General features: G+C 40.7%; 2 long non-coding RNA genes and 3 pseudogenes across 3 annotated transcripts; 4 read left to right on the forward strand and 1 right to left on the reverse strand.

Moving 5' to 3' along the window:
* The first annotated feature begins 42,013 nt into the window (after positions 1–42,013).
* Positions 42,014–52,383, forward strand: LOC148002154 (uncharacterized). The gene is made up of 2 exons (XR_015634577.1): positions 42,014–43,373; positions 49,324–52,383. It is a non-coding gene; the product is annotated as an uncharacterized LOC148002154 (long non-coding RNA).
* A 7,271-nt stretch (positions 52,384–59,654) lies between these two features.
* Positions 59,655–94,164, reverse strand: Tgap1-ps1 (GTPase activating protein testicular GAP1, pseudogene 1; annotated as a pseudogene). The gene is given in 13 exon segments (NR_131943.3): positions 59,655–59,812; positions 61,198–61,337; positions 76,497–76,755; positions 78,199–78,388; positions 78,772–78,881; positions 79,882–79,995; positions 80,409–80,587; positions 82,713–82,895; positions 86,427–86,490; positions 88,091–88,168; positions 92,435–92,516; positions 93,077–93,118; positions 94,069–94,164. The product of NR_131943.3 is annotated as a GTPase activating protein testicular GAP1, pseudogene 1 (transcript).
* Positions 94,224–94,415, forward strand: Txnl4a-ps1 (thioredoxin-like 4A, pseudogene 1; annotated as a pseudogene).
* Naa11-ps1 (N(alpha)-acetyltransferase 11, NatA catalytic subunit, pseudogene 1) lies at positions 94,326–95,379 on the forward strand (annotated as a pseudogene).
* Positions 96,204–99,738, forward strand: LOC148002155 (uncharacterized). Its single transcript, XR_015634568.1, has 2 exons — positions 96,204–96,288; positions 99,263–99,738. It is a non-coding gene; the product is annotated as an uncharacterized LOC148002155 (long non-coding RNA).
* Positions 99,739–144,179: the final 44,441 nt, after the last annotated feature.

Here is a 144,179-nt window from a genome sequence, read left to right on the forward strand (position 1 = left end):
AAATGAATTATAATTTTGTACTTTTGTAATTAACTGAAGCTCCACTTAATAAAATACTATAAAGTTTCATAAATTCAGTAATCCTGCCATAACCGGCACATCAGGCATGTAGAAGGACATTCTGGAGTATGGTGTTGATAATGATTATATCAAGAGAAAAAACAGTTAAGTGATGATATAGTCAGCTTATATTAATCTGATTTTGTATGAGAAGTTCAATGGAATATGTCTTCCATGATATGCTGCTTCTGGCTAAATGTAAGAACCTATGTTTAATTCTATATTTTCTTTTCTATCAAGCTTCGGATTACCTATTAGAGATCAATCCCTTTCAAAACAACATTATTTAAAGTCCAGATTTAACCTAATTTTTCAGTAAGTAGGAAAATCTCTGCCTTGCAAAAGATAAATCATATTTTTCCATATAGAAATTATCTCCATGTTTTAAAAGTCTAATTGTGTCTATTCTATACATTCAGTGAAGCTTGGTTATCATTTGCTTAACAGCTAATATCCATGTGTAGGTGCTATAGGACATACTTGTCTTTCTGGGTCGAGGCTACCTCACTTGGGATGTTAATTTTCCAGTTCCATCATTTGCCTGCAAATTACATGATGCCATTTTCTTTAACAACTGTGTAATATTGGAATATGTAAACTATCAAATTTTATTCATCCATTCTTCTTTAGAGAGGCATCTAGTTCATTTTCACTTTCTGGTAATTGGGAATAGAGGAGCATTAAATATGGTAGAGAAAGTCTCTCTCTAATATGATGAAATATGCTTTGGGTTTATGTTGAAGAATGGTATAGCTAGATCTTGAGATAAATTGATTTCCAACTTTCTGAGGAACCTCCATACTGATTTTCATAGAGAATGAAAAAGTTTGCATATTTTTATTAAAAACCAATTTTTTTATTTTTATGTACTTTGTACATTTGTCCTCTATAGAATGAATTGTTGGTTAAATATCTTTTCCCATTCTGTAGGTTCTTGATTTGCCTAATGACAGTGTCTTTTGTCATGTATATCTTCTTGGTTTAAGGAGGTCCCATTTTTATTAAATTTTGGTGTTAGCACTTTCACTAATAGAGTCTTGTTCAGAAAGCTTTCTCTTCTGTCAGTGAGTTCAAGGTTATTCATTACATACTCTCCCATCATATTGAGTATATCTGACTTATTGTAGTTTTGTTGCATTTGTAGTTGAGTTTTGTACAGGGTGATAAGTATAAACCTATTTTAATTCTCCTGCATGCAGACATTTGGTGAAATCTACCATAGGTATGTAAATTTGTGTCTGGCTTATCAGGCCAATTCTTTTTATCACTGTGTCTGTTTTGTGACAATACCAAACTTTTAGTATATCACAGTGTTTTAGATATCCAGTTTTCTCTCTCTCTCTCTCTCTCTCTCTCTCTCTCTCTCTCTCTCTCTCTGTCTCTCTCTGTCTCTCTCTCTCTCTCTCTCTGTGTGTGTGTGTGTGTGTGTGTGTGTGTGTGTGTGTGTGTGTGTGTGTTTACTTTCATTTGAAGTTGAGATTAGTCCATTCAAGATCTGTCAACTGTACTGGAATTTTGATGTTGATCACACTGAATCTAATGAATACTTTTGGTAGAATGACCATTTCTTTTTTTTTTCTTGGACACTCTCTTTATCTACATTTCAAATATAATCCCCTTTCCTGGTTTCTCCTCCCCCCAAAAAAACCCTATTCCATCCCCACACCCCTGCCTCCATGAGGGTGCTCCCGCAACCTACCTACCCACTCCCTCCAACCTCCCCAAACTGGCATTCTACTATAATGAAGCATCAAGCCTTCATTGGAGCAAGGACCTCTCCTCCTATTACTGCCCAACAAGGCTGTCCTCTGTTACATATGCGACTGGAGACATGGGTCACCCCATGTGTATTCTTTGGTTGGTGGTTTAGTCCCTGGGAGTTTTGGGGTGTCTAGTTGGTTGATCCTATTCTTCCTATGAGGTTGCAAATCCCCTCACATACCTCAGTCCTTTCTCTAACTCCTCCAATGGGGACCCCATTCTCAGTCCAGTGTTTGGCTGCAAGGACTTGCCTCTGAATTTCTCAGGATCTGACAGAGCCTATCTGGAGACAGCTTCTGTCAACATGCAACTCTTGGCATTGCCAATAGTGATTAGGTTTTGATGACTGCATGTAGGATGGATCACCATGTGTGGCAGGCTCTGGATGGCCTTCCCTACAGTCTCTGCTCCACACTTTGTGTCTGTATTTTCTTCTGTGATTATTTTTCCCCCTTCTAAGAAGAACTGAAACATCCACACTTTTGTCTTTCTTCTTGAGCTTCATGTGGTCTGTAAATTGTATCTTGGGTATGCCAAGTTTTAAGATTAATATCCACTTCTCAGTGAGTACATATCGTGTGTGTTCTTTTGTGATTGGGTTACCTCATTCAGGATGATATTTTTTACTTCCATTCATTTTCCTAAAACTTTCATGAAGTCATTGTTTTTAATAGCTGAGTAATTATCCATTGTCCAAATATACCACAGTTTCTGTATCCATTTCTCTGTTGAATGACATGTAGGATTTTTCCCAGCTTCTGGATATTATAAATAAGGCTGATATGAACATAGTGGAGCATGTTTCCTTGTTATATATTGGAGCATCTTTTGGGTATATGCCAAGGAGTTGTATAGCTGGGTCCTCAGATAGAACTGTATCTAATTTTCTAAGAAAATGACAGACTAATTTCAAGATCATTTCTTAAGACTGTTCTAAGATCAAGAGTCGACAAATGGGACCTCGTAAATTGCAAAGCTTCTGTAAGGCAATGGACACTGTCCTTAAGACAAAATGTCCACCAACAGATTGGGAGAAGATATTTACCAATCCTACATCTGATAGAAGACTAATGTCCAATACATACAAATAACTCAAGAAGTTAGACTCCAGAAAATCAAATAACTCTATTAAAAATGGGATACAGAGCTAAACAAAGAATTCTCAGCTTAGGAATTTTGAATAGCAAAGAATTACCTAAAGAAGTGGTCAACATCCTGAGTTATCTGGGAAATGCAAATCAAAACAATCCTGAGATTCCACCTAACACCAGTTAGACTGACTAACATAAAAATTTCAGTTAAAGGCAGATGCTGGCGAGGATGTAGAGATAGTAGAATACTCTTTCGTTGTTTGTGGGATTGTAAAATGGTACACCCACTCTGGAAATCAGTCTGGAGGTTCCCTAGAAAAGCTCTGGTGGACAGGGGTATGTAAGCCTTCTTTTAGAGACAGAGTAGGAGGAATTGGATGAGGAACCATTGGAGAGTGGACCGGGAGGAGGATAATGACTGGACTGTATATAAAACAAGCCTAAATCAATAAAAGCAATAATAATAAAAATAATAATGAGGAGGAGGAGGAAGAATTGGTGGAGGAAGAAGAGGAGAAGAAGGAGAAAAATAGAAAATCTTCATGGAAAGGGAGTGGTAACCCCACCCAATTCATCTTCCAACTTTTGAAAAAGAATTTTTAAAAACTTTAAAATAGTTGTATTACTACTAGCATTTTATACCAGCCCTTGAGGTGAGGAGGTAGCAGAGTAATTTTAAAGCCAGCCTGGTCTGTAGAGCCAACTCACGTACAGCCAAGATTAAACATTGAAGGAAACCATCAAAAGCAAAAGGCTGGTCAAACTGTACTTGAACAATAATCCATGTCCCAATACTGGAAACCAACACATCTTGACAACATTGGGTATGTGCTTATAACTTTAGAGATAAATATGCAAGAGTAGGGTTATGGAATCTCCTTCTGTGACTTAAACAAGTAAATAACCCCTAGGTTACAGCAGAGGTAACCCTGAACGAAGATCCATAGAGGTCATTGTATTAAGCACCGAGGATGAAGCCTAGATTGCCTTGGAGACTCTAAGATGTTGATAATGTCAAAGTAGTCTTGTATACTTGCCAAAACATGCTGCTAATGGGGAATAAACACAGCTCAAAAGAAAGATGAGTTTTGTAGTCAATAAATTTGAAAAGAGGTGGAGATCCAAAGAATGCTTTGAAATTAAACATGGAGATTCAGAATTTAGAGTTTGTCTAGCTGGGTTTTAGTCTTACTTTCATCTAGTATTTCCATATTATGTCCCCTTTTCTCCCTTTTAGAATAGTAATGTATATTTTGTGTCACTGTGTGTTGAAAGTAAGTGATCCGCATTTTCATGTTGATTTTATAGAGGATTACAGTAAGGAGATTGCATGAGTCTCAGAAGAGACTTGGAACTTTCGAACAGTGCAGACACTATGATAGACCCTTGAAGTTGGACTATGGGGGCCACAGAATAAAATGTGTGAGTGTGAATGAAAAGTGTCCTTGTAGGCTACTTTGGAGTGTCAATATGAGAAAGTCTGGTTTTGCTAGAGCAAGTGTGGCTCTCTCTTTTGCAAGAAGTGTTTTATTCTGGCAGAGAGGGGTGAGGAGCTTTGAAGTTTAAGAAGCACAAGTCATGCCAAATGTCACTTTTATGTTTTGCTGCCTTGGGATCTGGATATAGAATTCTAAGCTATCTCTCCAGCCAGCTCACTACCAAGTTTTTAGCCTCGATGATAATGGATTAAACTTCTGAACTGTAAGCCAGCCCTAAATAAATGTTTCCCATTAAAAGAGTTGTTATGGGGCCCTCTTCACAACAATAGAACCCTAACTAAGACAAATAATATAAAATAATAAAACTTCAAATCTTTGAAGAAAGAAACTGAAGAAAATATTAGAAGATGGAAAGATGCCCTAGCCTTATACTACCAGTAAGATTAATATAGCAAAAATAGCCATCCTACTTAAAAGAATCTACAGATTTAATGAAATCTCCATAAAAATTGCCACATAATCCTTTACAGACCTTAAGAGAACAATATGTAATTTCATTATGTCCAGGATAGCTAAAATGATTCAGTACAATAAAAGAAAATCCAACCCTATTACAATCCCTGATTTCAAGATCTATAGCAGAGCTGTAATAATAAGAGTCAGACGCAGATATGTGTACCCAACCAATGAACAGAAGCTTCTGACCCCTCTGGTTGAATTAGGGAAAAGCTAGAAGTTGAGGAAGAAGGTGACCCTGTAGGAAGACCAGCAGTCCCAATTAAGCTGGATCCCCGAGATCTCTAGCACAGTGGATGACCAAGTAGGCAGCATACACCAGCTGATATGAGACCCCCAACACATATACAGCACAGAAATCCCAGGTCTGGGTTAAATCAGAGAAGATGCACCTAACTCTCAAGAGACTGGAGGACCCAGGAACTTTAGAGATCTGGTGGGATGGGTGGGGTGGGGACATCTTCCTGGAGGCAGGGAGGGCAGGGAGGAGGTATGGGATGTGGTGCAGTCAGAGGGTGGACCAGAAGAGGAATAAAATCTGGAGTGTACAAATAAATATAAATTTTAAAAAGACACAGGTATGGGCATTAAAGCATACAGTTTGATCAGTGAAATGCAGTATAAGACCCAGACATAAATCTACATACTTATGATCACATTATTTTTGATGAAGAAGCTAGAAATACACAGTGGAAAAATAAAGCATCTTCAACAATATTTATGTTCTACCTGGATTTTTACATGTAGAAGAAGAAATAGAACTGTATCTATCATCCCGTGCAAAACTCAAGTCCCAGTTGATGAAAGAGCTCAACGTAAAACCCGACATACTGAACTTTATAGAAGAAAAAGTGGGAAATAGTCTTGAATGCATTAGCACAGGAGAGAATTTCCTCAAACAGAATACTAATAAGACCAGCAATATGATCAATAATTGAAAAAAATGTTACCTCATGAAACTAAAAATCTTCCGTAAGGCAAAGAACACTGTCAGTAGGAGGAAATGGAAGTTTACAGAATTGGAAAAGATTTTCACCAACTCCCCATCTGAAAGAGGGCTAATATCCATTATACATAAAGAACTTAAGAAACTAGATGTCAGCAAAATATTCCAATTACAAAATGGTGTGCACATCTAAAGAGACTTTACAACAAAGCAATCCTGAGTTGCTGAGAAACACATAAAGAAACGTTCAACCTCCTTAGCCAACAAAGAAATGAAATGAAAACTACCATGAAATACTATTTTATAACTATCAGAATGACTAAGAGTAATAGTGAATGTGACAGTTCATGCTATTGAGAATGTGGTGCCAGGGGAAACTTCTTGTTGGTTGGAGTGCAAACTTCTACAGCTCCAATGGAAATGAATATAGCAGTTTCTCAGAAAGATAGGAATCAATCTTCTAAAAGACCCAAGCATACTATTCTTGGGCATATACCCATAGGATGCTCCATTCTACCACAAGGACACCTGTTAAATTATGTTCATCGTGGCTTTACTCATAATATCCATAAACTTGAAACCATGTGGATATTCCTCAACCAAAAATTAATAAAGTGTGGTAGATTTGTATAGTGGACTCAACTGATATAAGCAATGGCATTATGAAATTTGCGGAAAAATGTATGTAGCCAGAAAAAAATCTTGAGGCAGGTAATCTAGACCTAGAAGAACAATATAGTATGTATTATACCATACATGCATATTAACTGCTAAGTAAATAATAAGTTACAATTCATAGACCTAGAAAGGTTAGATAAAGAAATAGGCTATAGGAATCAAGGATCTCCTTGGGCAGGGGAAAAAGGACAGTTTTTTTTGTGAATTAAGGGAGTGTAGGGATGGGAATAGGTAGGGTCGGGTTCATGGGGAGTGATGAAGTGAGAGTTAGGATTAAGATAATTGGAATTGGATGCATATACAGTTGTGGTGTGGAAATCTCATTCAGAGGAAACTTCATTGAAGGTGATTCTATTCGTAGAGTACAAACTCTGACTTGGCCATCTCTTATAGCCAAAGAAGGCTTAAAGTGGCTAAACTTGGCCGCAGGGATCTGCAAACAACCCATGATCATGATAGAACAAAGAGGTGCCCTCCACAAACTGACAGCATGACCTCATTGCCAAGGACAGCATCTACAAAGTTCATAAAGGTCAAGTCGTGCATGTTTTCCTTCATTCTAAATTCCTACATTCTAGCCTGTTTCATACAGGTATTCTGCAGGGTACCAAAACTGACACAGAGCACCAACGCAGCAAAAAATCCTTTGAACCCCAATTTGTCCTCCCTGAAAGATGTGCCAGGGCAATGGGGTGCCAAACTTGGGAGGATAGCCAATTAATATGATAGTATATTTAAGTGATCCCAAAAGTTTCACCAGAGAACTACTAAACCTGATAAACACCTTCAGCAAAGTGGCTGGGTATAAAATTAATTCAAATAAATCAGTAGCCTTCCTCTACACAAAAGAGAAACAACCCGAGGAAGAAATTAGGGAAACAACACCCTTCATAATAGTACCAAATAATATAAAATACCTCCGTGTCACTTTAACCAAGCAAGTATAAGATCTATATGATAAGAACGTCAAGCCTCTGAAGAAAGAAATTGAAGAAGACCTCAGAAGATGGAAAGATCTCCCGTGCTCATGGATTGGCAGGATTAATATAATAAAAATGGCCATTTTACCAAAAGCAATCTACAGATTCAATGCAATTCCCATCAAAATACTAATCCAATTCTTCAGAGAGTTAGACAAAAAATTTGAAAATTCATCTGGAATAACAAAAAACCCAGGAGAGCTAAAAATATCCTCAACAATAAAGGGACTTCTGGGGGGAATCACTATCGCTGAACTCAAGCAGTATTACAGAGCAATGGTGATAAAAACTGCATGGTATTGGTACAGAGACAGACAGATAGACCAGTGGAATAGAATTGAAGACCCAAACTGGAAAATATCATCCTGAGTGAGCTAACCCAATCACAGAAAGACATACATAGTATGCACTCATTGATAAGTGGCTATTAGCCCAAATGCTTGAATTACCCTAGATCCCTAGAACAAACGAAACTCAAGACGGATGATCAAAATGTGAATGCTTCACTCCTTCTTTAAATGAGGAAAAAGAATACCCTTGGCAGGGAAGGGAGAGGCAAAGATTAAAACAGAGACTGAAGGAACACCCATTCAGAGCCTGCCCCACATGTGGCCCATACATATACAGCCACCCAATTAGACAAGATGGATGAAGCAAAGAAGTGCAGACCGACAGGAGCCGGATGTAGATCGCTCCTGAGAGACACAGCCAGAATACAGCAAATATAGAGGCGAATGCCAGCAGCAAACCACTGAACTGAGACTAGGTCCCCTATTGAAGGAATCAGAGAAAGAACTGGAAGAGCTTGAAGGGGCTCGAGACCCCAAAAGTACAACAATGCCAAGCAACCAGAGCTTCCAGGGACTAAGCCACTACCTAAAGACTATACATGGACTGACCCTGGACTCTGACCCCATAGGTAGCAATGAATATCCTAGTAAGAGCACCAGTGGAAGGGGAAGCCCTGGGTCCTGCTAAGACTGAACCCACAGTGAACTAGTCTATGGGGGGAGGGCGGCAATGGGGGGAGGGTTGGGAGGGGAACACCCATAAGGAAGGGGAGGGGGGAGGGGGATGTTTGCCCGGAAACCGGGAAAGGGAATAACACTCGAAATGTATATAAGAAATACTCAAGTTAATAAAAAAAAAAAAAAAAAAAAAAAAAAAAAGAATTGAAGACCCAGAAATGAGCCCACACAGCCATGGTCACTTGATTTTTGACAAAGGAGCCAAAACCATCCAATGGAAAAAAGATAGCACTTTCAGCAAATAGTGCTGGTTCAACCGGAGGTCACCATGAAGAAGAATGCAGATCGATCCATGCTTATCACCCTGTACAAAGCTTAAGTCCAAGTGGACCAAGGACCTCCACATCAAACCAGATACACTCAAACTAACAGAAGAAAAAGAGGGGAAGCATCTCAAACACGTGGGCACTGGAGAAAATTTCCTGAACAAAACACCAATGGCTTATGCTCTAAGATCAAGAATCAAAAAATGGGATCTCAGAAAACTGCAAAATTTCTGTAAGGCAAACAACACTGTTGTTAGGACAAAGCGATAAGCAACAGATTGGGAAAAGATGTTTACCAACACTACAACTGATAGAGGGCTTATATCCAAAATATACAAAGAACTCAAGAAGTTAGACTGCAGGGAGACAAATAACCCTATTAAAAAATGGGGTTCAGAGCTATACAAAGAATTCACAGCTGAGGAATGCCGAATGGCTGAGAAACACCTAAAGAAATGTTCAACATCTTTAGTCATGAGGGAAATGCAAATCAAAACAACCCTGAGATTTCACCTCACATCGTGAGAATGGCTAAGATCAAAAACTCAGGTGACAACAAATGCTGGCGAGGATGTGGAGCAAGAGGAACACTCCTCCATTGTTGGTGGGTTTGCAGACTGGTACAACCATTCTGGAAATCAGTCTGGAGATTCCTCAGATAATTGGACATTGAACTAACTGAGGACCCAGCTATACCTCTCTTGGGCATATACCCAAAAGATGCCCCTACATATAACAAAGACACGTGCTCCACTATGTTCATAGCAGCCTTGTTTATAATAGCCAGAAGCTGGAAAGAACCCAGATGCCCTTCAACAGAGGAGTGGATACAGAAAATGTGGTACATATATACAATGGAATACTACTCAGCTATCAAAAACAATGACTTTATGAAATTCATAGGCAAATGGATGGAACTGGAAAATATCATCCTGAGTGAGGTAACCCAATCACATAAAAACATACATGTTATGCACTCACTGATAAGTGGATATTAGCCCAAATGCTCGAATTACCCTAGATGCACAGAACACATGAAACTCAAGAAGGATGACTAAAATGCAAATGTTTCACTCCTTCTTTAAAAGGGGAACAAGAATACACTTGGGAGGGAGTAGGGAGGCAAAGTTTAGAACAGAGGCAGAAGGAACACCTATTCAGAGCCTGCCCCACATGTGACCCATACATATACAGCCAGCAAACTAGATAAGATGGATGAAGCAAAGAAGTTCCAGCTGACAGGAACCGGATGTAGATCTCTCCTGAGAAACATAGCCAGAATAAGGCAAATCCATAGGCGAATACCAGCAGCAAACCACTGAACTGAGAATAGGACCCCCGTTGAAGGAATCAGAGAAAGGACTGGAAGAACTTGAAGGGCTTGAGACCCCATATGAATAACAATGCCAACCAACCAGAGCTTACAGGGACTTAGCCACTACCCAAAGGCTATACATGGACTGACCCTGGGCTCCAACCTCATAGGTAGCAATGAATAGCCTAGTAAGTGCACCAGTGGAAGGGGAAGCCCTTGGTCCTGCCAAGACTGAACCCCCAATGAATGTGATTTTTGGGGGGAGGGTGGTTATGGGGGAAGGATGGGGAGGGGAAGCCCATATAGAAGGGGAGGGTGAGGGGTTAGGGGGATGTTGGCCGGGAACTGGGAAAGGAAATAACAATTGAAATGTAAATAAGAAATACCCAATTTAATAAAGATGGAGAAACAAAGAAATATATCTAATAAAAAATAATAAAAAATGTAATTTTCAAAAGGGGGTTAAGCAACTTGTCATCAATCATGAGGATCCAAGTTCTATCCAATGTGATAGGAGGATGACCTCCCCACTCATTGTCCTCTGACCTCCATATATTCGCACTGACACATATAGATATTTTCACACAGAATACACTAATGTATTAATTAATTAATTAATTAATTATAGGTGTTTCAAATCATCTGTTCTTGGCCTCAGCTTACTTCTGTCTTTGGATTACACAGCTCACTTCCCCACATCTGCCTTTCTTTCTCTCATGCCTGTCATGCTTGCATGTGTGTTTATCCTCCCTTAGTGTCCATGTTTAAATCTGTATTCACCTTTTTATAAACTATAGCTCTAGTTACTAGACAGATGGTTCCCAGGTCAAAAGAACTTGCGGTGCGATCATGAGGTCTATAGTCCAAGTCCCAGCATCCTGCAAACACCAGTCACTACAGCTGCCAGGAATCAGACAACATCCTCTTGGGCAGAAATAACAAAATACTGCCAGTAATTTGGAGTAAAACACACTTACAAATATATGGCAAAAATGAAAAATTTTGTCCTTTTAAAATGTAGCTCACTAAAGAGTTAGCACCTGGGTCATGAATCAAAGGAAAGTAAAAATCTTGGTTCCTTTTATACCATGTGACCCAACCAAGTATTGTTATCTCTGTAAACCTGTTCCTTTCTCAGTACGCTGAATTTAAATAGACCTTTGGAATATTAAATGGGAAACCACTTAGCAAAGAGTCTTATAGCGTAGGCCATACACAGGAATTTACCAATTATTATTAAATTTTGGAACAAATGTTAAAAAAACAAGTAGTGTTTCATGTTCATTTTTAAGTATCAGGCACAAGACTTACAATCCTATGACTTAAGGTTGAGACTGATATATAGAAGGAATTACAAAATGCCATTTGCCAAGGACAAATGCTAAGTAAAAATACCCTCCAACTTGAGAACCAGAATACAACATGTAGGAAAATCCTTGTACAAAATGGTAGAAAACATAACACTAAATGGTGAAAGCATTGGGTGGGTCTGTGTGCATGACTGTGGGGCAATCCTGACGTCAAATGCACACTGGGGCTTGGCCTCCGCTGCTGGTGATGTTATACACACCCCCCCACACACACTTCTTGACTATGTGAGGTCCCAGCCCTGCCTGAGTGATGGCTACAGGTGTCACCATTCCCCTCCACACACCCAGAGACTCTTCCCATGGGAACCGTCCATCAAGTGTATCACAGCCCCCACCGTCAGTCATTGAAGGTGGATCAGTGCCAGCCATGGCTCCCCTGTCAATCACTCGCTGCCCAGGCCGGCCGCAGACATCATAGTTACTATGTGCCTAGTGAACTCATTACTTCCACCTCTAGCCTTGCCCTCATCACAGCCCTGTTTCTCCCCTCATTAGTTTGTCATGAATACTCATGAGGCTCATTTGCATGGTCCCATCCATGTGAGCTTTTGTCAAGTGTGGCTCTGCCTCACCACTGTCAGTCATTAAAGGACCCCTGTCAGATGTCAAAAAACAAACAAACAAACAAACAAACAAACACAGTGATTGCTTGTCGAGAAGAGGTTGTTTTCCTATGTAGTTTATTAGTTGTCAATTGGGGATAAGGGAATGGAGGTATATATTTAAATACATTATCTTTGAAAATTAGTATTTTTCTACCTGAGACAACATAGCAATTAATTCAAAGTGAATCCCAACTTTTAAAAGATGAACAGCTACTCATAAAAAGAAGTGAACATAGTGAAACACAATGTTGTACATAGTGACACAAACAAGAAAACAGAGTAATTCAGGAAAAATGGCCAGTAACTAGACTAATTAGTAAGCTGAGTGCACTCAGGTAAACTGAATTTCTGGATGGAGAGCTTCAGGTAAGTTTCCGAGTGTCCGAACTGCAGCACTGGAAGGGCACAAAGGGTATTGTAGCAGGATTTCCCAGGGCAAAGCTCAGTAGGTGTGAGAAAGCAGACTCATAGAATGGTAATTCTAGGTTACAACTCGCCCAAGAAAAACAGCGAAGTCCTAGACCTGCATCAACTGTACAGTTTGGTAAACAATTAAGGAACTTCCTACAGGATGGTCGGCTTTCCAAACCAGACACACAGAAGAATGTTCTTCCAGACAGCTACAACGTCTGCTCTCAGTCTCCCCAGACTGACTGCTATTTTAACAGCACACACAGGTGTGAATGGAGCATCTGTAGCATCACAGGGGACAGGTGACCTGCATAGGAAACAGGACAGATAGTAAGAAGGAAAAGGGAGTTTGTTAAACATTGTCTCCAGAAACTGACTCCAGGATGCTTAAGAGCAAGATGGAGGGAGAAGCGGGTACATGGGGGATGAGCAGAGCGAGGAAGCTGGAGAACCTTCGAGTGGGCCATGGGTGCCCCTGCCATGATCTGCAAAAGGTGGAAGAGTGGACGCACCAATCAGCTCAGCTTAGCACCATTCCCCACCCTTCAGCCTACCTGTGACCTGGCAAACTGGATGAAAATGACAAACTATTACAATAGTCCTTGTTGTCAAAGTACTCAAACATGAAGCCAAACAACTCCTCTCCTGAAGTTCAACACTTTCGTTCCCCCACCTTACACATTTGAAAAGAGTTTGCAAACACAAGAAACAATCAGTACTCTTTTTAAAACTGACTTTGCAAACCTGTGCTTTCCCCCCAGAAAGACAGATATTCAAATAAAAATCGCCCTCTCTCTCCCTCTTTCTCGCTCTCCTTTATGAATTCAACTTCAGCATTCCATTCCTACCCCTAGAAAGTTGCATGTTTCTCTGGACACACATGTGAAAAGATGAAAAGATAGATACAGCTTTATTTCAGGAGCTAGAGACAGAGCTCCTAGCTAGCTGCATCCCCAGCAGGCCCGGTGCTGAAATGCCACAGTGGGGGAAAAAAGGAACTGAAGTTTGGGGGAATGTTTTATTTTTTTTTAAATCCATTTGCACAGCAGTTATTTTCACTAAGACAAATGACAAAACATTATTTGTGAGACGGAAAAATACACACTTTACAACGCAGTTCCCAAAATCATTGTAACCCAATAGTTAGTCATAGAATGCATTCTGTTCAGCACTCACTATACCACATCTTTTGTGCCAATGGACAAATACATTGGTTTCCTGTCCTCATCCATTTAAACGTTTAAGTGGAGTATATAAATATTGAAGCAGATTTCAGTCTCTCTCTCTCTCTCTCTCTCTCTCTCTCTCTCTCTCTCTCTCTCTCTCTCTCTCTCTCTCGCCCACCTCTGGCTTTGGATTTTGCTTGGAATCATTTCTATATTCAATTTTTTAATTCTTTCATAACCCTATTCCATGTTTCTTTAAAAAAAACTAAATTCATATGGCTTGAATGAAACGCCTTGCTCCTGTAGAAGTCACATACAAGAACATGAGATTTCTTATTACGCACAATACAACCAATGCAACCTTAAACAACTGTATAGAGGAAGTTAACAGTTATGGCGTTACCCTAATAGGAAGAGTATGTGAAGCAACCTACAACACTGTTCTTGTGGAGAAAGAAGGCGTTCTGGAGAAGTTCCGTCCTAAAAATATGGCTCCCCTTTAAGGATTCCAACAGTCATAGAAACAATGGTTGTAATCAATAAATCTGGGGTGCCTGGTGCCATTGCCAAGGAAGTGGAACTTCAGATGGGAGCTGATTTGTCATATGTATTTACCCAATGTGTCGGCTTACTGAGTAAGTCTACTGAAGCTTCACGAGAGTATTGAAAAAGAGTTTTACCAGGCCATAAGCTCAACAGAATTCCAACCTCTATATTTAGGCTATGATCAACATGTTTGGATACTTAGCAAAAGATTTTTGCTGGACAGTATTTAAAATGTGCTCATTATTTGTACCAATTGAGTAATCTCATCAAATGTACTCCTGTGCCAGAATATTATTAGACTGTAAGGAATTTAGAAGGATTAGGTGCCAAAATACCCAGCACAATACTTGTATATTTTTTAGTATCATACAGAACGAATTCTCCAAGAACTAAGAACTCTGTAGACCTTCCGTGGTGTATTCCTTCAGACATCTCAAACACCATGGGCTTCTCTTCTCTCTGCCTGCTCACTCTATGTTTACATCTCCCACATTAAAACAGAATCCATCAGGTTTGCGTTGCCATCATTCTATTTTTTAAACTAAGTATTGCGGTGAATATTTAATGTCTCTGTCTTATTTTGTGCTGTTTGGAAAACCCCCGTTTGAAAATCAACTTTTTACAGAGGCACAAATCTTCAATATTGCTGATGCCAAGAAGGGCAAGCTGAGAGGAGCCTGATATAGCTGTCTCCTGAAAGGCTCTTCCACAGCATGACAAATAACAGAGGCTGCCAACTTGAACAGAGAATGGGGTCCCCATTGGAGGATTTAGAGAAAGGACTCAAGGAGCTCAAGGGGTTTGCAACCCCATAAGAACAACAATACCAACCAACCAGATCTCCCAGGGCCTACACCACCATCTAAAAAGTATCCATGGACAGACCCATGGCTTCAGCTGCATTTGTAGGAGAGGATAGCCTTTTTGAGCACCAATGGGAGGAGAAGCCCTTGGTCCTGCCAAGGATGGGCCCCTGCAGTGCAGGGGAATATCAGGGCAGGGAGGGAGAAAGTGGTGAGTGGATGGTTGGGGGACACCCTCAAAGAAGCAGGGGGAGGGGAGATGGGATAGGGGGGGTGTATGGATGGGAAACCTGGAAAGGGGATAGCATTTGAAATGTAAAGTAAAAAAAAAAAGAAATTTAAGAAAAAAAAAGAGCTACCTGTAGGCTAGGTCACTTGGACATTGGCAACCCCGCTGACAAGCTGAAAAGGGGAAGGGCACAAAAACTGGGTAGGACAGGTCCTTGCAGGCCTCTGCATGTGCACCAGGCTCTCCGTCCTATCATTCCTGTATGAGGTAGGAAAGTTCCCTGGTTGTTCTCTTTTAGTTTCCCGTTACTTTTGGGCTGAGGCCAAAGTCCCTGGACCCTGTTATCAGCACCCAAGGAAAGATGCCACAGGGTGATCTTTCAGGAATTGAGATAGCTGTTCTCAAGCACCTGTCCACTTGGTTTCGCAATCATTATCATGTGAGTCAGGGGACGAGCTAAGGCTCTAGGGTGGTGGTAAGCTGCAAGGGCCACTCTAAACCTGGAATAGAGAACTCTCTGAAGTTAGCTCCAATCCCCATCCTTGGTTTTCCTGGACTCAGAGAGCATTCAGAGCAAAAGCCCAAGAAGAAGGAAGACCAAAATGTGGATATGTCATTTCTTCTTAGAAGGGAGAACAAAATACTTATGGGAAGAAATACAGGGACAAAGCATGGAGCATAGACTGAAGAAACAGTCATCCAGAGACTGGTCCACCTCGGGATCTATCCCATAAACAGCAACCAAACCAGTCACTATTGCTGATGCCAAGAAGTGCTTGCTGACAGGAGCCAGATAAAGGGTGTCTCCTGAGAGGCTCTGCCAGAGCCCTACTATACAGATTAGGATGGTTGGACTGAACAAGGGGACCCCAATGGAGAGGATAGAGAAAAGACTGGAAGAGCAGAAAAGGTTTGCAACACCATAGGTAGAACAACAATATAAACCAATCGAACCCCACTAGACCTCCCAGGCACTAAACCCCCAACCAATGAGTACACAAGGAGGGACCCATGACTCTAGTCACATATGTGGCAGAGGATGGCACTGTCCAGCATCAATAGGAGGAAAAGCCTTTGGACCTGTGAAGAACTTAGATTATCAGCAATGACCTCCGCCCTTACAAAATATTGGGAATAAAAGTTGTTAGTGAAGCTAGGCTGAGATGTTTTCTACTATTGGCTATGATGTAGAAAATCTTAGGAAATAATTTGAAGTTCAGAAAGGCACACTCGTATGGGTTAAGCTAGGATCTTTATGATCAGGAAATAAGTACAATGGCACTACTAGCTGACATGACTCTCACTCAGGCTGGACTGGTGATAATTGATTTCTTACACCCATTTTCCCCTCAGCATCCTGATAAGACTTACTACAAATTTCTGATAAGTCAATATGCATTCTGACGACTTAAGGAAGATATGACTGATTTTTATATAAAAGTTTAGTGTGATTCTTTTAAAATTCTTACAAGATTACTTTTAAGAAAAATAAGAAAATAATTACTCATTTCTTTGTAATTGCTAATTGCTGCCTGCCAGTAAGAGAAACTGGCTGAGAAAACTATCTTGCTTGCTTACGTTTTGTTAATCTATGATAAGTTGCTTTGTTATGAATGTTCATGGGTTTTTGGTACTAATTTTTGTTCTTTACCTGTACTTGTAATGTTATTTCTTATAAGGTATTGAAAAACACTTCACTAACCATTCACTACAATAAAACTAAAACACAAACACATTGTAATTTAATACTGCATGAAAGATTTTGCTGGGATATATATTGGATGAAATGAAGAATACATTGTGGGGATTGGAGCATCCACCAACTATGTGTCTCTGTTGAGGCTTATGTGTGGTGGGCTGCAGCATTATTTCTTCTAACATAAACTATGGGGTATGTGTGAATATGTGTAAGGGTTGTGTGTGTGATGGTTAGAGCATTGTTCTTTTATCTATCAATTGTGTGTGTTTGTATGCATGCATGTATGCATGTATGTATGTATGCATGTATGTATGTATGTATATATGTATATGTGCAGAGTTTGCATGAATGAGGGTTGGAGCTTCCACCCTCATTCACCACATATGTGTATGTGTAATGTTTGTGTCTACGGTAGTCTGGAACATTGTTCCTTTCACCCATCAACAGTGTGTATGTATGTAGGTATATGTGTAAAGCTTGTTGCCTTTCTGGGTATGTGTTGCTTTCTCAGGCCACCTATTGTGTGTACTTATGCATCCATGTATGAAATATTTGAAGCGTGCTTGCTGGAGGTCTGCATTAACTTATCTATGTGTGAATGTACATATATCTGTCTATAGGTCTCTATGCATATACGTCTGTGTGTCTATATGCATATATTTGTGCATATGAAATTATTGGACTTTGTCTTTTGTTTCATCCACTCAGTGCATGTGTTCGTGCCTCTGTGTGTTCGTGTGTGTATTTGTGTTTGTGTGTGTGTGTGTGTGTGTGTGTGTGTGTGGAGAGAGAGAGAGAGAGAGAGAGAGAGAGAGAGAGAGAGAATTTTCTCTCTTTCCTTCTCTTTCTTGCTGGCCCCAAGGAGTTAGAAAAAGTTCATAGTTTTTCCAGTACCCTCAGGGAGTTCCAGCCCCAGTAATTTAAGCGTTGTTCCCTCATAAAAAGGTCTGCTGAGTAACTTCTCTGATTTCTGGTTTCCTTTGGCAGCAGCATCTTTAGGTATCTGGATCCAACCGTCAGGAGCTCTAAGCACTGACCCTCAATGGCTGCCTGCCTCAGTTTGCACACCAGATGGATGCCAAAGCTGGTCTTTGTCAGGAAAGTACAGATTTCCTAATGGTGCTTTCAACATTAGTTCCTATTAGAGTAGGTAACTGAAGAGGTATCAGAGATAACTCTTATGTTTCTTTAACATGATAGATGTCCCTCATATTTTTCTAAATTTAGAAATATCTTGACCATTGTGCCATGTAAAGTATTGATTATCGTTCATGTGCATATTTTAACTTTTGCGATTTCTTTTTCTTTTCTTTCTTTCTTTCTTTTTTTTTTTTTTTTTTCAGATCTGAGGACCGAACCCAGGGCCTTGCGCTTGCTAGGCAAGCACTCTACCACTGAGCTAAATCCCCAACCCCACTTTTGAGATTTATTTATTGACTTTTAAAGCTTCTAATTTCAACACTAACTTCCAAATGGCAACAGAAGAAAAGTAAAACAACATTAGGGGCAGAAGAATAATTTGGATCATGTGCATTGGAATAGAGGTACTGAACAGAACCACTCGAGTGGGATGGTAAGAGTGTCATTATCTCTTAGTGACTCATGTGGTAGAAACAGCACCATGACATGTGTGAGTGAAGCTTTTCAAGAGCTGTTGACTGGATGGGGTGGTGGTACATGCCTTTAATCCCAGCACTCAGGAGGCAAAGACAGACATATCTCTGTAAGTTTGAAGCCACCCTGGTCTACACACCAAGTTGCAGAAGAGCCAGGGATGTTTCTCAGGAACTAAAACGCAGGAGTATAACTGCAACTTTTTAAAACCTATTTTTAATGATGGTTCTTAAGTATTTTAACTTTCCTTTCAGCCATCTTTACCAGAGGTAGCGGGAAAGAAAGGATATGGGGGAGTGGACTTGTTTAGAAATGGTTCTTTAGAGCAACTCCCATCCGTTTTTTTCAGATGGAAAATCGGCAGTTCAGTTCACAGGTCAGCAGCAGCAGCTTGATCTACTCACAAACCCTTCACAGATACATCAGCGATCCAGTTCGGTAGACTCTGGACAGTAAACATGAATCAGCAGCTTTGGCACTACCTGGCAGAGCCAGGCAGGCCTCAGCAGGCATGAGTCAGCAAGATCATACTGATTTCATGACTCCCTGAAAAGTCTGCACAGCATGCATAACAAAATCTTTCTTAGCAAGGAGAGACTACTCTGTTCTTGCAATTATTCAGGGCACTAGCCTGGCATGCTGGCACACACCTCTAACTCCACCATTCGGGAAACAGAGGCAGGCAGATCTCTGAGTTTAAGACCATCCTGATCAATAAAGTAAATTAGAGAATATCCAGAGGTACCTATATACCCTGGGGCTGAAGGGTAACAGGGCCCTTTAGAAGTTTTAGTAGAATTTCTTGATTACCATACACAAGATTGAAGGAAACGGGTGGTCCTTTCTGACCCCAGATATCTTAATCAAACAATTGGCTTTTGAAAATACTAATAGAGAAACACTGTCTCAAAAACCAAACAAACAAACAGACAGACAAAGCCAAATGAAAAACAACAACAACAAAACAAAAGAAAGAAAACACTAATCCATACTCTTAAGTGACCTTGCCACCAAGTTATTTCTGAACTGTAAATAAAAATGCCTACACTCAAAAGCTGTGCAGAATTGAGATCGGTGTTCCCTGGTGTTCCCAGCTTCGGGGTGGGAGGAGACCATGACAGGGGTAGATAGAAGAAGGTAAACAGAGGAGAGGAGAAGCCACCATGATTTAAGAATCTTTAGATAATGGCCATGTGAATTGGCTAATTGGGGTTAAAAGCAGTCCAGACAAAACCATGGCAAATTATGTAATGGAATTATTGGCTGAGAAATATGCATAATAGTGTACAGGATAGCTATCTGCCAAGTTCATGTGCTAATTAAGGATTATCGTAAATATAAAGCTTTTATGCATCTTTTATCCAGAAACTAAATGGACAAAGGATGGGTAGAAATTCATGGTTGAGATCAAATACTTTCTATCACACAAAACCAGACTCCAGCACCTAGAATTACAATCTTCCCAATCCCAGATACCTACAGTCTAGTATAAAAACACAACCAGTCACAGCCAGGGCATTCAAATGTCTATTAGAGACCATCAACACTATCACAGAAGGCCCTGAATATGTCAGCATGACTGAAGAACGAGAATAAAAAAGACTGTAAAACAGCATTTGCACATATGATAGAGGTCTTTAAAGAGAAAAATAAAGAAATCTGTGAAAACCCTAACTGTGGAAGGAAACGAATAAAGAAAACCTAAACAGGGAGATGTGGATGAGTAAAAGGTAGGAACTCAAATAGTCTCTCAGAGGCAGATTTTAATAACAGACTACAACAGATGGAATAGAGAATCTCAGGCATTGAAGAGATGATAGGAGGAATGGATGCATAGATAGAGGAATATGTTAAATCCAAAAGGAGGAAAAGAGTGGAGGGGGAATAAGAAGAAAGGAAATGGAAAGAAAGAAAGAAAGAAAGAAAGAAAGAAAGAAAGAAAGAAAGAAAGAAAGAAAGGAAGAGAGAAAGAAAGAAAGAAAGGAAGGAAGGAAGGAAGGAAGGAAGAAAGGAAGGAAGGAAGGAAGGAAGGAAGGAAGGAAGGAAGAAAGGAAGGAAGGAGGGAAGGGTTGGGGATTTAGCTTAGTGGTAGAGCCTTTGCCTAGCAAATGCAAGGCCCTGGGTTTAGACCCCGCTCCGAAAAAAAGAAAAAAAAAGAAAGAAAGAAAGAAGGAAGGAAGGAAGGAAGGAAGGAAGGAAGGAAGGAAGGAAGGAAAAATAAAGAAAGAAAGTCAATCCTGTAAGAAAACATTCAAGAAATAGATAGGGCTTTTCTACAAAATAACAAATATAATAATAAAATGGTAAAGACAATAAAGTATATAAGAAGGAGGAAAAGAAACTCGGGTCAAAAGCAAAAAACCCTAAAAACAAATCAAAGAAAAAAACATTCTCAACAAAAATACAGAAGAAAATGTCCTTAACTTAAATAAGAGACTTATCAAAGTAAAAGGAGCAAACAGTATGAAATGGCCTGGAGTTGAAAAAGAATACCCCCCGGGCATATATTACCTAAGCCAGTAAGCATGGAGAACAAATAAAGTATAATAAAAGCTGCAAGGGGAAAAGGACTAGTAACATATAAATGCAGTCCTCCTATAAGAATTACACACTACTTCTCCCTAGAGACTCTAAGAGTCATAAGAGCCTAGATAGATGTGCTGCAGACTAAGAGACCAGACTAATAAAATTGTATTTTAGTTGACCCTACGGCTAGGGCACGGGCTTGGGCTCGGACTCGGGCTCGGGCTCAGGCTCAGGCTTGGGCAAGGTCTGGGGCCAGGAATAGGACTAGGGTTTGTGCTCTGGCGCAGGATAGGGCTTAGTCTCTGACTCTGACCAGGTCCGGAGCTCGGGCTCGTGCTCAGACAAGGGTTAGTTCTAGGGCCAGGTCTAGGGCTAGGTCTTGGGCTAGGGCTCAAGCTGGGGCTTGGGTTCTTGCTTGGGTCACAGCTAGGGCTCGGGCTAAGGCTAAGGCATGGGCTGGGTCTCAGGCTAGGACTCAGGCTCAGGCTAGGGATAGGATGGAGTTGGGGGCTCACCCAGGGATGTGGACTCTGACCGGGGAGGGCAGGGGCATCAGGGAGCATGAGAGTATGTGTCACACCTGATACAGTGCTGCAGTCTTTGTACTGGACAAGGTAAGGAAGCAATGAATCTGTAAAGAGCCTGGCCCTGGTTTTTCATGCTATGAAACCAACCGAATCAGAGGGAGGGTTATTTTATGATTTATGTACTTGAAAGGGGACATAGAGACTCTATGTGCAGGGGCAGAGAAGCCTAGTCGAAAGACTCCCCTCAAAGATAAAAAGGAGTCAAAGGTTCTGTCCTCTAAATGTGAACAAAAACTTGTGTTAGGCACAGCAGAATTCAAACCACTAAGGTTAATGATTGAGTTCAACTTTGTGGCTATAGGGTATTACCAGGAGTAAATCCATCACAGCATGGTGTTTTTTGAACAGGCACCATGGCCATCAGAATACAAAGGGAAAAGCACAGAATCATGGGAAATCAAAGTGGTAATACCATGACACATGGCAGAAAGATGCAGGCAAGATGGAGCTGGAGTCAGGTAGCAGGGAAAAAGGAGATAAGTACACGGTGGCTTAGGAAGCAGAGCTAGTGAGATCTACCGTCTGACTCATGGGATCCACCATGCGACTCATGGGATCCACCATGTGATTGGGGTCTGTGTCCTTTCAGTTCCATTGCAGTTGACCACTTTCTGTCTCTTGAGTGTCTGTGTTCCCATAAAATGCTTGTGAATGGAGAAGCACTGTGAAAGAGTGTCTCTTCCTCCTAAATTTCCAGTTTTCCTGGACAATAGGTTATGACTCCTGGCTGAGATTCCTGCGGATTTTCAGGAGCTTAAGTGACAGTTGATTGACTTTGTCACTTCTCTGTTGCTCTGACTAAATATGTGTACAAAGCAACAGTTAAGGGAGAGAAGTTTACTTTGTTTTACAGTTGCAAGGTGCACCATAGTGGAAAGTCAAGACAGCAGGAGCTTGAGAGCTTTTGTACTGACTGCAAGCAGAGAGCAGAGGGAGATGCTGGTATTCAAATCACTTCATCGACCATATCCAGTCCACTATCCCAGTCAACCATAGAGGGTGGGTCTCCCCATTTCAATTAGTCTAATCAAAAGAGTTCTGCACAGGCATGTCCAGAGCCTAACCTAAATCTAGCAATGCCTTATATAGTAGAGCTAATAATCAATGACCTTCCACTTGGGTCCCTAGAGGTGTGTCTCCAGGGAGATTCCAGGTGCGTCAAGGTGATGATCAACAAACATTACCCACCATGCAAACTGTGAAGACAAGTAATTCATTTAGACTGAAGTCTACTTGCCATGTATTCCTAGAAGTTCTGGAAAGTAGAAATTCCATAAATATCAAAACCTGAACAACCTCCTCACTTACCAGTCAGGCATGCTAGACCAACACTTCTGAAACTGTGACCTGGACAAGCACCAGTAGCTTCATTACCTGGAAATTATCAGAAATGCAAATTTTAACTCTACTCAACCTATTCTCTGGATGAAGCCAATCACTTCCTTTCATTGGACTGCCTGGAATGGATGGCTTTCTCTTCCCCGAATGGCCTCCATGTGCAGCAAAGCTAAGTTCACAGCAAATTGCAGTTGGGTGTTTGGAGCTTCCTTTTCCTGCCCTTCACTATTACCTGACTTAGTAAAAAGAATCAGCAGGCTCCATCTGTTACAAGGGGACCATTCCAGTCTTTGAGAAAAGCAAGATATAGAAATCAGTATAGTCTTGAAAATCATCACAATGAAGGTAGCTAGATCTTACCATGCCCTGGCAAAGAATCTACAAAATCAGAAAGCTTGATTTTTGTTGTTATTTCTATTAACAGAATGCTAGAACTAAGAAGGACTAAACAGGTGACCCAGGCGACATATACAACAACATATTTAATTGGGGACTTGCAATTTCAGAGTTTTAGAGCAAGAACATGAGGCATGAACAGCTGAGAGCTCTGATGTTGATGAGGAAGTAGAATAAAACAAATGCTAACTGGGAATGGTGGGGGCCTTTGCAACCTCAAAATCCACTCCCAGTAACATAGCTCCATCTCGGGTCCAGACCTTGAAACACTGGTGGTCTTGGAGTTTCCTGGAGATGGAAAGAATGTAATGGTCAAGAACTCTGAGATTTGTACAACCTGAGATGTTCTTCAGGAAATCTCTTTGATGGCCAATGCTTTAAAAGAATCTGACACCTCCAGCCCAAAAATGGATCAAGATTGAAAGTTGCCTGGTTTGTCACCTCTAGAGTTAAGTTTGGTTAAGGCACCTTCTGTTTAGGATGCCAATGAGATGCAGGTGGTGAGGATCTATGACTGGGGTCCATATGGTCTCTTCAGGTGCATGAATGTATGGTTGGGATCCTGATAATTTTCTCTATGTATTTATCTCTCTGTATATTTCTGTCACTTCTATTGATTGGAGTCAAAGATCTAAAAGAGAAGGGAAGTGAGCCCTCCTGGGACAACAGCTACTGCTGCCCCTGGGATGATACACAACTTCCCATAGGCTCATAAGTCATGCTGGCCCATCCATGCTGCACCCCTCTTCTGGCAGCAACTGTGGCTGCAAGTCGGTGCTACTGATGCTATGGTGATGCTAGCAGTAGGGGCTCCTGAGCAGTATTGTGGGTGGTGGACACAGGCCCAGAAGGAGTTTTGTGGAGTAGGATGGCTATGATGGATGTCTCAGGCACTGTGACCCTGGAGGAGGCTAGTGGCCTGCCTATCCAAAAGACTTGATCTTGTTTGGCCTGCTTTTTTGTGATCAGTTGCTGCTACAACCATACTAATAAATACATTGACTTTGTGCCAGGAACTGCTATTATCTTACATCTCCATCATTGTAATGGACCTCCTGAGAGGAACTGCAGTAAGTAGATGCATAACATTGAAATAACCCATTATGAGGCACGTCTTCTGGGCCAGACCCATATCTGACTTAATAAAACAATAGCCGTCAGCCCACCCAGCCCATTACCAGATGATAACCCAAAGGAGCCACTCCAAGACAGCAGCCAAGTTCAGGTCATCAGACTCCACCGAACAGAGGAGGGACATAGCCGTGGATGTGGAGAGGCCCCATAACAACCCACATAAGGGGAAATGGACTCCAGGAACTGCCCAGGCTCTGGCTCCTCCAGTTCTGATCAACAGGAGCTCAAAGCTCAGATCCTGCCGGCAGGGTCTGACAATACAGAAACACCCACAGCCGTGGTAGAAGGTGGATGTGAGCAGTTTCATCTCCCGTCTTAAGCAGGAACCCAGGTCTGATTGCTGCTACCTCTGCAGTTGTGGCTGCTGCATCCTGCTCTGCTCTGGGGCTGGCTGGAAGCTTCTGGCTTCCACTCTGGGCTCCACTGCAGCTGCACTCTGCACTTCCTACAGACATGAAGAGGTTTTATATGGAGCAGCTTTGTTCAACATGAAATCAGGTATACTAGGTTGCAGTGGTCACCTACCCAGGATGGTATAGGCCCAGTCCCTCAGCCAATGGACTTCAGCACAAAGGGCTGACCTTCTGGCTTTATCCCATTCATTTTGCTGGGAGAAGGGCAAAGACATGCATACTGCAAACAGTTGACATGCATTTGCCAATGCCAGTGTCCATAGGCCCTCTTTAGAGAGAGGGGACTCCTCACCTTGACAGAAAGAGCACAGGAAGAAACCAAGTGACAAAAAGAAACAGGAGGCAAATGGATGGCAGTTCTTGTTGAACAAGAGACCCATACTCGCTGCTGTTATCAGAAGACAAAAAATTCTGTATATGGGTTGCCTCTACCTCTGAGATTTGACAATGCCCTCACCTTCATGATCAAACTTTCCCCTAAATCTGGCAAAAGCCCTAAATGTTCATCTAAAATTACATTGTGCATAGAGGCTGCAAAAATCAGGAAGGGTAAAATAAATGTGTCGATTAAGGCTATGAAAATTGGACTAACCTCCTATTTTTTGCCCTAAGGGTCAGATGCCACCCATATTGAGATGTTCACTAGGTAAAAGTTACTAGCCATTCCCCTGTCACATTCTTAAAGACCCTGCAACAGATCCAGAGGACTATTCACAAGGCTGAGCCCTTGCCCATGTCTGAGCTTGACCAAAAGTTCCAGACTGGAAACCTTATGTGGACAGAGAGGATCCTGACACAGAGCTTGGAACCAATGGTGAAAACCCATACATTGTGGTCCTCAGCACCCAGTGTCACCACACCCTGCTAAACGGGGCTACAGAATATAGGTCACCACCAGAGTCTCTAACCCACTAAAGATAAAACAGACACAGTTCTTATAATGATAGTTTTCTCATTTTCTTTAGATTTATATGTTTCATTAATCGTTTAATTAAGCCATACATGTTTGAACGCATAAAACATTTTAAAATAATATTTGTATGATTATAACAACTTTCCAAGCTTAAAACTTTAAAATCGTATGTTCTTAAGTTACCAAATATTTTCTATTACTTCATCTCTCTTGTCTTGATCACGCAGCAAACTTGTTTTGGCACAAATTACCACATGAATGCTAGAGCCCAGTTTCATATGCTATTCACAGAATGATATCATGGTAATGATGCCAGCCACAGTGGGCTTCCAACCTCAATAAATTATACTTTTCTTATGTTGTCTTTTTCTGTAGGAAACCCTGATAATCCAATGGATCAGAAGCAGGGAGCTCATAGCCAATCTAAGTGCTACCTCCAATTCTATCAGCTAGAAATGGGACCAATCTAAGGTCACTCCGGGGCATCTCCAGGGAAAGGGTACATGTTTAATGTCACCAAGCTGCCCGCTAGTAGCTCCTGGGTGCAGATTCCTTTAGTCATGCACAGTAGATTAACTCCAAGAATGACCCCAAATGTTTTTCAGGCCCCAGAGACTACATACCCTGCTCTCACTAACAATTTACCCAAGTGTTGAGGAACCAAATCTGGACCATTAGTAGCTGGTTCCCTCAAGAATTGCAGGACTGAGGGGGATCCACAGCACTTATGGCTGCAGACTCACCCTGCGGACTCACCCAGCAGTCAGTGTGGCTCTGCTTCTTGCATCTTGAAATGGAGGATTTGGATCTGAGAAGGCAGATCCTCTAATGCAGTGTACACAGGCAAGTGCCTTCACGATCACAGGTTGTGTGCACACCTAGTTTTATTGACATAAAAATGTTTTCCAACTTACACCACATCCCAGGATTTTGGGTGCCCCCTCTCAGTCTGCGTCCTCAGTAACACTTCTATTGTTAGACTTTTCTGTTAATCTATTCTGGACTTGTTATCTCACTGAAAAAAATTCTTTTTAGACAAACTATGAGGTGGCTTTGAACTGACTATGTAGTCCTGGCTGACCCAAACTCACAGAGATCCTCCTGCTTCATCTTCCCAGTGCCGGTATTACAAACGTGTGCCACCATGACTAGAATGTCTCTCCTTGAAATCTGGATATGTTTTACATGTTAATGTTGGTGTTGTACATACAGCATACTTAAAGCCTGCAATTTGGAGATTTTCTTGTTTATGAAGCTTCCTCTGGACCCTTTCCCTATTTTTAACATGCCTGCCTGTTCACACAGATTTGTAGATGTCCTACCACATGAGTTCCTTCCCCATTACTAAATCACATGCCCAAGAATCAACTTAATGAATGGGTGTATGTTGGCCAACAATTGGAGGCCACAGTCCACCATGGCAGGTTGAGCAGCTGTCTATATATTATCCTTTCTGAGAACGCAGAGAGCAATGAATACTTATGCTCCACCCCCTTTCTCTTTATATACAGTCAAGGCCTATTGATTAATCAGTTCTGTTCACTGTTAAGATTTATTGTCCAACTAGCCTGACCCCAGTAATCTCTCAGGGTATCCAGAAGGCTTTGTAATCAAGGTGTGGTACATTTCTTCAGGCTCTTGTTTTTTTGTTTTTCTTTGTGGGTTTTTTTTTTTTTTGAGACAGGGTCTCACTCTGGGCTGAAGTTGGTCTTCACCATGACTTATTCTCTATCTCCAGGTTGTTAGAATTACAGGGCCTAACCACCACATTTGCCTGGAAATCTCCACAGACCTAAATCTATTTGTTTCTTGGTGATCAAAAAGAGAATCTAACAATGGTCAAGCTAGGCCCAATGTCTTTGCTCCTTTCCTGCTACTTGCTGATTGGAATGTACAAGTCTCAGCTACCTCTCTAGTACCATGGCTTCCTGTGTTCCCACCCCCCATGACAATAATAGACTAGACCCCTGAAAATGTTAAACCAGTCCCAATTAAAAATTTCCCTCTGTAAGAGTTGTCATGGTCATGGTGTCTCTTCATAACAATAGAACATTGACTACGACACTGGTAATATGTCTGATCTTAAACAACTGTAAACTCAACCAGGCATGATGTTAGCAGAACATCCAGGTGAGATGATGTTGTGGCTACAAGGTCACAGAGAACCCCAACCAACAGATACCTGTAAGGTCTCATGGGTAGGTCTCTGTTTTCTTTAGTGTCCTCTTTCCGTCTATCTTACTGATTTTTATTCTCCCCATGAACAGAGTGTAAAAATACATTGCCTTTACTTCTAAGTCATCCTTAGCCTTCTCTTTAAGGCCCGAGTTTATGGGACAAGGTTTCTTACTAGAATCTTCACCTTTGGTATATTTCTAATCTCTGGACTCTTGGGCCCTGAAGAACAAAATAAGAACCAGGTTCTTAGAGACTCTCAAAGAGAAGAAATGAAGTCCATGAACTCAGTGAAAATTTTTATCAACCCAAAGTCAAACTGATTCAAATCAACGCTGGCCCACTAAATTATCAGAGCATCTTCAAGAGAGAAAGCTCCCAGTACTGGGGACAAAAGTTGAAACTTGATCTTTTAATCTCATTTCAGATGAAAGCGATGTGGACTGGGAGTCAGAGGCAGGAGGATCTCTAGGTTGTGTTAAGCCTGGGCTGTGCATTGAGAGCCTTTCTCAAAAGAACAGCCATAAGGAAGTGACATGGAAACAAGCTCATCTCAGGGGATGTCACTTTATATGATTTGGTGATTTAATCCTATGAAAAGAAACTCAGATATGGGGTGACAGTCTAATGGTAGAACCTTGTCTAGCACAGACAAATAGAAAGACAGGAAGGAGGGAGGAAGAAGGGCCAAAGATGAGCGATGCTACAGGCATTCAAATGTTAAGAATGCTATCCCTAAGAACTGGAGGAAAGCTAGCTGTCCCACACTGTAGCAGTGCTTACAGTTTACTGCAGTTCAGAAACTGGAGATGATTGTCCCTGTGTTGCTGTACAGAAAGGACTGGAACAGTAGCAAAGACAGTGGCTGTGCCCATTTCATGGGTGCTTTAGAGCAAGACACCTTCCGGAGAGGTTTTTAAATAGAAAAGTCCAAGTGGTAACTCTGAGCTTAAAATTTTATAGCTTAGGTAAAATCAGATTTTTCTTCTTGTTTCCAAATGAAGTTTTGAAGGTTTTCAAGTTGTTCCTCTAGAGGGTGCCCAAGTGCTTGAATATTCAGGCATCTCCCCAGTGGTCAAGGTTTAATATGGGCACAGTTAGTTATTTTTACACAGTTCTTTTTGCTTGTGTGTGCGAGCTGTCCCTTGTCGACAACAGCTTTCTGTTTTCCTCAATGAGGAGTGTTGCTCATTTGTGAGCCTTCATCAACTCAAAGTGAAATGGTTAAAAATATTTATCCTGTTAGAATAGGCTGCATCTTTTTAACAACTCATTAAAAAACGACAACAACGGTAACAAAACTCTGGCTTGAGATGACGTATACTAATTCACATTGTTTACCTAGCTGTAGTGCTATATGAACACCACTTAAAGGGCAAAATAAACTTGGTTGATATTTTTTTAAAAAAAAGGTTTCAGAGCTGCAGAGGAACGGCCTTGAAAGATGCTACTGACAGGGAAACTCCAGGCTCAGCCTCAGCCCATGAAGAAGATGACAGAACACAGAAATCTTCCTGTTCCTGCTAGAGCTGTGGCAGCCCACAGCTGCCCTCCTGATGCTTGGGGAACTGAGACAGGAGAGCCTGGAGTTTAAGGCTACAAAGGGAGGCACTGTGCTTTCTCATTACCAAGCCTACTATAGCACAGATCAGCACAACTCAGAAATGGGTCTCTCCCTCTCTTGCAGTTGCAAAGGGAAATGGGATGTAGCTTTGGACAGTTCTCAAGCTCCATCTGACTCTCCCCTCTCCAGCTCTGAGCCCAGTCTCGCCAGTTTGTTGGATGTGAATTCTATGATCCCAAATTAATGTGCAAAACCTTTTTTCCTATAATTCAGCTTTTCATCAAAGCCTCTAAGAACCAGAAGCTAAACAAAAAGCAATGGCTTCTTAAGAACTTTTTACTTCTTTTGTTTTCAAGGGCCCAGGTCACCATCAAGGAGACTAAAGCTGGGGTAGGAAGAGCATGAGAAAGTCTCAGAGGTATTGGGCCTGTACTGGGAAGATCTTTTCAGATACCCCTGGAGTGCTCTGAACTCACAGGCAGGGGATTTAGAGGTGGGACTCACTATCCTAGTAGCTAGATGTGGAAATGGCACTTCCAAGTCCTATTTGGGGATGGCTTGCCCAGGGAGCTTGGCTCAGTGGAGTGTAGAATGAATGCCAACATTAACAATAATTCTGGTGCAAGTGCAAATGTCTGCATCAATTTCTCAAAAAATCCTTTTATGGTCCATCTGTTTGTACACAGCCTGGTTCCAAACCTTGTTTTGCCTCAGGACCCACATTCTTAGAGACTTGCTAGCTTGCTGTAGACTTGGCCTGCTTCTGCCTTCTGTTCTGCAACACTGACTGGATGCTAAGATTCATTCTTAGGCACTGTGACATTTGAGCCTTTGCAAAATATATTATGTTTATTCACGCCCCCTCTCTTTGTATGTGTGTGTGTGTGTGTGTGTGTGTGTGTGTGTGTGTGCACTTGTGCACATGAATTCCACTGTGCACTGTGTGGCATCAGTGGATAACTTTTGGGAGGAGTTCTGTCCTTTGGACCTGATTCCAGAGATCACACTCAAGTCACCAGGCTTGGTGGCAAGTTCCTTTACCTGATGAGCTTGTTGGTCCAGTCTGAGCTTTCACTGAACCCTTAGCCCCTCTTTCCCCATCAGCCACAAGAAAGCAATCTCTGCAGGGTTACTTTTGGTCCTACGTGACTTTCTTAGGTCCCAACAGCTAAACATTTTAATTAGAATTCAACATAGTAACTAAATTGCTAAATTTAATAGGAATTACAGAATGTGGGCTTTTCTGATTCTGTATTGCTTTCCATATTCTTTTTTTTTTTTTAAAGATTTATTTCTTTATTATATATAAGTACACTGTAGCTGTCTTCAGATACACCAGAAGAGGGCATCGGATCTCTTTACAGATGGTTGTGAGCCACCATGTGGTTGCTGGGAATTGAACTCATGACCTCTGGAAGAGCAGTCGGGTGCTCTTAACCGCTGAGCCATCTCTCCAGCCCCTGCTTTCCATATTCTTAATTAACAGTCTTCTATTCAGTAAAACAGTCATCATTTGGACCTATTTGGTTTCCTTAAGATACATTTTTAGGAAGATTTTAGGAAGTTTGGATGTTTAATTTGCTCCCCAAATACCAATTTTCAAACTAGGAAGTGAGTGTTCTATGAACTTCAAATGAGAACTCACTCAATAAATTTTTTTTAAAAACGCTTTTGAGTCATTCGAAAGCTGTTTCCACCTCCTTCTTTGCGGGTCTCAGAATTCCTGGGAGGCCTATTGTTTTCCTAATGAGAAAGCAGACTGTGGTGGAGCAGTGGATGCACTGACACTGTCTCTCCTCTGGCTGTGCCTTCCATGCAGATGCCTGAAGCCTTGGAGGAGCTGAATGGTAGAGTTTCCTGTATCTTCCAGAGGAGAAGAAAATACAGTCCAGAATCCTTGTGACAAGCACTCGCTTGCGATTGAGCAAGTGTCATGTTGCCTGTCATCTGAAAGGCAGCAGAGAAGCATCATCATTGTGTCCCCACTCTAAAAACAAAATGCAAGTCTCTGGGCATGCTGGTGGCATCTCACACTCCCCCTGACCTGCTGACTCATCCTGCTGCATAGGACATCATCTGCACTTGGAACTCCTCAGTCTCCACCAATGGTTCTTCAAGTCTCAGGTCATGTACATTTTCAGATCATTGAGCTCCTCTGCAGGATACTGGTGCTACTAAGGCTGGATATGGTAAGACATGTGCACATCCAGTGTATCCTCAAAGGCTTCAGTCCTTCGTGAGTTTTAGGTTACCTTCATGGTTCTCATCTTTCCTGCTATCCTCTATGACCGGAGATCTACTCAGACTGCCGTTCTAGCAGGTCCTCAATGAGGTTCAGGCTCAAAAGGAGAACCAAGGATAGTGACTGATGGTGCTGCAGGATAGCAAACATCCAATAGCCAGCAACATAGAAACTTCACAGGACTCTGTGGCTGTGTGGATGACAGTGCACATCCTTTAAATCTAATCTCCAGGTTTCAGTGACTTCTGTTTGCTACAGTGAATGGTGTGAGCCTTGTCTAGTTTACTACCAGGCACAGATGGAGTTCTTAGAAAACTCTCTTAGAAAACATTTAGACATGTGTAGAAATCAGGAAGTAAAGACTGAGTGTTTTGAAAGACACAAGTCCTGCCAATGGAACTATGCAAGCCCAGTGTTAACGTCCTCCATGACGTTCTTCTTTCCTTCATGTTTATCTTTCCCTTCCTTTGAAGAATGACTTACAGCAAATAACTTGCCTTCCAAAGCCTCTGACTCACAGATCCATAAAGAAAACTATGAATTTTAGATTTCAAGTACTAAGTATTAGTCAGAGGTCTTCAAAGAAATAAAAGAAATAGAACCAATTGTATATGTCTCTCTCTGTATATGTGTTCTGTATACACAGTCATATGATGCACAATGTTTTTGTCAATACTGTATTTCACACTCAAGCTACAAGACTGCCTAGGAACAGTTCTCTCAGTCTGTATTCCAGCCCTTGACTTACATGTGGCTCTCTATGTGTGTCTACTTGTAAGGCCAGTGTTATGTTTGAAAGAAATCTCAAAACTGAAGAGCTCACAGTTGAGATCTGAGAATCAAAAATGTCACTGACAGATCAATTCCCCAAATCAAGCTAGAAATCAACCTTCACCTATATTCCTCTTTCTATTCAGCCAGCAACTGACCAGATGTCACACACACACACACACACACACACACACACACACACATACACACACACATACATACACACACACACATACATACACACATACACACACACACACACACACACACACACACACACACACACATACACACATACACACATACACACACACACACACACACACACACACACACACACACACACAGGAGCAGTTATGTCCTTTAGTCCACCAGTGTGGATGCTAAGCTCTTTAGAACACTCTTCCAGATATGGTAAGACATACTATTTAGTCAGCTCCTGGGCATCCCATGCCTGACCAAGTTGATGTGCAATTACTAATCACATGATGTTCTCCAAATACAATGGCCTCAAGAACAGGAACTGAAAATTAGCAAAGCTTTATGTCTCAATTCTAAAGCTGAGGGTATCAATATGTTTTCTGTTAAGAAATCCTAGACTATGTATAAACCAAACTTGTACTGAGATGCTGATGCTACAATGAGAAGTGGGAAGAAGTCACTTTTGAACTACAAAATGAGGATTCCAACTTACTAAGCCAGCCGGGTGGTCTAACTGCAGAAGTAGAGACAGAAAGGCAACCATCCAGTCACATGTCTGAAACACAGAACACAGAACACTGCTACCTCTCTCTGTCCAATACTGGAAACAAACAAACAAATAAACAGACAAAACTGGTGACTTGAATATGTGGCGACTGAAAGCACGCAGCCCAGAAGTGTAATTGATAAGATATGAAGTTCTAAGAATGTAAGACTCAGCTCTGGTCTCTTTCTTGTAACAAGTCCACCTTTAAGTAGGGATTACTCACCTCCATAAGCCACCTGTCAGGCAGACAAACCTCCCTGCACCTGAGATCAGGGTATGCCCTGCTTAAATGTTTGCCCTAAGCAAAAGTCAGGGGCTTCATACTGGCTGCCTCACATTACTAGGATGCATATCCCAGGGTTTGAGGGGTTGTCATTGAGGAAGTGATGTAGACAGAGCTTGTTCATCAGAAACTAGACTGTGCACACACCTCTCTGAGAATCCTCTCACGATGCACTACTGAGTTGGGGTGGAGACTAGCAAGATAAAGGCAGAGGGGTCTGGGGTGTGGATCTCGAATGTTCTCTAGTATCTATTAAAGTCAGCAGAGTCTGGACACCATGTACTCATGTAGTGACAAGCTAGAGACAATTACATAGAAATAGTGCCACAGAGGCTTTTGTTATAAGGGGAACATGAAAACAGAAAGGATATAAAAGCATTTGGAAAGTAAACACAGTGGAAACAGCATCAGAGCCTGCGTGTCCTTCTCATTCCCCCAACCACATGGGATGAGATGATATAAGATGGAGATGCCACTTTGGGAGGCAGCGTTGAGGATGCGACTGGCCTGCAGTTTACAGCTTGAAAGAAAACTGGAGGAGTTTCATACCCACTCTGTCAATGCTCTGCAGAGTTTAGCAGTGGGGTGGATAGTACTCCCGTGGGAAATGAGCCTGCAGGCTTCATAAGTAAATTCTGCTTGCTTTATTTTGCTAGAAAACCCTCCACACTCCAGTCCCCAAGCAGAGAAACATAAACAGATAATCCAAACTTTTTAATAAAATCGGTTCTTCCTCTCTCTCTCTCTCTCTCTCTCTCTCTCTCTCTCTCTCTCTCTCTCTCTCTCTCTCTCTCTCTCTCTCTCTCTCTCTTTCTCCTTTTGTTGGAGGCTGGATTTTTTCAGTGATGCACAAAGTTTTCCTGAGTAGCCTATAGATCAGCCTGGTTTCAAAGTCAAGTGATCTGCCTACCTACCTCTGTCTCCAGAGTGCTGGGATTAAAGGTGTGTTACCATTTCTTGTTCTCTGACACTTTTCATTGTTGTCAAAAGATGAAATAGAATTCATTTTTATTTATTTTTTGAGTGAAATTTTGCTGCCTACCAAAATTTGTTTGACTTTCTAAGTAGTTTATCGGTAAGTCTAGAATGAAATAAAAATGAATTGCTGAGAATGGGAAAGCTACAGATGCCTTTCCTAGGTTTTGCTTTGATGTTCTACTGGAAATACGATTGTGATGATGAGAGAACTTACTGGGGCTTCCTTTATCCCGACAGGAAAACCCTAGAAGATCTCATGGAATTCTGTTTCTTGTAGTGTTCAGGAAGGAGAGGTGTCTTATTATCTTTAGTGTGATGTTTTCTACCATTTTGTACAAGGAGCTTTCCTACATGTTGTATTCTGGTTCTCAAACTGGAGTGTATTTTTACTTAGCATTTGTCCTTGGCAAATGATGTTTTGTAATTCCTATTATATATCAGTCTCAACCTTATGTCATAGTAAGTCTTATGCCTGACACTTAAAAATGAACATGAAACACTACTTGTTTTTTAACATTTGTTCCAAAACTTAATAATAATTGATGAATTCCATAGTGTGGACTATGCTCCAGGACTCTTTGCTAAGTGGTTTCCCATTTAATATCCCAAAGCACTATTTAAATTTGGCGTACGGACAAAGGAACAGGTTTGTAGAGATAACAGTACTTGGTTGGCTCACATGGTATAAAAGGAACTACGATTTTTACTTTCCTTTGATTCATGACCCAGGTCCTAACACTTTTGTGAGCTACATTTTAAAAGGAGAAATTTTGCATTTTTGTCATATATTTGCAAGTGTGTGTTCCTCCAAATTACTGACAGTATTTCATTATTTCTGCCCCAGAGGATGTTGTCTGATTCCTGGCAGATGTAGTGGCTGGTGTTTGCAGGATGATGGGATTTGGACTCCAAGCCTCATGATCACACAGCAAGTTCTTTTAACCAGGAAACCATGTGTCTATCCACCAGATCTGTAGTTTATAAACAAGTGAATATAGAGTTAAACATGGACACTAAGAGAGGAGAAACACACATGCAAGCATGACAGGCATGCGAGAAGGAGAGGCAGATGTGGGGAAGTGAGCTGTGTAAACCAAAGACAGAAGTGAGCGGGGGCCAAGAACAGATGATTTGAAAAACCTTTAATTTATTAATCCATTAATTGATACATCATCGTATTCTGTGTGCATATGCCTATATGTGTTAGTGTGCATATATGGAGGTCAGAGGACAATGAGTGAGGAGGTCATCCTCCTACCACATGGGTGTTAGTAATAGAACTTGGATCCCCATGGTTGATGACAAGTTCCTTATCCCCCTTTTTAAAATTACATTTATTTTTTTCGTGTGTGTGTAGAGGGGCAGGAGTTGTGAGTGTAGATGTTGTAGAAATTATTTAATCCCAACCCAGGTTTTCTCCCCTGCCTCTGACCACTTAGTTCCCAGATAAAAGACACCCACAAGCTTCATATTTACATTAAGCCTTAATCAGCACAGGAGCTGGGCAGCCATGGATCCTCTGGCTGTTATGTCTGTTTCCCTGCTAATAATCCCACTATATAATTTGCTGTGTTTCATCTGGGCTGCTCTTAACTCCAATTAGCCAACCCACCTGACCCATGGCAGCTTCCTCCTCCCTTCACCTTCTTTATTACTCATGGTTCTTCTTGGATGCCTGAAGTCCTGGGATGCTAAACCCTGCCTGTGCCCAGCTGTTGACTGTTGGAATCCTTATTCACTTATCAGAAATAATTTGGGGACACAAGTTTACATAGTATCACTTGGGTCTACATGTGGACTCTCTTGTCTCTGGGACAATCAGGCTGTGGAGGCCTGCAGTTAGCATTACAATACAGAGCAACAGACCAAACCTCAAAGCATGGAGGTCAGGGCCATCTGGTAGGAGTCAGGTTTCTGTGTAGGTCCCAGGTAGTGAACTGATTATGTCAGGCTTGGCCACACAAGAACCTTTACCCATTGAGCTATCTTCCTGGCTCATGAAAAACCTTTTACAGGCTAGTTTGGTCCTGTGGCTCTGCATATGTGAGCTTGCATGTGTGCAGACCAGAGGACAACCTTGGGGTTTACTCTTCAGGTGCCATCCATCAGTTTTATAAAATGGGAGTTTTCATTTGACTAGGAATATTAATCTGTCTTAATACCCAGCCCGGCTAGCTGGGTAGGGTGGATATGGAGTCTCTGTCCCTCCAGCAAAAGTGTGTGCCATCAAACCAGGTTTCTTTATTGTTGTTGTTATTTTAATTGGCTTCTTGTGTTTGGACTGAAGTTTATCATCTGAGTTTCTGGCTCCATTGCTTTCCATGTAAGCTGAGAGGACAAAAGAAAATGTCTGTGATTGATGTGTGTATGTATATGATTGTCCTTGAGTCTAGTATAAAAGTGAACCAGAATGTTGCTTTCTGGCTCAGTCTTGCTTTGTTACACTCAAGGTTTAAGAGGAACTTCTTGAAGGTTTAGTTATCCAACAAAGGCTGGATAATTCTCTAAAGTCCCTGACTCTTACATCTGAGATTACTAAGAATTTACTTCCTTTCATTTTTCCCATTTTAGGCACAGTCTGAATTATGTAGCTGAAATGTGGAATAAATTATTAATACTAAAATTATTAAGTGTTTTAAGTTAATTAGGGCACAGGCCAAACTATTGGAAAAGACTGGATCTGGTGCAAATATTAAGAGTTTTCCCTTGCCTGTGATAGCCCAAAGGTAGGCAGCCAATCCACAGAGGGCAGCATTTCTCTGGCTATTCAGGACCACAGGTCCCTCTGTCTGTTTAGCCATTCTCTAGGGATTAGGGTTGACACTATTTTTCTTTAATTTAGAGAAATGCCGTGAGGCGACTGCTCCTAGCTTGCCAGCTGCAGGGCACCCTAGGATGGTTCGGTCACTCTCAGCACACTGAGATACAGAGGAGGCAACTTCCTCAAGCAGAGGATCCTGGTGCTCTGTCTCCCAAATAAGCTGCGAACCTGAGGACGTGGACTTCATGGTCATTTTCTCATGAGAAAGTAACTTTGTTTATAGCTTAATTAGACAGCAGCACCTCTAACACGTCTAAGAGTTGGACTGCTGACAGATTTCTCAGTCTGCAAGGAGGTTTGGGTCACTTTGATCCAAGATGTGCTATTGCTAGAGAAATAGCAGCTGGTGAGAACTAGAAACGGTGGGAAACTTTTATCCTGCTTTGCCTTTAAAAGAAGTTGAAACTGAATAAACTGTGCATTGGCTGACTGGGCTGTGTAACCTGTGTCCAGGATAATTCGACCCTCACTTGGCACCTCAATGTACCAGACTGTAGCAGTGACTTAATTAAACAACTTTGGCTCCTTAGTACAGTCATGGCACCTGCCCAAGAGTTCTCTGGTTTCGAGAATGAAAGTCACATTTCTAATCCTCCTGACAGCTACCATACATCTCCCTTCCACCCAGTGTCCCAGGTTTAACACCTTTTAAATCTATGTTTTATCTTTGCTGCCCTGTTACCTTCTGGGAAACACCCCACTCCCCCAATAGGGTCCTATTCCCTTCTACCTACATCATAGGCTGCTTTCTCTCCTATAGCTCTTAAATCTGATCCTTCTAACTCTGGATCATGGTGACTCTCTTCATCCTCTCCTCTCTCCCAATCCCTTGACCTGTCTTTCTGTCTTTCTGTCTTTCTGCTCAGCCATTGGCTATGGCACCTCTTTATTATCAGTTGAAACCCTCAGGACACTCAGGTCTAGAAGTGAGACTTTTTGGGGGACAAAATAAGACAATTCCCAACTCCAGATTTGATACTTTACACATACATTCTTGATATTGAATAAAGCAACTATCTTTTTTTTTCTTTTGTTTTTTTCGGAGCTGGGGACCGAACCCAGGGCCTTGCGCTTGCTAGGCAAGCGCTCTACCACTGAACCAAATCCCCAACCCGCAACTATCTTTAAGAATATAGGAATTTGCGGGTTTGGGGATTTAGCTCAGCAGTAGAGCACTTGCCTAGCGAGCACAAGGCCCTGGGTTCGGTCCCCAGCTCCGGAAAAAAAAAAAAAAAAAGAATATAGGAATTTGACCCTCAGTACTAGGGAGGGTAAACATAAAGAAGAAAATGGCAGACATTTTGCCTATGGACTCTGTTCATATGTTTCTGGCTAGAACTTAGTCACATGCAAACTCTTGGTTTGAGAGACACCTAGGAAATATAATTCATAGTTGCCAACTCTGTACTCCATTAAAGATGTAGGAAATGTGAAGGGAAGATAGAAAATAATAGTACAGACTCTCTCAAAATTCTCTGAGGCCTGTAGGTTTGTACTCCAGGGACCCTGGAGGTCTGCTCTAACCAGAGACACAGGAGGCCCACCCTAAACAGAGACAGTACTACCTGACTCCCAGGAGACCAGCTGTAACCCAGCTCACAGAGCTCTCCAGTGAGGCTGGATCCAGTCAGAGACATGAATGACAGATAAACATAGGGGAGAGGCAAACTCCAGGTCATAAACAACAGAACCCAATGCAAAATCTGCTGCTCGCTCAGAGGACCTAGAGTGTGCTTAACCAACATCTGTAACAGTGTATCTAGTGTCGTCTGCTGGCCACTGAGGGAACTGCATGCAGAGGGACCACAGACAAAAGTCAGCCAAATAAATTCATCAAAATAAATAAAAATGAATACATTTTTCTTTCAAAAAGGCATACAAATGTATGGTCAAGGCAAACAACACCCAAGAAAACACAAGAAATGAAATATTCCATAACAACCCAGAGTGCAAAGAAACAGCATAAAAACAATCTCTTAAACCTATAATAATTCTATATGTATTTCTTGAAATAGCAGTTGGAGTAAGCAACCAGGCTGTAATGCTCTTATAAGTTCCATAGCCTCATCAACCCTTCGTAACAATCTCCACCTATTTGATTTTTCCTTAATTACAAATATGTCTGAGTTAGAATCCTGCATCTCTCTGTGATCGAACTGTAAACTGTAGTCAATGTAACACCGGCAATCATTAACCACAATCTTTAAGTTTCCCTTGTAACACAAGAGCACAGCCATAACTTTGGAAAGCAAAGCTCACCCTCCAGCAAACAATCTATTCTCTAAAATCTAGTCTCTCCAAAACTCCAAGTCCATTCCTCCTGCTATAAAGTATGACTGCCAAGTCTTGCATATGAACGAATGATGGTGCAGGCTCTAATACCTCACCAAAGAGACATTGCCCTAAATTCTTTTATAAGTCTGGTTTCCGTGATAAGAGTTATATTAAAATATTATCCCAATCTAGACCTGTTTCCCTGCAATGGCTCATGCCACGTGTTGTCTAGAATGACTCCAGTTTTAAGCCAACTTTCTGTTACCAATGTTACAAATTTTTAACCATACCCAATAACTTAAAAGCCAGTCACCCTATAGCCAAGACATGTAGAGCGCATTATACATTTAAAACCAAACAAAAAAATGAAGTGACAACACATATCTTTAGTATTTAGATCAAACACCATTTTTACTTTTTCTAGCTGTCATTTTAAAAGAAGCACCTTGTAACATGTTGAATCCAATAATCACAGTCAAAGATTTCTCTAAGAGAAACAGCTAACAGCTCCATTACCATAGAAGCTTTGAAGCTGCTGGCACCTTTAAGATCAGCTAGTGTAAACATTTAGCCAGCCCCCTGGGGAGCTTCCCCAGTGGACAGACCTAGGCTCCTAGCTACATTCCTCCATTGATACCAGATCCAGTCAGAGACATGCATGACTGTTGACACCAGAGATAACCAGTTATCTATGACGCAGGTCTCCAAAGGTCAATTTAAACTGCTTTTTATTTATTTGTTCCTTTCTTGAAAGGACTTAAAACTAAATCAAGGGAGGAATCAACAAGCATTTAAAGTTTTAACCATTTTTTCTTTTAAACATGAAACACAAAACGTTCAAGCAACTAGAAGCAAAACCCAGCCATAAACTGACATACATGGACAGCTTGGAGCACCAAGGAGAGACAATAGACATAGAGGGAAGGAGCTAGATGGTGTCCCACCAAAAGGTCCCAGATATCATACCTAAAGGATCCAGAGCCAGAAATAAGCACTACTCCAAAAGGAGAAAGCAAGGAGGCAAGAGGTTTCCCACCTCCTTCTGTCCCCAGGAGAGCTCCACAAAAGCTTAAGCTCATTTTCCTTCTTTCACCAAAGCATCTGTGGAGAGTCCAGAAGGACTGTTTTTCTCAAACTCATTTTCTCTCTTGTCTAGGGTGTAAACTGTCTCTAATCAGGGTCCAAAGACTAAAAGCATCTATGAGCACAAGGGTGGGAGCCAGGGTTCTCATCCAAGAGATGAGCAAGAGGGGGTTCAATGTCACCGCAAATCTTCTCCACATCTATCCCAAACATGAGCTGGAGCACAGACAAACGCAAACATGTGAGACTACATCTGACATTTTCACACTTAACAAGTTCTTAAATGTCAGAGAGACGCAAAACCGGGGAATGTGGACAGAGGACGTCAGCCCCTTTCACAAGGGTCACAGGACAGAGGTTATTGTGACAGAACGTTTCGTCTGATTATGGTGATACGCTATCACCACATGGCAAAAGTGTAGGACTAACACACACAGACACACACACATATGCACACACACAGACACACACATGCACACACAGACACAGATGCAAACACACATGCACACACATGCATACACAGACACACAAACATGCACACACAGACACACACACATGTACAGACACAGACATGCACACACAGACACACACAGATGCACACAGACATTCACACACACATGCACACACAGACACACACATGCACAGACACATAGACACACAGACACACACACATGCACACACACATATACACACAGATGTGCACACATGCACACACACAGACACAGACATGCACACACAGACACACACACGCACAGACACATAGACACACACACACACATGCACACACACATATACACACAGATGTGCACACATGCACACAGGAGCGCATGCGCACACACACTCACACACACACACACACACACACACACACACACACACACACGCACGAGTGCTACTCAGCTTTAATTCTCTTACCCATCTGCACTGTATGACAAATAGGAACCTGAATTAAACCGACCTATGTGGCTCTAGCATCGCAATGGCTCAGATGTCGCAACCTTCATCCCCCTTTGGCTTCTGAGCTCCACTCATTTTCTCTCCTTATTGGCTGAACCCAGCCACTTTAATGGTTTGTTTGTGCTCATCCCAGGAAGTGGCACCATTAGAGGGTGTGGGCCTGCTGGAGTGGGTGTGGCCCTGTTGGAGTGGGTGTGGCCTTGCTGGAGTGGGTGTGGCCCTGGCTGGAGAGGGTGTGGCCCTGCTGAAGTGGGTGTGGCCCTGTGGGTGTGGGTTGTAAGTCTCTCAGTGCTCTGCTAGCAGCCTTCAGATGAGGATGGAGAACTCTCACCTCCTCCTGCACCATCCTGCCTGGACGCTGCCATGATGATGACAGACTGAACTTCTCACCCTGTAAGCCAGCCCCAGTCACATGTTGTCCCTGTGAGAGCTGTCTCGGTCACGCTGACTATCGCAGCAGTAAAACCCTAAGTAAGTCAGAAGTTGTTACCAAGGCCTGGGTATTACTGATAGGCCTGACCATACTTTTGTTTGGAAGAACGTGAATTTTGGGACTTTGGATTTGGAAAGCCATGAAATGGTTTGAGAGGGGCCCAATGAGCCATCCTGGCAGGAAGACTTTGTGGCTGTGAGTGATTTTAACTGCATAGACCTGGCCCAGGAGGCTTCAGGGAGAATAATTTCAGTGTGTGGCCTGGAGATTGTTTTTGTGGTGTTTTGGTGAAGAATGTGGCTGCTTTTTGCCCTTGTCTGAAGAGTCTGCCTGAGGCTAAGGTGAAGACTCAGATTCATTGCAGCGACAAAGGAAGTCACAGAAAAGCCCAGCAGAGACTGTGTTCTCTGGTTAAGTCTCAGGAGGAGAAATTTGGGCAAGTGCAGTGAGATTAGTAAAGAGACAATATATAATATATTGTTCGGGTATTAAAGGGCCACCCACAAGTGAAACGGAGCCATGTCTGGACCCAGCACAGAGACCCTAGCAGATGCTGAGCGGATGCCAATGCCCACATGTACTCAAGACAGTTAAAAACTATGCCTGTGTGAAATCTTCTACACGCCCATATACAGATGTTCACAGCAGCACAGTTCTCTCATGACAGCCTTCGGTCTGGCAGTCCATCCACTGACAAATAGCAAAGTAAAATGTTTGGTAATGTATGGAAAAGGGCTCGGTGATATAAATTATTATAAAACGATGAGGAGAAACTGGGTCGAGGGCATGAACATGAGATGATGATGTATACCGACTTTCTAAAAACACATATATTCAAAGACATGAAACTGCGACCAGGACAAATGCCCTGTTCTGATTGAATTTGCAAAGATTACAAAACTGTGATGCTTTCCTGATTGAGGTTACAGGGACCTTGTCGCTATAGCAACCACCTTTACTTGGATGGACCCCATAGAATAAGAGGAATTACTTCAGTGAGGAAGTTGTGCTCAGTGGTTTGAATAAATCTTGTCCTCACGGAAACTTGCGGTAAAAACCATGATGCTTCCGTTCGGTGCCACAAGAGCAGGCTGTGTTGCCTCATGGGTCTGTGCCCATTTGCCCTTTTGCTTTTCTGCCACGTTAGGGTGCAACGTGAGACCTTCACCAGATATAGCCGCCCATCTTGGTCACCTGGCTCCCAGAACTTGGAGGTAAATAAATGTCTTTCCTTTATTAATATTACTATTAATTATTATTTATTATTCTTATAGGGAAAGACAATGGGTTAAGAAATTATGAATAAGCTCTGCTGTTAACAGAGGTGTCAGACTTTCAGCAGCTCAGAAACAAAGACGACACACACACACACACACACACACACACACACACACACACACGTCAGCCTCGAGTCCTGTGGAGCCACTTCCTGGGAGAGGCAGGGACATGAGGTGGGAGTCTGCCCCTCTCTGATGGCCACCTAGCTTGTGGCTCCCAGCGAGTGCCTGACACATCTGGTTGTCAAGGACACAGAGAATCATGGGATGGTGGTGTGATTATGTCGACAACTTCTGGGGACGTTGTGAGTGTCCCAGGCTTCCAGCAAGAAACAGCAAGGGCTTTTAAATATTTTTAAAATGTGCTTTTATTGTCTCAAAAAATAGCAAGAGAGGTAGGTGTTTTTAAAGTCAATAAATAAAGCTGCGCCAGGTGGCGCCACCCTTGAACCTAGAGAGCTAAGTCAGAAAGCTCATGACATCCAGGCAAGCTGGGGCTGTAAAACAAAACCCTGCTGAGAAAAAAAGTAATAAGAACAGAAAAAAGTAATAAAAACGGGGAAAATATTGCTGTAAAAAACTTATAATTACTAAAAAAAGTAATAAAAAGAGAAAAATATTGCTGCAAAAAAACTTATAATTGCTAAATAAGATCAAACAGAAAAATTACTCCAAAATGTACTATCTGGGCTAACGACCAGGGAATATAGTATTCCTGCAGTTGCAAAATCTCTCACAGCCATGTTCATCCATTTCCTACCACAAAACTGAGACTACTCTGTAGGTAACGCGCTGTTATCTACATCAAAATACCCAATGTTATACATGAAGAGCAGCTCAACAACTTCCCTATGTTCATGCTGCACTCCCTGATCTGTTGGAGCGACTGTGGGTGTCCGGTGTGTCTCCTCACCATAGAACAGTATTTCCCCACGTTAAAGCCAGAAATACTGTGGAAACGACTCCAAAGAAACCTCTTTGGACCTTCTCTCATCCACACTATGAAAAGAACAAGACCATTTGCAAAAAATGGCAACAGTGTGAGTCCTGAAAGTTCAAAGGAGGAGGAAGAATGGAGGGTTTGCAGGCCACTCACTTCAAGAAATGCTGGAGGACTCAGGTACACACTCACAGTGTGTCAACAATGTTGTCCTGTGGAAAAATTACACAATGGATAATATATTACTTGACAAATCCACGCCAGAACGACTGAAGCTACGTCATAAAGACTCGAGTGAGGAAGTTTGCTAATTGAGTTTATAATGTATGGAAATTATGTGATGCTTCCCCTTTGCTCCCCATCATGAGCTTGTTTTATGGTGGAAGGGACGGTGTCTGTGAATGTCACCCGTGTTCCCATATCGCCCTTTGATCTTTTCCGACACCTACAGTGATGGGTGACAGAGGGAGTAACCGTAGCCAACAATTAATTATTCTTTACAAGATGAGCTCCAACGTGAGCCCAATTAAAGAATTTCCCAACACCTCTTCCTTGCTAAAACCAGTACATTTAATGAAGAGAAGCCCCCAGCCTGTCACTCAGGCTTTCGTTCCCGTGCACGCTTACAGAGGTAACCACTGCCCTTCTCTCCCTGTCTGGAAATACCAATTGTCACCCTTTAAATGCTCCGTGTCCTCCTGACCCCTGGAAGTTTAACTTAGAGGCTTTTACAGCTTTTTCCTTGAGATGACACCATCTGGAAAGGTGTTTCTGGGGACAAACATGACTGCGGGGCATTTTAAGCAACAGAACACTGTTCCCATATGCAAGGCACAGCGCTTGCAAGAACGAAGCAAATGCTCAACTTCAGCCTGGACTCGGAAAGAGGGGTCTTGATGGACTCAAAGCTTGAATTCTTCGGACCCTGCTGCAATTTCTCCATCATAACATGAATAATAAACAAAGGGTTTCAAACACCACAACATTCCAACATCTTGTCAAAAGTGACTATGTGAAAGGTCACAACTGTGGCATGTGACACCTATGGGTTCCAACAGGAATGTACTTCATCACACAAGACTCAGACATCTCACCCCATCCAAGCTTAAGGTCCCATCTGACAGATGTGTGAAGAAAGGTTTCAGTCATGAACAGCTGTGGAAACTGCAAACATGAGGCTTGGGAGGGACATGACTGTTCAAGGGGCAGCATGCAGAAGAGATTTTATGATAATCTCTCCCTGGTTGTGTTAAGGGCTATTGAAATCTACACATGTGATAAAATTTCACACACACACACACACACACACACACACACAAAGACACACATACACACACAGACACACAGACATACACACACACACACATAGGCACATACACACACATAGGCACATACAGAGACATAGACACACACACAGACACACAGACATACACACACACACGCATACACACACACACACACACACACACACACACACACATACACACAAAATGAGATCTAACATAATTTCCAAAATGTCAATAGGTGACTTTATTGCACAGATAACCACTTCTGATTTAGAACAACCAACTCTATGGTTCTACAGTGGAGGCTCCTTGGGCGAAGCTGGATGAAGATTCCGTAGGAGTTTTCCTGAACTGTTTTAAAACTCTGACTGGTGCTACATTATTTTTTTAATATTAAGGGTTTTTGTTTTTTTTTCAGTTGGTTGTTTTTGTTTTGTGTGTCAGACTGGATTGAAACTTCTAGACAGTCTGATCCTGTGTTTTAATTTTCCTACACATTTAAACACAGTTAAACCTCAGGGATGGCTACCTTGAAATTCTGTTGCAAAGTAGCAAAGCTCCCATGATCTTTAAGGTAAGAATGGATTCTATCAGCTGATAAACAGTACTTGGGGCTCGGACCCAGCAAGGAACGATGTGGGACTTTTTTTTAAATTTCTCATTAGATGATTTTTTTATAAATTGCTTTTTGTATTAATTTTTCTTTTTTTGACTTTTATTAGATATATTTCTTTACTTACATTTCAGATGTTATTCCCCTTCCCGCCTTCCTGTCCATCAGCCCCCATGTATATATATATATATATATATATATATATATATATATATATATATATATATGTATATTCATATATATATGAATGAGTTTGTGTGAGTGTGTATGAGTGTGTGAGAGAGTGTGTGTGTGATGTAGGGTGAATTTGCGTATGACCTTTCTGGAATTTATGAGGAAAACAGTAGTCATTCTGCACATTCTGAGTTTTAAGCATCTAAGATAAAATCAGAAGCTCTGTGACTTTTACGAGAGCAGGGAACCTGGTTGCCAGGAGCAGAGAGCACAGTGGTCAGGACGGCTGCCTGAAAGGCCAGGTGGGCTAATGAAAGATCCCACGCAGAGAGACCCTTACTCAAGTCTTGGGAAATCGCGGACCCCAGACACAGAGAGACCATTTTGGATGTAATAAGCAAAGGCGAGGTTTATTACGGAGACCTATTACAGAGATATCCGGGCCGACACATATCCCTAGCAGGTGTCGGCCCCGAGAGGCTGGGAGAAAGAGCATTTAAAGGCAGAGGCTGTGAGCCCAGGGGATGGGGGATGTCAAAGGGGAAGGCACCACAAGTTACAGGATTGTTTTATGGCTCTAGGAGATAAGGGACACCAAAAGGTTTTATGGTCCCCTGGTTCCTGGAACAGAGCTACTAAATCAGGAGAAGGGTAGGGTCTTTAGGTCCTCATTATTTTTAAAGTTTGTCAAAATTGATGGAGCATCTGTATTTGAAACACCTCTGGTTAGGCTTGGGCTGCCCGGTTTCCTGGAGTGCTCTCTGCAGGACACAATGGCTGAAAAGCACAAGTAGGGACTTATCAGGGTCTGGAGGACATCTGGTTAAAGTATGACTCTGAGTAAGCTGGGGGGATGTCTTTGGATGGTTTATGGGTCAGTCCTCGATAGCCTGAGCTGGTTCCTGCATTCCTTTTCTTTATCTTTATGGCCTGCTATTCCTGGCGGCAGGGCTTAGCCCTGAGTTTGTGGCTTTTGGGGCTAACTCTTTTAATTTTATATTTGTAGAGCTTAAGCTTCTATGATTCTCCTTTAAGGGGGGTCTCTCACTAACAGTAGGGAGTACTAGATTTCTGCCACGTGTACAAAATGAGAGCCCCTAGGAAAGCTTTATAGCTTCTGTACACATGCAGCCAGCAATGTGGAGCGACTTGTGTACACATCTGAGCCACAATATCCAGGACAGTGGCCTCTGACAAGTCTGCCTTTCCAAACTGCATGAGGATTCTTATCATTCAAGTCTAACACAAGAAGAAACATGGGAGGTTCCAACTCGAACACAAGCAACCCAGACATGGTCTGGACATTTTTATGGACATTTTACTCAGATCTTGAGTTGATTCAAATGTGAGTGCATAGCACCCTCCATTAAGTCATCTCACCCCAATGTAGCCAGAGTTCACAGTCTTCCGCATCAAAAATCCACTTACTATAGAATGCTTCTAGCACAACTGCCGAAAAGATGACCACAGTTCCTGTCAGCTACGATCTATTTTTTTTCTTTTGTTTTTTGAAACAGAAATGGATTCCAAGAAGTTGGTGGGAATCTATTAAAATGAATTACTAAAGCTTCAGTGAGAGGATGGTTAAGTGCCTGACTCAGTAATTCACAAGCAAGAAAGAGCATTGTTATTTTTATTCAAAATCAACAATGCACCAGGGGGCTACTTTCAGGGTCATTTGCCTTATGTGTTCTTTTGTGTCAAACCTCTTAGGGCACCCTAAATACCATGACCCCATGTAGCTATGTTCACTGTCTAGATGGCCACTCTCCTGTTGTCAAAACCCCAGGTGTGCTTGAGACACAGGTAAACGATGATTGGTTCTCACTAAACTTGACAATCCCTTATCAAAAGCTGGACTAAGCTTGGCCACCAGAGCCTGGAAGGGATCGATATTTTCAGTAGATCTGTAGGGAGGGTTTTTTTCACTTAGGTGCATTAAAGAGACCTCCCACCCCGCCTTTCCCCTCCACTGCCCAATCACAGACTCTAGCCTTTATTGTCCAGTTAAAATGGGGAGAAGACTTACCTGAGATCACCTGACTACTTGATGGACTGCTTGCCAGGGGCAGCCCTCAGGAGGAAGCAGAATTAACATCAGAATGTGAACAGCACCAGGCCAACCCACAACAAGACTGAACCAGAGAGTTGGAAAGGAGAGTGCAGTGCAGCAGGCAGCAGATGGGTCCCTGGTCAAGGCTTAGGCTGTGCAGATCGTTCCATGTTTATTCCTAAAAATACACTTCCAGAAAGCTGTGTGAGGGCTGGCAACACGGCTCAGAGGGGATGAAAAAGCACTTACCACATAAACCTAAAGACCTGAGGGCAAGTTCCAGAGCTCATGCAAAGGTAAACAGAGCCAGTTCCACGGAGTTACCCTGATCTTCACACATGTGCCCACACATTCACCATATACTGTATGCACAACAAAATTAATAATTTTTGTCAAAAACTTTAAAAATAAATGTGATATGAATACCATATTTTAGTACATTGGATCTTACACAAATTGCACTCAGATAACTAACATTAGTGTGGAAATCTTTTTGCATGTTATTTAGAGTAATGCACAATATGTGAGTGGTATAATCCCTGTTGTTCATATTGAAAAGAAAATTATACGAATTTAAGGTTTAAAAATATAAAATTAAAAGAATAAGCCCCAAAAGCCACAAACTCAGGAGTAGCAGGCCATAAAGATAAAGAAAAGGAATGCAAGAGAACTACTTTGCTTATCACCCGGTGTGAGTAACTGTTCTTTGTTCTGCCCCTGTGATGTTTATTTAAGCCCCTACTTGTGCTTTCCAGCCATTGTATGCTATGTACCCCAGGAAACCAGCGGCCCAAGCCTAACCAGAGGTGTTTCAAATACAGATGCTCCTGTGCCATGGGGACAATCTGGTCACCTTGCTGCCCAATCCGGACCTGGAGCCACCACAGCACGAGTGTCAAACACTGACAGAAGCACATGGGTGGAGGAAAGACCTCTGCGACTGGCTGATTGACCCCTGCTGAAAGCTGAGGACCTTGTCCACAGACGGGAACAGTTCTCTTCATGAATGAAGGTCAGAGACAAGTGGGTGCTGCCATGGTGGACAACACAATGTCAACTAGAATGGCTGAACCCCAACCCCCCAGCACATCAGCGCCAAAGATGCCTTTGCCATCTCTTAGATGCCCTGATGAAGCCAACAACTGTGAGTACTATTCATTGCTCAGGATATCAGGAGGAAAGAGATTCAGTGACATGGGACAGTAACAAAACAGATAAAGTGGCTCGAGAAATGGCTATACAGGAGCCTATCCTGGTTACAGGCCTACAAGAGACAGCCACTGGGAACTGAGATTGGACTAAGGGATGGCCTCACTTAGAATGTACAACAGAAGAAAAGGCCCAAGTTGTTTAAAAGATAAAAGGACAATGACACACTTGGGGAGAAAGCTATACCCCCCAGAGAACAAACAAAAGACTCACTTTGCCAAATTAAAAAATGGACTCATTTAAGAGATAAAAAATTTGTCCAAATAGTTAAGTGTATATAATAGACTTTAAGATTTTAGCCAGAGAGACAGTAAAAAAATATAAGATATGTCAATAAGTAAATGCTTAACAAACAAACAGGACAAAGAGACCTAGAGAGTTTAGTAAAAAGTCGAAGTGAACTTCACTGAGATAAAACCAGAAAAATATAATCACAAGTATCTCCTAGTGCTTGTAGATACTTTTTCAAGAATAGATAGAAGCTTTCCTCACCAAACAAGAGACGGCCTCTACAATCATCAAGAAGATACTGGAAGAAATCTTCCCCAGGTCTGGAATGCCCAAGGTAATCTGGTCAGACAATGGCCCTACTTTCGTTGCCAAGGTAAGCCAGGGTGTGGCCAAATATTTAGAGGTCGATTGGAAATTACATTATATTTACAGACCTCAAAGTTCAAGACAGGTAGAGTAAATAAATAGAACTCTAAAAGAGACCCTGAACAAATTGACCATGGAGACTGGCACAGACTGGGTGACACTCCTTCCCTCTTGCTCTCTTCAGAGCAAGAAATATCCCTTCCAAATTCAGCCTTACCCCCTTTGAGATCTTATATGGGGCCTCAGCTCCCCTGACTGTATTAGATGATGTTACTGAACCAACATGTCATAGTGCCATAGTAATAATGATTTGTGTGCCAGGCTAAAAGACCTACAGGTGATACAGAAAAAAATCTGCTCACAGCTGACAGCAGCCTATGCCCCGGAGACCCCTGAGACATCCCATCAGTTCCAGGTCGGAGATTGCAGCTACACTGAGCCCAGACACTCGAGCCTCGCTGGAAAGGACCGTACCTGGTGCTGCTGACCACCCTGACAGCCGTCAATTCTCAGCCCTCACCAGCCGTGTACTAGCTGTTAGGGCTGAGAGCTGGGACCTAGAGAGAAATTCAGTCATGTTTGTCCTGGTTCCATCGAGATATGTGTGGGGATAGGCTTGATTTCTATTACAAATGATGTAACATTACATATGTTAGTACTCCTAACACTTCTTGGGACTGTGCCTCAGGGATCACAACCTGTATAAGTTTAAAAGTTCTGAAAGACAGTCATGACCTTGATATATAGGTTCAGATAGTGTCCAGATAGAATCCTGATGCTAAAAACTTAATAAAAAAAAGAGTTGAGAATTACTTAGGGCTAGGGCTATCTAGGTGCTGCAAGGGCAGCACAAGGACATCTGCTGTTGCCCTACAATACAAAGCTTATAGAGAATTCAGAACTGCCATTGACTCAGATATAAAAAGAATGAAAGACTTTTTAGCTGACCTCCAAGAATACCTAACCTCCCTCTCAGAGGTAGTCCTTCAAAATAGAAAAAGATTAGACCTGATATTCCTTAAAGAAGGAGTCTGTGTGCTATACTGAAAGAAAAATGTTGCTTCTATACAGACCATTCAGGAGTAATTAAAGACTCCATAAATAAACTTAGAAAAAGGTTAGACAAAGACAGACAAAAAAAAAACACATAAGAGATGGTTCGAGAGCTAGTTTAGTAGATCTCCCTGGATGACTACCCTACTCTCTGCTACAGCTGGGCCATTATTAATAATTTTCTTGGTTTTAGTTTTTGGCTCCTGCGTGACAAACAGGTTAATTGCTTTTGTTAAAATTGAGTGGGTGCTGTGCGGTTGATGGTTGTGAGACAACAGTACCAGTCAGTTAGGACAACTGGTGAGACCAAATAAGACTTGATATCAAAATTCTAAGATTAGAATTATTTAGTAGGAGAAGACGGGAATGAAAAGAAAATTATATGAATTCTAGGTTTAGAAATATAAAAATTAAAAGGGTTAGCCCCAAAAGCCACAAACTCAGGGCTAAGCCCTGCCGCCAGGAATAACAGGCCATAAAGATAAAGAAAAGGAATGCAAGATCCAGCTCAGGCTATCGAGGACTGAGCCATAAACCATCCAAAGACATCCCCCCAGCTTACTCAGAGTCATACTTTAACCAGATGTCCTCCAGACCCTGATAAGCCCCTACTTGTGCTTTTCAGCCATTGTGTCCTGCAGAGAGCACTCCAAGAAACCGGGCAGCCCAAGCCTAACCAGAGGTGTTTCAAATACAGATGCTTCATCAATTTTGACAAACTTTTAAAAATAATGAGGACCTGAAGACCCTACCCTTCTCCTGATTTAGTAGCTCTGTTCCAGGAACCAGGGGGCCATAAAACCTTCTGGCGTCCCCCTATCTCCTGGAGCCATAAAACAATCTTGTAACTTGTGGTGCATTCCCCTTTGACATCCCCCATCCCCTGGGCTCACAGCCTCTGCCTTTAAATACTCTTTTTCCCAGCCTCTCGGGGTCGACACCTCTGTCTCCTGCGTGGGATATGTGTCGGCCCGGAGATCTCTGTAATAGGTCTCCGTAATAAACCTCGCCTTTGCTTATTACATCCAAAATGGTCTCTCTGTGTCTGGGGTCCGCGATTTCCCAAGACTTGAGTAAGGGTCTCTCTGCGTGAGATCTTTCACATACAACCCATAGGAAATGAGCTTACTATATTTATAGGTGGTTCATCTAATGAAAAGGCTACATGTATGATTGGATCACTTGTTTATTCTCTTCAGTTTCCCCTGCTTTAGCACAGATTATTAAATTACGTGCTGTAGCCACTGTTTTTTAAAAAAAATCAAGCTTTTAAGTCATATACTGATAGCCAATGTATGGGTTATGGTTTACAGTTGATTAAAAAGTTTCCCTTTTTAGATACTACTAGCCCTCAAATTATACAATTACTTAATGCTATATTAGAAACAGGTTTTCTACTTAAAATCAATGAGTGATTTCAGTGTGAATTGTCTGACAACTCACTGTCCTTTCAGTGCTCTGGCTCAGACAACTAAACAAAACCATAGACCCAGCTCTTTAAAAAGGGTAATAGAGTTGATAACACACCCTCTTGAAAAGAGGAAGACTCCATTTGCTTACTTTCAACACCCAGCCTCACCCTGCCGGCTCAGGGATTTCTAGTGCGACCAAATCTGGACAATATTTATAGGATTTGGCATCTCTAATTAATGCTTATGTTTAGGTAAATAAAGCTGGTGAGGGGCTAGAGAGATGGCTCAGTGGTTAAGAGCACTAAGTACTGTTCCTTTATAGGCCATTTAAGAACTCAAACTGGATTGCCTGGACACCTTACTTAGCAAGGGAGGACAATGATACCAGGCAGATTATAGGCCTTATATAGAAACAGTCAGTCAAAAAATCTCATTCTTATATATCCAAAACAATAATGCTGGAGACAATAATTTGGTATAAAAGTCAATTTATAAATACAAGTGCTCAGTGTCCTCAATTTAATCCTCAAGGACTTATCTTAATAAATAATATTTTAACAATATTTTAATAAATAAAAAGGGGAGTTATCCCTGTATGCTAAAATATGCTCCTTTTATTTCAATTTTAAAATTTGGATGCCAAGGAACACTCTGAGTTTATGGCACCCTACAACTAAACATACTTCTGCCTAGGTGAAATAGAAAGATCCACATATTGGCATGATCCTGTTCAGATATTTTATATGGGGAAGAGGGAATCTTTGTGTTTTTTCTACAGGAGGCTATAGGAGTGTGCCAGCTGCCCGAGTGGCTGGTGAGACTTGCTGATCCTGGGAGCATGAAGATTCAGCTCTCCTGGTTCGGGTCCCTGGAGTCATTCCTGTGTCCTTGGAGGAATATGGAGGATTCCCACTCATCTTTTGTCATCACAGAAATTCTGGCGTTACTGCAGTCATTGTGTCCCGTCCCACCACGGCCTGCGCTCCGACCCTCTGTGCACTGTTGCTTGGTGGAAGCTGCTGTGGACTGGGGAACTCTGCCCTGGTTTTGCAGATCTCAGACATGGTTCCATTGCCTGCTGGTTGTTCCAGAGAAGGATGGCCGATCCTGAACTGTCCTGGGAAAGACCTTGGCACTTTCGCTGCTATTGTAGCAGCCATTACTGCTGCAGCCATTGTGTCTGCAGTGTCTGGAGCTACCCTCTCCCAATCTATTGTTAGGCAAGCACAGTGGGTGAACTTTCTGGAGTAGTTGCTAACAATTGGGAATTCTAAATTTTATTACAGGAGAGGCTTGACTAGGTCCTTGGTGGTATGGCCATAGCAGCTGAGGAGAACCAGATGAGGTGCCCACTACTTATCATCGGGAGAGGCTCAATTTCCACAATCTCTTATATTAATGCCATCTGGCTCCTACTCTTTCGCCCCTGGGCTCAAGTAAGAGGAATGAGAAGATGATCCAATGTAGCTTTCCTCAGTGACGGGCAACTTCCTCTGACCCTTGACCAATCTAGACATGGAGCCTTGAGGGCGACAAGGTGGTCCTATGACAGAGAGGCTGGGGTTTGAGAGGTCGATCCTAAGACAGAGGTGGCTACACCCCGTTTAAACGTGCGGGCCGGTCAAATGCTCCTCTGCCCAGTTTCTCCCCCAATAACACACACGTATAGCCCAGAACGGTGTGTTACAGCATAAGTTCATTCCTAGCCATTGGGGTGCAGTCCTAACTGCATGAGTGGCTCACCATGGCCGAGCTGGGCACTCTGTGAGGCATGTCTGATCTCTCTCAGACCACTACTTCCACCTAATGGTCTTTTATAAAAGAAAAATGGGGGGACTACTTCCACCTAATGGTTTTTTATAAAAGAAAAATGGGGGAGATGCACGGAGCCGTATTGGATTTGGGCCTAGTCGCTTTTTGACTGCATGGCTCAAAGTGGCTAGGTGACTTTGGGCTGTTTGGCCACAGAGACTCACCCCTAAGATGACTGCCTTAAGTCTTGAGATTGTTGAATGAAAGCCTCTCCCATGAATTTATGGCACAGGAAGATAACATTCAAGGGATGCCTCAGCTCCCTTAGCAGATACCTGTTACCTCCTGAATCAACACCCGGTGTCTCCACCGCCTGACCTCATCGTCTACCGCCTGACCTCTTTGCCTCCAGCTATCACTACCTATATCCGCACCTCCCCCTCCTCTGTGTTTCACAAAGGACACTCCCCCTACCTGAAAGCCTTAAAAGCTGTAACATTCACCCCAATAAACGAGACCTTGACAACAGAATCTTGCTTGGTCTCCTTCTTCTCTCGCCCCCCATTTAGGCCCAAGGGTAGCGCCCCTTCGGGACCCTGAATAACTGGGTCCCCGCTGGCGGGGACAAGTGGGAATATATGTAATGCCAAACTAAAGCCGATCTGTTATGTGATTATTTTACCTTCCAACAGAAGCTGTTCACCTGTGTCTTTGGGATGAATCTTGTGACATTCTAATCTTTGTCAGACTTTTACCTGCCATGCATCTTATCATGAGTCCATGGTTCCAGGAAACAGGGATGGTATAACAAGCGCCCGTTCTTCATTCCAATTAATATATCGTTCGGTGTCTATCTTATCCCTCAGGGACCAGTGTGAATATTCAGATAAAGTGAAATTGCTGGTTAGTTTTTTTTTTTTTTTGATTGGGAATGAAAACAATTCCATGTATCTACTGTAGGGAGGGCAATATCCAACATCGAACACCAATTTTTTTTTTCTCAAAGGTCGCTGAATTTATTTCCTTAATAATGGTCCTGGCAAAAATTAGTTAACCAACATTGAGACATTTGTAATGAAATTTTAAAAACCCATGATACCTTGATAGAAATTAGAGTTTACACAAACAAAAAGAATTCTTCAATATTGCCAGCAAATATAAAATGAGTGTCGCACATCTGACGGGTGTAGCATTTGACACCTGACCACCTTTCCAGTCTCCATAATATCTTCTCTCCAGATTTAAAAAATAGTATGCTGATTTCTATAACAAAGCTTTTTTTACTGTACAAAAATCAAATAATGGCCAACAAGTCACAACAGTGCAATAGGTAGAGGCTAATGAAAAATCGCACAAAATAGGTGCTGAAATAAATACTAACTAGGAGTAGACTAGAGCCCTCCTGTGGGTTTGTTGCTCACTTTAGAGTGTGGCATTTGTCTTCAGAGCCACAGGGGACCTCCCTGGGGGCCACTCATCTGACAGTGAAATCCGGTTGCCTAAGAGTCAGGCCTCCCAGACGGCTGGGAGCAGTTGTCTGGGTTAGAGGCAAACACCAGGTGGGGTCAATTACAGTTATTCTTTCCTTCCTTCCGCTCAGTTCTGTCAGAGTCCTTAAGCAGCCCCTTGAGATGACATGGACAGGTGAAAGTTGTGCATGACAGCATCTACATGGCTTATCCTGGCACAGGTGTGGGTATCCCAGCCCAAGCTAGCAACTGAAGTCACTGTGGAAGGTGACTTTCCTGGAAGGTCAGTGTGGAAAAGGACTCTGGTGTGAGAAGCGTCCTTTGCAACCTCAGGGTCACCTCTGAGAAGAGGCCCTTGCTGCTCCCTGGCAGTGAGTGGGTGGCCTGCCCTGCCCAGGCTGGTGGCAGGCTGCATGGTAATCTCCCTCTGCAACCAAACTGGGCCGTCCTGACTCACATTGACAGACTCGGAGCTGGAAAAGAAAAGTGGTACACACAGGGCAGGAACAAGGAACCCCAGCGTGAGCCTTTTTGGCCAGTCAGAGAATATGAGGCAGATCCCCACTGAACAATCGGCATCAAAAGGTGTGGAAGGAACAAGCAAGAGTGGCCAGGGACCCTGCAGGGTTGGTGAGACCACGAGCGTCCACAAGGCAGGCGCAGAAGTGACCTGGTTTGGTTCCCACCCTTTGATAAGAAAGAGATCATGATTTTACTGTGATTTAAAGAACAACAACAACAACAACAACAACAACAACAACAAAAGCAAAAAGTTTTTTGGTTTAAAAAGAAGCCACTCAAGGGTTAAAATAGTTATTTTTATCAAAGAAAATTAATTTTCAAATAAACTGACACTATCTGGAAATGCCTGTGTTCCCTGCAAGCCCCCCACCACCGAGTGTCCACCACTTCACCCTCCCAGGACCTGAGCCTGACACGGAGTCAGACGTGTGCAAGAGTGAGCGTCTCTGAGAGCCTTTACAGAACGCTGCCGGGCAGGACAGGCAGTGGACTCTGGCTTACAGTATGATGCACAGGGCCGGGGCAGTTCAGATGCGTCTCCTTCGGGTCTTTGCTGGGCGAGGGCTTCACCTGCTCCTTGGCTGCTATCACCTCAGGGACACCCTCACAGGGCAGTGGGCCTGTGTCCCCTTGCCTCTCGGGCTCCTCCTCCTGGAGCTGTTGCTCAGACTTGGCTCCCTGCATCTGGAGCAACCGGAGCTGCACTCGGAGCTCAACGATGGCCTCCCGCTCTTCACTGACTGCTTGGTTCAAGTGATTGTTGTTTATTTCTAACTCTTCATTCTGCCTCTGTAAGTCTTCCAGAATGATCTGCAGCTCCTCCTCATCCTTGCTGTCGTACTCGCTGTCAGAAGAGTGCTCCTCTGTCTCGCTGCGGCCATGCTGGTGACTCTGGATCTCCGCAATCTCAGCTCGGAGGCAGTGGACCTTTTCTTTCTCCGAGGCGATCTGACTACGCAGAAACTGCCCCATGGCCAGGAGCTCCTCCTGCTCAGTCAGGATCTCATTCTCCTGGGCAAGGAGGATATTTATGTCCTCCTCATTTTCGCTCGTTTCTTCTTCGGAAACATCCTCTTTCAAAAGGCTGGCTATGTCCTGGGAAATCTTGGTCTCACACTCTTGTCTTTTAGCTTCCCTCAGCTTTCTCTTGAGGGCAGTCAGAATCCTCTGTACTTCCCATAATCTTTCTTCTTTAGATAAGTCCTTTATCCCGCGCTGCAGATCTCGATGTAAACAGTTCAAAAGGAACTCATGTCTCCTGATCTCTTCCTTGATGCCTGTTTGGGTCTCTGGCAGTGTAGGCATTGTGGCCGTGTTGGACCAACGCAGAGGTCTTGTTACTTGCTTCAGGACCACGGTGCCAAAGAGCTCTTGCACATGTGTGAAAAGCACATACAGGACCCGATTGCTGATCTGGACAGTTGGGCTCAGCACTAGAGAGATGTTCTGGATGTTCATCTTGGTTTCTATCTCCTTCGCAATGATGTGGTCCATGTGCACAATGAGCCAGGAAAGCAGAAGGTGGTTATACTCCGGCAGTTCCCTGAGCAAGCGCTGGAACTCCTGCACTTTCTCCGTCTCTGTGGTCCTCCCACAAGCCTCTTCAAATCGGGGCATAAGCTCTCTGGTAAGCAAATTCTCGGGAAGGTCTCTCAAATACTGCTTCAGCAAGCTGGCTACAGTGTTAGGTTCATATTCTTCCAAGTTTGGAGACTCCTCTCGGTCATAGGCTGCTTTCAGCTCCTCTACCTTTGATTTGACTCCTGACACTCGGTAGATGCCTTCACACTTCATGCCGTGCTGCTCCATGTAGTCCACGCACTCTCGGAAGACAGCTGGCAGCCGGATGCCGTCATACATCATGGTCCTCTCTACTGCGTCAGCCAAGGGAACGCCGAAAATGGGTCTGAGACTTGGGGCGTCCGTCTGAGGCACCTCTGACTCCTGAGTTGGCTTTTTCTTTTTCTTCTTCTCCTTCCACTCTTTAACAACATCGGCTGCCATCAAGACTTTACATTTCTTTTCTTTATGCTTTTCCTCTTTATGCTTTTCTTCTTTGGGCTTTTCTTTGATTTTAAAATCCTTTTCCTTCTTTTTAGAGAAGCTGGGCTTTTTGAACACATGGATTCCCTTGGACCTCTTCATCTTGGAAGGATTTTCAGCTTCATCTCCAGAGCTGTCTTCCTGGAAGGCAGCGTACCCTTCAGTCCTTTTCTCCTTTTTCTTAAATTTTCCTTTTTTCTTTCCATGGTCTTTCTCATCATCTGACACGATATCAGGAGGCTCGTGGAGGATGTCATGGGGAGGCAAAGGCTCACCCGTCCGGTACAATCCAGGAAATTTTGTAGGGCTGATCTCCTCGGAGCTGGGAGTCCGGGTCAGCCCGCTGCCATGCTCGGCCCGGCGGTGTTCACTAGGGCTGCTGGTGGGGTGCAGGAAGGACTCGGTCATGCTGAAGCCCTGAGGAGGAAGAGAAGTGGTCTTCTGTTACCTATCCATTCCATCAGTGCCTGCAGCCGAGCGACAATCTGCTCTGCTGAAGCCGCTGCCTCCTGTGCTGTCCCCCTGGCTGACCGCAGGAACCCCATTCCCACCCCGCCCAGCCTTCGCCTGTTTACACCAATTCTTGATCAGTGGTGGACTAGCCATTTTGAGCTGTTATTTCTGAAGGACATTTTTTGGTAAGTGTTATTGAAACGTGTTTTGTGAAACATACTTTTACCACTATTATAACTTGTTCCACTATTACTTCACATGGTATGGTCAGAGGTGAAATCAGGAAAACTTTTGTAATGCCAAACTAAAGCCCATCTGATATATGAGGATGTTAACTTCCAACAGAGGTTGTTCACCAGTGTCTCTGTGATGGATCTTTGAGGTTGTCAGACTTTTAAATGCTATGCCTCTTATCAAGACGCCATGTGTCCATAGCTCCAGGAAACAGACATCCTCATGTAATCTCAAGGACAGAAAGGGGGTTGGGGATTTAGCTCAGTGGTAGAGCACTTGCCTAGGAAGCGCAAGGCCCTGGGTTCGGTCCCCAGCTCTGAGAAAAAGAATCAAAAAAAAAAAAGGACAGAAAGGACATACGCATCTCTAGAGGGATGTTAATGTTGATGATGTAAAACCCTTCCTTATCTTTAAGAACGATGCTGTTATAAGCACGTATTCTTCGTTCCAGTCAATGTGTTGTCACTGTCAACCCTACACCTCAGGGACCAGTGTGATTCTTTAGGTAGAATTTTGAATATGTGATCTGATTCTTGTCCTTTCTCTGCAATTATGGATAACATATCCTGTGTGGGATAAGGATAAGCTTGTAGTATTAGAAATACACACCTGAAGCACAAATATGTCTTTTATTGTGAACCTGAGCAAGAACAGTTTTGGCTGCACAGCTATAACTGAGAGGAATAAAGTAGTCATTGAACTTTTTTCTGTTTTAGATTCCAAATACATTTTCTTCCCTAATCCATTTTCCCCCCATTTGTAACATCATGGTTTTGTTTGGACTTCTGTTCCCCAAAGCATTTTGGTGAATGGTCCTTTATTACTTTCTGTTTCCTTCTATGAATATCTTTCTCAAGCATGGCATTCTAAGTAAATATTGGGATATTTCCCTTCTAGAGATCAAATCAGTATTTTACTTCCTGTCTGTCATGGACTCTATTATGTATCCTGTTTTTTATTTTAATAAATATTATTTCACTATACTTCTAAGACTTTAATTTCCTTTTCTGTGACTTCTTTCTTTTTTTTTTTCTTTTCTTCTTTTCGGAGCTGGGGACCAAACCCAGGGCCTTGCACTTGCTAGGCAAGTGCTCTACCACTGAGCTAAATCCCCAACCCTTTCTGTGACTTCTTATTTTTAACTATGTCTAAAGATACTGTCACATTTAAGAACCCAAGTATTTGTCAATTATTCCTCCATAATTTTATTCTCTAAAAATGACTACCATACACCGATTTATTCCATATTTTCTCTATTTTCAATTGATTACATGATCAAAAACATAGTTACCAGAAAACTCTGCTCTAAAATACCTAAGAAATGTGTAGTAATGCTCATGTGTCTGACAAGATAAATTTGATCACACATAGCATAAATTCCTAGCTCAGCTGTAGTGCTAAAATAGATGTGGACAGTAAATATATATTTCCAAAGAAGTTTAGTAACTAGTTTAAAATAGATTAAGCCACATTAGGCAGCATTTAAATCTAGTCCACTATGATAAAAGATGTTACTATATAGCAAAAAAATAATGTATATATCTAATTCATTGATAATGCACAGTAAAAGTCTATAGATATCATTAATTATAAAAGATTGAGTAATCTCAGAGGCAATGATATTAAGGGATTGACTCCAGAATAATATGGAGTCATAAAGAAGCTGGAAGACTTTATAGTAGGGTTATCAGCGGTGTACTTCCCTAGACCCATTTCCTCCAAGAAGCTGGTGGGTTAGGATCTTTGATGCAATCAGGGTAAAACATGGGAATATTATTTCTTTTTATTCTGTATTTTTGATTTCTTTCAATTACATGACTCAAACTTCAGTGCAAATTATTTCTATTTTAAAATGATCTTATCTTCATGTATAGGTCATCTAAACATTAATTTGTTTGATTAAATAATTCCTTAGAATGAAGGTGCTGTAGAAACCCAAACTGATACTCACAAGTTTTGGAGTAGGCAACGTTTTGTCTTCTAAAAGACCCGAAAGAGATTTGCCAAACAAACATTTCTGTTTTGCTTGTGGTGGATTAATAGATGTTACAGTTGGGTTAGTATATACAATGCCTTCGTGTTTTTGTGAATCTAAGGAAGAAGGGAAATCATTGCTGTAATTGTTGAACTCATTTAGTCTTCATTTAGCCCTAGTGTACCTTTTTCCCTTTACCACCTGCATGCCTTATGCAATATCACACACAGAAAATAACTAATTAATATTACAACATTTATAATGATCTTGCTTCATAAGGCACTCGATATATAGTTGTATATGGCCCATTCTTCATGTATAAGGCGTAAGTTATTGTGTTTGCCTTGAAAGCTATGCTTAAAGGTATTAGAATCAAACAGTCATATAGTACCAATCTTTTCATCCCCTTGTGTGACTTTGTGACTGCCGTGGACAACAGTAAAGTACCAGCAGTATCTGTGCTTCACAACACAATTTGCCTAATTGCACTTCTGTTACATTCCTTGGCTTTCTCCACTGATCTGTGAGCTCAAATCTGAGATCGTAGTGTCTATGTCAACCATATGGGTTATTATGCTATATTTTCAGATTTTCATAAAAGACTAGGATGCTGGCACATGCCTTTATTTCTAGATCTCAGGAAGCAGAGCCAAGGGGATCTATGTAAATTTGATTTCAGTTTGGTTCACTGATCAAGCTCCATGACGGCCAGAGCTGTTACATAGAGAAAATCCAATTTGCTATTGAGTTGCTATTTTCTTTATTTTAAGAATCTATGAGATTCAGCCTCGCACTAGTCAGAATGGCTAAGAACAAAAACTCAGGTGACAGCAAATGCTGGCGAGGATGTGGAGAAAGAGGAACACTCCTCCACTGTTGGTGGGATTGCAGACTAGTAAACCATTCTGGAAATCAGTCTGGAGGTTTCTTAGAAAATTGGACATTGAACTGCCTGAGGATCCAGCTATACCTCTCTTGGGCATATACCCAAAAGATGCCCCTACATATAACAAAGACATGTGCTCCACTATGTTCATAGCAGTCTTATTTATAATAGTCAGAAGCTGGAAAGAACCCAGATGCCCTTCAACAGAGGAATGGATACAGAAAATGTGGTACATCTACACAATGGAATACTACTCAGCTATCAAAAACAATGACTTTATGAAATTCATAGGCAAATGGATGGAACTGGAAAATATCATCCTGAGTGAGGTAACCCAATCACAGAAAAACACACATGGTATGCACTCCTTGATAAGTGGCTATTAGCCCAAATGCTTGAATTACCCTAGATGCACAGAACACATGAAACTCAAGAAGGATGACCAAAATTCAAATGCTTCACTCCTTCTTTAAAAGGGGAACAAGAATACCCTTAGGAGGGAATAGGGAGGCAAAGTGTAGAAGAGAGGTAGAAGGAACACCCATTCAGAGCCAGCAGCAAAACAGTGAACTGAGAATGAGACCCCCATCATTGAAGGATCAGAGGAAGGACTGAAAGAGCTTGAAGGGGCTTGAGACCCCATAGGAACAACAATGCCAACCAACCAGAGCTTCCAGGGACTAAGCCACTACACAAAGACTATACAAGGACTGACCCTGGGCTCCAACTGCACAGGTAGCAATGAATAGCCTATTAAGAGCACCAGTGGAAGGGGAAGCCCTTGTTCCTGCCAAGAAAGAATCTCCAGTGAACGTGATTGTTGGGGGGAGGGCAGTAATGGGGGGAGGATGAGGAGGGAGCACCCATAGAAAAGGTAAGGCAGAGGGGTTAGGGGAATGCTGGCCTGGAAACCAGGAAAGGGAATAAAGATCGAAATGTAAATAAGAAATACCCAGGTTAATATAATGGAGGAAAATAAAAAAGGGTCTATGTTGAGAATGTTAAGAATCAGCACTCGAGCAGCAGGATCCCTGCACTCCAGACACAGCCCGGACCTGAAGACACCGGATCAACAGTTCTCTGCATCAAAATCCCGTGGGAGGGAGAGCTAAACCTTCAGAGGGGCAGACATGCCTGGGAAACCAGAAGACACTACACTCTGCCCACATTTTTGACTCCAGAGGAAAACACATAATACCATCTGGGATCCCGGTGTAAGGGGGGCCAGGAAAAGGCAGCCCAGGCCCTCCTGGTTGCCGCCCTCACGGAGAGCTCAACAGCAGCCCCCAACCAGCAACTTGAGCCGCTGGGCCACAGGTAAGACCAATTTCTCTGCTCCAAGCGACCTGCCTGGTGGACTCAGGATACAGACCCACAGGAACAGCTGAAGACCAGTAGACAGGAAAGACTATACACCTGAAACCAGAACACTCTGTTCCTATAACTGGCTGAAAGAAAACAGGAAAACAGGTATACAGCACCCCTGACACACAGGCCTATAGGACAGTATAGCCATTGTCAGAAATATCAGAACAAGGTAACACCAGAGACAACCTGATGGCGAGAGGCAAGCACAGGAACCCAAGCAACAGAAACCAAGACTACATGGCAATCATCGGAACCCAATTCTCCCACCAAAGCAAACACTCAATATCCAAACACACCAGAAAAGCAAGATCTAGATTTAAAATCACATTTGATCATGATGCTGGAAGACTTCAAGAAAGACAAGAAGAACTCCCTTAGAGAAACGCAGGAAAACAGAAATAAACAAGTAGAAGCCTATTCAGAGGAATCACAAAAATGCCTGAAAGAATTCCAGGAAAACACAAACAGGTGAAGGAATTGAAAATGGAAATAGAAGCAATAAAGAAAGCACAAAGGGAAACAACCCTGGATATAGAAAACAAAAGGAAGAGACAAAGAGCTGCAGATACAAGCACCACCAACAGAATACAAGAGTTAGAAGAGAGAATCTCAGGAGCAGAAGATTCCATAGAAATCATCGACACAATAGTCAAAGATAATGTAAAATGGAAAAAGCTACTGGTTCAAAACATACAGGAAAACCAGGACTCAATGAGAAGATCAAACCTAAGGATACTAGGTATAGAGGAGAGTGAAGACTCCCAGCTCAAAGGACCAGTAAATATCTTCAACAAAATCATAGAAGAAAACTTCCCTAACCTAAAGAAAGAGATGCCCATAAACATACAAGAAGACTACAGAACTCCAAATAGATTGGACCAGAAAAGAAACTCCTCCCGTCACATAATAGTAAAACACCAAATGCACAAAATAAAGAAAGAATATTAAAAGCAGTAAGGGAAAAAGGTCAAGTAACGTATAAAGGCAGACCTATCAGAATCACACCAGACTTCTCACTAGAGAATATGAAAACCAGAAGATCCTGGACAGATGTCATACAGACCCTAAGAGAACACAAATGCCAGTCCAGGGTACTGTATCCAGCAAAACTCTCAATTAACACAGATGGAGAAACCAAGATATTCCATGACAAAACCAAACTTACCCAATATCTTTCTACAAATCAAGCATTAGAAAGGATAATAAATGGTAAAGCCCAACATAAGGAGGCAAGCTACACCCTAGAAAAAGCAAGAAACTAATCATCTTGGCAACAAAACAAAAGAAAAGCACACAAACATATTCTCACATCCAAATATGAATATAACCGGAAGCAATAATCACTATTCCTTAATATCTCTCTACATCAAAGGTCTCAACTCCCAATGAAAAGACATAGATTAACAAGCTGAATACTCAATGAGGACCCTGCATTCTGCTGCCTACAGGAAACACACCTGAGAGACAAAGACAGAAACTACCTCAGAGTGAAAGGCTGGAAAACTACTTTCCAAGCAGATGGTCTGAAGAAGCAAGCTGGAGTAGCCATTCTAATATTGAACAAAATCGATTTTCAACTAAATGTCATCAAAAAAGATAAGGATACTTCATATTCATCAAAGGAAAAATCCACCAAGATGAACTCTCAATCCTAAATATTTATGCTCCAAATACAAGGGCACCTACATACATAAATGAAACCTTACTAAGGCTCAAAGCACACATTGCACCTCACACAATAATAGTGGGAGATTTCAACACCCCACTCACACTGGACAGATCATGGAAACAGAAATTTAACAAAGACATAGACAGACTAAGAGAAGTCATGAACCAAATTGACTTAAAAGATAGTTATAGAACTTTCTATCCTAAAACAAAAAGATAAACCTTCTTCTCACCACCTCATGGTATTTTCCAAAACTGACCACATAATTGGTCATAAAAAAGGCATCAACAGATACAGAAAGTTAGAAATAATCCCATGTGTCCTATCAGACCACCACGGGCTAAAGCTGGTCTTCAATAACAATAAGGGAAGAACGCCCACATATACATGGAAGTTGAACAATGCTCTACTCAGTGATGACCTTGTCAAGGAAGAAATAAAGAAAGAAATTAAAGACTTCTTAGAATTCAATGAAAATGAAGGTACAACATACCCAAACTTATGTGACACAATGAAAGCTGTGCTAAGAGGAAAACTCATAGCTCTGAATGTCTGCAGAAAGAAACAGGAGAGAGCATATATCAGCAACTTGACAGCACACCTAAAAGCTCTAGAACAAAAAGAAGCAAATACACCTAGGAGGAATAGAAGGCAGGAAATAATCAAACTCAGAGCTGAAATCAACCAAGTAGAAACAAAAAGGACCATAGAAAGAATCAACAGAAAAAAAAGTTGGTTCTTTGAGAAAATCAACAAGATAGATAAACCCTTAGAAGAGTAATGAGAGGAAACAGAGAGTGTGTCCAAATTAACAAAATCAGAAATGAAAAGGGAGACATAACTATCAAATCAGAGGAAATTCAAAAAATCATCAGATCCTACTACAAAAGCCTATATTCAATAAAACTTAAAAATCTTCAGGAAATGGATAATTTCCTAGACAAATACCCAGTACCGAAGTTAAATCAGGAACAGATAAACCATTTAAACAACCCCATAACTCCTAAGGAAATAGAAGCAGTCATTAAAGGTCTCCCAACCAAAAAGAGCCCAGGTCCAGACGGGTTTAGTGCAGAATTCTATCAGACCTTCATAGAAGACCTCAAACCAATACTATCCAAACTATTCCACAAAATTGAAACAGACAAGATTGCTACCGAATTCCTTCTATGAAGCCACAATTACTCTTATACCTAAACCACACAAAGACCCAACAAAGAAAGAGAACTTCAGACCAATTTCCCTTATGAGGATCGAAGCAAAAATACTCAATAAAATTCTGGCAAACTGAATCCAAGAGCACATCAAAACGGTCATCCACCATGATCAAGTAGGCTTCATCCCAGGCATGCAGGGATGGTTTAATATTCAGAAAACCATTAACGTAATCCATTATATAAACAAACTGAAAGAACAAAACCACATGACCATTTCATTAGATGTTAAGAAAGCATTTGACAATATTCAACACCCCTTCATCATAATAGTCCTGGAAAGAATGGGAATTCAAGGCCCATACCTAAACATACTAAAAGCCATATACAGCAAACCAGTTGCTAACATTAAACTAAATGGACAGAAATTTGAAGCAATCCCACTAAAATCAGGGACTAGACAAGGCTGCCCACTCTCTCCCTACTTATTCAATATAGTTCTTGAAGTTCTAGCCAGAGCAATCAGACAACAAAAGGAGGTCAAGGGGATACAGATCGGAAAAGAAGAAGTCAAAATATCACTATTTGCAGATGATATGATAGTTTATTTAAGTGATCCCAAAAGTTCCACCAGAGAACTACTAAACCTGATAAACAACTTCAGCAAAGTGGCTGGGTATAAAATTAACTCAAATAAATCAGTAGCCTTCCTCTATACAAAAGAGAAACAAGCCGAGAAAGAAATTAGGGAAACGACACCCTTCATAAAAGTCCCAAATAATATAAAATACCTTAGTGTGACTTTAACCAAGCAAGTGAAAGATCTGTATGATAAGAACTTCAAGTCTCTGAAGAAAGAAATTGAAGAAGACCTCAGAAGATGGAAATATCTCCCATGCTCATGCATTGGCAGGATTAATATAGTAAAAATGGCAATTTTACCAAAAGCGATCTACAGATTCAATGCAATCCCCATCAAAATACCAATCCAATTCTTCAGAGAGTTAGACAGAACAATTTGCAAATTCATTTGGAATAACAAAAAACCCAGGATAGCTAAAACTATCCTCAAAAATAATAGGACTTCTGGGGGGGGGGGGATCACTATACCTGAACTCAAGGAGTATTACAGAGCAATGGTGATAAAAAACTGTATGGTATTGGTACAGAGTCAGACAGAGAGACCAGTGGAATAGAATTGAAGACCCAGAAATGAACCCACACACCTATGGTCACTTGATTTTTGACAAAGGGGCCAAAACTATCCAATGGAAAAAAGATAGCATTTTCAGCAAATGGTGGTGGTTCAACCTGAGGTCAGTCATGTAGAAGAATGCAGATCGATCCATGCTTATCACCCTGTACAAAGCTTAAGTCCAAGTGGATCAAGGACCTCCACATCAAACCAGATACACTCAAACTAGTAGAAGAAAAAGTGGGTAAGCATCTCAATCACATGGGCACTGGAGAAAATATCCTGAACAAAACACCAATGGCTTATGCTCTAAGATCCAGAATCGACAAATGGGATCTCATAAAACTGCAAAGCTTCTGTTAGGCAAAGGATACTGTTGTTAGGACAAATCGACAACCAACAGATTGGGAAAAGATCTTTACCAATCCTACAACAGATAGAGGGCTTATATCCAAAATATATAAAGAACTCAAAAAGGTAGACTGCAGGGAGACAAATAACCCTATAAAAAAAGGGATTCAGAGCTAAACAAAGAATTCTGAGCTGAGGAATGCCTAATGGCTGAGAAACACCTAAAGAAATGTTTAACATCTTCTGTCATAAGGGAAATGCAAATCAAAACAACTGTGAGATTTCACCTCACACCAGTGAGAATGGCTAAGATCAAAAACTCAGGTGACAGCAAATGCTGTCGAGGATGTGGAGAAAGAGGAACACTCCTCCATTATTGGTGGGATTGCAGACTAGTACATGTAGGATGATGTCACAGGTGAGGCAGGTACAGGATAGAAGGAGGCCTGTCATTGGAGGAGAAAGAAGGATCGGCAGGAGAGAAGTTTGAAGGAAGAGGAGGAGACAAGGGGAGAGAGGAGGAGACAGGGCGGAGGAGAGGGGCTGAGAAGCCGTGGCAGGACAAGATGGCAGGTGATGTTAAGATTCTGCTCTGTGTATATACAGGTTGTTATTAATGTTCTCAAGGGATGGATAGTACCGGGCTTTGTATGTTTAAGTGGGCAATTATATCTTACCAATTGGATCTAAGATTATTGTATTGTGGGTTCTTTTATGTGAGGGTTTGAGTGTAGGGAAGTGTGCGGCTGGGCTGTGTTTCCGCCAAGATAATCTAGCAGATATCTTGGGGCACTGTGGTAAGGACCTAGCGGGGTAAAAGACACCATTAATCTTTTTTATATTTATATTTTTACAACAACAGATGGCAAGCCAAAGTGATGGACAAGAATCCACTAGTAACCCTTAGAGTTGAGAGAAAGTTTTTATTTTCTAAGTAAGAGGAGGCCAGCGTCATGTTAAGTCATGTGATATCTTAAGGGCAGGAATTCAAACAAAGAAATGGGGAAGCCACCTGGGCTGGCAGGCTGTAGGTCTCCTGCTGTGTGATAAGTAATGGCAGCTCAGAGAGTTAGAGATTAAAAGCTGCTTTTTAAAGAAAGTTGTTTAGGATACTCATATTCTTTTTAATGTGGGCTCCATGGGAATTTTGGGTTGAAATCCTAGTTAGACAAGCTACTTCTTAATTACAGGTATTATTAAAAGGTGATTGAGTTTGTTTTTAGAAAGAAGAGAGTAAAGAGATTACCTGAATCAGGTGGGGATTTTCATCCACGGTTCAGAACTTAGGGGAAAATTAGTCACTAACTCCAAGTAGAGAGTTGTGATTTAATGTCTGTAACACCAAGGAGAGTGAATGCAGGCATATATTTTAGAAGTTATTAAGGTTAAAGAAAAATCTGTGGTTCCGGGTAGAGAGCTTAACAGATTGAGATATTTTGGGCTAAAGTCCTGGTTTGATGTGTTGCTTATTGATACTGGAATTGATAAAAGGTATTTGGTTTGTTTTATGAATTACACCACTAAAGGCCATATGGCTCGTTGATGCTGGCTAGCGAGGGTTTGTGGTTACTTTTGATATATACCACAACATGAAGCTCGAATTCTCTTAACGTGGGCTCCATGGGAACTTTGGGATACTTTCCCAGTATCACAGAGTACAAAAGCCTATCAGGTTCATTGTTTAGCTTACTTCCTTTTTTAAAAAATTGTTTAATATTCATGATGGGTGTGACTTTTGAGTTTTATGATTATATTATTACTCTGGGAGAAAGTGCAAGATACAAGCTTTTCTGGTTTCAGACTAAGGAACACAGTATTTTGGGAGAAAGATTTTGTCTTTGTGTTTCTAAAACCTGTGATTAGGCTCTGGAAACCTCACAGAGTCATACTGATCAGATTTGATAGAGGTAGACCACCTGAAAAATTTATTCAGGAGAATCAAACAAAAAGATATCTCAATTCTAAACTTTTGTCTTCAGAGTTGTATTTTACAGAGTGTGCCTACTTGGAATCCTGGTCTCAAAGACTTTCAGCTGGGTCCAGTCAGGACACATCCCGCTACAGTATTTGCTTCATTCTTCCTACCCCCTACCCCTAAGGATATCTCAATGCCCATGTACAGCTTGAAGAAGTTATGGAGAAGTCGTCGCCCCAATTCCCTGGACTTTGGGGGGCTGGAAGTGGTTATTCTAAAGTTATTTTTATGAGAAATTTAGAAATGATTGTATTTTAACAGGGAGGAATTGGGTAGTTTGAGTTATAGAGTCGTAATCCTATTTGTTAACTAAGCTAAAATCATCTTTGTTTTGATATAGAATTTATTTGTTAAAAGAGATTAAAAGTACAAGGTTTAGAGCCAGTCCTTCTATTGATGTCATTACAAACTTATGAGTTGATTACACATGTGAGTTAAGGGCCAAATACCAAACATATTACTGACTTTGTGAGAGAACTTTCAAGACAATATTAAGATATAAAGACAACAGTCGAGATTGTCTTATATAGATAGATGGTTTTCAAAAATGTCAGAAATCCACAAAATTTGAGATTTAAAGTTATTTATCTTTTGTTGAGACATATCTGCTCCTAACAGTTACCCTTTGGTGGATTTAACGAAGAATGTGAACATATCTACCTCCAGGTAAGGCAATACTTTGTGGCTAGGCAGCCACTGGACAAAACTGCCTGTTTCATCTGCAGACTAATACTGTCCAGAAAAGGACAAATTATGCAGAATAGTTGACTGATAAACCCTGCCAAGACAGGGTGATCAGCCCTTCAAAATCTGCATTTCTAGAGTCTGTCAGTTGATTTTGGGCCAAAAGGCTGAAGATTTGAGCTCACATGTTGCTAACAAGGGACTGTGCTAGCAGAGATTTGTCTCTACAACCTCTCAGTTCTGGAAGCCCTGTTAGGCTTCCTATGTGTATAGAGATTTGGTCATTCCCAGATTTCTGATGGGGTTGAAGACTGATTATAGTCTCATAGCCTATCAGGCTGTTTAACTCTAAATATACATATTTTATTGGATAGTTATCAGGTAGTATGCAAGCTAGCCAAGATATAATACAGATTTTAAGCCTTTCTTAAGCTGGAATGGATAACTAAATGTTCTGTTTAACTGATATAGTGTTGGACAGGGTGTTAGATATATTTTATGCTCTTAATTACAAAATGATAGTAGTTGTGCTTAGCTTATATTTGAGAGAAACTTTTTTTTTGATTAGACAAAAGGGTGAAATGTAGGATGATGTCACAGGTGAGGAAGGTACAGGATAGAAGGAGGCCTATCATTGGAGGAGAAGGAAGGATGGGTGGGAGAGAAGTTTGAAGGAAGAGGAGGAGACTAGGGGAGAGAGGAGGAGACAGGGCGGAGGAGAGGGGCTGAGAAACCGTGGCAGAACAAGATGACAGGTGATGTTAAGATTCTGCTCTGTGCAAAAAGAAGCAAATACACCCAGGAGGAGTAGAAGGCAGGAAATAATCAAACTCAGAGCTGAAATCAACCAAGTAGAAACAAAAAGGACCATAGAAAGAATCAACAGAACCAAAAGTTGGTTCTTTGAGAAAATCAACAAGATAGATAAACCCTTAGCCAGACTAACGAGAGGACCCAGAGAGTGTGTCCAAATTAACAAAATCAGAAATGAAAAGGGAGACATAACTACAGATTCAGAGGAAATTCAAAAAATCATCAGATCTTACTATAAAAGCCTATATTCAACAAAACTTGAAAATCTGCAGGAAATGGACAATTTCCTAGACAGATACCAGGTACCAAAGTTAAATCAGGAACAGATAAATCAGTTAAACAACCCCATAACTCCTAAGGAAATAGAAGCAGTCATTAAAGGTCTCCCAACCAAAAAGAGCCCAGGTCCAGACTGGTCTAGTGCACAATTCTATCAAACTTTCATAGAAGACCTCATACCAATATTATCCAAACTATTCCACAAAATTGAAACAGATGGATCACTCCCGAATTCCTTCTATGAAGCCACAATTACTCTTATACCTAAACCACACAAAGACACAACAAAGAAAGAGAACTTCAGACCAATTTCCCTTATGAATATCGACGCAAAAATACTCAATAAAATTCTGGCAAACCGAATCCAAGAGCACATCAAAACAATCATCCAGCATGATCAAGTAGGCTTCATCCCAGGCATGCAGGGATGGTTTAATATACGGAAAAGCATCAACGTGACCCATTATATAAACAAACTGAAAGAACAAAACCACATGATCATTTCATTAGATGCTGAGAAAGCATTTGACAAAATTCAACACCCCTTCATGATAAAAGTCCTGGAAAAAATAGGAATTCAAGGCCCATACGTAAACATACTAAAAGCCATATACAGCAAACCAGTTGCTAACGTTAAACTAAATGGAGAGAAACTTGAAGCAATCCCACTAAAATCAGGGACTAGACAAGGCTGCCCACTCTCTCCCTACTTATTCAATATAGTTCTTGAAGTTCTAGCCAGAGCAATCAGACAACAAAAGGAGGTCAAGGGGATACAGATCGGAAAAGAAGAAGTCAAAATATCACTATTTGCAGATGATATGATAGTTTATTTAAGTGATCCCAAAAGTTCCACCAGAGAACTACTAAAGCTGATAAACAACTTCAGCAAAGTGGCTGGGTATAAAATTAACTCAAATAAATCAGTAGCCTTCCTCTACACAAAAGAGAAACAAGCCGAGAAAGAAATTAGGGAAACGACACCCTTCATAATAGACCCAAATAATATAAAGTACCTCGGTGTGACTTTAACCAAGCAAGTAAAAGATCTGTACAATAAGAACTTCAAGCCTCTGAAGAAAGAAATTGAAGAAGACCTCAGAAGATGGAAAGATCTCCCAAGCTCATGGATTGGCAGGATTAATATAGTAAAAATGGCCATTTTACCAAAAGCGATCTACAGATTCAATGCAATCCCCATCAAAATACCAATCCAATTCTTCAAAGAGTTAGACAGAACAATTTGCAAATTCATCTGGAATAACAAAAAACCCAGGATAGCTAAAACTATCCTCAACAATAAAAGGACTTCAGGGGGAATCACTATCCCTGAACTCAAGCAGTATTACAGAGCAATAGTGATAAAAACTGCATGGTATTGGTACACAGACAGACAGATAGACCAATGGAACAGAATTGAAGACCCAGAAATGAACCCACACATCTATGGTCACTTGATTTTTGACAAAGGAGCCAAAACCATCCAATGGAAAAAAGATAGCATTTTCAGCAAATGGTGCTGGTTCAACTGGAGGTCAACATGTAGAAGAATGCAGATCGATCCATGCTTATCACCCTGTACAAAGCTTAAGTCCAAGTGGATCAAGGACCTCCACATCAAACCAGACACACTCAAACTAATAGAAGAAAAACTAGGGAAGCATCTGGAACACATGGGCACTGGAAAAAATTTCCTGAACAAAACACCAATGGCTTATGCTCTAAGATCAAGAATCGACAAATGGGATCTCATAAAACTGCAAAGCTTCTGTAAGGCAAAGGACACTGTGGTTAGGACAAAACGGCAACCAACAGATTGGGAAAAGATCTTTACCAATCCTACAACAGATAGAGGCCTTATATCCAAAATATACAAAGAACTCAAGAAGTTAGACCACAGGGAGACAAATAACCCTATTAAAAAATGGGGTTCAGAGCTAAACAAAGAATTCACAGCTGAGGAATGCCAAATGGCTGAGAAACACCTAAAGAAATGTTCAACATCTTTAGTCATAAGGGAAATGCAAATCAAAACAACCCTGAGATTTCACCTCACACCAGTGAGAATGGCTAAGATCAAAAACTCAGGTGACAGCAGATGCTGTCGAGGATGTGGAGAAAGAGGAACACTCCTCCATTGTTGGTGGGATTGCAGACTGGTACAACCATTCTGGAAATCAGTCTGGTGTTTCCTCAGAAAATTGGACATTGAACTGCCTGAGGATCCAGCTATACCTCTCTTGGGCATATACCCAAAAGATGCCCCAACATATAAAAAAGACACGTGCTCCACTATGTTCATCGCAGCCTTATTTATAATTGCCAGAAGCTGGAAAGAACCCAGATGCCCTTCAACAGAGGAATGGATACAGAAAATGTGGTACATCTACACAATGGAATATTACTCAGCTATCAAAAACAATGACTTTATGAAATTCGTAGGCAAATGGTTGGAACTGGAAAATATCATCCTGAGTGAGCTAACCCAATCACAGAAAGACATACATGGTATGCACTCACTGATAAGTGGCTATTAGCCCAAATGCTTGAATTACCCTAGATGCCTAGAACAAATGAAACTCAAGACGGATGATCAAAATGTGAATGCTTCACTCCTTCTCTAAAAGGGGAACAAGAATACCCTTGGCAGGGAAGAGAGAGGCAAAGATTAAAACAGAGACTGAAGGAACACCCATTCAGAGCCTGCCCCACATGTGGCCCATATATATACAGCCACCCAATTAGACAAGATGGATGAAGCAAAGAAGTGCAGACCGAGAGGAGCCGGATGTAGATCGCTCCTGAGAGACACAGCCAGAATACAGCAAATACAGAGGTGAATGCCAGCAGCAAACCACTGAACTGAGAATAGGACCCCCGTTGAAGGAATCAGAGAAAGAACTGGAAGAGCTTGAAGGGGCTCGAGACCCCATATGTACAACAATGCCAAGCAACCAGAGCTTCCAGGGACTAAGCCACTACCTAAAGTCTATACATGGACTGACCCTGGACTCTGACCTCATAGGTAGCAATGAATATCCTAGTAAGATCACCAGTGGAAGGGGAAGCCCTGGGTCCTGCTAAGACTGAATCCCCAGTGAACTAGACTGTTGGGGGGAGGGTGGCAATGGGGGGAGGGTTGGGAGGGGAACACCCATAAGAAAGGGGAGGGGGGAGGGGGATGTTTGCCCGGAAACCAAAGAATTATTATTAAGTATTAAATAAATTTTAAAAAAAAGAAAAAAAAGATTCTGCTCTGTGTATATACAGATTGTTATTAATGTTCTCAAGGGATGGATAGTACCAGGCTTTGTATGTTTAAGTGGGCAATTATATCTTACCAATTGGATCTAAGATTATTGTATTGTGTGTTCTTTTATGTGAGGGTTTGAGTGTAGGAAAGTGTGCGGCTGGGCTGTGTTTCCGCCAAGATAATCTAGCAGATATCTGGGCACCGCGGTGTGGGCCCAGCGGGGTAAAAGACCAACAATACTTTTTATTGTTTTTATATTTTTACAACAACAGATGGTGACAACCATTCTGGAAATCAGTCTGGAGGTTCCTCAGAAAATTGGACATTGAACTACCTGAGGACCCAACTATACCTCTCTTGGGCATATACCCAAAAGATGCCCCTACATATAACAAAGACATGTGCTCCACTATGTTCATAGCAGCCTTATTTATAATAGCCAGAAGCTGGAAAGAGCCCAGATGCCCTTCAGCAGAGGAATGGATACAGAAAATGTGGTACATCTACACAATGGAATATTACTCAGCTATCAAAAACAATGACTTTATGAAATTCATAAGCAAATGGATGGAACTGGAAAATATCATCCTAAGTGAGGTAACCCAATCACAGAAAAACACACATGGTATGCACTCATTGATAAGTGGCTATTAGCCCAAATGCTTGAATTACCCTGGATGCACAGAACACATGAAACTCAAGAAGGATGACCAAAATGTGAATGCTTCACTCCTTCTTTAAAAGGGGAACAAGAATACCCTTGGGAGGGAATCGGGAGGCAAAGTTTAGAACAGAGGCAGAAGGAACACCCATTCAGAGCCTGCCCCACATGTGGCCCATTCATATACAGCCACCAATTAGATAAAATGGATGAAGCAAAGAAGTGCAGGCCGACAGGAACAGGATGCAGATCTCTCCTGAGAGACAGCCAGAATACAGCAAATACATAGGCGAATGCCAGCAGCAAACCACTGAACTGAGAATGGGACCCCCGTTGAAGGAATCAGAGAAAAGACTGAAAGAGCTTGAAGGGGCTCAACACCCCAGATGACCAACAATGCCAACCAACCAGAGCTTCCAGGGACTAAGCCACTACCCAAAGACTATACATGGACTGACCCTGGGCTTCAACCTCATAGGTAGCAATGAATATCCTAGTAAGAGCACCAGTGGAAGGGGAAGCCCTTGGTCCTGCCAAAACTGAATCCCCAGTAAACTTGATTGTTGGGGGGGAGGGTGGTAATGGGGGGAGGATAGAGAGGGGAACAGAAGGGGAGTGGGAGGGGTTAGGGGGATGTTGGCTGTGAAACCGGGAAGGGGAATAACAATCGAAATGTAAACAAGAAACACTCAAGTTAATAAAGATGGAAAAAATGTTAAGAATCAATATATCACTGTAAGTATCATTTCTTTACATATTCTTAATTTCTTAATCTCATTTCTGTGTTTAACCTCTAGCATAAACTCAGGACCAGTGGAAAGAGGTACTAAAGTTTGGAAGCAAATTCTAACAATAGGATAATATCTATAATGCACAGGTGAAATTTTCCCTCACATGGTAAATCCTTCATTGCTGTTTGTTATAAATCATATTTTCAGTGCTCATTGGTTTAACTTTAATTTCTGGGAGTAGAACAAGTATATGTACCTATAAGGCCTTCATAGGGAAGAGAAGCAGCTGGACTTTTCGGCAGTGTATTATAGCCAGGAGTGCATGTTCTCCCAATGGGGCAGCTGCTAAGTCCATGTTCGGTTTCCTTAATGTTTCCAATATTTGTTGCATTATTCTGGGAACATGAGGACTTTCCTCCAGGAGGATGATATAGTGATGTTCCAAGCCCCACTGCAGCCAGGTCTTCTCCAAAAACTTTTGTAGAATTTTCGATCATAAATTCTACTAGAGAAATCTATGAAAAAACAGGGCAAACACAGAGGGTCTCTGTCATTTTGCATGGTTGCAAAATCACATTTTACTTCTTAGTCTTGGGGGCTAAAAATATGCAGTTCAAAGTTCTGAGAACAATTTAGCTGTTAGAAATAGGGGCAGGCTTTTGTCAGAAATTTAAAAGATTGTGAGATCAGATGTTCAAGTGTGATCATCACAGTGCAATGTTACATAAGAGAATGATTTCCAGTTTTTACATTGTGATGGCCAGTATGTGATACATACTGTACACTGAAATAGCTTTGGTTACATTTATACATAAATGTGTGAGCATGACTATAAGGCTGCTTATAGAAAGGCAGAGCTAAGGAGGGAAGATGGCCTCTGAATGTGGGTACCATCCTACTGAAAGTTCCCATGGGCTGTCTAAAAAGTAAGAGACAGGCAAACCCATCTGAGCAGTGAAATTCATGTGTCTCAGTGCAGTGCAATGGTAACAGCTGCATCAATATATCACGGTAGGTGCCATTTCTTCACATATTTAGTTAATTACTTAATCTTAATACAGTGATGACTCAGTGCAGATGCAATGGTAACATCTTGATTTTATGATTCATTATATTGGGAGGTATTTGAAATAAGATCTACTGGGAGGAAATGGGATAATTATGTATCTTCAATGGCAGGTACTTTGGAACCCTGTCTTCTCCTGATCTTTGATTCTACACAATATGAAGAATATTATTGTTTCTCAGTTGAGTTGTTTTACAGTTTGCTCCTTACAGGTCCAAGGACAAATTGGTCAATTAATAATGGATCAGAAACTCAAATACTTAGAGTCAAAATAACCATTTGATCACTGTACTGCGTAAGTTTTGGTAGTTTATTATAGTACTTGAAAGATGGCTAACATAGAAAAGCATACACAATAATTTCTCTAAACCAATCATAAACAGCATCCTGAAGCCAATGGTATTTTACTCACATTAATCAGGAATTCTTAAGGACCATATCTGATAAAAAAAATCCAAATTGCATTGCCTTTTTTTGTTGGGGAAACCACCTTGAAAACAAGTAGAATTTCACACATTCTACACTGAATATGTCAGAATTAAGTCTTGATTGCTGAACCAAGTACCTAGGATTTATTTTTTATTTTTTTGTATCATTTTACAGCATTTGTTCTCACTGGCTTAGTCTAAGGATATTCTAAATGACAAAGACAAAAGACTGAGTCACTGAGCTCAAATACCCATTTATATTTTACTTAAAATTCACCAATGATTCCTTCCCTCCAGAAGAACACCTTTCAAAGCTGTACTTACTTTACAAAATGAAACAAAACAAAAACCAAAACAATCAACAACAACAACAACAAAATAACCAAGATTCTCAGGGTAATCCTGTTTTCCTGTCTCATTGTAAAGGCTTATCAATGCTAGGCATAAAGTTCTTATCTAATTACCTTTTTGCCAATATCATTTGTCACTCCATTATTGCAGAAGCTGGGCACGAATAAGAGACATGGGGCTAACCCAACAGATAGGTGGTAAGAAGACATTTCATTAACAGAACAGTTACTTTTAATTTCATATAATATACAAAAAAGTTGCCTCAGAAGAGCCGCATTTTCAGGTGGCATTTTATCTAAAAGACTGAACACAGAGAGAGTTATTTTAAAACAAGTATACTCAATTTGTAAATATGAAGGAAGGAAACAGAGTAATCGTATCGTATGCAGGATGCACTGTAAATAAAATGAAAGAGTTTGTACTCAAATTATTGCTTGAAATATTTACCCAATTCAGAAAAGAGACAAATCTAATTGGAATATGAAAGTAAGATTATAAGCCTGGGCTACTGTGATTCCCACTGTAACTCACACTCTTTTAAAAGTGTCTTCCATGTCTGTGAACAATTGAAAGCTTTTGCTGTCTGTCAGTGTTCTTAGTAAATGTTTCTGTGATATATAATCTCTAATGTGTGTAAGCAAATGTTACTTCTATGTTGAGGTTGTTCACAGTTTGCCAACAATTACCTCTGCACTGCGGCTAATTTCTCTTCATCATTGACCTTTTCGGGTACACGAATCCACTCATCATATAGTTTTGAAGTCATTAGACTTCCCTCGATGTTTTGGAGGAAGTCCTTATAAAGAGAGGAAAAATATTTTTGTGGAAAAAAATTAAACATGGAAATTATTCAAAGTACATTCGCCTGTAAATTTCAGTTTAGTTCCAACTTTCTTCACAGTTCCCCAAATTTCCCCTAGTTAGAACGTTCCATGATATGTGGGCCCAGTAAGTTTTAACTATTTAAGCTAGAGACCAAAGAGTAAATTTTCAGATTTACTTGGACTATAGGAAAATCTTTCCTTAGCTCAGCATGCCTCTAGTGGACAGCTGAGCAAACTAGCACATATAAGCGATCAATACTCCAGTTCGAATACTATTTTTAAATGATAGAAACATACAATTATGATACCCACAATAAAGACAACCATAGGAAGTTATTATTGGATTTCTGAGGAGCAGAAAGCCACGTCTGGTACTGGAAGCGTAGAGGCACACGTGGTCATGGTTCTTAGATAATGCCCTGCCCCTATTTCACTAAACAGGTGTAACTCCGAACTCTATTATAAATATTTAACTTAATGTTCACAGATAAGATACCCTTACCCATCAAAAAAGGTTCTCTTTGAAATGGATGGAGACTATTACTGAAAACCACAGCTAGTCAAGGTACAAAGAACAAACTATCCTGTGACTCTGAGCCCCAGTTTATATATATACATAGTAACTCCTGAACTGTTGGCTCTGAGCATAGGTTGAGACAGTCAGAAAAATCGTACACCAGAGGATAGGGACATTTGCTTTGAGATTTGGTCTCCTAGAAATGAGGGGACGGTTCACTTTTGATAGTTCAACAATCACATTGCTTAAACAATTTCTGAAACATCATCCACTAACAGAGGAGACTTTGAGCATATACGATTTCTCTCATACATATCTACTGTCACTCAAGGGAATACAAAATGAAGACAACTATTCCCATAGACTGAGAGGAATCCTGAGGTGGATGATGGAAAGACATTCCCTACCTTAAAGATCCACGCCACTACATTAACTGATTGCTTGTTCATATCCACCTCCTCTTCCGAATCCAATTTGTCCTTTACTGTTTGCCACAAAGTTATACTCGGAGGTTCTAAAAAGACACCCGTGGTTGTGGGCCCTTTCTTTTTCAGTAGGTACAGCATGTCCTGAGAAGAAGATAGAGAAATACTGGTCAGGCTTCACACACCACAGACTACTATTTGTTCCTTGAGAACCAGACCAATGGTGTGCACAGGTGCAGTGCACGTGCTGGCATAGACACAGACGACTTCAAGCTGGTTTTGTGCCTCAATCTTTTGTTCTACACATCCCACCCTAATATTATCCCTTAAAGATCAGGCAACATTTCTTCATATCAGATTTTCCAAAATAGTTAAGGGATTAAATCCAACTTTTCCAATAGATGGTTTCTGAATAGCCCTCTCTCATTGTCCTACTGGAAAGCCAATGATTTGAGAAACAATTCTTGCTCCACATGGTGATAGAAGTGAAGGGGTCAGGTATTTAAGAAGCAGGATTTTGTCTTAGGAGAGGCAGAGAAACACCATTTGAGACATACCAGAATTGCTGCGGGCAGGATGCCATCCTGACAAATGGAACTGAGTTCTCTTCCAAACAGTTTTCTTCCCTTTTTAACTGGTGGGGTGGTGCATACTTGGTCCTGGTGGGGCACAGAGCCCCTGTCCAACTGCGACGTCATAGAAGTTCTTTGTTTCTTAAAAGTTTTTTCCTTCATATCTGAGCAGGAGTTGAGATCATTACATGGGATAGTATAATTTATAAAGATCTTTTACAAAACCAAATTTCAATTGCAAAATGCCCCTGTTATAATGGGTTAATCATCCTGTTGTGCTTATGTAACCTTCTTCTCATATGCCCTACACTGTTATTAATCTTAGTGATGTCTCTAAGACATGGCCTTGTGTTCTGTAGTGGGAATTCTCACAACATGATGATGTCTAACTCCATACTGTATCATGAAATACTAGATACATTGATTGAACAAGCTCCCTGAACTATGTATAGGCTGTTGCTTCAATAATTACATCCATTTTCATAGCCACCCTCACTTTTATTCTCAGTTAAAAATTTTCTATTTTTTCAAATGTCATAGTGGAGCTCTTTTCATCCTTTTCTTGTTCAGCATTTTGAAGAACCATTGTTAAGTTTATTTCAGCAGCAGCATGTCCCCCTCATGAGAAAATATACATGAGTGTGCACTACAGTGTCAGTTCAGAGCTGAAATTAAGTTTCTTTTTCGCTTCTGAGTTTTCTTTTAGAATATTGGACTATAATACAATTTTAAATATGTTACTTAAAACAAATAAATTAAAAGTAAACAAATGAGTCATATAACACAATATAAAATAGTCTTCTTCACTGTAAAAAAAAAAATATTGCCTGCCTGGCTATCTAATGCAAAATTATGAGGGCTGAAATCACAAGTAATATTAGATAGATGGACAAAGATGTCTGAGTGTGTGTGTATGTGTGTGTGTGTGTGTGTGTGTGTTTATATATATGTATACCAAAACACATATCAAAATTTTTGACTCAGAATTGTTTCTGTCTAAAGAAAATGCATGGACAAAAATTCAAGCAGAGACTGAAGGAAAGACCATCCAGAGATTGCCTCAACATCTGATCTATCCCATCCATAGACACCAAACCATGACAGTGTTGATGATGAAATGATATGCTTGCAGACAGGAACCTGACAGGGTTGTCCTTTGAGAGAGTCTACCAGCTTCTGACAGAGAAAGATGCAGATACTCTCAGCCAACCACATGACTGAGTCCTGGGACCCCAATGAAAAAGTTAGGGGAAGAAATGAAGGAGGAGAGAGGGATAGCAACCCCATAGGAAGAACAAAAATATTAATTAACTTGACCCCTCAGAGCTCCCAGGGTCTTAGCCAACAACCCAAGAGCATACATTGCCAGTCTGCAGTCCCTGCTACATATGTAAAGAGATGGCTGTCTTGTCTAGCCTCAGTGGGAAGGGATGTTCTTGTTCCTGTGAAGGCTTGATGCCCCAAAGAAGAGGGATGCTAGAGGGGTAAGGTGGGAGTAGGTAGGTTGGTGGGGGAGCACCCTCTTAGAGGCAAAGGGGAAGAGGGATGTGGTGGGGTATTCTTGGTGGGGGGACCAGGAATGGGACATTTCAAATGTAAATAAAATTAATAAATAAGAAAGCAAAGTTTAAAAGAAATCAAGGGTATAAGTGGGAGGTTTTCAAGAAAGTCTCCTTAAGGAGACTATAAGGAGAAATAATAATAGTATTCTATCATTTGAAAAAATAATTAAAAAGCCCCAGTCTATCAATGTTAGAGCCATTAGGAATCTGGATATATGTCTAAAAGATATTTGTTATATGATTTGAAATGAGATTAGAGACTGGACTACAAGCCTAAGATAATTTCTAATCAAGCCTGCAACAAATTATCTTCAACACCATACATCTTGTTTTTCTATGTAGATTTCATTGCAATAGATTGTCAAAATATAGTTCATAAGTAATTTTGTGCTCTAATCATGAAACCACTTGATGGGAACATATCACGATCCATGTCTTAGACCTGCTTATTCTAATGGGACAAAAATGTGTGTACACAATGTCTTGGCATACCAGTTTATGGCAAATATCTGCCTGGGAAAAATGAAATGTTCTCCCTATAACCAAGATTAGTCTTTACATCGGAATTTAGAGTTTCCTTAATATGGACCTGAAACATACTGCTTTAGTGTGGTTTTTTTTACAGTGCCCCTTTCCTAAGCAAGAAAATGATAGTATGCTGCGATATTTTATGACAAATTAAAATGGGAACTAAGAAAAGCCACCCAAAGGAAGATGGCAGACTCACTTTTTTGCTGCTGGCTTCTTGCTGAGTTTCTGGGCTTCAAGATGAATTTCCCATGTACATCAGCATTTAGGTATTTCATGATTACCCCATGTAGGGAACAGAAAGCTGTAAAATTTCTTAAGTCCCGTGAACTGAAGTTCTTTTGAATATTTATCATTCTAATGTCATGTGGATACTCATGCCCTATGAGAAAAAAAAACATGAATTGTAACTACTGTAACTGAATATAGGCAACCCTTCTGATACAATGCTTTAGAATGCTTTGCTGTATTTCTTCTCCTTGTCCTCCCTCCCCCTTCCCCTTCTCCTCCTCCTCTTCCTCCTCCTCCTTCTCCTCCTCCTCTTCCTCCTCCTCCTTCTCCTCCTCCTCTTCCTCCTCCTCCTTCTCTTCCTCCTCCTCCTCTCCCTCTCCCTCCTCCTCCTCCTTCTCCTCTTCCTCTTCCTCCTCCTCCTCCTCTCCCTCTCCCTCCTCCTCCTCCTCTTCCTCTCTTCCTCCTCCTCCTCCTTCTTCAGGATAATGTAGACTATACATACTAGAACATTAGAACCATTACAGGGATACTATAATAAATTAAGCTGAGAACTCTAAAAATAATGAGGAGAAAATTTTCAGTGTATCACTTTGTTTAGAGAATATAGACCTAAGAATGCACTATGTAGGGGGACTTTTGCTGTATTCTTCTCTATCCGTTTTAAGACATGCCTGTTGGAGTATTAATACCAATAATATTTTTACATCATAAGAATCCTACTTCACCGGGGTTGGGGATTTAGCTCAGTGGTACAGTGCTTGCCTAGCAAGCGCAAGGCCCTGGGTTCGGTCCCCAGCTCCAAAAAAAAAAAAAAAAAAAAAGAAGAAGAAGAAGAAAAAAAAAAAAGAATCCTACTTCACTCCTCTAGCTTCATATTAAGCAATTTAAATATTTCACACTGCATACATAAAATAAAATATGAGCACTAATTGTCTTCACAAAGATAATTGTGATATCCTATACTAGCAACTTAAAAGCACAATGAAAACCCATATCAAAAATAAGAAAACACACTAAAGAGAAGCAGACAATAGGAAATAATATTAAGTCTGAAATCAATTAGAAACAGAATCCATAAAACCAAGATTCCGTTCTTTGAGAAAATCAACAAGACACATAAACCTAAACTAACTAAAAGTCTCAGAAATAGTATGCAAATTAACAAAATCAGAAATGAAAAGAGAGACATAATGGAAATTGAAGATATTTAAAAAAATCATCAGGCTTTACTACAAAAGACTATACTTGACAAAGCTTGAAAATCTACATGAAATGGATGATTTTCTAGACAGATACCACATACCAAAGTTAAATCAAGATCAGATAAACTAATCAGTCCCATAACCCCTAAGAAACTAGAAGAATTCATTAAAAACAACCAGCAACAATAACAGTAACAAAAAGACTAGGGCATGATGTATAATTCAGTGCATAATTCTACCAGACTTTCAAATAAAAGCTAATACCAAAACTCCTTAAACTATTCTCAAAATAGAAACAGAACTACAGAACTTGCTGGTGAGATTGTAGAGAAATGGGAAAGCTCTTCCATTGCTGGTGGGATGGCAAACTTCTACCACCACTCTGGAAATCAATCTGGCTGTTCCTCAGTAAACAGGAAATAGTTGCACCTGAAGATGCTGATATACTGGTCCTGGGCATATACCCAAAAGATGCTCCACAGTACCACAAATATGCAAGCTCACTATGTTAATAGCAGCCTTATTTGTAATAAGAAGCAACCCTGATGTCCTTCAACCAAAGAATGGATACAGAAAATATGGTTTATTTACACAATGGAATACTATTCAGCTACTAAAAACAAAGGACATCGTGAAATTGGCAGGCAATTGCATGGATCTAGAAAATATTCTGAGTGAGCTAACCCAGACTCCAAAGGACATGAATGGTATATATTCATTAATCAGTGACACTACACAAAATATACAGAATATCCATGACACTAAAAGTTAAACCATAAGGAAAGCCTAAGTAAGGATGCTTCAATCCCTCTTAGCAAAGGGAAATAAATAACTATGGGAGGCAGAGGGAAGGAGAGATATGTGTGAGAGTGGAATGAGAAGAGAACCGGTCAGGATCAGGTATGGGAGAGACATGAGAGAGGACAAGGTACCCAAGAGAATGAATGGAAATATACAGCACTCGGGGTTGGTGGGAACCTCTAGAATATCCCAGAGACATGGGATAGGTGTGCTCCCAAGAGTCAGGGTAGGAAATTTTGCCAAAACACAAAATCACGCAGATGTAAAATTTGAAGAGACCACCTTTTTAAATCTGACAGGACACCTGTGGATGGATAGGGACAGTAACACACCTACAAAACTTTCAACCTCAAATTGCTCCTGTCTAAAAGAAATGCAGGACAAAAATGGAATAGAGTCTGAAGACAGGCTCAACTTGGGATCCATCCCATTATTAGGCACCAATCCCAAATATTATTACTGATGCAATGTTGTACTTGCAGCCAGTAGCTTAGCATGGCTGTCCTCTGAGAGGCCCTGCAAGCAGCTGACTAAAACAGATATAGATATTACATCTAACCATTGGACTGAGGTCAACAACCCCTATGGAAAAGTTGGGAGAATTGAAAGAACTGAAAGGATTGGAAACATCATAGAAAGACCAGCAATATCAACCTGCACCCCTGGGAGCTATCAGAGACGGAGCCACCAACTAAAGAGCATACATGGGCTGTTCAGAGGCCACAGGCACCTACGTACGAGAATGTTTTCTTATCTGGCATTAGTGGGAGAGCGTGCTCTTAAGTCTGCAGAGACTTATGTCACTGGTATGAAGGTCAACTTTATCAGTTAGAGCTTCAAATTTTCAGTAGCTTTTAAAAGATCAGCTTTGCCAGAATACTTGGTGATCTCAAATTTTTAATTCTTATTCAAACTTTTCTGATAATTTTATTACTATTATTTATTTGGCAATAATCTAGTGAGAAAGAAAAGAAGGCAACAAACAGAATAGCTGTAATTAAGTCAGGTTGTCTCCAGAAATCAGAATATGATTTCATATTCAGTTGCAGAATTATTGGTCATAGGAGATGTGAACTGAATATTTTACATGGATTCGGAGAAAGGGCTATATTTCTAATATTTATTACAAAACAATCTATGTAATTTGGAATAAATAAAAAAGTGAAGATTTTACATTTTAGATTTAAACTTGTTTCTCTGTGTAAGTCTTTTGCTCACATATATACCTGATCTCCCTGTTAGACTTGGTGTCTGTGCAGGTCAGATGTGGGAATTAGATCCCCTGAAACCAGAGTTATAGACGGTTGTGAGCTACCACGTGAGTGATGGAATCCCTTGAGATATATAGCTAGGAAGAGTTTCTGTAATGATCACCAAATGACTTTTTTAAATTGTTTTCTCCAGAAACAATATGTCTAGAGTTTTGTTTTGTTTGCCTTATCAGGAAAATTGTTTCTGAAACAGAAAGCACAGAAAAATTCCTGTCATTCTAAGGCTGTTGTTTATGAGGTATTAAATTGTATCTGAATGTTATATTAGTAATTAATTATGATTTAAATGAATGAAATTATATTTAAGTCATTCTGCTTTAGTGTTTATTCAAGTTTAAGACTAAATAATGAAAATAGTGAGGATTCACCAAACTCAGCTAGTCCCTCCTTAGATTTCCCTGTTATTACCTTGGAGTACTCTTGGAGCTTTCCCAGGGCCAGGACAGAACCACAGTTGGTAATCTTCAATGTTCTGGGAGGCAAAAAGAACCAACCATCACAAATAAACTGACATCAGAGTCTTGAAGAGTCTTGAAATTTCCTTTACTTACCATTTCTAGCTCTCTAGCAGGGAAATTATTTAAACCAGTATTAATGATATTTCCTCTGACCACAGGTTTGAGTAAACGGGACTGATTTCAGGAGAAAATCTTTGGGTACTTGCCTTTCCTCTTGGAGGGAGCCTTGATCTACTGATCCACAATAAAATAAGAAGTTGCATTCAGCCATTACCACTAACCAAGACAAATAGTATTATGAAATTTCTTACATCTGTGCAGACTGTGTGTGGTATATTGAATTTCGACTTAACATGAGCACAGAACCTAGTGTCCACAGAGGCATATACTCATGGTGGCTAGGATGAGTTTAGCAAAGTTAACATTCAAATGATATGATAACTTCGACAACAGTGAACACAAGAGTCAAAAACAGAGAGTCTTTGAGGGTGCCTAGAAGTGAAAACAGACTTTGGCTTTCATTGAGAGATGTCCAGTCTGTGGAGATGAAGGACATGTGTCTATCCTGGAAAATAGGCCTCATGCTGAAAAGAAGTTCTAGAACATAACTACTGCACACAGTGTTATGGATCCATTTGAAATAATCATCTAAATAGAACATTCTGTTGAAATATTGAGCACCCTCTAGGAGTGGCTCTAACTGGAATTATTATTAATTTTATTTTCTTGTAGACTCCTATTTAAAACCAATGACATTGTCACATAGAGTTTTTAAGTGTTAAAATAGCAGACAAAAAGCACTCAAGCAGACACACCACCAAATACCCATTTACACCCCAACATACATGGAGAGGTGATAATGAAACAGAAAGAGAAAGAGAGTGAGAGAGAGAGAGGGAGGCATAGGTAGAAGGGCATAAAGTCAGAGAGGCAGACTGACATGTGGATTCTCACTGTACAAACTCACAGAAAGTGATAGACAGGGATGCATAAACACAGAGAAACACACACACACAGTTACAAAGAGATACACATGCACATTTAAAAATAGAAAGACAATATATACACAGATATGTATGCAGAAAAGACATAGAAATGTAGACTCATTCATTAAAGATTTATTAAAAGTTAAAAATAAATACACTAGAACATGTACACTTACACATCCACACAAGAGAAATAAAAACAAGAAGAAATGGGAAAGACTACAGAATTACATACCAAATAGGCAGTATAGTCTAATTTAAAAAAGAAAAAGAAAGAAAGAAAAATATTCCCTCTAACATTGGCATCCTTTAAATTAGGTGTGAGCATATGACAAATTAATCACAATTTATTACAGTGGATATGTATTATCTAGTGAAACTACACATACAGCTCAAACCATTGGGCTATGAGTTTCATTTCACATAAAACTAGGCACAAATTCAAGAAAAAATGTCACTCAAAGGACTATTATGTCTTCAATAACTTCTGACTAAAAAAGAGGCATTTGTAAAATATGATTTGTAAATGTATCATGATCAAATTTCATCTGTATTTACACATTTCCACATATGTGAATCTCAAAAGCAAAATTCAATTTTAACTCAAAATAGATTGAAAGTAACTTACATGCTTTCTTATCATTGGTAGTAACTTGCTGATTATGTCATTTACCACATCAAAGTTTGTTGCTGTTACATACAGAGGCTATAGAATGCAGAGAGAAAAATGCTATAAAATAACCTGAAAGCTCATGAATACAAAATTAATATGATCTACTCATTTACAATTTATAATCTGTAACAACTCCTCTAATGTATAACTTATTTTCTTCCCATAGGCTAAGTCTGGAAGACACTCAGTCTACCATATTTATTTTAGAATTTAGTTCTTGGGTACTGAAAAATCAAACATAACTGTAACAGGTTGTGTATGATAAAGGGTGACTGAGAAGCCATGGGTGCTAGAGCTCAGCATCCTGATTTCTCTTTCATTATGGCAGAACGTAGTCAGGGAGGACACTTAAAAAGAGAGCAGAGACGTTTGCTTCCTCTCCAACTGGACTTCCATTATTACAGCCTTACTCCCATGTGCTTCATATGCACAGTTCTAGGAAAATGAGGTTGGGAAGCAGCACAATTATTTTTATAAAAATTAAAATTAGTGAGCACTCTTATCATATCAGGGTTTGTAAATACTTAGATGGCATACAGATATAGAGTGTTGAATTCTTTTATGGTGATAGATCTAGGGATCCAAAATGAATATTTTAGAAACAAGACGCCATTTCTTAACACTCCCAGGAAAAAACAAGGTACTTGTTTAGCTCTCTACTGCCTCTCACATTTAGAATCTGCTCCAGAGACCTAGGAAGACAGCAGCAAGAATATAGCATGAAATCAAAGCATAGTAATCGGACAAGAAACCACTGATGTACTGGAAATCTAATAAATAACCAGACAGTGAGTAGATAAGTATATTTTTATGAAGTTAGTATCTTTATTATCAATTATCTTTGATGAGGATTGTAAGTATCTAAGAAACAGTCCCTTAAATAAGAAACACAGCACATGTGCTCTTTCCCTATCCATAACAACCTTGAACCCAAACCTAAGAAAACCACTTCACAAGCCATCTCTTTTACAGAGGTTTCATTCATTATTTTTTAATTTTTACTTTTTATTAATCAACTGCTATGCATAATGTATTACTTTGAAAATAATATGAGTAAGTGTCTGTGTGTGCATGTGCGTGTGGCTGTGTGTGTGTATGTGTGTGTCTGTGTTTGTGCATATGTTTGAGTGCTTCTGATGATTCATCCAAGACCCCAATGTCACATGTCAGCGTAGTAGAATTTTATGAGAAGGACAACTTATACTAACTGACTTTGTATCTTTTTATGCAGAGGCTAACAATTATGCAAAAGCATCTTAGAATATGAAAAAAAACAGCTCTGATCTTGTGGTTGGAATGTAACAAGAAAGGAACAAATTTAAGGTTTTGTTCAGAATGTAAAATTAATCGCCTATGGGTGAAAATATAGATCAGGGCTCAGAAATCATACATCCCAGAAGGAAATAATCACCTGCAAGTTTCCTTCTTACACCAATATGGCACATTGAAATATGTACATATATTCATAAACCACATACTCATAGGAACACACACACACACACACACACACAGAGACAGACACACACAAACACGTAAGCATAGAACATTTAAAGAAAAGTAAAGCTTCTGATATTTTGATGAATATCTGAAAACATTGGTATAATTTTAAGACTTTATTTCACATTATTGAAAAATATTTTGTTTTCAGAGCATTAGAAACATATTAATGTCTAATTAATGATTGCAAAGATGTGTACATCTCTTTCTGATGGTGATTTTCTTTGTAAAACAGATTTCAAGACAAAGAGACTTTTTAAATAAAATATTTCTACAAATAACATTTTTAAAGCATGAAAGTTAAAATAGAACTGGTAGTTTTATTATATGTACTAAAATATTTCTTGACTCATGATGAACCACAGAAATGTAAACAATTCTTAAGAGAGAAGATCAACCTTAGAATAGTTCTCATGCTCCTTCTATGAGGAATAAAATGTTTTAATTGTTCAAAGACAAATAAAACATTTAATGTAAATATATTTGCCTATATCTTCAGATAGAAATAATAACTGTAAATATTGAAATTACATATTAATAGACTAAATGTGAAACAGTGAGGTGATACTATCACTAGCAAGGTATGAATTTTAAAACAGATTACTAAAATCATGGAGGCATGTAGTAAAATGCTGTCCCCCAGCCATGGCATAAGCATTGACTCATGAGGACAGTGCAGTTGTTTTCTATACAATGCTAAGACCAAAAGTCGATATTTTATACATTGGTAATTATTAAAGTCAAGAAAGGGAAAGAACATGAATATAGGGAAAGGTTTGGGGATATCTTGTGATTGTGCAGGTGATTTGGCATTTCTATACTTACATGAAATTATCGAGTAAAGATAATTCTAAAATCATCTGCATCTACCTATTTTAAAATATAAGCAGTGTCTGAGGGATCTACATTCAATCTTAAGAGTAAAGAAAAAACAAAAATTAGGTGGAAAATCCTAATATAAAAATAGGATTAAAACATTTTCCTAATTTATCCATAGAAAAACTTTACAGGTTTATCTTAAGTGTAATGAAATACATTGATGATTCAAAGAATTTTCAAACTATTAAAGAAAAGGCTAAAGTAGAAACAAAAATATCAAAGAAAACTAATAAGAAATTGATATATATAATATACATATGAAGAATTATTTCTGAATACTGACTAGAGAATATGGAGAAAGAAAATAAGGGAAGATATTTAAGAAAGGTAGAAGAATGTTTTGATGATCTGATAATATCTCTTCAAAGACAAAAAGGAAATAAACATATAACATGAATAAAAGTTAAAAATTATCTATTACCAATCTTCTGAACTACACGAAAGGTTTTTAATAATTGTGGTAGGATAAAATATTAAAGCACTAGAGTCGTGGGAGAGAATTAGTAAAAATGTTCATGTTAAAGCAAATGGATCTAAGTCACAAAAGTGTACAACGCTGAGCATTTGCCACAGCTGAAGTCAAACAGCAGAGGCAAGAGACCATTTCCCTGTGGGACGTTCTGCTCTTCTGCTCTTCTCTGTCCTGAGGACACATATGGTTCAGCCAAGCTAATGAGTGTTCCCTGATTTATGTCACTGACTCAAAATCTATTTTATACTATATTTAAATACTGTTTTGTGTAACGTGGACCTGGTATGAGTAAGAAATTGCTTGGTGATCTAAAATATCTTCATTATAGTCCCCTTTGTAAGTCTAGTGCAGTGTCCACAGTGACATGTTAGAACACTAACTCTAGGTCCATTTTGTACCCATTAGCATTTATGAAAGGCAGAGAGGTTGTGATCCCTGAGTCACAGTCTATTCTGCTTTACAGCAGGAAATGTCTTCAATGCTCTACATGTTACATAGTAGTTACATTTTTGATCTGCGCTAAACCCAATACAGGAAAGTGGACAATAATATGAGCCTGAGAAAAATAGACAATTATTCAATAGATATTTATGTTTATCTCAATGATAGAACTACTGTATAGTATTGTGAGGTTGTGAGTTTTATCCTAAACACCATACACAAAGATGAACACACACACACACACACACACACACCTCTGTTAAATTTATAAAGGTAATTTCTGAACAGAAGTCACGTGCAAAGATACCCTCATGACTAGATTATGACTAGATTATTTACATAAACATGAGGATGAAAGCCATGACTTTGTAGCTGGTATTCAGAGGAAGGTATAAGGATGCATAGTAAGAGACTTAGAGAAAGAGCACAGAATGGAGATAAAGAGCTAATATATCATTGAACACTTAGGAATGGAGAGAAAATGTTATGCTTTATGATAATATTATATAATAAAAATTGTTTACTAGTCATAAATATTTTAAAATGAATAAGGAATAGTGGAAACAACACACAAGTCTATATATAACCCATAAGGACTCAGGAAGGGGCAGTTTAATTGTAGTAATAATACTTCACTTGGAAATATATGCTGTTGGAAATATTTGGTTCAATTTTCAGTGATATAACAAACAGTATTTCTTCTCTTTTGGATCTCTAGTACGTGAATCAGTCTTGTTTCATGTTGCTCTCTACACATCACATATGAGAGTCCTATGTCTGCATTGACTACAGATATAATGTAATATAATTTAATGTAAAATAATTTAATTAGTTCCACACAATACTGTCTAAATTCTCTCCCTCGGTCTCTCTGTCCCTCTGTCCCTCTCTCCCTCTGTCCCGCTCTCCCCATCCATGCTCTTCTTATGTCTCCATCTTCCATTACTTTACAAACTGTCTCTCTCCTAGTCATGAACATGGAATATTATTTTGGTTTTGTATTCACATACAGTGTCACAGCCTGCAATGTCCTCAGTGAATATCTGCATGGGAAGTCCCATTTTGTTGTGTTTCTTGGCTTCACGAATGGATCTGTGAAATGCAACAAAAATATACAATACAGCAAGATTAATTAGGAGCATATTTCAAGCTAATCGCTGTTAATATTTTTTCAGGATCATCTTAGCTTTCAATATAAGGAAATAAGTTCAGCAATATTCACCATTCGACTGGTGAATACTCAAAAATGTTTCAGAAACAGATATAGTCAGGTAATAACACATTGACCTAAGTAGTATAGCCAGTCCTCAAAATGATGTGCCTGAAACAAACAGAAGGATAGAAATTTGCTTGACCTCAAAGGAGGAAGCAGCAGATGGTTGGAATGTGCATGCCAGAGTGATATCTTAGTGGAATTTAAAATAAGACTTGAGAGTACTGTTTACTCTAATACAAAGAGGAAATAATAAATGCAGAACTTCCACCAAATTAAATAAAATAAGGAATGGACAGGAGAATGCAAAGCATTTTTCATTGACCATCTAATTAACTGATTTCGAGACAGAATATCAAATATATATATAATATATATACGTATATATATATCATTCCTATATCACCAAGGAATTAAAATATTAACAAAAGTAAAATACCTTTGTAGAAAGAAATACCACCAAATGGTCTGTTCCATGGAACTGTGAAATTGAAAAAAATTAGAGTCATGATAAATGGTAAAATTATTAAGGTTATTATGCATAAAAATAACTTACGTCTGTGGTCATCAATTATGGTATAGGTATATTTGTCAGTCTCTACATGATTCCACCTCTAAATGACCTAATTTTTGTACTGTCGTGCTGCTATGTGACACTTTACCATCCCTAAATATAATATTTGATAAGAGAGAAACCCTAAGCATTAAAGAACAAACTTTTGAGATTTTACTAGAGGAATAGAAAACATTCAGAGAACAAAAGGTGATCTTCTCTTTTGTCAGAGTCTATGACAAATGCTTTTCCAGGTAAAGAGCAAAGTCACAGAGCCTAGAATGCTCATAAAACTATGTTTGTGTTATTTGAGTCAACTGTGTGATGACACTAAGAATTTGGATAGAAGAATGAAGAGCTCAAATATGGAGTATGCATGAACTTTTCACGTGGAAAACAACTTGAATTTTGGTGTATGTTTGATTAGAGCAGAAGGCACATGCTACACAATCTCTGTGATTCCATCAACTACACTCAATATAATATCAATATGCCATGAGCACACCTTCTCATGAAAGATTAGAATGCAAATTTGAAATTTTCCTGAACTCAGAAAATTATACCTGACTCTGATGGTCTTGTGACACCAGTCCTTTTTAATTGACTATAAAAACCAGTGATATTCTGCTACAGAGACATTCAAATACTTGAGTATTGCATGAGTAACTTTTCATCACTCAATTAAAATACTAATGTTTAAGAAAACGTGGGAGTATATAAAGTATTTTTCAAATTTAATTATACTACACAATATTACTGGGAAGCGATAGATCTGTGTACTTTTAAGACACAGATAAAATCAGATCATTTTGGGAAGAAGAATGTCTAGGATAAATAAGATCTTGTCCTGTCCATATTCTTCTAAGAAGACAATGCACCTCTGTCCTGCCCCATGGACCTCGTGGAGTCTTGAACATCGCAGATCAAAACATAAAGCGCGCTGTGCTGGGTGGAGGGCCTGTTGGTCCGGCCCTGTGGGCTCACACGAGGTTAGAGGTAGCTCGCGAGGTCCTGCTGCGCAAGCGCGTTCAAGATGTTGTCCATGCTTCCGCATCTACACAATGGCTGGCAGGTAGACCAGGCAATCCATTCAGAGGAGGACTGCGTGGTCGTCATTCACTTCGGACACGACTAGGACCCCACTTGCATGAAGATAGATGAAGTTCTGTACAGCATCGACGAAACGAAATGGAAGATAGTGAGAGATCTTCCTCATCTTGTATGAGTTCCGTTTGGATAACCCAGGTGTCTTAAAGCAAATGGTGCTGGTGTCGCTTGCGCTCTGTGGCATCCTCTCTGATTCTCCCGAGTCTGATAGACTTTTCTGCCACCAATATGAACAAGTGCTGGGCTCGACCATATGACCTGATAAACATACAACACTGCAACCTGCTCTGCCTGCCCGAGAACTACCAGATGAAGTACTACTATCATGGCCTCTCGTGGCCCAGCTCTCCTACATTGTTGAGGATGAAGTTGGGAAGATAGTGGGTTATGTTCTGGCCAAAGTGGAAGAGGATCCTGATAATGTCCCTCATGGACACATCACCCCACTGGCTGTGAAGCGCTGCCACCTACGCTTTGGCCTGGCCAAGAAGCTAATGGACCAGGCCTCCCAGGCCATGATGGAGAACTTCAGTGCAAAGTATGTCTCCCTGCATGCCAGGAAGAGCAACCGAGCAGCCTTGCACCTCTGTTCCAACACCCTGAACTTGCAGGTTAGTGAGGTGGAGCCCAAGTACTATGCAGATGGCGAAGATGCGTATGCTCTGAAGCGAGATCTCTCACAGATGGCAGATGAGCTGAGAAGGCAACTGGTGCTGAAGAAAGGCAGATATGTGGTTTTCGGTTCCAAGGAGAATCAGGGTAGCACACTTCCTGGTTCCGAAGAGGCCTATCAGCAGGAGAACCTGGCTGGAGGTGACAGTGGCAGTAATGGCAAAGATAGCACTGGTGTCCAAGACAGCTTGCAGGCCTTGGGGTCCGCCTCTTAGGACCTGCTTGAGCAAAACAGGTCCTTGTATTTTAGTCATACTGTTCTTGGGAACCTTGTTCTGCAGTCCTGTGACGCAAATGGCTCTCCTTTTGATGCTTAGCAACCTTCTGCATAACCTGTGTGATCATGGAGGCACACCTGGACACAGAACCTGTTGTGCGGAGTCAAGGAGGCCTGAGGACTGCCAGGCAGCGCCTTTCTTGGCTTCTTCATGCTGCCATCAGATTCTGTTCAGTGCTGTACTGGTTCTGTATATCCTGCAGGTTTCCAAACCCTAGAATGCTAAACAGGAAATGGGGACAACTTGAGAATACCCCAGCGTCCTGCATTTGCCAGTGTTTATCTGGGTTTCCCTTGGAGTAGAACCGTCAAGCTAGTCCTCATGCCCTCTCCCTTGTGGGAAGTTATCCGCTCTTGCTTTCTGGGGAACTGCCTGGCCTTGCCCTCCCTCCTTTTGAAGAAGAATGCTCTCTTTCCTGGTGGGAGACGATGATAGGTTCTGGACTAATACGGGAGCAGAATTTGTAGATCTTAAGGAAAGGACAAGCAGAAATTAAACTGCAATCTCTAACCTGAACAAATAAAAATATAAGGAGAAGAAAAAAAACCCAAACAAACAACAAAACAAAAAACAAAAACAAAACAAAAAACCATAAAGCACCTACCTACATGTGGAAATGGATATAATGAAGAGTATAGAAAAATCTAGGCTCATCATAGAAGGGGGAAATTTGAGTTGGCATCCTGTACATAATCAGACTAAGATTGATTCTATTTTTGCAAACATTTTGGGATGATGAAAGCATTTGGTGAAAGGAGTTACTAGATACACACTCTTCAATGGTCACCAATAGCCATAGCCTGATTATTGTTTTCTAATTGGAGAATATTAGAATGAGTATACTCATTCACTGGGAAGTGAATTACACTCCATTAATTTGACCCACAATTTCTGAAGTTATCATCCTGTGATCACAGGTCCGAACTCTAGGTCTTACCGAAAGGTGGCAACAACATGTCCCATCGGCCAGTATAGGTAAATGGACTTGGAAGCAGCAGTGTTGTCTGACCTGAATGCGTCCACTTCATCACCAATCCACAGGTAAGCCAATGGAATGACATGTTTTATCTTAAATTTCTTATTTCTATAAAGAGAATCAAATATCTGTTAGTTTAATTTGCATTGTAGTTGGTGTTGTGGTAAAACCAAGTTCTTCCTGCCCCAGAGCAAAAAACGACACATCCATTGCTAAATCTAAGCACAGCGGCATTTACAGAAAGCCACCTGTATCAATATTTCTTACCTGGATTTAGTTAAGGAGTAACTATATTGCTTTGTTTTTTTCCCATAATACACAAAGGAAATTATTTCAAGATTTTTTTTAATTAATTACATGAAAAAATCTTTCCAGAATAAGAACAAAAATATTGTTTGACTTAATTAATTTATTTATTTGACTAAATTAATTTTCTGTTGTCTATCTCCCTGTACTGAAATAGTCAATAACCTCATTCCAGTAGCTCCTGTAGAAAACCCGCAAAGTACATATCACACAAGTAACCAAAAAGGCGATCCTTTTTTCCAATAATTTAGCCAAATAGTTAGAATAATGTCTTCCTATCAAGCATTCTGATATTATTAGAAGTGTTTTTAAGAAACAATAATCTTTGAAGCATAAATTTTCTCCTTTTGTCATTCTTTTTCTGAGTAATTTGCTCTCCGAGAATTATACATTAAAATACAATGCATTTGATGATTTTTTTTGTCAGTTTTTCCTTCCATTCTATCTCCTGACAGATCTCCTCCCCACACTCATGATTTTTTTTGTATTTTTTTAATGATGGACCTAATATTATCTGGTGCATTTGCTGTGTAAACCTAGGTATTGAACTTTCCTTCAGATACTCGTGAGCTAATATGTGGCTACATAACTGAAGATAATGACTCCCTCTCAAATTCAGGGGACAGAATATCACAAGAATAAATCATGGTTCAAAAATCCTGTATATAAACCTTTAATATTCAAAACATGGGAAGACTAATTGCACTACAAAGAAAGATTCCTCATATAATCTAATGTAACATACTATAGTTAAAATACAAGCCGTCATGCAACATGTACTTCAAGATATACATACACACATGTCTCAACAATGAGATGTTTATATTTACATTTTATATTCACCATTTAAACATATATACATATATATACATATATATATATCTCAAAATTCCCAAGAAATGCTTGAACCTGAAACCTCTAATTCCAATGTCTGATAAGAGATAATCTTCCTTGAAAATGGAAATAACAATAATCACTCCTTATAAACTTGATAAACTTCTTTCCATAATGTGAATGAGAATCTAAAAACAGTTTTAATTACAATTGCAACACGACAGAAGGGACCACATGTACTGCCTTTAAGAAACCAACCATTTCCGTTTCCTTTATTCTCAACACAAAGTTAAGTTTACTTCCTTCCATCAACTACACTTATATGGCAAATGATCAGTTTATTTCTTTTTACATTTCCGATGAGTTGATTACTATCTTTTAAAATAAAATGTGAAGATTTCCCACTGTGGAAAGGGAGTTGTGTACAAAAAACAAGAAAGATGGACAGATTGACAGACACCCAGTCCATTCTTTTATTTTCAGCCTGCCTCAGACACTAATTACCATTTTCTGTGAAGGAGCTTACATGACTGATCAGGGTTGCCAGAAAAACGTACCCAGTTGGTGTATTTATAATGTATAGAAGAACTCTCACCTGAATATTTTATTTTTCTCACAATCTGTGAAATGGATCTTCTGGAAAATGATTCACTGATGATCAGAAAATTTAACCCCTGTCCCCCCAAAAATGGAATAGACTATTTTATTGATGTCTGTCTGATAAATTTATGTACTTATGAGAACACCACTTAAGATATTTACTTGATAGTATCAATACCAGCATCACATATTCTAGAAGGCTGTGATCATAAGTAGTGGAGATTATACATGATGTGGTCCCAGAAAACATCTCTATGGTCATAATTTCTAATATAACCAAGTACACAGTTTCGTTCAATCACAACAGTTTTCTCTAGTGTCTGCAGAATCACCAAGCAAGACTTAGTGCCAGCAGTTTCCCTTGATAGTGGAGAGATAGAAGCTGCTTCCTGTCTCTTCATGCTAATCTGGAAGCTATGAGGTCAGGAGGCTTACATGTGTAGCCCCTTACGACCAACAATCTTGCTTCTGTAATCTATTTGTAAACACCAAGCAAGAAGGCTCCTGCTTATCAGGAGTTTAATATTTTATTTAGAGAAATGTGTCACTATATAGTTCACAAGGCTCTCATTACCAGTTGTAATACTCCTAAGTTAGTTTTAAAAAATGCTAGAAATGTGGGCACATGCCTGCATAACTGTCTCCTTGGTAGCTTGTCGCTAATCTTTCACCAGATTCAAACAGCAGAGTAGTACCTTAATTAATTAGTTTTTTAAATGTGCCCAAAGAATGTGTCAAAACAAATTGAGAAATATATAGGAGTAGTCCAGTAAACATCAATCCTACTCAAAGAAGTATATGCCACTAAGGAAACTTGAGAGTAAGAGAAATCTCCCCTAGGATTGTCAATTAGATTGCTTATCTAATACCAAATACACATTCCTGAAAACACAAATACAAGCAATACTATACTGACTGATTAGGTTATATGTAAGTACTTAGAAACTGTACATATAAATGTATCCATGCATATCTATTATATATGTGTATCTTATGTTAGCTTACATAGAAATAATGTGTAAGAATGAGTAATAAAAAAACCAGAAAGCCATGATTTCAAAAGAGAATAAGGAGGAGTATATGTAAGGATGTGAAAGGACATGGAAGAGGAAAAGGAAGGAGAATGTGAAGTAATTATAATCTCAAAAATAAAGGAAGTCATAAACAGTTTTGTAACTTAAGGCCTTTCCACTGAGTAGCCTCTTATAGTAAGGAAAGCATGATGCGTATACTTACAGTTTACTGGATACCACCAAAATGTCATTGAACAAGGTCAGATATTGTTTCTTTCTTTTCCAGCCTCTTTGGATAACCGCAGCACCTTGGCAAACCACGGTTCGATTTTCTTCTCCTACATCTTCCTCCTTAGTCGTATCCATATTGAAAAAAAACCAATTCTCCTGATGCAGAGCTCCACCTAGAGAACAAGTACTCAGTGGATAAGTTAAAAACCAATGTTCATACTGTATTTCTAAGGGTGAACGGTGTTAAAATGCAGACTAAGTTTTCCAAGCATGATTCTGTTGAGCTATAGACAGCTTTAAAATGTAACAGAAAATATGTCATGGATGAAGGGAACTACTGGGAACATGTTGAAGAAGTAGGATCTTTCCAGAAGAGGGACCCTTTTCAGAAGTGTCATGGGAATAGTTTGAAGAAGTGTAGTTGGTAGGATATAGAGCAATGGTTCTCAAACTCTAAATGCTACAACACTTTAATGTAGTTCCTAAACTTGTGGTGATACCCTCCAATAAAATTATTGCATTGCAACTTTATAACTGATTTTTTGAAACTTTTATAAATCCTAATGTAGATATATATTGTGTCAGATATCAGATATGATACTCTGAGAAAATGCTACAACTAAACCTTTGTGAGCTAATATTGTAGATGTGCTGAAAATCATCAGGTTATCTTGATTTAAACCAGTTAGGTCTCTGGGAGAGTCTCAGAATTGCCAGGCTTGGTCCAGCTCAAGATACAGGAAACAAAGATTCCTTATAGTTATGAACAAAAAAAAAACCAACAAGAACAACAACAGGAAAAATGAAAACAATACAAGCATTCATCAAAAAATTTGTGAAATTGGTCTTGTCTAGCAAAGGTAGACATTTCCCCTGACTCTGGCAGAAGGGACATAATGCTCTCCATTGACTTGTTCATATTAGGATATAAATTTCCATTCGACCTTCTTTATTCTTGAAGGGGGTAATCATACTTGGTATAAATTTAAAATCCCACATCTAGGTTACAGACATTTTCCAACATCCTCATCCCCTTCTTCATTATACTAACTCCTAACATGTGCTAGAACCCCTTCCTCTCTTTGTGAGTCCTTTTCCGTGACCAAGCTATCTCCATTCTCTCTTCTGATAGTCTTCCTTGTCTTTTCCCAGACTTGGTCAAGCCTATTTCTGTTTTCTATATTCTGAAATTTTCCATGTGCCTCTGAACATTTTTCTCTCTTATCCATAATAAAATTGTTCCCTATAATAAGGGAGTGGCTTCCGTTTTGGTGGTTTCTTTATTGTGCCCTGCTCTTTCAGTTTGGATATTTAAAATATATAGTTACTCAAAGTGACTATAATTCATCCCATAATATATGTTACATCTTTCAAAGAATATGTACAGAAATGTCATAGCTTTCACTTAGAAAGGACTTAAGACTCACATGAATCAAAAGGAGAACAGACAATAGTTGCCATCACACACATCAAGCAATATTGTAAAAATATGTTTAAAAAATAGTACTACCTCAGCTTCATGAACAAAATTTTAAGTTAATGACCATGTCATCAAAGTTGTGCATGTCTCATCTGAGTCAGTGTTAAATTCTGAGCATTAGATTCCAAAGAGCACAATGTGTGTTGGAAACAATAACAATTTCTTAAAAACCAGAGAATTCTTAGATTGTGGGTTAGATTTACCAGTTTCTTAAAATAAAAATCTACAGTCATTGGGGGTGAAGTAATTGGATTTAGCATAAAATAATCCTCACTTCTAACTTGTACAGTTTTTAAAACTTTACAGAAATTTATCTCCTATGTAGCACAAAATATAGCCCTCTCCATGTGATAACTTTGTTTCTGTAGAACATTGGTACTGAATATTGCTACAATGATTACCCTATCAAGAAACCACTGCTGAGTTGAGTTATTTCATATGATCTTGAATAATCAAGACAGAACACTTCATGATACCATAAGTCTATCATGAGAATCAAATTATATAAATATATACCTTTTTAGTAAAGCCTGCGATGAAGAACTTATCAAACAATGTGAAATTTTCGTTTGCCTTCCTGCCTCTAGACACCAAACTGGTGACTACAGTGGCTAGAAAACTACTGAAGTCTCAGGATTCTGTAGTTGTCAGGCTGAAGGACCATTGTGATGTCAATATTCTAAGGCACATGTCATCTGGCAAAGTGACACGTGCATTTCATTTACTCTCCCTGTGGCTTTTAAACATAATTTTTGTACACAGGTGGAACCACAAGTGTTGTAATGAATAACATTTTCACAACTTTAAATATATATATATAGATGTAGATATACCTATATGATATAGATGAGCTAGAAGACACATACATGGATGGATAGATAGATAGGATAGATAGATAGATAGATAGATAGATAGATAGATAGATAGATAGATAGATAGATAGATAGACAGACAGACAGACAGACAGACAGACAGATAGATAGATAGATAGATAGATAGATAGAGATAGAGAGAGAGAGAGAGAGAGAGAGAGAGAGAGGGATGGATGGACAGATGGATGGATGGACAGATGGACAGGCAGACAGATGGTTAGACAGACGTGTATAAGAAGATATTGATTTAAAATATTGTGAAATGCATTTGAATCTTCAAAAATTGTCAATTCTTATTTTTTCAACCTAAGGTTCCTTATGAAAAAGGTAGCATGGAGACTTCTTTAACACTGAGAACCTTAGAGCTGAATAGACACAAAATCACAAGGAACTTTAAATTGTAATGTGCTTTCCTGACATAGAATCAGAAACCTTCACACACTTCTGTGAAGTCAGACAGCTTTGAAGGATACAGAGGAGGACACACAGCTATCAATATATAGTAAATTTTATAGAGCAAAGCCTAGATTAATCTAATTAATTTGTAAATTAAAATTATTAACCTAATAAATTAATTAGATTATTATTACTAAATAACTCAAAGTATTTGAACTTATACCCAATTTGTTTGGTCTTAGTCAAGTTTTTTTAAAACAAAACACAGTAAAAAAAAAACAGAAGAAATACAAGACCAGCATTTACTTTTGAAATTCTCAGGAAACTTGATTTTCCTAGTTTGTGCCCAAAGATTAACATCCATAGGTTATCTTGTCTAGGCATTTCCTGCCTGTCCAAAGGACTTAGATTTGGTTCCTATTGTTGACTTTTGGTGGCTCACACATCTTATAACCCTATCTTCAACTCACCCTGCATCCTCTTTTGGTCTTCATAGAGAGCTCCATGTGTGCCATACTTTTATATAAAAATTAAAATAATTTATAAAAATATTAGCACTCCTTTAGTCATAGAATATGGTAACATATCTTAAAAGTAATTTAAATGAATTATAATTTTGTACTTTTGTAATTAACTGAAGCTCCACTTAATAAAATACTATAAAGTTTCATAAATTCAGTAATCCTGCCATAACCGGCACATCAGGCATGTAGAAGGACATTCTGGAGTATGGTGTTGATAATGATTATATCAAGAGAAAAAACAGTTAAGTGATGATATAGTCAGCTTATATTAATCTGATTTTGTATGAGAAGTTCAATGGAATATGTCTTCCATGATATGCTGCTTCTGGCTAAATGTAAGAACCTATGTTTAATTCTATATTTTCTTTTCTATCAAGCTTCGGATTACCTATTAGAGATCAATCCCTTTCAAAACAACATTATTTAAAGTCCAGATTTAACCTAATTTTTCAGTAAGTAGGAAAATCTCTGCCTTGCAAAAGATAAATCATATTTTTCCATATAGAAATTATCTCCATGTTTTAAAAGTCTAATTGTGTCTATTCTATACATTCAGTGAAGCTTGGTTATCATTTGCTTAACAGCTAATATCCATGTGTAGGTGCTATAGGACATACTTGTCTTTCTGGGTCGAGGCTACCTCACTTGGGATGTTAATTTTCCAGTTCCATCATTTGCCTGCAAATTACATGATGCCATTTTCTTTAACAACTGTGTAATATTGGAATATGTAAACTATCAAATTTTATTCATCCATTCTTCTTTAGAGAGGCATCTAGTTCATTTTCACTTTCTGGTAATTGGGAATAGAGGAGCATTAAATATGGTAGAGAAAGTCTCTCTCTAATATGATGAAATATGCTTTGGGTTTATGTTGAAGAATGGTATAGCTAGATCTTGAGATAAATTGATTTCCAACTTTCTGAGGAACCTCCATACTGATTTTCATAGAGAATGAAAAAGTTTGCATATTTTTATTAAAAACCAATTTTTTTATTTTTATGTACTTTGTACATTTGTCCTCTATAGAATGAATTGTTGGTTAAATATCTTTTCCCATTCTGTAGGTTCTTGATTTGCCTAATGACAGTGTCTTTTGTCATGTATATCTTCTTGGTTTAAGGAGGTCCCATTTTTATTAAATTTTGGTGTTAGCACTTTCACTAATAGAGTCTTGTTCAGAAAGCTTTCTCTTCTGTCAGTGAGTTCAAGGTTATTCATTACATACTCTCCCATCATATTGAGTATATCTGACTTATTGTAGTTTTGTTGCATTTGTAGTTGAGTTTTGTACAGGGTGATAAGTATAAACCTATTTTAATTCTCCTGCATGCAGACATTTGGTGAAATCTACCATAGGTATGTAAATTTGTGTCTGGCTTATCAGGCCAATTCTTTTTATCACTGTGTCTGTTTTGTGACAATACCAAACTTTTAGTATATCACAGTGTTTTAGATATCCAGTTTTCTCTCTCTCTCTCTCTCTCTCTCTCTCTCTCTCTCTCTCTCTCTGTCTCTCTCTGTCTCTCTCTCTCTCTCTCTCTCTCTCTCTCTCTCTCTCTCTCTCTCTCTCTGTGTGTGTGTGTGTGTGTGTGTGTGTGTGTGTGTTTACTTTCATTTGAAGTTGAGATTAGTCCATTCAAGATCTGTCAACTGTACTGGAATTTTGATGTTGATCACACTGAATCTAATGAATACTTTTGGTAGAATGACCATTTCTTTTTTTTTTCTTGGACACTCTCTTTATCTACATTTCAAATATAATCCCCTTTCCTGGTTTCTCCTCCCCCCAAAAAAACCCTATTCCATCCCCACACCCCTGCCTCCATGAGGGTGCTCCCGCAACCTACCTACCCACTCCCTCCAACCTCCCCAAACTGGCATTCTACTATAATGAAGCATCAAGCCTTCATTGGAGCAAGGACCTCTCCTCCTATTACTGCCCAACAAGGCTGTCCTCTGTTACATATGCGACTGGAGACATGGGTCACCCCATGTGTATTCTTTGGTTGGTGGTTTAGTCCCTGGGAGTTTTGGGGTGTCTAGTTGGTTGATCCTATTCTTCCTATGAGGTTGCAAATCCCCTCACATACCTCAGTCCTTTCTCTAACTCCTCCAATGGGGACCCCATTCTCAGTCCAGTGTTTGGCTGCAAGGACTTGCCTCTGAATTTCTCAGGATCTGACAGAGCCTATCTGGAGACAGCTTCTGTCAACATGCAACTCTTGGCATTGCCAATAGTGATTAGGTTTTGATGACTGCATGTAGGATGGATCACCATGTGTGGCAGGCTCTGGATGGCCTTCCCTACAGTCTCTGCTCCACACTTTGTGTCTGTATTTTCTTCTGTGATTATTTTTCCCCCTTCTAAGAAGAACTGAAACATCCACACTTTTGTCTTTCTTCTTGAGCTTCATGTGGTCTGTAAATTGTATCTTGGGTATGCCAAGTTTTAAGATTAATATCCACTTCTCAGTGAGTACATATCGTGTGTGTTCTTTTGTGATTGGGTTACCTCATTCAGGATGATATTTTTTACTTCCATTCATTTTCCTAAAACTTTCATGAAGTCATTGTTTTTAATAGCTGAGTAATTATCCATTGTCCAAATATACCACAGTTTCTGTATCCATTTCTCTGTTGAATGACATGTAGGATTTTTCCCAGCTTCTGGATATTATAAATAAGGCTGATATGAACATAGTGGAGCATGTTTCCTTGTTATATATTGGAGCATCTTTTGGGTATATGCCAAGGAGTTGTATAGCTGGGTCCTCAGATAGAACTGTATCTAATTTTCTAAGAAAATGACAGACTAATTTCAAGATCATTTCTTAAGACTGTTCTAAGATCAAGAGTCGACAAATGGGACCTCGTAAATTGCAAAGCTTCTGTAAGGCAATGGACACTGTCCTTAAGACAAAATGTCCACCAACAGATTGGGAGAAGATATTTACCAATCCTACATCTGATAGAAGACTAATGTCCAATACATACAAATAACTCAAGAAGTTAGACTCCAGAAAATCAAATAACTCTATTAAAAATGGGATACAGAGCTAAACAAAGAATTCTCAGCTTAGGAATTTTGAATAGCAAAGAATTACCTAAAGAAGTGGTCAACATCCTGAGTTATCTGGGAAATGCAAATCAAAACAATCCTGAGATTCCACCTAACACCAGTTAGACTGACTAACATAAAAATTTCAGTTAAAGGCAGATGCTGGCGAGGATGTAGAGATAGTAGAATACTCTTTCGTTGTTTGTGGGATTGTAAAATGGTACACCCACTCTGGAAATCAGTCTGGAGGTTCCCTAGAAAAGCTCTGGTGGACAGGGGTATGTAAGCCTTCTTTTAGAGACAGAGTAGGAGGAATTGGATGAGGAACCATTGGAGAGTGGACCGGGAGGAGGATAATGACTGGACTGTATATAAAACAAGCCTAAATCAATAAAAGCAATAATAATAAAAATAATAATGAGGAGGAGGAGGAAGAATTGGTGGAGGAAGAAGAGGAGAAGAAGGAGAAAAATAGAAAATCTTCATGGAAAGGGAGTGGTAACCCCACCCAATTCATCTTCCAACTTTTGAAAAAGAATTTTTAAAAACTTTAAAATAGTTGTATTACTACTAGCATTTTATACCAGCCCTTGAGGTGAGGAGGTAGCAGAGTAATTTTAAAGCCAGCCTGGTCTGTAGAGCCAACTCACGTACAGCCAAGATTAAACATTGAAGGAAACCATCAAAAGCAAAAGGCTGGTCAAACTGTACTTGAACAATAATCCATGTCCCAATACTGGAAACCAACACATCTTGACAACATTGGGTATGTGCTTATAACTTTAGAGATAAATATGCAAGAGTAGGGTTATGGAATCTCCTTCTGTGACTTAAACAAGTAAATAACCCCTAGGTTACAGCAGAGGTAACCCTGAACGAAGATCCATAGAGGTCATTGTATTAAGCACCGAGGATGAAGCCTAGATTGCCTTGGAGACTCTAAGATGTTGATAATGTCAAAGTAGTCTTGTATACTTGCCAAAACATGCTGCTAATGGGGAATAAACACAGCTCAAAAGAAAGATGAGTTTTGTAGTCAATAAATTTGAAAAGAGGTGGAGATCCAAAGAATGCTTTGAAATTAAACATGGAGATTCAGAATTTAGAGTTTGTCTAGCTGGGTTTTAGTCTTACTTTCATCTAGTATTTCCATATTATGTCCCCTTTTCTCCCTTTTAGAATAGTAATGTATATTTTGTGTCACTGTGTGTTGAAAGTAAGTGATCCGCATTTTCATGTTGATTTTATAGAGGATTACAGTAAGGAGATTGCATGAGTCTCAGAAGAGACTTGGAACTTTCGAACAGTGCAGACACTATGATAGACCCTTGAAGTTGGACTATGGGGGCCACAGAATAAAATGTGTGAGTGTGAATGAAAAGTGTCCTTGTAGGCTACTTTGGAGTGTCAATATGAGAAAGTCTGGTTTTGCTAGAGCAAGTGTGGCTCTCTCTTTTGCAAGAAGTGTTTTATTCTGGCAGAGAGGGGTGAGGAGCTTTGAAGTTTAAGAAGCACAAGTCATGCCAAATGTCACTTTTATGTTTTGCTGCCTTGGGATCTGGATATAGAATTCTAAGCTATCTCTCCAGCCAGCTCACTACCAAGTTTTTAGCCTCGATGATAATGGATTAAACTTCTGAACTGTAAGCCAGCCCTAAATAAATGTTTCCCATTAAAAGAGTTGTTATGGGGCCCTCTTCACAACAATAGAACCCTAACTAAGACAAATAATATAAAATAATAAAACTTCAAATCTTTGAAGAAAGAAACTGAAGAAAATATTAGAAGATGGAAAGATGCCCTAGCCTTATACTACCAGTAAGATTAATATAGCAAAAATAGCCATCCTACTTAAAAGAATCTACAGATTTAATGAAATCTCCATAAAAATTGCCACATAATCCTTTACAGACCTTAAGAGAACAATATGTAATTTCATTATGTCCAGGATAGCTAAAATGATTCAGTACAATAAAAGAAAATCCAACCCTATTACAATCCCTGATTTCAAGATCTATAGCAGAGCTGTAATAATAAGAGTCAGACGCAGATATGTGTACCCAACCAATGAACAGAAGCTTCTGACCCCTCTGGTTGAATTAGGGAAAAGCTAGAAGTTGAGGAAGAAGGTGACCCTGTAGGAAGACCAGCAGTCCCAATTAAGCTGGATCCCCGAGATCTCTAGCACAGTGGATGACCAAGTAGGCAGCATACACCAGCTGATATGAGACCCCCAACACATATACAGCACAGAAATCCCAGGTCTGGGTTAAATCAGAGAAGATGCACCTAACTCTCAAGAGACTGGAGGACCCAGGAACTTTAGAGATCTGGTGGGATGGGTGGGGTGGGGACATCTTCCTGGAGGCAGGGAGGGCAGGGAGGAGGTATGGGATGTGGTGCAGTCAGAGGGTGGACCAGAAGAGGAATAAAATCTGGAGTGTACAAATAAATATAAATTTTAAAAAGACACAGGTATGGGCATTAAAGCATACAGTTTGATCAGTGAAATGCAGTATAAGACCCAGACATAAATCTACATACTTATGATCACATTATTTTTGATGAAGAAGCTAGAAATACACAGTGGAAAAATAAAGCATCTTCAACAATATTTATGTTCTACCTGGATTTTTACATGTAGAAGAAGAAATAGAACTGTATCTATCATCCCGTGCAAAACTCAAGTCCCAGTTGATGAAAGAGCTCAACGTAAAACCCGACATACTGAACTTTATAGAAGAAAAAGTGGGAAATAGTCTTGAATGCATTAGCACAGGAGAGAATTTCCTCAAACAGAATACTAATAAGACCAGCAATATGATCAATAATTGAAAAAAATGTTACCTCATGAAACTAAAAATCTTCCGTAAGGCAAAGAACACTGTCAGTAGGAGGAAATGGAAGTTTACAGAATTGGAAAAGATTTTCACCAACTCCCCATCTGAAAGAGGGCTAATATCCATTATATATAAAGAACTTAAGAAACTAGATGTCAGCAAAATATTCCAATTACAAAATGGTGTGCACATCTAAAGAGACTTTACAACAAAGCAATCCTGAGTTGCTGAGAAACACATAAAGAAACGTTCAACCTCCTTAGCCAACAAAGAAATGAAATGAAAACTACCATGAAATACTATTTTATAACTATCAGAATGACTAAGAGTAATAGTGAATGTGACAGTTCATGCTATTGAGAATGTGGTGCCAGGGGAAACTTCTTGTTGGTTGGAGTGCAAACTTCTACAGCTCCAATGGAAATGAATATAGCAGTTTCTCAGAAAGATAGGAATCAATCTTCTAAAAGACCCAAGCATACTATTCTTGGGCATATACCCATAGGATGCTCCATTCTACCACAAGGACACCTGTTAAATTATGTTCATCGTGGCTTTACTCATAATATCCATAAACTTGAAACCATGTGGATATTCCTCAACCAAAAATTAATAAAGTGTGGTAGATTTGTATAGTGGACTCAACTGATATAAGCAATGGCATTATGAAATTTGCGGAAAAATGTATGTAGCCAGAAAAAAATCTTGAGGCAGGTAATCTAGACCTAGAAGAACAATATAGTATGTATTATACCATACATGCATATTAACTGCTAAGTAAATAATAAGTTACAATTCATAGACCTAGAAAGGTTAGATAAAGAAATAGGCTATAGGAATCAAGGATCTCCTTGGGCAGGGGAAAAAGGACAGTTTTTTTTGTGAATTAAGGGAGTGTAGGGATGGGAATAGGTAGGGTCGGGTTCATGGGGAGTGATGAAGTGAGAGGATTAAGATAATTGGAATTGGATGCATATACAGTTGTGGTGTGGAAATCTCATTCAGAGGAAACTTCATTGAAGGTGATTCTATTCGTAGAGTACAAACTCTGACTTGGCCATCTCTTATAGCCAAAGAAGGCTTAAAGTGGCTAAACTTGGCCGCAGGGATCTGCAAACAACCCATGATCATGATAGAACAAAGAGGTGCCCTCCACAAACTGACAGCATGACCTCATTGCCAAGGACAGCATCTACAAAGTTCATAAAGGTCAAGTCGTGCATGTTTTCCTTCATTCTAAATTCCTACATTCTAGCCTGTTTCATACAGGTATTCTGCAGGGTACCAAAACTGACACAGAGCACCAACGCAGCAAAAAATCCTTTGAACCCCAATTTGTCCTCCCTGAAAGATGTGCCAGGGCAATGGGGTGCCAAACTTGGGAGGATAGCCAATTAATATGATAGTATATTTAAGTGATCCCAAAAGTTTCACCAGAGAACTACTAAACCTGATAAACACCTTCAGCAAAGTGGCTGGGTATAAAATTAATTCAAATAAATCAGTAGCCTTCCTCTACACAAAAGAGAAACAACCCGAGGAAGAAATTAGGGAAACAACACCCTTCATAATAGTACCAAATAATATAAAATACCTCCGTGTCACTTTAACCAAGCAAGTATAAGATCTATATGATAAGAACGTCAAGCCTCTGAAGAAAGAAATTGAAGAAGACCTCAGAAGATGGAAAGATCTCCCGTGCTCATGGATTGGCAGGATTAATATAATAAAAATGGCCATTTTACCAAAAGCAATCTACAGATTCAATGCAATTCCCATCAAAATACTAATCCAATTCTTCAGAGAGTTAGACAAAAAATTTGAAAATTCATCTGGAATAACAAAAAACCCAGGAGAGCTAAAAATATCCTCAACAATAAAGGGACTTCTGGGGGGAATCACTATCGCTGAACTCAAGCAGTATTACAGAGCAATGGTGATAAAAACTGCATGGTATTGGTACAGAGACAGACAGATAGACCAGTGGAATAGAATTGAAGACCCAAACTGGAAAATATCATCCTGAGTGAGCTAACCCAATCACAGAAAGACATACATAGTATGCACTCATTGATAAGTGGCTATTAGCCCAAATGCTTGAATTACCCTAGATCCCTAGAACAAACGAAACTCAAGACGGATGATCAAAATGTGAATGCTTCACTCCTTCTTTAAATGAGGAAAAAGAATACCCTTGGCAGGGAAGGGAGAGGCAAAGATTAAAACAGAGACTGAAGGAACACCCATTCAGAGCCTGCCCCACATGTGGCCCATACATATACAGCCACCCAATTAGACAAGATGGATGAAGCAAAGAAGTGCAGACCGACAGGAGCCGGATGTAGATCGCTCCTGAGAGACACAGCCAGAATACAGCAAATATAGAGGCGAATGCCAGCAGCAAACCACTGAACTGAGACTAGGTCCCCTATTGAAGGAATCAGAGAAAGAACTGGAAGAGCTTGAAGGGGCTCGAGACCCCAAAAGTACAACAATGCCAAGCAACCAGAGCTTCCAGGGACTAAGCCACTACCTAAAGACTATATATGGACTGACCCTGGACTCTGACCCCATAGGTAGCAATGAATATCCTAGTAAGAGCACCAGTGGAAGGGGAAGCCCTGGGTCCTGCTAAGACTGAACCCACAGTGAACTAGTCTATGGGGGGAGGGCGGCAATGGGGGGAGGGTTGGGAGGGGAACACCCATAAGGAAGGGGAGGGGGGAGGGGGATGTTTGCCCGGAAACCGGGAAAGGGAATAACACTCGAAATGTATATAAGAAATACTCAAGTTAATAAAAAAAAAAAAAAAAAAAAAAAAAAAAAAAAAGAATTGAAGACCCAGAAATGAGCCCACACAGCCATGGTCACTTGATTTTTGACAAAGGAGCCAAAACCATCCAATGGAAAAAAGATAGCACTTTCAGCAAATAGTGCTGGTTCAACCGGAGGTCACCATGAAGAAGAATGCAGATCGATCCATGCTTATCACCCTGTACAAAGCTTAAGTCCAAGTGGACCAAGGACCTCCACATCAAACCAGATACACTCAAACTAACAGAAGAAAAAGAGGGGAAGCATCTCAAACACGTGGGCACTGGAGAAAATTTCCTGAACAAAACACCAATGGCTTATGCTCTAAGATCAAGAATCAAAAAATGGGATCTCAGAAAACTGCAAAATTTCTGTAAGGCAAACAACACTGTTGTTAGGACAAAGCGATAAGCAACAGATTGGGAAAAGATGTTTACCAACACTACAACTGATAGAGGGCTTATATCCAAAATATACAAAGAACTCAAGAAGTTAGACTGCAGGGAGACAAATAACCCTATTAAAAAATGGGGTTCAGAGCTATACAAAGAATTCACAGCTGAGGAATGCCGAATGGCTGAGAAACACCTAAAGAAATGTTCAACATCTTTAGTCATGAGGGAAATGCAAATCAAAACAACCCTGAGATTTCACCTCACATCGTGAGAATGGCTAAGATCAAAAACTCAGGTGACAACAAATGCTGGCGAGGATGTGGAGCAAGAGGAACACTCCTCCATTGTTGGTGGGTTTGCAGACTGGTACAACCATTCTGGAAATCAGTCTGGAGATTCCTCAGATAATTGGACATTGAACTAACTGAGGACCCAGCTATACCTCTCTTGGGCATATACCCAAAAGATGCCCCTACATATAACAAAGACACGTGCTCCACTATGTTCATAGCAGCCTTGTTTATAATAGCCAGAAGCTGGAAAGAACCCAGATGCCCTTCAACAGAGGAGTGGATACAGAAAATGTGGTACATATATACAATGGAATACTACTCAGCTATCAAAAACAATGACTTTATGAAATTCATAGGCAAATGGATGGAACTGGAAAATATCATCCTGAGTGAGGTAACCCAATCACATAAAAACATACATGTTATGCACTCACTGATAAGTGGATATTAGCCCAAATGCTCGAATTACCCTAGATGCACAGAACACATGAAACTCAAGAAGGATGACTAAAATGCAAATGTTTCACTCCTTCTTTAAAAGGGGAACAAGAATACACTTGGGAGGGAGTAGGGAGGCAAAGTTTAGAACAGAGGCAGAAGGAACACCTATTCAGAGCCTGCCCCACATGTGACCCATACATATACAGCCAGCAAACTAGATAAGATGGATGAAGCAAAGAAGTTCCAGCTGACAGGAACCGGATGTAGATCTCTCCTGAGAAACATAGCCAGAATAAGGCAAATCCATAGGCGAATACCAGCAGCAAACCACTGAACTGAGAATAGGACCCCCGTTGAAGGAATCAGAGAAAGGACTGGAAGAACTTGAAGGGCTTGAGACCCCATATGAATAACAATGCCAACCAACCAGAGCTTACAGGGACTTAGCCACTACCCAAAGGCTATACATGGACTGACCCTGGGCTCCAACCTCATAGGTAGCAATGAATAGCCTAGTAAGTGCACCAGTGGAAGGGGAAGCCCTTGGTCCTGCCAAGACTGAACCCCCAATGAATGTGATTTTTGGGGGGAGGGTGGTTATGGGGGAAGGATGGGGAGGGGAAGCCCATATAGAAGGGGAGGGTGAGGGGTTAGGGGGATGTTGGCCGGGAACTGGGAAAGGAAATAACAATTGAAATGTAAATAAGAAATACCCAATTTAATAAAGATGGAGAAACAAAGAAATATATCTAATAAAAAATAATAAAAAATGTAATTTTCAAAAGGGGGTTAAGCAACTTGTCATCAATCATGAGGATCCAAGTTCTATCCAATGTGATAGGAGGATGACCTCCCCACTCATTGTCCTCTGACCTCCATATATTCGCACTGACACATATAGATATTTTCACACAGAATACACTAATGTATTAATTAATTAATTAATTAATTATAGGTGTTTCAAATCATCTGTTCTTGGCCTCAGCTTACTTCTGTCTTTGGATTACACAGCTCACTTCCCCACATCTGCCTTTCTTTCTCTCATGCCTGTCATGCTTGCATGTGTGTTTATCCTCCCTTAGTGTCCATGTTTAAATCTGTATTCACCTTTTTATAAACTATAGCTCTAGTTACTAGACAGATGGTTCCCAGGTCAAAAGAACTTGCGGTGCGATCATGAGGTCTATAGTCCAAGTCCCAGCATCCTGCAAACACCAGTCACTACAGCTGCCAGGAATCAGACAACATCCTCTTGGGCAGAAATAACAAAATACTGCCAGTAATTTGGAGTAAAACACACTTACAAATATATGGCAAAAATGAAAAATTTTGTCCTTTTAAAATGTAGCTCACTAAAGAGTTAGCACCTGGGTCATGAATCAAAGGAAAGTAAAAATCTTGGTTCCTTTTATACCATGTGACCCAACCAAGTATTGTTATCTCTGTAAACCTGTTCCTTTCTCAGTACGCTGAATTTAAATAGACCTTTGGAATATTAAATGGGAAACCACTTAGCAAAGAGTCTTATAGCGTAGGCCATACACAGGAATTTACCAATTATTATTAAATTTTGGAACAAATGTTAAAAAAACAAGTAGTGTTTCATGTTCATTTTTAAGTATCAGGCACAAGACTTACAATCCTATGACTTAAGGTTGAGACTGATATATAGAAGGAATTACAAAATGCCATTTGCCAAGGACAAATGCTAAGTAAAAATACCCTCCAACTTGAGAACCAGAATACAACATGTAGGAAAATCCTTGTACAAAATGGTAGAAAACATAACACTAAATGGTGAAAGCATTGGGTGGGTCTGTGTGCATGACTGTGGGGCAATCCTGACGTCAAATGCACACTGGGGCTTGGCCTCCGCTGCTGGTGATGTTATACACACCCCCCCACACACACTTCTTGACTATGTGAGGTCCCAGCCCTGCCTGAGTGATGGCTACAGGTGTCACCATTCCCCTCCACACACCCAGAGACTCTTCCCATGGGAACCGTCCATCAAGTGTATCACAGCCCCCACCGTCAGTCATTGAAGGTGGATCAGTGCCAGCCATGGCTCCCCTGTCAATCACTCGCTGCCCAGGCCGGCCGCAGACATCATAGTTACTATGTGCCTAGTGAACTCATTACTTCCACCTCTAGCCTTGCCCTCATCACAGCCCTGTTTCTCCCCTCATTAGTTTGTCATGAATACTCATGAGGCTCATTTGCATGGTCCCATCCATGTGAGCTTTTGTCAAGTGTGGCTCTGCCTCACCACTGTCAGTCATTAAAGGACCCCTGTCAGATGTCAAAAAACAAACAAACAAACAAACAAACAAACACAGTGATTGCTTGTCGAGAAGAGGTTGTTTTCCTATGTAGTTTATTAGTTGTCAATTGGGGATAAGGGAATGGAGGTATATATTTAAATACATTATCTTTGAAAATTAGTATTTTTCTACCTGAGACAACATAGCAATTAATTCAAAGTGAATCCCAACTTTTAAAAGATGAACAGCTACTCATAAAAAGAAGTGAACATAGTGAAACACAATGTTGTACATAGTGACACAAACAAGAAAACAGAGTAATTCAGGAAAAATGGCCAGTAACTAGACTAATTAGTAAGCTGAGTGCACTCAGGTAAACTGAATTTCTGGATGGAGAGCTTCAGGTAAGTTTCCGAGTGTCCGAACTGCAGCACTGGAAGGGCACAAAGGGTATTGTAGCAGGATTTCCCAGGGCAAAGCTCAGTAGGTGTGAGAAAGCAGACTCATAGAATGGTAATTCTAGGTTACAACTCGCCCAAGAAAAACAGCGAAGTCCTAGACCTGCATCAACTGTACAGTTTGGTAAACAATTAAGGAACTTCCTACAGGATGGTCAGCTTTCCAAACCAGACACACAGAAGAATGTTCTTCCAGACAGCTACAACGTCTGCTCTCAGTCTCCCCAGACTGACTGCTATTTTAACAGCACACACAGGTGTGAATGGAGCATCTGTAGCATCACAGGGGACAGGTGACCTGCATAGGAAACAGGACAGATAGTAAGAAGGAAAAGGGAGTTTGTTAAACATTGTCTCCAGAAACTGACTCCAGGATGCTTAAGAGCAAGATGGAGGGAGAAGCGGGTACATGGGGGATGAGCAGAGCGAGGAAGCTGGAGAACCTTCGAGTGGGCCATGGGTGCCCCTGCCATGATCTGCAAAAGGTGGAAGAGTGGACGCACCAATCAGCTCAGCTTAGCACCATTCCCCACCCTTCAGCCTACCTGTGACCTGGCAAACTGGATGAAAATGACAAACTATTACAATAGTCCTTGTTGTCAAAGTACTCAAACATGAAGCCAAACAACTCCTCTCCTGAAGTTCAACACTTTCGTTCCCCCACCTTACACATTTGAAAAGAGTTTGCAAACACAAGAAACAATCAGTACTCTTTTTAAAACTGACTTTGCAAACCTGTGCTTTCCCCCCAGAAAGACAGATATTCAAATAAAAATCGCCCTCTCTCTCCCTCTTTCTCGCTCTCCTTTATGAATTCAACTTCAGCATTCCATTCCTACCCCTAGAAAGTTGCATGTTTCTCTGGACACACATGTGAAAAGATGAAAAGATAGATACAGCTTTATTTCAGGAGCTAGAGACAGAGCTCCTCGCTAGCTGCATCCCCAGCAGGCCCGGTGCTGAAATGCCACAGTGGGGGAAAAAAGGAACTGAAGTTTGGGGGAATGTTTTATTTTTTTTTAAATCCATTTGCACAGCAGTTATTTTCACTAAGACAAATGACAAAACATTATTTGTGAGACGGAAAAATACACACTTTACAACGCAGTTCCCAAAATCATTGTAACCCAATAGTTAGTCATAGAATGCATTCTGTTCAGCACTCACTATACCACATCTTTTGTGCCAATGGACAAATACATTGGTTTCCTGTCCTCATCCATTTAAACGTTTAAGTGGAGTATATAAATATTGAAGCAGATTTCAGTCTCTCTCTCTCTCTCTCTCTCTCTCTCTCTCTCTCTCTCTCTCTCTCTCTCGCCCACCTCTGGCTTTGGATTTTGCTTGGAATCATTTCTATATTCAATTTTTTAATTCTTTCATAACCCTATTCCATGTTTCTTTAAAAAAAACTAAATTCATATGGCTTGAATGAAACGCCTTGCTCCTGTAGAAGTCACATACAAGAACATGAGATTTCTTATTACGCACAATACAACCAATGCAAACTTAAACAACTGTATAGAGGAAGTTAACAGTTATGGCGTTACCCTAATAGGAAGAGTATGTGAAGCAACCTACAACACTGTTCTTGTGGAGAAAGAAGGCGTTCTGGAGAAGTTCCGTCCTAAAAATATGGCTCCCCTTTAAGGATTCCAACAGTCATAGAAACAATGGTTGTAATCAATAAATCTGGGGTGCCTGGTGCCATTGCCAAGGAAGTGGAACTTCAGATGGGAGCTGATTTGTCATATGTATTTACCCAATGTGTCGGCTTACTGAGTAAGTCTACTGAAGCTTCACGAGAGTATTGAAAAAGAGTTTTACCAGGCCATAAGCTCAACAGAATTCCAACCTCTATATTTAGGCTATGATCAACATGTTTGGATACTTAGCAAAAGATTTTTGCTGGACAGTATTTAAAATGTGCTCATTATTTGTACCAATTGAGTAATCTCATCAAATGTACTCCTGTGCCAGAATATTATTAGACTGTAAGGAATTTAGAAGGATTAGGTGCCAAAATACCCAGCACAATACTTGTATATTTTTTAGTATCATACAGAACGAATTCTCCAAGAACTAAGAACTCTGTAGACCTTCCGTGGTGTATTCCTTCAGACATCTCAAACACCATGGGCTTCTCTTCTCTCTGCCTGCTCACTCTATGTTTACATCTCCCACATTAAAACAGAATCCATCAGGTTTGCGTTGCCATCATTCTATTTTTTAAACTAAGTATTGCGGTGAATATTTAATGTCTCTGTCTTATTTTGTGCTGTTTGGAAAACCCCCGTTTGAAAATCAACTTTTTACAGAGGCACAAATCTTCAATATTGCTGATGCCAAGAAGGGCAAGCTGAGAGGAGCCTGATATAGCTGTCTCCTGAAAGGCTCTTCCACAGCATGACAAATAACAGAGGCTGCCAACTTGAACAGAGAATGGGGTCCCCATTGGAGGATTTAGAGAAAGGACTCAAGGAGCTCAAGGGGTTTGCAACCCCATAAGAACAACAATACCAACCAACCAGATCTCCCAGGGCCTACACCACCATCTAAAAAGTATCCATGGACAGACCCATGGCTTCAGCTGCATTTGTAGGAGAGGATAGCCTTTTTGAGCACCAATGGGAGGAGAAGCCCTTGGTCCTGCCAAGGATGGGCCCCTGCAGTGCAGGGGAATATCAGGGCAGGGAGGGAGAAAGTGGTGAGTGGATGGTTGGGGGACACCCTCAAAGAAGCAGGGGGAGGGGAGATGGGATAGGGGGGGTGTATGGATGGGAAACCTGGAAAGGGGATAGCATTTGAAATGTAAAGTAAAAAAAAAAAGAAATTTAAGAAAAAAAAAGAGCTACCTGTAGGCTAGGTCACTTGGACATTGGCAACCCCGCTGACAAGCTGAAAAGGGGAAGGGCACAAAAACTGGGTAGGACAGGTCCTTGCAGGCCTCTGCATGTGCACCAGGCTCTCCTTCCTATCATTCCTGTATGAGGTAGGAAAGTTCCCTGGTTGTTCTCTTTTAGTTTCCCGTTACTTTTGGGCTGAGGCCAAAGTCCCTGGACCCTGTTATCAGCACCCAAGGAAAGATGCCACAGGGTGATCTTTCAGGAATTGAGATAGCTGTTCTCAAGCACCTGTCCACTTGGTTTCGCAATCATTATCATGTGAGTCAGGGGACGAGCTAAGGCTCTAGGGTGGTGGTAAGCTGCAAGGGCCACTCTAAACCTGGAATAGAGAACTCTCTGAAGTTAGCTCCAATCCCCATCCTTGGTTTTCCTGGACTCAGAGAGCATTCAGAGCAAAAGCCCAAGAAGAAGGAAGACCAAAATGTGGATATGTCATTTCTTCTTAGAAGGGAGAACAAAATACTTATGGGAAGAAATACAGGGACAAAGCATGGAGCATAGACTGAAGAAACAGTCATCCAGAGACTGGTCCACCTCGGGATCTATCCCATAAACAGCAACCAAACCAGTCACTATTGCTGATGCCAAGAAGTGCTTGCTGACAGGAGCCAGATAAAGGGTGTCTCCTGAGAGGCTCTGCCAGAGCCCTACTATACAGATTAGGATGGTTGGACTGAACAAGGGGACCCCAATGGAGAGGATAGAGAAAAGACTGGAAGAGCAGAAAAGGTTTGCAACACCATAGGTAGAACAACAATATAAACCAATCGAACCCCACTAGACCTCCCAGGCACTAAACCCCCAACCAATGAGTACACAAGGAGGGACCCATGACTCTAGTCACATATGTGGCAGAGGATGGCACTGTCCAGCATCAATAGGAGGAAAAGCCTTTGGACCTGTGAAGAACTTAGATTATCAGCAATGACCTCCGCCCTTACAAAATATTGGGAATAAAAGTTGTTAGTGAAGCTAGGCTGAGATGTTTTCTACTATTGGCTATGATGTAGAAAATCTTAGGAAATAATTTGAAGTTCAGAAAGGCACACTCGTATGGGTTAAGCTAGGATCTTTATGATCAGGAAATAAGTACAATGGCACTACTAGCTGACATGACTCTCACTCAGGCTGGACTGGTGATAATTGATTTCTTACACCCATTTTCCCCTCAGCATCCTGATAAGACTTACTACAAATTTCTGATAAGTCAATATGCATTCTGACGACTTAAGGAAGATATGACTGATTTTTATATAAAAGTTTAGTGTGATTCTTTTAAAATTCTTACAAGATTACTTTTAAGAAAAATAAGAAAATAATTACTCATTTCTTTGTAATTGCTAATTGCTGCCTGCCAGTAAGAGAAACTGGCTGAGAAAACTATCTTGCTTGCTTACGTTTTGTTAATCTATGATAAGTTGCTTTGTTATGAATGTTCATGGGTTTTTGGTACTAATTTTTGTTCTTTACCTGTACTTGTAATGTTATTTCTTATAAGGTATTGAAAAACACTTCACTAACCATTCACTACAATAAAACTAAAACACAAACACATTGTAATTTAATACTGCATGAAAGATTTTGCTGGGATATATATTGGATGAAATGAAGAATACATTGTGGGGATTGGAGCATCCACCAACTATGTGTCTCTGTTGAGGCTTATGTGTGGTGGGCTGCAGCATTATTTCTTCTAACATAAACTATGGGGTATGTGTGAATATGTGTAAGGGTTGTGTGTGTGATGGTTAGAGCATTGTTCTTTTATCTATCAATTGTGTGTGTTTGTATGCATGCATGTATGCATGTATGTATGTATGCATGTATGTATGTATGTATATATGTATATGTGCAGAGTTTGCATGAATGAGGGTTGGAGCTTCCACCCTCATTCACCACATATGTGTATGTGTAATGTTTGTGTCTACGGTAGTCTGGAACATTGTTCCTTTCACCCATCAACAGTGTGTATGTATGTAGGTATATGTGTAAAGCTTGTTGCCTTTCTGGGTATGTGTTGCTTTCTCAGGCCACCTATTGTGTGTACTTATGCATCCATGTATGAAATATTTGAAGCGTGCTTGCTGGAGGTCTGCATTAACTTATCTATGTGTGAATGTACATATATCTGTCTATAGGTCTCTATGCATATACGTCTGTGTGTCTATATGCATATATTTGTGCATATGAAATTATTGGACTTTGTCTTTTGTTTCATCCACTCAGTGCATGTGTTCGTGCCTCTGTGTGTTCGTGTGTGTATTTGTGTTTGTGTGTGTGTGTGTGTGTGTGTGTGTGTGTGTGTGTGTGTGTGTGTGGAGAGAGAGAGAGAGAGAGAGAGAGAGAGAGAGAGAGAGAGAATTTTCTCTCTTTCCTTCTCTTTCTTGCTGGCCCCAAGGAGTTAGAAAAAGTTCATAGTTTTTCCAGTACCCTCAGGGAGTTCCAGCCCCAGTAATTTAAGCATTGTTCCCTCATAAAAAGGTCTGCTGAGTAACTTCTCTGATTTCTGGTTTCCTTTGGCAGCAGCATCTTTAGGTATCTGGATCCAACCGTCAGGAGCTCTAAGCACTGACCCTCAATGGCTGCCTGCCTCAGTTTGCACACCAGATGGATGCCAAAGCTGGTCTTTGTCAGGAAAGTACAGATTTCCTAATGGTGCTTTCAACATTAGTTCCTATTAGAGTAGGTAACTGAAGAGGTATCAGAGATAACTCTTATGTTTCTTTAACATGATAGATGTCCCTCATATTTTTCTAAATTTAGAAATATCTTGACCATTGTGCCATGTAAAGTATTGATTATCGTTCATGTGCATATTTTAACTTTTGCGATTTCTTTTTCTTTTCTTTCTTTCTTTCTTTTTTTTTTTTTTTTTCAGATCTGAGGACCGAACCCAGGGCCTTGCGCTTGCTAGGCAAGCACTCTACCACTGAGCTAAATCCCCAACCCCACTTTTGAGATTTATTTATTGACTTTTAAAGCTTCTAATTTCAACACTAACTTCCAAATGGCAACAGAAGAAAAGTAAAACAACATTAGGGGCAGAAGAATAATTTGGATCATGTGCATTGGAATAGAGGTACTGAACAGAACCACTCGAGTGGGATGGTAAGAGTGTCATTATCTCTTAGTGACTCATGTGGTAGAAACAGCACCATGACATGTGTGAGTGAAGCTTTTCAAGAGCTGTTGACTGGATGGGGTGGTGGTACATGCCTTTAATCCCAGCACTCAGGAGGCAAAGACAGACATATCTCTGTAAGTTTGAAGCCACCCTGGTCTACACACCAAGTTGCAGAAGAGCCAGGGATGTTTCTCAGGAACTAAAACGCAGGAGTATAACTGCAACTTTTTAAAACCTATTTTTAATGATGGTTCTTAAGTATTTTAACTTTCCTTTCAGCCATCTTTACCAGAGGTAGCGGGAAAGAAAGGATATGGGGGAGTGGACTTGTTTAGAAATGGTTCTTTAGAGCAACTCCCATCCGTTTTTTTCAGATGGAAAATCGGCAGTTCAGTTCACAGGTCAGCAGCAGCAGCTTGATCTACTCACAAACCCTTCACAGATACATCAGCGATCCAGTTCGGTAGACTCTGGACAGTAAACATGAATCAGCAGCTTTGGCACTACCTGGCAGAGCCAGGCAGGCCTCAGCAGGCATGAGTCAGCAAGATCATACTGATTTCATGACTCCCTGAAAAGTCTGCACAGCATGCATAACAAAATCTTTCTTAGCAAGGAGAGACTACTCTGTTCTTGCAATTATTCAGGGCACTAGCCTGGCATGCTGGCACACACCTCTAACTCCACCATTCGGGAAACAGAGGCAGGCAGATCTCTGAGTTTAAGACCATCCTGATCAATAAAGTAAATTAGAGAATATCCAGAGGTACCTATATACCCTGGGGCTGAAGGGTAACAGGGCCCTTTAGAAGTTTTAGTAGAATTTCTTGATTACCATACACAAGATTGAAGGAAACGGGTGGTCCTTTCTGACCCCAGATATCTTAATCAAACAATTGGCTTTTGAAAATACTAATAGAGAAACACTGTCTCAAAAACCAAACAAACAAACAGACAGACAAAGCCAAATGAAAAACAACAACAACAAAACAAAAGAAAGAAAACACTAATCCATACTCTTAAGTGACCTTGCCACCAAGTTATTTCTGAACTGTAAATAAAAATGCCTACACTCAAAAGCTGTGCAGAATTGAGATCGGTGTTCCCTGGTGTTCCCAGCTTCGGGGTGGGAGGAGACCATGACAGGGGTAGATAGAAGAAGGTAAACAGAGGAGAGGAGAAGCCACCATGATTTAAGAATCTTTAGATAATGGCCATGTGAATTGGCTAATTGGGGTTAAAAGCAGTCCAGACAAAACCATGGCAAATTATGTAATGGAATTATTGGCTGAGAAATATGCATAATAGTGTACAGGATAGCTATCTGCCAAGTTCATGTGCTAATTAAGGATTATCGTAAATATAAAGCTTTTATGCATCTTTTATCCAGAAACTAAATGGACAAAGGATGGGTAGAAATTCATGGTTGAGATCAAATACTTTCTATCACACAAAACCAGACTCCAGCACCTAGAATTACAATCTTCCCAATCCCAGATACCTACAGACTAGTATAAAAACACAACCAGTCACAGCCAGGGCATTCAAATGTCTATTAGAGACCATCAACACTATCACAGAAGGCCCTGAATATGTCAGCATGACTGAAGAACGAGAATAAAAAAGACTGTAAAACAGCATTTGCACATATGATAGAGGTCTTTAAAGAGAAAAATAAAGAAATCTGTGAAAACCCTAACTGTGGAAGGAAACGAATAAAGAAAACCTAAACAGGGAGATGTGGATGAGTAAAAGGTAGGAACTCAAATAGTCTCTCAGAGGCAGATTTTAATAACAGACTACAACAGATGGAATAGAGAATCTCAGGCATTGAAGAGATGATAGGAGGAATGGATGCATAGATAGAGGAATATGTTAAATCCAAAAGGAGGAAAAGAGTGGAGGGGGAATAAGAAGAAAGGAAATGGAAAGAAAGAAAGAAAGAAAGAAAGAAAGAAAGAAAGAAAGAAAGAAAGAAAGAAAGAAAGAAAGAGAGAAAGAAAGAAAGAAAGGAAGGAAGGAAGGAAGAAAGGAAGGAAGGAAGGAAGGAAGGAAGGAAGGAAGGAAGGAAGGAAGGAAGGAAGAAAGGAAGGAAGGAGGGAAGGGTTGGGGATTTAGCTTAGTGGTAGAGCCTTTGCCTAGCAAATGCAAGGCCCTGGGTTTAGACCCCGCTCCGAAAAAAAGAAAAAAAAAGAAAGAAAGAAAGAAGGAAGGAAGGAAGGAAGGAAGGAAGGAAGGAAGGAAGGAAGGAAGGAAGGAAGGAAAAATAAAGAAAGAAAGTCAATCCTGTAAGAAAACATTCAAGAAATAGATAGGGCTTTTCTACAAAATAACAAATATAATAATAAAATGGTAAAGACAATAAAGTATATAAGAAGGAGGAAAAGAAACTCGGGTCAAAAGCAAAAAACCCCAAAAACAAATCAAAGAAAAAAACATTCTCAACAAAAATACAGAAGAAAATGTCCTTAACTTAAATAAGAGACTTATCAAAGTAAAAGGAGCAAACAGTATGAAATGGCCTGGAGTTGAAAAAGAATACCCCCCGGGCATATATTACCTAAGCCAGTAAGCATGGAGAACAAATAAAGTATAATAAAAGCTGCAAGGGGAAAAGGACTAGTAACATATAAATGCAGTCCTCCTATAAGAATTACACACTACTTCTCCCTAGAGACTCTAAGAGTCATAAGAGCCTAGATAGATGTGCTGCAGACTAAGAGACCAGACTAATAAAATTGTATTTTAGTTGACCCTACGGCTAGGGCACGGGCTTGGGCTCGGACTCGGGCTCGGGCTCAGGCTCAGGCTTGGGCAAGGTCTTGGGCCAGGGATAGGACTAGGGTTTGTGCTCTGGCGCAGGATAGGGCTTAGTCTCTGACTCTGACCAGGTCCGGAGCTCGGGCTCGTGCTCAGACAAGGGTTAGTTCTAGGGCCAGGTCTAGGGCTAGGTCTTGGGCTAGGGCTCAAGCTGGGGCTTGGGTTCTTGCTTGGGTCACAGCTAGGGCTCGGGCTAAGGCTAAGGCATGGGCTGGGTCTCAGGCTAGGACTCAGGCTCAGGCTAGGGATAAGATGGTGTTGGGGGCTCACCAAGGGATGTGGACTCTGACCGGGGAGGGCAGGGGCACCAGAGAGCATGAGAGTATGTGTCACACCTGATACAGTGCTGCAGTCTTTGTACTGGACAAGGTAAGGAAGTAATGAATCTGTAAAGAGCCTGGCCCTGGTTTTTCATGCTATGAAACCAACCGAATCAGAGGGAGGGTTATTTTATGATTTATGTACTTGAAAGGGGATATAGAGACTCTATGTGCAGGGGCAGAGAAGCCTAGTCGAAAGACTCCCCTCAAAGATAAAAAGGAGTCAAAGGTTCTGTCCTCTAAATGTGAACAAAAACTTGTGTTAGGCACAGCCGAATTCAAACCACTAAGGTTAATGATTGAGTTCAACTTTGTGGCTATAGGGTATTACCAGGAGTAAATCCATCACAGCATGGTGTTTTTTGAACAGGCACCATGGCCATCAGAATACAAAGGGAAAAGCACAGAATCATGGGAAATCAAAGTGGTAATACCATGACACATGGCAGAAAGATGCAGGCAAGAGTCAGGTAGCAGGGAAAAAGGAGATAAGTACACGGTGGCTTAGGAAGCAGAGATAATGGGATCTACCGTCTGACTCATGGGATCCACCATGCGACTCATGGGATCCACCATGTGATTGGGGTCTGTGTCCTTTCAGTTCCATTGCAGTTGACCACTTTCTGTCTCTTGAGTGTCTGTGTTCCCATAAAATGCTTGTGAATGGAGAAGCACTGTGAAAGAGTGTCTCTTCCTCCTAAATTTCCAGTTTTCCTGGACAATAGGTTATGACTCCTGGCTGAGATTCCTGCGGATTTTCAGGAGCTTAAGTGACAGTTGATTGACTTTGTCACTTCTCTGTTGCTCTGACTAAATATGTGTACAAAGCAACAGTTAAGGGAGAGAAGTTTACTTTGTTTTACAGTTGCAAGGTGCACCATAGTGGAAAGTCAAGACAGCAGGAGCTTGAGAGCTTTTGTACTGACTGCAAGCAGAGAGCAGAGGGAGATGCTGGTATTCAAATCACTTCATCGACCATATCCAGTCCACTATCCCAGTCAACCATAGAGGGTGGGTCTCCCCATTTCAATTAGTCTAATCAAAAGAGTTCTGCACAGGCATGTCCAGAGGCTAACCTAAATCTAGCAATGCCTTATATAGTAGAGCTAATAATCAATGACCTTCCACTTGGGTCCCTAGAGGTGTGTCTCCAGGGAGATTCCAGGTGCTGTCAAGGTGATGATCAACAAACATTACCCACCATGCAAACTATGAAGACAAGTTATTCATTTAGACTGAAGCCTACTTGCCATGTATTCCTAGAAGTTCAGGAAAGTAGAAATTCCATAAATATCAAAACCTGAACAACCTCCTCACTTATCAGTCAGGCATGCTAGACCAACACTTCCGAAACTGTGACCTGGACAAGCACCAGTAGCTTCACTACCTGGAAATTATCAGAAATGCAAATTTTATTATTATTATTATTATCTGCATGAAGCCAATCACTTCCTCTCATTGGACTGCCTGGAATGGATGGCTTTCTCTTCCCAGAATGGCCTCCATGTGCAGCAGAGCTAAGTTCACAGCAAATTGCAGTTGGGTGTTTGGAGCTTCCTTTTCCTGCCCTTCACTATTACCTGACTTAGTAAAAAGAATCAGCAGGCCCCATCTGTTATTGACAAGGGGACCATTCCAGTCTTTGAGAAAACCAAGATTTAGAAATCAGTATAGTCTTGAAAATCATCACAATGAAGGTAGCTAGATCTTACCATGCCCTGGCAAAGAATCTACAAAATCAGAAAGCTTGATTTTTGTTGTTATTTCAATTAAAAGAATACTAGAACTAAGAAGGACTAAACAGGTGACCCAGGCAACATATAGAACAACATATTTAATTGGGGACTTGCAATTTCAGAGTTTTAGAGCAAGAACATGTGGCATGGACAGCTGAGAGCTCCGAAGTTGATGAAGAAGTAGAAGAAAACAAATGCTAACTGGGAATGGTGGGGGCCTTTGCAACCTCAAAATCCACTCCCAGTAACATAGCTCCATCTCGGGTCCAGACCTTGAAACACTGGTGGTCTTGGAGTTTCCTGGAGATGGAAAGAATGTAATGGTCAAGAACTCTGAGAGTTGTACAACCTGAGATGTTCCTCATGAAATCTCTTTGACGGCCAATGCTTTAAAAGAATCTGACACCTCCAGCCCAAAAATGGATCAAAATTGAAAGTTGCCTGGTTTGTCACCTCTAGAGTTAAGTTTTGTTAAGGCACCTTCTGTTTAGGATGCCAATGAGATGCAGGTGGTGAGGATCTATTACTGGGGTCCATATGGTCTCTTCAGGTGCATGAATGTATGGTTGGGACCCTGATAATTTTCTCTATGTATTTATCTCTCTGTATATTTCTGTCACTTCTATTGATTGGAGTCAAAGATCTAAAAGAGAAGGGAAGTGAGCCCTCCTGGGACAACAGCTACTGCTGCCCCTGGGATGATACACAACTTCCCATAGGCTCATAGGTCATGCTGGCCCATCCATGCTGCACCCTTCTTCTGGCAGCAACTGTGGCTGCAAGTCGGTGCTACCGTTGCTATGGTGATGCTAGCAGGAGGAGCTCCTGAGCAGTATTGTGGGTGGAGGACACAGGCCCAGAAGGAGTTTTGTGGAGTAGGATGGCTATGATGGATGTCTCAGGCACTGTGACCCTGGAGGAGGCTAGTGGCCTATCTATCCAAAAGAGTTGATCTTGTTTGGCCTGCTTTTTTGTGATCAGTTGCTGCTACAACCATACTAATAAATACATTGACTTTGTGCCAGGAACTGCTATTAACTTACATCTCCATCATTGTAATGGACCTCCTGAGGGGACCTGCAGTAAGTAGATGCATAACATTGAAATAACCCATTATGAGGCACGTCTTCTGGGCCAGACCCATATCTGACTTAATAAAACAATAGCCATCAGCCCACCCAGCCCATTACCAGATGATAACCCAAAGGAGCCTCTCCAAGACAGCAGCCAAGTTCAGGTCATCAGACTACACCGAACAGAGGAGGGACATAGCCGTGGATGTGGAGAGGCCCCATAACAACCCACATAAGGGGAAATGGACTCCAGGAACTGCCCAGGCTCTGGCTCCTCCAGTTCTGATCAACAGGAGCTCAAAGCTCAGATCCTGCCGGCAGGGTCTGACAATACAGAAACACCCACAGCTGTGGTAGAAGGTGGATGTGATCAGTTTCATCTCCTGTCTTAAGCAGGAACCCAGGCCTGATTGCTGCTACCTCTGCAGTTGTGGCTGCTGCATCCTGCTCTGCTCTGGGGCTGGCTGGAAGCCTCTGGCTTCCACTCTGGGCTCCACTGCAGCTGCACTCTGCACTTCCTACAGACATGAAGAGGTTTTATATGGAGCAGCTTTGTTCAACATGAAATCAGGTATACTAGGTTGCAGTGGTCACCTACCCAGGATGGTATCGGCCCAGTCGCTCAGCCAATGGACTTCAGCACAAAGGGCTGACCTTCTGGCTTTATCCCATTCATTTTGCTGGGAGAAGGGCAAAGACATGCATACTGCAAACAGTTGACCTGCATTTGCCAATGCCAGTGTCCATAGGCCCTCTTTAGAGAGAGGGGACTCCTCACCTTGACAGAAAGAGCACAGGAAGAAACCAAGTGACAAAAAGAAACAGGAGGCAAATGGATGGCAGTTCTTGTTGAACAAGAGACCTATACTCGCTGCTGTTATCAGAAGACAAAAAATTCTGTATATGGGTTGCCTCTACCTCTGAGATTTGACAATGCCCTCACCTTCATGATCAAACTTTCCCCTAAATCTGGCAAAAGCCCTAAATGTTCATCTAAAATTACATTGTGCATAGAGGCTGCAAAAATCAGGAAGGGTAAAATAAATGTGTCGATTAAAGCTATGAAAATTGGACTAACCTCCTATTTTTTGCCCTAAGGGTCAGATGCCACCCATATTGAGATGTTCACTAGGTAAAAGTTACTAGCCATTCCCCTGTCACATTCTTAAAGACCTTGCAACAGATCCAGAGGACTATTCACAAGGCTGAGCCCTTGCTCATGTCTGAGCTTGACCAAAAGTTCCAGACTGGAAACCTTATGTGGACAGAGAGGATCCTGACACAGAGCTTGGAACCAATGGTGAAAACCCATACATTGTGGTCCTCAGCACCCAGTGTCACCACACCCTGCTAAACGGGGCTACAGAATATAGGTCACCACCAGAGTCTCTAACCCACTAAAGATAAAACAGACACAATTCTTATAATGATAGTTTTCTCATTTTCTTTAGATTTATATGTTTCATTAATCGTTTAATTAAGCCATACATGTTTGAACGCATAAAACATTTTAAAATAATATTTGTATGATTATAACAACTTTCCAAGCTTAAAACTTTAAAATCGTATGTTCTTAAGTTACCAAATATTTTCTATTACTTCATCTCTCTTGTCTTGATCACGCAGCAAACTTGTTTTGGCACAAATTACCACATGAATGCTAGAGCCCAGTTTCATATGCTATTCACAGAATGATGTCATGGTAATGATGCCAACCACAGTGGGCTTCCAACCTCAATAAATTATACTTTTCTTATGTTGTCTTTTTCTGTAGGAAACCCTGATAATCCAATGGATCAGAAGCAGGGAGCTCATAGCCAATCTAAGTGCTACCTCCAATTCTATCAGCTAGAAATGGGACCAATCTAAGGTCACTCCGGGGCATCTCCAGGGAAAGGGTACATGTTTAATGTCACCAAGCTGCCCGCTAGTAGTTCCTGGGTGCAGATTCCTTTAGTCATGCACAGTAGATTAACTCCAAGAATGACCCCAAATGTTTTTCAGGCCCCAGAGACTACATACCCTGCTCTCACTAACAATTTACCCAAGTGTTGAGGAACCAAATCTGGACCATTAGTAGCTGGTTCCCTCAAGAATTGCAGGACTGGGCTGGAGAGATGGCTCAGTGGTTAAGAGCACCGACTGCTCTTCCCAAGGTCCTGAGTTCAAATCCCAGCAACCACATGGTGGCTCACAACCATCTGAAACAAGTCTGATGCCCTCTTCTGGTGTGTCTGAAGATAGCAACAGTGTAATCATAATATATAATAAATAAATAAAATATTTAAAAAAAAAAAAAGAATTGCAGGACTGAGGGGGATCCACAGCACTTATGGCTGCAGACTCACCCTGCGGACTCACCCAGCAGTCAGTGTGGCTCTGCTTCTTGCATCTTGAAATGGAGGATTTGGATCTGAGAAGGCAGATCCTCTAATGCAGTGTACACAGGCAAGTGCCTTCACGATCACAGGGTGTGTGCACACCTAGTTTTATTGGCATAAAAATGTTTTCCAACTTACACCACATCCCAGGATTTTGGGTGCCCCCTCTCAGTCTGCGTCCTCAGTAACACTTCTATTGTTGGACTTTTCTGTTAATCTATTCTGGACTTGTTATCTCACTGAAAAAAATTCTTTTTAGATAAACTATGAGGTGGCTTTGAACTGACTATGTAGTCCTGGCTGACCCAAACTCACAGAGATCCTCCTGCTTCATCTTCCCAGTGCCGGTATTACAAACATGTGCCACCATGACTAGAATGTCTCTCCTTGAAATCTGGATATGTTTTACATGTTAATGTTGGTGTTGTACATACAGCATACTTAAAGCCTGCAATTTGGAGATTTTCTTGTTTATGAAGCTTCCTCTGGACCCTTTCCCTATTTTTAACATGCCTGCCTGTTCACACAGATTTGTAGATGTCCTACCACTTGAGTTCCTTCCCCATTACTAAATCACATGCCCGAGAATCAACTTAATGAAGGGGTGTATGTTGGCCAACAATTGTAGGCCACAGTCCACCATGGCAGGTTGAGCAGCTGTCTATATTTTATCCTCTCTGAGAACGCAGAGAGCAATGAATACTTATGCTCCACCCCCTTTCTCTTTATATACAGTCAAGGCCTATTGATTAATCAGTTCTGTTCACTGTTAAGATTTATTGTCCAACTAGCCTGACCCCAGTAATCTCTCAGGGTATCCAGAAGGCTTTGTAATCAAGGTGTGGTACATTTCTTCAGGCTCTTGTTTTTTTTGTTTTTCTTTGTGGGTTTTTTTTTTCTTTTTTGAGACAGGGTCTCACTCTGGGCTGAAGTTGGTCTTCACCATGACTTATTCTCTATCTCCAGGTTGTTAGAATTACAGGGCCTAACCACCACATTTGCCTGGAAATCTCCACAGACCTAAATCTATTTGTTTCTTGGTGATCAAAAAGAGAATCTAACAATGGTCAAGCTAGGCCCAATGTCTTTGCTCCTTTCCTGCTACTTGCTGATTGGAATGTACAAGTCTCAGCTACCTCTCTAGTACCATGGCTTCCTGTGTTCCCACCCCCCATGACAATAATAGACTAGACCCCTGAAAATGTTAAACCAGTCCCAATTAAAAATTTCCTCTGTAAGAGTTGTCATGGTCATGGTGTCTCTTCATAACAATAGAACATTGACTACGACACTGGTACTATGTCTGATCTTAAACAACTGTAAACTCAACCAGGCATGATGTTAGTAGAACATCCAGGTGAGATGATGTTGTGGTTACAAGCTCACAGAAAACCCCAGCCAACAGATACCTGTAAGGTCTCATGGGCAGGTCTCTGTTTTCTTTAGTGTCCTCTTTCCATCTATCTTACTGATTTTTATTCTCCCCATGAACAGAGTGTAAAAATACATTGCCTTTACTTCTAAGTCATCCTTAGCCTTCTCTTTAAGGCCCGAGTTTATGGGACAAGGTTTCTTACTAGAATCTTCACCTTTGGTATATTTCTAATCTCTGGACTCTTGGGCCCTGAAGAACAAAATAAGAACCAGGTTCTTAGAGACTCTCAAAGAGAAGAAATGAAGTCCATGAACTCAGTGAAAATTTTTATCAACCCAAAGTCAAACTGATTCAAATCAATGCTGGCCCACTAAATTATCAGAGCATCTTCAAGAGAGAAAGCTCCCAGTACTGGGGACAAAAGTTGAAACTTGATCTTTTAATCTCATTTCAGATGAAAGCGATGTGGACTGGGAGTCAGAGGCAGGAGGATCTCTAGGTTGTGTTAAGCCTGGGCTGTGCATTGAGAGCCTTTCTCAAAAGAACAGCCATAAGGAAGTGACATGGAAACAAGCTCATCTCAGGGGATGTCACTTTATATGATTTGGTGATTTAATCCTATGAAAAGAAACTCAGATATGGGGTGACAGTCTAATGGTAGAACCTTGTCTAGCACAGACAAATAGAAAGACAGGAAGGAGGGAGGAAGAAGGGCCAAAGATGAGCGATGCTACAGGCATTCAAATGTTAAGAATGCTATCCCTAAGAACTGGAGGAAAGCTAGCTGTCCCACACTGTAGCAGTGCTTACAGTTTACTGCAGTTCAGAAACTGGAGATGATTGTCCCTGTGTTGCTGTACAGAAAGGACTGGAACAGTAGCAAAGACAGTGGCTGCCCCCATTTCATGGGTGCTTTAGAGCAAGACACCTTCCGGAGAGGTTTTTAAATAGAAAAGTCCAAGTGGTAACTCTGAGCTTAAAATTTTATAGCTTAGGTAAAATCAGATTTTTCTTCTTATTTCCAAATGAAGTTTTGAAGGTTTTCAAGTTGTTCCTCTAGAGGGTGCCCAAGTGCTTGAATATTCTGACAGTGAACCTCCCCAGGCATCTCCCCAGTGGTCAAGGTTTAATATGGGCACAGTTAGTTTTTTTACACAGTTCTTTTTGCTTGTGTGTGCAAGCTGTCCCTTGTCGACAACAGCTTTCTGTTTTCCTCAATGAGGAGTGTTGCTCATTTGTGAACCTTCATCAACTCAAAGTGAAATGGTTAAAAATATTTATCCTGTTAGAATAGGCTGCATCTTTTTAACAACTCATTAAAAAACGACAACAACGGTAACAAAACTCTGGCTTGAGATGACGTATACTAATTCACATTGTTTACCTAGCTGTAGTGCTATATGAACACCACTTAAAGGGCAAAATAAACTTGGTTGATATTTAAAAAAAAAAAAAAAAAGGTTTCAGAGCTGCAGAGGAACGGCCTTGAAAGATGCTACTGACAGGGAAACTCCAGGCTCAGCCTCAGCCCATGAAGAAGATGACAGAACACAGAAATCTTCCTGTTCCTGCTAGATCTGTGGCAGCCCACAGCTGCCCTCCTGATGCTTGGGGAACTGAGACAGGAGAGCCTGGAGTTTAAGGCTACAAAGGGAGGCACTGTGCTTTCTCATTACCAAGCCTACTATAGCACAGATCAGCACAACTCAGAAATGGGTCTCTCCCTCTCTTGCAGTTGCAAAGGGAAATGGGATGTAGCTTTGGACAGTTCTCAAGCTCCATCTGACTCTCCCCTCTCCAGCTCTGAGCCCAGTCTCGCCAGTTTGTTGGATGTGAATTCTATGATCCCAAATTAATGTGCAAAACCTTTTTTCCTATAATTCAGCTTTTCATCAAAGCCTCTAAGAACCAGAAGCTTACCAAAAAGCCACGGCTTCTTAAGAACTTTTTACTTCTTTTGTTTTCAAGGGCCCAGGTCACCATCAAGGAGACTAAAGCTGGGGTAGGAAGAGCATGAGAAAGTCTCAGAGGTATTGGGCCTGTACTGGGAAGATCTTTTCAGATACCCCTGGAGTGCTCTGAACTCACAGGCAGGGGATTTAGAGGTGGGACTCATTATCCTAGTAGCTAGATGTGGAAATGGCACTTCCAAGTCCTATTTGGGGATGGCTTGCCCAGGGAGCTTGGCTCAGTGGAGTGTAGAATGAATGCCAACATTAACAATAATTCTGGTGCAAGTGCAAATGTCTGCATCAATTTCTCAAAAAATCCTTTTATGGTCCATCTGTTTGTACACAGCCTGGTTCCAAACCTTGTTTTGCCTCAGGACCCACATTCTTAGAAACTTGCTAGCTTGCTGTAGACTTGGCCTGCTTCTGCCTTCTGTTCTGCAACACTGACTGGATGCTAAGATTCATTCTTAGGCACTGTGACATTTGAGCCTTTGCAAAATATATTATGTTTATTCACGCCCCCTCTCTTTGTGTGTGTGTGTGTGTGTGTGTGTGTGTGTGTGTGTGTCTGTGTGTCTGTGTGTGTGTGTGTGTGTGCACTTGTGCACATGAATTCCACTGTGCACTGTGTGGCATCAGTGGATAACTTTTGGGAGGAGTTCTGTCCTTTGGACCTGATTCCAGAAATCACACTCAAGTCACCAGGCTTGGTGGCAAGTTCCTTTACCTGATGAGCTTGTTGGTCCAGTCTGAGCTTTCACTGAACCCTTAGCCCCTCTTTCCCCATCAGCCACAAGAAAGCAATCTCTGCAGGGTTACTTTTGGTCCAACGTGACTTTCTTAGGTCCCAACAGCAACATTTTAATTAGAATTCAACATAGTAACTAAATTGCTAAATTTAATAGGAATTACAGAATGTGGGCTTTTCTGATTCTGTATTGCTTTCCATATTCTTAAGTAACAGTCTTCTATTCAGTAAAACAGTCATCATTTGGACCTATTTGGTTTTCTTAAGATACATTTTTAGGAAGATTTTAGGAAGTTTGGATGTTTAATTTGCTCCCCAAATACCAATTTTCAAACTAGGAAGTGAGTGTTCTATGAACTTCAAATGAGAACTCACTCAATAAAATTTTTTTAAAAACGCTTTTGAGTCATTCAAAAGCTGTTTCTCCCTCCTTCTTTGCAGGCCTCAGAATTCCTGGGAGGCCTTTTGTTTACTAATGAGAAATCAGACAGTGGTGGAGCAGTGGATGCACTGACACTGTCTCTCCTCTGGCTGTGCCTTCCATGCAGATGCCTGAAGCCTTGGAGGAGCTGAATGGTAGAGTTTCCTGTGTCTTCCAGAGGAGAAGAAAACACCATCCAGAATCCTTGTGACAAGCACTCGCTTGCGATTGAGCAAGTGTCATGTTGCCTGTCATCTGAAAGGCAGCAGAGAAGCATCATCATTGTGTCCCCACTCTAAAAACAAAATGCAAGTCTCTGGGCATGCTGGTGGCATCCCACACTCCCCCTGACCTGCTGACTCATCCTGCTGCATAGGACATCATCTGCACTTGGAACTCCTCGGTCTCCACCAGTGGTTCTTCAAGTCTCAAGTCATGTATATTTTCAGATCATTGAACTACTCTGCAGGATACTGGTGCTACTAAGGCTGGATATGGTAAGACATGTGCACATCCAGTGTATCCTCAAAGGCTTCAGTCCTTCGTGAGTTTTAGGTTACCTTCATGGTTCTCATCTTTCCTGCTATCCTCTATGACCGGAGATCTACTCAGACTGCCGTTCTAGCAGGTCCTCAATGAGGTTCAGGCTCAAAACAAAACCAAGGATAGTGACTGATGGTGCTGCAGGATAGCAAACATCCAATAGCCAGCAACATAGAAACTTCACAGGACTCTGTGGACTGTGTGAATGACAGTGCACATCCTTTAAATCTAGTCTCCAGGTTTCAGTGACTTCTGTTTGCTACAGGGAATGGTGTGAGCCTTGTCTAGTTTACTACCAGGCAATGATGGAGTTCTTAGAACTCCCTTTGAAAACATTTAGACAAGTGTAGAAATCAGGAAGTAAAGACTGAGTGTTTTGAAAGACATGAGTCCTGCCAATGGAACTATGCAAGCCCAGTGTTAACGTCCTCCATGACGTTCTCCTTTCCTTCATGTTTATCTTTGCCTTCCTTTGAAGAATGACCTACAGCAAGTAACTTGTCTTCCAAAGCCTCTGACTTACAGATCCATAAAGAAAACTATGAATTTCAGATTTCAAGTACTAAGTATTAGTCAGAGGTCTTCAAAGAAATAAAAGAAATAGAACCAATTGTATATGTCTCTCTCTGTATGTGTGTTCTGTATACACAGTCATATGATGCACAATGTTTTTGTCAATACTGTATTTCACACTCAAGCTACAAAACTGCCTAGGAACAGTTCTCTCAGTCTGTATTCCAGCCCTTGACTTACATGTGGCTCTCTATGTGTGTCTACTTGTAAAGCCAGTGTTATGTTTGAAAGAAATCTCAAAACTGAAGAGCTCACAGTTGAGATCTGAGAATCAAAAATGTCACTGACAGATCAATTCCCCAAATCAAGCTAGAAATCAACCTTCACCTATATTCCTCTTTCTATTCAGCCAGCAACTGGCCAGATGTCACACATACACACACACACACACACACACACACACACACACACATACACACACACATACATACACACACACACATACATACACACATACACACACACACACACACACACACACACACACACACACACATACACACATACACACATACACACACACACACACACACACACACACACACACACACACACACAGAGGAGCAGTTATGTCCTTTAATCCACCAGTGTGGATGCTAAGCTCTTTAGAACACACTTCCAGATATAGTAAGACATACTATTTAGTCAGCTCCTGGGCATCCCATGCCTGACCAAGTTGATGTGCAATTACTAATCACATGACGTTCCCCAAATACAATGGCCTCAAGAACAGGAACTGAAAATTAGCAAAGCTTTATGTCTCAGTTCTAAAGCTGAGGGTATCAATATGTTTTCTGTTAAGAAATCCTAGACTATGTATAAACTAAACTTGTACTGAGATGCTGATGCTACAATGAGAAGTGGGAAGAAGTCACTTTTGAACTACAAAATGAGGATTCCAACTTACTAAGCCAGCCTGATGGTCTAACTGCAGAAGTAGAGACAGAAAGGCAACCATCCAGTCATATGTCTGAAACACAGAACACAGAACACTGCTACCTCTCTCTGTCCAATACTGGAAACAAACAAACAAATAAACAGACAAAACTGGTGACTTGAATATGTGGCGACTGAAAGCACGCAGCCCAGAAGTGTAATTGATAAGATATGAAGTTCTAAGAATGTAAGACTCAGCTCTGGTTTAGTTATACAACAAAGGCTGGATAATTCTCTAAAGTCCCTGATTCTTACATCTGAGATTACTAAGAATTTACTTCCTTTCATTTTTCCCATTTTAGGCACAGTCTGAATTATGTAGCTGAAATGTGGAATAAATTATTAATACTAAAATTATTAAGTGTTTTAAGTTAATTAGGGCACAGGCCAAACTATTGGAAAAGACTGGATCTGGTGCAAATATTGAGAGTTTTCCCTTGCCTGTGATAGCCCAAAGGTAGGCAGCCAATCCACAGAGGGCAGCATTTCTCTGGCTATTCAGGACCACAGGTCCCTCTGTCTGCTGAGCCATTCTCTAGGGATTAGGGTTGACACTATTTTTCTTTAATTTAGAGAAATGTCATGAGGAGACTGCTCATGGCTTGCCAGCTGCAGGGCACCCTCGGATGGTTCGCTCACTCTCACCACACTGAGATACAGAGGAGGCAACTTCCTCAAGCAGAGGATCCTGGTGCTCTGTCTCCCAAATAAGCTGTGAACCTGAGGACGTGGACTTCATGGTCATTTTCTCGTGAGAAAGTAACTTTGTTTATAGCTTAATTAGACAGCAGCACCTCTAACACGTCTAAGAGTTGGACTGCTGACAGATTTCTCAGTCTGCAAGGAGGTTTGGGTCACTTTGATCCAAGATGTGCTATTGCTAGAGAAATAGCAGCTGGTGAGAACTAGAAACGGTGGGAAACTTTTATCCTGCTTTGCCTTTAAAAGAAGTTGAAACTGAATAAATTGTGCATTGGCTGACTGGGCTGTGTAACCTGTGTCCAGGGTAATGCGACCCTCACTTGGTACCTCAATGTACCAGACTGTAGCAGTGAATTAATTAAACAACTTTGGCTCCTTAGTACAGTCATGGCACCTGCCCAAGAGTTCTCTGGCTTCGAGAATGAAAGTCACATTTCTAATCCTCCTGACAGCTACCATACATCTCCCTTCCACCCAGCATCCCAGGTTTAACACCTTTTAAATCTATGTTTTATCTTTGCTGTCCTGTTACCTTCTGGGAAACACCCCACTCCCCCAATAGGGTCCTATTCCCTTCTACCTACATCATAGGCTGCTTTCTCTCCTGTAGCTCTTAAATCTGATCCTTCTAACTCTGGATCATGGTGACTCTCTTCATCCTCTCCTCTCTCCCAATCCCTTGACCTGTCTTTCTTTCTTTCTGCTCAGCCATTGGCTATGGCAACTCTTTATTATCAGTTGAAACCCTCAGGACACTCAGGTCTAGAAGTGAGGCTTTTTGGGGGACAAAATAAGACAATTCCCAACACCAGATTTGACACTTTACACATACATTCTTGATATTGAATAAAGCAACTATCTTTAAGAATATAGGAATTTGCGGGTTTGGGGATTTAGCTCAGCAGTAGAGCACTTGCCTAGCGAGCACAAGGCCCTGGGTTCGGTCCCCAGCTCCGGAAAAAAAAAAAAAAAAAAAGAATATAGGAATTTGACCCTCAGTACTAGGGAGGGTAAACATAAAGAAGAAAATGGCAGACATTTTGCCTATGGACTCTGTTCATATGTTTCTGGCTAGAACTTAGTCACATGCAAACTCTTGGTTTGAGAGACACCTAGGAAATACAATTCATAGTTGCCAACTCTGTACTCCATTAAAGATGTAGGAAATGTGAAGGGAAGATAGAAAATAATAGTACAGACTCTCTCAAAATTCTCTGAGGCCTGTGGGTTTGTACTCCAGGGACCCTGGAGGCCTGCTCTAACCAGAGACACAGGAGGCCCACCCTAAACAGAGACAGTAATTACCTGACTCCCAGGAGACCAGCTGTAACCCAGCTCACAGAGCTCTCCAGTGAGGCTGGATACAGTCAGAGACATGAATGACAGTTAACACCAGAGATAAACATAGGGGAGAGGCAAACTCCAGGTCATAAACAACAGAACTCAATGCAAAATCTGCTGCTCACTCAGAGGACCTAGCTTGTGCTTAACCATCATCTGTAACAGGGTATCTAGTGCCATCTGCTGGCCACTGAGGGAACTGCATGCAGAGGGACCACAGACAAAAGTCAGCCAAAGAACAATTCATCAAAATAAATAAAAATGAATACATTATTCTTTCAAAAAGGCATACAAATGTATGGTCAAGGCAAACAACACCCAAGAAAACACAAGAAATTAAATATTTCATAACAACCCAGAGTGCAAAGAAACAGCATAAAAACAATCTCTTAAACCTATAATAATTCTATATGTATTTCTTGAAATAGCAGTTGGAGTAAGCAACCAGGCCGTAATGCTCTTATAAGTTCCATAGCCTCATCAACCCTTCGTAACAATCTCCACCTATTTGATTTTTCCTTAATTACAAATATGTGTGAGTTAGAATCCTGCATCTCTCTGATCGAACTGTAAACTGTAGTCAATGTAACACCGGCAATCATTAACCACAATCTTTAAGTTTCCCTTGTAACACAAGAGCACAGCCATAACTTTGGAAAGCAAAATTCACCCTCCAGCAAACAATCTATTCTCTAAAATCCAGTCTCTCCAAAACTCCAATTCCATTCCTCCTGCTATAAAGTATGACTGCCAAGTCTTGCATATGAACGAACGATGGTGCAGGCTCTAATACCTCACCAAAGAGACATTGCCCTAAATTCTTTTATAAGTCTGGTTTCCATGATAAGAGTTATATTAAAATATGATCCCAATCTAGACCTGTTTCCCTGCATTGGCTCATGCCACGTGTTGTCTAGAATGACTCCAGTTTTAAGCCAACTTTCTGTTACCAATGTTACAAATTTTTAACCATACCCAATAACTTAAAAGCCAGTCACCCTAAAGCCAAGACATGTAGAGCGCATTATACATTTAAAACCAAACAAAAAATGAAGTGACAACACATATCTTTAGTATTTAGATCAAACACCATTTTTACTTTTTTTAGCTGTCATTTTAAAAGAAGCACCTTGTAACATGTTGAATCCAATAATCACAGTCAAAGATTTCTCTAAGAGAAACAGCTAACAGCTCCATTACCATAGAAGCTTTGAAGCTGCTGGCACCTTTAAGATCAGCTAGTGTAAACATTTAGCCAGCCCCCTGGGGAGCTTCCCCAGTGGACAGACCTAGGCTCCTAGCTACATTCCTCCATTGATGCCAGATCCAGTCAGAGACATGCATGACTGTTGACACCAGAGATAACCAGTTATCTATGATGCAGGTCTCCAAAGGTCAATTTAAACTGCTTTTTATTTATTTGTTCCTTTCTTGAAAGGACTTAAAACTAAATCAAGGGAGGAATCAACCAGCATTTAAAGTTTTAACCATTTTTTCTTTTAAACATGAAACACAAAACATTCAAGCAACTAGAAGCAAAACCCAGCCATAAACTGACATACATGGACAGCTTGGAGCACCAAGGAGAGACAATAGACATAGAGGGAAGGTCCCACATATCGTACTTAAAGGACCCAGAGCCAGAAATAAGCACTTCTCCAGAAGGAGAAAGCAAGGAGGCAAGAGGTTTCCCACCTCCTTCTGTCCCCAGGAGAGCTCCACAAAAGCTTAAGCTCATTTTTCTTCTTTCACCAAAGCATCTGTGGAGAGTTCAGAAGGACTGTTTTTCTCAAACTCATTTTCTCTCTTGTCTAGGGTGTAAACTGTCTCTAATCAGGGTCCAAAGACTAAAAGCATCTATGAGCACAAGGGTGGGAGCCAGGGTTCTCATCCAAGAGATGAGCAAGAGGTGGTTCAATGTCATCGCAAATCTTCTCCACATCTATTCCAAACACGAGCTGGAGCACAGACAAACGCAAACATGTGAGACTACATCTGACATTTTCACACTTAACAAGTTCTTAAACGTCAGAGAGATGCAAAACCGGGGAATGTGGACAGAGGACGTCAGCCCCTTTTATAAGAGTCACAGGACAGAGGTTATTGTGACAGAACGTTTCGTCTGATTATGGTTATACGCTATCACCACATGACAAAAGTGTAGGACTAACACACACAGACACACACACATATGCACACACACAGAAACACACATGCACACACAGACACACATACACACACACAGACACAGACATGCACACACAGACACACACAGATGCACACAGACATTCACACACACATGCACACACAGACACACACATGCACAGACACATAGACACACAGACACACACATGCACACACACATATACACACAGATGTGCGCTCACACACACATACACACACAGACACAGACATGCACACACAGATGCACACAGACATTCACACACACATGCACACACAGACACACACATGCACAGACACATAGACACACAGACACACACACATGCACACACAGACACACACATGCACAGACACATAGACACACAGACACACACACATGCACACACACATATACACACAGATGTGCACGCATGCACACAGGAGTGCATGCACACATACACACACACACATACACACACGAGTGCTACTCAGCTTTAATTCTCTTACCCATCTGTACTGCATGACAAATAGGAACCTGAATTAAACCGAGCTATGTGGCTCTAGCATGGCAATGGCTCAGATGTCCCAACCTTCATCCCCCTTTGGCTTCTGAGCTCCACTCATTTTCTCTCCTTATTGGCTGAACCCAACCACTTTAATGGTTTGTTTGTGCTCATCCCAGGGAGTGGCACCATTAGAGGGTGTGGCCTTGCTGGAGTAGGTGTGACCCTGGCTGGAGAGGGTGTGGCCCTGTGGGTGTGGGTTGTAAGTCTCTCAGTGCTCTGCTAGCAGCCTTCAGATGAGGATGGAGAACTCTCACCTCCTTTCTAAAAACACATGTATTCAAAGACATGAAACTGCGACCAGGACAAATGCCCTGTTCTGATTGAATTTGCAAAGATTACAAAACTGTGATGCTTTCCTGATTGAGGTTACAGGGACCTTGTCGCTATAGCAACCACCTTTACTTGGATGGACCCCATAGAATAAGAGGAATTACTTCAGTGAGGAAGTTGTGCTCAGTGGTTTGAATAAATCTTGTCCTCACGGAAACTTGCGGTAAAAACCATGATGCTTCCGTTCGGTGCCACAAGAGCAGGCTGTGTTGCCTCATGGGTCTGTGCCCATTTGCCCTTTTGCTTTTCTGCCATGTTAGGGTGCAACGTGAGACCTTCACCAGATATAGCCGCCCATCTTGGTCACCTGGCTCCCAGAACTTGGAGGTAAATAAATGTCTTTCCTTTATTAATATTACTATTAATTATTATTTATTATTCTTATAGGGAAAGACAATGGGTTAAGAAATTATGAATAAGCTCTGCTGTTAACAGAGGTGTCAGACTTTCAGCAGCTCAGAAACAAAGACGACACACACACACACACACACACACACACGTCAGCCTCGAGTCCTGTGGAGCCACTCCCTGGGAGAGGCAGGGACATGAGACAGGAGTCTGCCCCTCTCTGATGGCCACCTAGCTTGTGGCTCCCAGCGAGTGCCTGACACATCTGGTTGTCAAGGACACAGAGAATCATGGGATGGTGGTGTGATTATGTCGACAACTTCTGGGGACGTTGTGAGTGTCCCAGGCTTCCAGCAAGAAACAGCAAGGGCTTTTAAATATTTTTAAAATGTGCTTTTATTGTCTCAAAAAATAGCAAGAGAGGTAGGTGTTTTTAAAGTCAATAAATAAAGCTACACCAGGTGGCGCCACCCTTGAACCTAGAGAGCTAAGTCAGAAAGCTCGTGACATCCAGGCAAGCTGGGGCTGTAAAACAAAACCCTGCTGAGAAAAAAAGTAATAAGAACAGAAAAAAGTAATAAAAGCGGGGAAAATATTGCTGTAAAGAACTTATAATTACTAAAAAAAAGTAATAAAAAGAGAAAAATATTGCTACAAAAAACTTATAATTGCTAAATAAGATCAAACAGAAAAATTACTCCAAAATGTACTATCTGGGCTAACGACCAGGGAATATAGTATTCCTGCAGTTGCAAAATCTCTCACAGCCATGTTCATCCATTTCCTACCACAAAACTGAGACTACTCTGTAGGTAACGCGCTGTTATCTACATCAAAACACCCAATGTTATACATGAAGAGCAGCTCAACAACTTCCCTATGTTCATGCTGCACTCCCTGATCTGTGGGAGCGACTGTGGGTGTCTGATGTGTCTCCTCACCATAGAACAGTATTTCCCCACGCTAAAGCCAGAAATATTGTGGAAATGACTCCAAAGACACCTCTTTGGACCTTCTCTCATCCACACTACGAAAAGAACAAGACCATTTGCAAAAAATGGCAACAGTGTGAGTCCTAAAAGTTCAAAGGAGGAGGAAAAACAGAGGGTTTGCAAGCCACTCAGTTCAAGAAATGCTGGAGGACTCAGGTACACACTCACAGTGTGTCAACAATGTTGTCCTGTGGAAAAAATACACAATGGATAACATATTACTTGACAAATCCACACCAGAACGACTGAAGCTACGTCGTAAAGACTCGAGTTGAGGAAGTTTCCTAATTGAGTTTATAATGTATGGAAATTATGTGATGCTTCCCCTTTGCTCCCCATCATAAGCTTGTTTTATGGTGGAAGGGACAGTGTCTGTGAATGTCACCCGTGTTCCCGTATCGCCCTTTGATCTTTTCTGACACCTACAGTGATGGGTGACGGAGGGAGTAACCGTAGCCAACAATTAATTATTCTTTACAAGATGAGCTCCAACGTGAGCCCAATTAAAGAATTTCCAGACACCTCTTCCTTTCTAAAACCAGTACATTTAATGAATTGAAGCCCCCGGCCTGTCACTCAGGCTTTCGTTCCCATGCACGCTTACAGAGGTAACCACTGCCCTTCTCTCCCCGTCTGGAAATACCAATTGTCACCCTTTAAATGCTCCGTGTCCTCCTGACCCCTGGAAGTTTAACTTAGAGGCTTTTTTGGCTTTTTCCTCGAGATGACACCATCTGGAAAGGTGTTTCTGGGGACAAACATGACTGCGGGGCATTTTAAGCAACAGAACACGGTTCCCATATGCAAGGCACAGCGCTTGCAAGAACGAAGCAAATGCTCAACTTCAGCCTGGACTCGGGAAGAGGGGTCTTGGTGGACTCAAAGCTTGAATTCTTCCGACCCTGCTACAATTTCTCCATCATAACATGAATAATAAACAAAGGGTTTCAAACACCACAACATTCCAACATCTTGTCAAAAGTGATTATGTGAAAGGTCACAACTGTGGCATGTGACACCTATGGGTTCCAACAGGAACGTACTTCACTACACAAGACTCAGACATCTCACCCCATCCAAGCTTAAGATCCCATCTGACAGATGTGTGAAGAAAGGTTTCAGTCATGAACAGCTGTGGAAACTGCAAACATGAGGCTTGGGAAGGACATGACTGTTCAAGGGGCAGCATGCAGAAGAGATTTTATGATAATCTCTCCCTGGTTGTGTTAAGGGCTATTGAAATCTACACATGCGATAAAATTTCACACACACACACACACACACACACACACACACACACAAAGACACACATACACACACAGGCACACATACACATAGATGCACACAGGCACACACACACAGACATACACACACACACATAGGCACACACACAGACATAGACACACAGACACACAGACATATACACACACACACACACACATGCACACACACACACAAAGACACACATACACACATACACACACGGGCACACATACACATAGATACACACAGGCACACACACACAGACACACAGACATACACACACACACATAGACACACACACAGACATAGACACACAGACACACAGACATACACACACACACACACACACACACACGCACACGCACACACACACACACACACAAAATGAGATCTAACATAATTTCCAAAATGTCAATAGGTGACTTTATTGCACAGATAACCACTTCCGATTTAGAACAACCAACTCTATGGTCCTACAATGGAGGCTCCTTGGGCGAGGCTGGATGAAGATTCCGTAGGAGTTT

This window comes from Rattus norvegicus, chromosome 12 (genome assembly GCF_021556685.1).
Source record: "Rattus norvegicus strain SHRSP/BbbUtx chromosome 12, alternate assembly SHRSP_T2T, whole genome shotgun sequence".
NCBI classification, from domain to species: Eukaryota; Metazoa; Chordata; class Mammalia; order Rodentia; family Muridae; genus Rattus; species Rattus norvegicus.